This window comes from Cnephaeus nilssonii, assembly GCF_951640355.1.
Source record: "Cnephaeus nilssonii genome assembly, chromosome: 9".
In the NCBI taxonomy this organism is placed as follows: domain Eukaryota; kingdom Metazoa; phylum Chordata; class Mammalia; order Chiroptera; family Vespertilionidae; genus Cnephaeus; species Cnephaeus nilssonii.
In genome coordinates, this window is record NC_137080.1 from 38,389,419 (window position 1) to 38,533,597 (window position 144,179).

The 144,179-nt window shown below is 42.5% G+C and overlaps 1 protein-coding gene across 2 annotated transcripts; it reads left to right on the forward strand.

Annotated features, from left to right (window-relative positions):
- The first annotated feature begins 23,425 nt into the window (after positions 1-23,425).
- On the forward strand, positions 23,426-90,176 carry SEC63 (SEC63 homolog, protein translocation regulator). 2 transcript variants are annotated; one of them, XM_079779869.1, is made up of 21 exons: positions 23,426-23,650; positions 36,254-36,353; positions 40,878-40,992; positions 43,604-43,716; positions 48,829-48,890; positions 49,469-49,527; positions 54,981-55,031; positions 56,136-56,244; positions 60,352-60,446; positions 60,546-60,678; positions 62,377-62,469; positions 63,262-63,416; positions 64,971-65,118; positions 69,310-69,392; positions 72,129-72,188; positions 72,383-72,559; positions 75,884-76,039; positions 78,248-78,349; positions 81,792-81,890; positions 86,822-86,926; positions 89,102-90,176. In XM_079779869.1, the coding sequence occupies exons 1-21, from the start codon at positions 23,527-23,529 to the stop codon at positions 89,243-89,245; spliced, it is 2,283 nt and encodes a 760-aa protein (XP_079635995.1). In that variant the 5' UTR covers positions 23,426-23,526; the 3' UTR covers positions 89,246-90,176. The 2 variants fall into 2 exon arrangements, with proteins under 2 accessions (XP_079635995.1, XP_079635996.1); XM_079779870.1 differs by lacking the exons at positions 23,426-23,650; positions 36,254-36,353; positions 40,878-40,992; ... (5 more) ...; positions 60,352-60,446; positions 60,546-60,678 and having other exon boundaries at positions 62,390-62,469; positions 63,266-63,416.
- Positions 90,177-144,179: the final 54,003 nt, after the last annotated feature.

A 144,179-nucleotide genomic window follows, 5' to 3' on the forward strand; every position in this document is an offset into this window, starting at 1 on the left:
AAATCCAACATCCTTTCTTGAAAAAAACCCTCAGCAAAGTGGGAATAGAACGATCAGACCTCAACATAATAAAAGCCTTATATGATAGACATACGGCCAACACCATACTCAATGGGCAAAAACTAAAACCATTTTCCCTAAGAACAGGAACAAGACAAGGTTGCCCACTCTCACCACTCCTGTTCAACATAGTAGTGGAAGTGCTAGCCATAGCAATTAGACAAGAAGAAATAAAAGGCACCCAAATTGGAAAAGAAGTAAAACTGTCAGTCACAGATGACATACTACTGTACATAGAAAACCCTAAAGATTCCTAGGTAGCATTTTAAAATGGAAAAAATATGTTCTAAGTCTTTTATAGTTTCTGTCTCTCTGCTGAAATTCCCATCAATTTTTGCTTGCTGTCCATCCATTCCACTAGATTCTTTAGAAATTCAATCACAGTTATTTTAATTTTTTGATTGATAGAGAGAGAGAGAGAAACATCAACATGAGAGAGCATTGATCTGTCTCCCACATGTGCCCCAACACGGGATTGAACCCGCAACCCAGGCATGTGCCCTGACTGGGAATTGCACCTGTGACTTTTGGTGCACGGGAGGACACTCCAACGAACTGAGCCACACCAACCAGGACAATCAACAGTTATTTTAAAGTTCCTATTGGATAGTATCAATATCTGGGCCACCTCTGGATCTAGTTCCGTTGACTACTTTATCTCTTGATAATGGGCCATTGTAATTTTTTCTTGCTTTTTAATGTATTTTATAATTTTTGATTGAATGTCAGAAATTGCATTAGAAAAAACAGTAGGAACTGGTATAAATAGTATTTATATACTATTCCCATATATATATATATATATATATATACACCTACAAATGGGCAAATCTCTCCTTCTATTAGCCATTAATGTGGGGGGGGGGGGGAGGACCATGTAACTCTCATCAGTAATTGATCTGGATTTGAGTTTTATTGCTGACCTTCAATATAATACAGATTTCAAATTCCTTCAGTGGTGGACTGCTGCTACTTTATGTTTAGTGTGTGGAATGCCAGAGTTTTCCTCAGTGTTCCTCCTTCAGCCTCAGCTTTCAGCCGACTGTACATCTATGCAAAAGTGCGATCTCTCACTTATCCTACCTACCTCCTAGCTGTAGAGAGCTGTTGCTTGTTTCTTTGTGCAAGACTTGTAGTTGGGGCCACAGTCTCATGCAGGCCCTGTGCTCTTAACTAGTTAACTGCTACATATCCAAAACGGATATCCACAAGCCATGATATTTTGAATTTAATTTAAAAAATCAATTTACAATGAATATTATAAAAATAAATATATTACTCACAATTTGGGTGTTCTTGAATATTTTCAGCTGAAAATTCTCACGAGAAATGATTTTAAAGTTGGTCAGGGCTGCCACTTGGGGAGAACATGGTGTGCGGGAAAGGTCCGCCGCTTGCATCTGCAGGCGCTTACGGCGTACAATGGGTGAAACTAAGTGTGGGCCTTCCTCTCCAGGCAGCAGTCAGACTCTGCATTGTAATGGGGGTCCTAAGTGAGTGGGAGTTTCCTGTTCCCCTCATAGGCAGCAGAACAGTATCAGTGCAGGATCCTGGTCACAAGTGCCGTGACTCCTGCCCCCTCCACCACCACAGCCAACCTTTTCCTGGCACCAGGGCACGGGAAGGTTTTGTGCCATTCCTCTAAATGTTAAGAGATAAAACAACAAAAAACAACAACACGAGATTGATAACTTTGGAAAACATAAAAAAGGAACCAAGTCCCCAAGGGGGCGGGAGTAGTGAAATTAACTCAGTGGTAGGGTTTTGTAGCAAATAAGACATAGAGAAAATTAAGACCATATTAGAATATCTCCAGAGGGAGGCACTTAGGAAAATAATTTTAGAAATACAGATGAAGTGTAAGAGAAATAAGGAATGTAGTAAGATGATTTAAATGTATTTAGAATCCCTGAAGCAAAGAACAGAGAAAAATGGGACAAAAGCAATTTTTTAAAAAGCTAATAGCTGACAATTTTTGGAAACTGGTAAAAAAAAAAGTCACAAATTATGAAGCCTAAGCCAAACTTAAAACAACCCCAAAAAAAAAACAAAAACAACAACCTAGTCACATTCACAATAAATGAACAGCAAAGAAAAGAACCTTACAAAACATCTAGAGAAAAAAGACATTACCTTCAAAAGAACAATAGTTAAACTTATTGCTGGTTTCTCAAAAGAAATAATGAACGCCAGAAGGCAAATGGAAAATTTTCACAGTGCTAAAAGAAAGTAACAACAATCTAGAAATCTATGCCTAGACACACACACACACACACACACACACACACAAAACATTCTTCAAAATTAAAAGAGCAATAAAAGCATCTCTGGACATCAAGGCAATTATCACAAACAGGCCTGCATTAATGGAAATAGACAGGTGTTCAAGCAGAAGTAAAATGAACCTAGATGGAAAATCAGAAGGGCAAGAAGAAAAGATTGATGAGAAGGGTAAAATCTGTGGACAAATCTAAATAAATATTGACAGCATATAACAATAATGCACTGTGGGGTTTAAAACATTATATGTAGAGAAAATGAAAACACACAACAATGGCATGAAAGTCAAGAGGAAATTCTTGGAGTTAAAATGTTTTAAGATCATTGCACTGGGCAAAAAGGTTCCTTTGTGCTGTTCCTGGAAGTTGAATTGACTGTCAAATGGGTACTGCTAAAGACTTCTGTTATTTTTATTTTTTTAAATATATTTTATTGATTTTTTACAGAGAGGAAGGGAGAGGGACAGAGAGTTAGAAACATCGATGAGAGAGAAACATCGATCAGCTGCCTCCTGCACACTCCCTACTGGGGATGTGCCCGCAACCAAGGTACATGCCCTTGACCGGAATCGAACCTGGGACCCTTCAGTCCACAGGCCGACGCTCTATCCACTGAGCCAAACTGGTTAGGGAGACTTCTGTTATTTTTAAATTGAATTGAAGGAACATTCTCCCTCAGATCCAATTCCACTTCTTTCATGACATTTTTTAAATGACTTTCTTCTGCTTTTGACTTGTAACATTTCTTAAAGAAGCAACTTACCATACAGGACAAAGCCAGGGCTTTGGAGTCAGACCTGGGTTTACACTCCTGCTTGTTCCTTTACTTGGACAAGCAATTTACTGGAGCTTTCCCTTTTCACATCCGTGACATCGAAGGTAATAACACTAGCCTCGCGGGATTATTGTGCAAATTAAATGAGATTAAGTATACGAAGAGCCTGCAGTGTCATGGCCGATACCGAGCTGCTCCATAAGAAGTCGTTGTCTTCCTCACGGGCTGCATTGCGCACGAACTGTACTGTGCAGTTTGGCAGTTCACCTCCCGCCCTGCCTTCCAGGTTCCTGTGCTTGTGATGATTATCCCTCCCCTCCTGACCAGATTGCAATCTTCTCCAGGTCAGGGACTACATCTCCTTTGCCTCTTGTATCCCTAGTTCAATGAATGGTTTTTGGAGGCAAGAGTAATACAAGAAGTTTGGAGAAAACGTGTAAATGAGATGAAATACACTCCTGAACCACACATTGTGTTGGAAGGTGTCTTCATAGCTGCCATGGTAGAAGGATGTTTGCAACCTTGAATTAAGGTTCTTCAGCTGCCCACGAAAAGCATAAATGGTGAAAGCGTCACTAATTAGTGAAAAGAAAGAAGTGCTGTTTTACCATTCAGAAACCCTCTAGTTCCATGGTCGGCAAACTGCACTCGCGAGCCACATGCGGCTCTTTGACCCCTTGAGTGTGGCTCTTCCACAAAATACCATGGCCTGGGCGAGTCTATTTTAAAGAAGTGGCGTTAGAAGAAGTTTAAGTTTAAAACATTTGGCTCTCAAAAGAAATTTCAATCGTTGTACTGTTGATATTTGGCTCTGTTGACTAATGAGTTTGCCGACCACTGCCCTAGTTGAAACACCGAAGAATCCAGCGAGGCCAATGCTGAGTATCATGGATTGCTGCCCTTAAAACCAGCATCTCGAATCATATATAATACCTTTCCTGGGCAAGAATCCCATCTGCTTAATCTCTGCTAAATGAGTGTATATGAGATCTGACTGTTGAAAAATACCAAGCTAAATCAGACAGTTAAAAAAAAAAATCAACAGAATGCCCATAACTGGTTTAATTGATCTTCCAGTAATCACACACATTACCTATTTATTTGCTATAATGAACATGCCATTTCAGCTAAAATAAAATGTAACTGCTCAAACTGTGGCATCACAGGCAGGGCACTTTAATGCCGCTTTGTGTTCCATTGTAAGGTTCAGCAGTTAAACAATACGGTGTTGTCGTTTCTTCCTTTGTAATCAAGACCTTTCACTTAGGATTAGGGCTCCCCAGCCAATTCTCCTGATGGAACATTTGAAGCAGCAAATTTCTATGTGTAGGTTACAGCCTGGCAGCAATGACGACATTCAGAATCAAACCTGCCGGCCTCATCAGCACTCAAATTGCACTGCTCTTGGTGAGCCGCCCTCTGCTCTAATGGTGATGAATCTCGCCTGCCATGCAGACTATGCAAGGAAAATCGGAAGGGGGTTGGCTGTGCATCTGGAAAATGCCATTGTGATGACTCAGGTGGGATCAAAGTTCAGAAAATCAATCCAAGTTCCCCCCAAATGAACAAACATTCACCTGTTCTCTGCGTCAAGGTCAAATCCCACTTCAGTGGAGCTTTTTAGACTGTTCCAGCCCCACACATCTCTCTCTCTCTCTCTCTCTAACTCTGGTTGCAATTATAGTTCTCCCTACATTACTTAGGACTGATTATTTATTCATTTATGTGAGTCATATTGTTGTTCTGTATGGGCTAACACTAGTCTCTTCAGTTAGACTGCACGCTCTCAGAAGTCGGGGACTAACATCTACATGATTCTGGGCCCATAAGAAGGGCCCAATAACAGCACCTGACTGAAGGAAATACCCTCTGTGTCATTTGACCCTTTATGACTCTGCCTAGATAGTCTGCAGTGGGGACAGCAGCCTGCAGGGAGCTCCTAAACCTTATTACGCCTTCTCTTCTGTGGATCAGATTCCATTTTGTTTGTGAAAGGGAGTTATCATGGTGACCAACAGATTTGCCCACCCATTCATTGATTTATTCATTCAACACATATTAAGCACCTACTATGTGCCAAATCTCATTTCTCAGAACTCGAAGAACTGAGAAAATCCTTGCTGACCATTTTGGTTGAAATGGGGAAAACAGTTGAAAAGAGCTAGAAGAAAACTTTCTTCTCACACACTTCCCTTCAACCCCAACTATTGAGCAGGAGCACGCTTGGGTACAGCTTCCTTCCCTTGTGCGTTTATTCACCACTTTCCCCCAGCCTCACCGCTCCTGCTAAAATCACTGCCCTGATAGGTGGAACTGCTCCTCCCCTGCCTCCCTGGCCGTGATAATAACAGGCTATTGCATTTTCCTGTGTGAAACTGGTTTGCTCAGGTCTCTGCTGGGCAGGCTGCCCTTGCTAGGTTGGATGGGTTCCAGCTATGTTCCTCTGGATAGGATTTGGTGTGGATCAGGATTCCTCCTAGGGCAGGAAGAGGGTGGGGAGGGAAGAGGAAGATTAAGTTGGCTCTGCTCTCTCTGCCTAGGGCCGTGGTCGGCAAACAGAGGCTCTCGAGCCACATGCGGCTCTTTGGCCCCTTGAGTGTTCTAATGCCACTTCTTCAAAATAGACTCGCCCAGGCCGAAAACCGACTTCTGCGCATGGGCCACGAAGTTTCAATCGCACTGTACGTGGTATTTTGTGGAAGAGCCGCATGTGGCTCTCGAGCTGCGGTTTGCCAACCACTGGCCTAGGGGATTAGATAACTTATTTTATAAATTATAAACAAGAAGCCCTGTCTTGGGTCTGCCCTCATCCCTAGCCCAATAACCACTGACCATGTTTTAACTCCTCCAGAGAAAAGTCAGAGCCTCAGTTGCCCATGGGATGATCTGAGCTGTTTCGGGGGTGTTGGAGCAGCTGCCATCTGAGCTGGACCCTCTTGGGAAATCTGAGGTCACTCTCTTGACAGCTGTGAATCCAAGAATGATGCACCCTACTCCCTAGCTTCCTTCATTTTCCTACTAGAAACAGGATGTGCTAGAATGATAGGCTGTTAGAACTAAGAGGTGCCTTAATCATCCTTTATTCCAGTCCTCCTTATTTCTCAGGTGGAGAAATGATGAGTCAAAGAGGTTTATCCAAACAGGCAGAGCCAGCGCTGTGTGCAGGTCCCCTGACTCCCAGACTGGGCTCTCTGATACGCTCTGTCATCTCTCACCATTCTCTTTCCATCACTCTGTTCTCTCAGTCTATTCCTTCTGACTCATCTTACTGTTTTTCTTCCTTTTACAATTATAAAAGCAAAAATTACTAGTATAAGAAGGAAAACAAAAATGAGCAAAACTGGTTTTCTCAACATTCTGCTAAACACCTTTGATTTGTCCACAGTTTGTTAATAACTATTTCTTAGATTTCAATCTGGTTAAGCATTCATTCTATTGATTTACTGTGGACTCCTAGAAGTTTATTGTCTTTCGCTGCTTTGCAAGCATAACTCTGCTGAACGGAATCTGCAGGCCAGCTCGGCGGTTCTGTCCTGCAGTCCAGCCTCCTCTTTTCCTCCATGTCACCTCCTCAAGCATCCTTTAGGACAGGCTCGGCCTTCACCACTGAATTCCTTCACGCCACAGGGAGAAAAGCGCCTGTCAGAGCATACAAGTGAGTAGTAAGTGATGGCCCAATGAAAAGCTGATTCAATGATTAAGACAGATTTCTTATGTGGACCTACTATCGCCATCTGTTTTTTGAAATCCATGAACATATATATCAGTAGGAACCAAAAATGTATTTCCAATTGCAGCAGATCATGACAAGTGATGATGGACCAAGCCTCGTGCCCCTATCAGTTGGGTTTATTTCAGATTATTCACAGATTTTTCCATTAAAAGGAAGTAAGTGAAATGCAGGCAATTTGTGAGGAAAATATTTTAGGTGAAATAAAGGATAAATAATTTGATAATCTTTTGATTTCCTAAGAAGGAATAATTATAAGATCTGTAGCTTCCTCTCAGAGAATGCTTTACACTCATTTACTCAGAAAAAGTTTGTTATTGCAAAGAGAAGGAAAAGGGAAGTTATCACATAAGCCTCTGGGAAGCAGGAGTGATTAAGTGACACGCCGACCTAGAGTGCAATCTTGTTTTCATGAGAAAACATCTGAAAAAAACGTGAGCAGCCTACACAGTCCACAGCAAGCCTCTGTAAGCAGATATTGCCACCTCTGGGGCCACAAGAAAACAAAATCAAATCACTGGGCAAATTACAAAATGGAACTTTTAGGAATTAGGAAAATAAGGAGCCATTTTACTTTACAAACATGGTGATGAAATCACATTATATCTGTGTTTGTGGTTCCGTTTTACTTAAAAGTATTTTTTAAAGTTGGTAGGAGTGAAGACACCCCACCCCCATCCTTCCCACACGTACCATCCAGCCAATGGCAGGGCACCCTGGGAAAGTGGAAGTATGAGGGAGCAAAACTTTTAAGTGCCATTATTACTCTGACGTTCCTTAAAACCACTTCTCTGGAGTATCAGGCAAGTTCTCTTAGCCTCTGGAGTTTGGAATGGTGTTGTAGGTTCATGTGACAACAGACTTCAAAATAAAGGCTTTTGGAGACGGGTCTGCAACGAGCTGCTCTCGTCTCTAAATATGACTTATAAGCAGGCATATGCCCATGGGAGAGGGAGTGGGATGGGGAACCAGGGAAATAGTGGGAGAGAAAAAGAGGGGGCTTGGTGGAAGGATGGGCGAGAGGGGGAGTCAGAACAAAGGACACACGGGGTTCCAGTGTTCTGCCTCCTGGCCCCTCTCGTTAGCACAAGTGATGGGGCTGCCCATGGACTCACAATCCACTCTAGCTCTTCTTGGGAGCTGCGTGAGGCCTGAGGCAGAGGCTGACTCTCCCAGGAGAGTGTGGCTGCAGCAGAGGCAGAGGTCAGACAGACAAGCTCTGACGCCTGAGTGAGCCGTGGGATGATGTCAACAACAGCTGACCTGTCACAAGCCCTGAGGACGAAAACCAATGGGAATCTTGTTTTGGAGCCGCCAGTGTCCAGCTAGCTCTTGGCTAGGTGCTTGGGAACAGACTGACTAACATAATGGAGTAATTTTGTAATCTGTCATAATGCCATAAGCCACAGATCCACAGGCCTTGACCCCTCACAGGTACAATAAGCTCCTTTTTTCAGTTGCACATGTTCTCCCAGTGGGGAGTGGAGAGGGGGCGCTTTTTCTAAATCATATCCAAAGCAGATGTTTTCCTGGAGAACAAAGCATTATATTCATTAGCAGCAATCTTACGTATAAACCAGTTCTTTTTACTAGCCAGTTAACTAATTGACAGTTAAGAATTTGTATTAATAATATACTGTAGCCAGGCATTGCTTAATCTGACAGTTTTATTAAAAATGTAGGCAAGCTTTGCCAGCCAGCATGACTGTCAGCTTTATGCAGGAATCCTGCTTACCAGGGATCTTAACATGGCCTGTAAAACAATACCCCACCAGCAGAAAATCGTTCTCCCAGGTCAAAGTCCAAGGGTCAGCAGAGTTACTCACTTGGAGGACTTTTTGTTGTTCCTTCTGTGATGCATCTGAACAAGGAATTGATTTTTGTCCCTGTTTTCTTGAAATCTTATTGGCCTGATTCACTTGTTCTGGCCGTCCCATTTTTTCAAGACCCAGCTTACATACTTCCCGAATCTTCTCTCATTTCCTCCTCTGATGGAACTCAAGTATCTTCCTCTTCCACTGTCCCAGCACTTGCACTAAACTTCTCTTGTGCCCTCGCCTCACCTTGGGGCACAGTCTGTCCCATCTACGCTCTCATCCTCCCTCCCATGATCCCTTGCCCACAGCAAATACTAAATATTCACTAGGTCAAATGGAATTTACCCTTCAGTGGTATCTCTAATCTCAGTCAGTTAGTCTGTAAACAGTCTTTTGACCTCTATGCTTTTTATAAATATCTCTAGAATCTAGTCCTTCTCTGTGCCAAGACCTTTAATACCTCTTGCCCATCTTCCTGTTTCAGCCTCAGCCCCCTTGAGAGGAATATCTCAAAGACAAAAATATGACTGTGGGACTCCTCTGCTTAAAATTCTTCCACAGGTGTTCATTCATTCCCCAGATATTTGTAGAGCACAGACTGTGTGTCAGGTACTGTGATGGGAGCGGGGACTTCAGCAGTGAACAAAACACTCCAAAGTCCTGCACTCATGGAGCTGATATTCTAGTGGGGGCGGGGGGGGGGGGGACAAACAATACATAAATAAGTATATGAGTGCTATGGGAGAAAAAAAAAAAACACAGCAAGGGGGATCTGGAGTGAAGAAAGGGAAGGCCCTGCCAGCATGGCTCAATGGTTGAACATTGACCTATGAACCAGGAGGTCAAGGTTCAATTCCTGGTCACCCGGTGGGGAGCATGCAAGAGGTGGCCAATCCATGATTCTCTTTCATCATTGATGTTTCTATCTCCTCCTCCCTCTCCCTTCTTCTTTGAAATCAATAAAATATATTTTAAAAAAAAGAAAAAAAAGAAAAAAAAAGAAAGGGAAGGCCAGCGTATCCTGGGTTGGGCAGGAAGGAGAGGCTTCTGTGGGAAGGTGACTTTGAGCAGGGACTGGGGAAGTGAGGGAGAGAAGCAAATGGAAACCTGGGGGAAGAGCTCACCAGCGGAGGGAACAGCAGTGGAAGAAGGTCCCGTGGTGGGAAGGAGCAAGTCAGTGTGTTTGGGACAGAGTGAGGGTAAGAGGTGGCGGGGGTGGGGGTGGGGGGGGGCGAGCAGGGTTGTGTTGGACTTTGTGGACTTTGGATTTTACTGTGAGCGATATGGGGAGTTTAAAATGTTTCAGCAGAGGAGAGTTTTAATCTAACTTCAGTTTTTAAAAGGTTACTCTGGCTACTATGGGGAGTAGAATGCTAGGGAGGGCTGGATAAGGTCAGAGGTAGGGAGACCTGTTCAGAGGCTATTGCAGCAAAATCCATCAGAGAGATGGCAGTCACCTGGACAAAGGTGGATTGTGCAGGTAGCGAGAAGTGGCTGGCTTCCATGTTTTATCAAGGTAGAGCCAACATGGCTTGCTATTGGGATGGATGTAAGGAGGAAGGGAGAGAGGAGGGAGGGAGGAACCAATGGTGACTGCAAGTTTTAAAATATTTATTTTAAGCAATTGGAAGAATGGCTTGTCCTAGGATCTGTTTGGCCCACCTTCCAGTGTGGTCACCCTCCTCTCCTTTTCTATATTCTATACTCTATACCAGGGGTCCTCAAACTTTTTAAACAGGGGGCCAGTTCACTGTCCCTCAGACCGTTGGAGGGCCGGACTATAGTTTTAAAAAAAAACTATGAACAAATTCCTATGCACACTGCACATATCTTCTTTTGAAGTAAAAAAACAAAACGGCAAAAACACCCGCATGTGGCCTGAGGGCCGTAGTTTGAGTACGCCTGCTCTATACACTACTCACACCTACCTCCTCCATGTTCCATACTCACATTCTTTCTCATGCCCAAATCTTTGCTCATAACAATCCCTCCTACTGGGTTGCCAAAGTATGGCCATTTGTCTACAAGGTGAACTCCTCTTCCTCCTTCAAGACTTCCAAATCTCTCTCTCTCTCTCTCTGCTCCCCTCCCCTCTCTCTCTCACACACACTCATAATAGGCATATTTTCTTGCTTCTTTGAATATCTAGTAATCTTTGATTTGATGGCAGACATTGTACCTTTTACTTTGTTGGGTAATACATATTTTTCAATTTTTATAACTATTCAAAGTTTTTCTGAAATGAAGTTAAGGTACTTGAGAATCACTTGATCCTTTTGGGCCTTTTGTTTAAGATATTTTAGAGTAAACTAGAGCAGTGTTTAGTCTAGGGCTAATAATCATCCCCCATTATCGAGGCAAGACCCTTCTGAGGACTACCAACCTCCATGAATTCTGGGGTTTTCTGGTCTGGCTGGTGGAAACAGACACTATTCTTAGGTCTGTGCAAGTACCAGGCATTACTCTCTCTGACCCATTTAGATAGTTATTTTTCCAACCTTGGGTTACTTCCCCCCCACCCCCCATATTCATGCTGATAAATACTCTATGGACTATTTGAAGGTGGTTTTCTGCAGTCTCTGGGCTTCTTCCCGTGTGCAGTTCTCCCTTCTCCGGCACTGTCCTGAGAACTTGACCTGCCTTGGTCTCCCCAGACGCTCAGCTCCATCTCCTCCATTCAGGGAGTCCAACAGGATCCACCAGAGTTCCACTTTGCTGTGGCCTAGAAACCACTCAAGACAGAAAGCGAAGGAAATCATAGGACTCGCCTCATTTGTTTCCGGTCTCTCAGAGACCGCTGTCCTCCATCGCCTGATCACCGCTGTCTCACGCATTTAATCTGGTCATGTTGCTGTTGCAGGTCGGAGGGTAATTCAAGTCCCTCTTACTCCATCATGGCTGAAAGCAGAAGTCCTAAAGGCTCCTCAAATCTGCCCTGAAAAAGCTTAAACGAAAGCATTGGGAGCATCAAACTCAAGTAACTTAGCTGCATGTCAGGATAAAACAAATCCAGTGTCCAGCAAATGTAAAATTCACAATGTCTGTCATCTAGGAAAAATTACCAGGCATACGAAGAAGCAGGAAAAGATGATCCACACCCAGGAGAAAAATCAACCAATAGAGACAGATCCAGAAATGACAGAGGTGATGGAATTAGCAGAGGAAGAACTTAAAACATCTATTGTAAATTGTGAGGATGTGGAGGAAAGCATGAGCATGTTGAGGAGAGATATGAAAGTTCTTTATTTTATAAAGAACCAGAGACTTGGATCCTAGTATTGATGCTTCCACAAGCTGGCTGTGGGATCTGGGAGAATACCTCTCCCTCTGTGGGCGAATGACGTCCCTGCTAATACTCTCTTCCTCTCAATCCCTTTCTCATCCCCTGAGTTCTACATCCCACGTATCTGCATGTATCCATCTCTGCCTCCCAATCAGCTCTCCCCTGGCCTATGGCAAGTCTCCCATCCTAAAAACTGCCACACCCAATCCTTTTCTCCCACAACATAGCCAGAGAGATTTTTCTGAAATGAGCAATGAACCATGCCTCTCTTCTGGCCTTCCACTGCCCTTAGGATAAAGTCCGCAGTTCATCTTGCAGACTCAAGACCCCTCTTGGTCTGGTCCCACCCTGCTAGCTCCCTTGAGCCTCTCCAGAAACCATTCTTCTCTTTCCCTCACGGCTCCACTCCTGCCCTTTCACCTGGGAGCTTCCTGCCTAGAACGTATCGCCCGATGATTTTTTCACTCAATTTCTGATTCTTCGTCAAATTCCCAGTTTAAACACCAGGTCCTCGGGGAAGGTTCCCCTGACCACCTAGGTCCCTCCCCATGACTCGGTTGGGCGCTGCTCCTGCTCTGCACTTTCCTATTTCTCGGATTCAATGGTCACAGCACTTACTTCACCACATTATCAATGCTGAATTGTCTCTGCCCGTCCCAACCTCTGTGCCTGTTCCCCATGGAGTCCCAGCACCTAACCCAGTGTCTGGCTCTAAAAAGAACAAACTAATGACTATCCTCTGTATCTATTCCAGTTCTGCTCCTCCATCCCACCCGCAGAGCCCTGTGCCAGGCCATGGCCCTGCCACCCTGGATCATGACATAGCCTCAGACCAGCCTCTGCCTTCACACAATTCACCCTGCTCACAGCAGCAGGAGCCACTGTCCTCAAGCACTTTGATCATATCACTGCCCTTCTTAGAAGCCTACTATAGTTCCAATTGCCTCTTGAATTAAATTAAAACTGTTAATCATGGGTTTCAAGGGTCTCTACCAATTAGCTGCCTCCCTCCCCCCACATCTAACTGCTGTCATCTTCTCACAGGCCCTCAAGCGAGGCTTCCCCTGCTGCCCTGAAAACCTGCGCCATGTCCACCCACCTCCCTGCTAAGCCAGTACCTGGGGCATCGCTCTCCTTTCTTAGCCCCCTCCCTCCTCTTTCTCCCAAGTCATATCTCTTCCCCCGTTTTAGAAATACAGGCTAGGGCAAAAGCGGGCTTACAGTTGTTCATATGGAAAATAGTACAATAATGAATAAATAATAATACAAGAATAAACTGTTTTGCATACTCACAACTGTAAACGTTAAGTAGCTGTTTCCCAAATCAATTCCATGTGGCTTTGTCCTTTCTATTATAACCTGTTTTCAGGTATGCAGGATGTCTGTGCTTATGTGTTAGTGCCTCAGAGCCGGTGACTCCTGCTAATTGAGTTTTGGTATCATCTGCCCTATTAGGGTCCAGCAACGCCAAGGACAAGGGACTGTGTCTTTTCATCCCTTGGGACTCCCTGTGATCCTCCAGCATGTTCTGTACCTGAGGTCCTTGCTCACCTTTGCAACAGAGATGGAGGGGAGACTGGAAAGTGGGAATTCCTAAAGGAAGCCTGTTTTCCTTCAGGTTGCCCAGCCCAGACTCCAGGCTGTCTGACAGGTGCAGCCCCGCTGAGCAGCAGTTAGTTAGTGGTCAGCATCGCCGCCATGGAGGGGGGGCAGGGAATCTCAGTTTGGTGGTGAAGAGGGACAACAACAAACCTGAGTGCCCACTCTGGGCCAGGCCCTGTGCTTGGAGCTTCACAGTTGTTATTTCATGTCCACGCCCCTGCTCTCCCTCTCCCCACCCACCCTAAACCTGACGAGTTAGGTGAGATTATTCTTAACTTACAAGCACTTTAGGAGTCAGAGCAGTGTGTATAATGGGCCCTCTCACTGACAGAGGTCTTGCAGATCCCCTAATGTGGGGAGTGGACCTTCTGGCACAGTGCTCCAGATCTAAACCCAAGGCTGACAATGTTGTATCCACACAACACATACACAACACATACAATGTTGCCTCCCACTTTATGTCTGAGGAAGACGCCCCAAGCCTGCCTGCCCCACACAATCCTGCTCACCCTGTTTCTTCTTTTCTTTTTTATAATATATTTTTATTATTGATTTCAGAGAGGAAGGGAGAGGGAGAGAGAGAGAGAAACATCAATGAGGAGAGAGAATCATTGATCGGCTGCCGCCTGCACGCCCCACACTGGGGATGGAGCCTGCAACCTGGGCATGTGCCCTGACCAGAATCGAACCGTGACCTTCTGGTTCATGGGTAGATGCTCAACCACGGAGCCACGCTGGCCGCGCCCTGCTCACCTTGTCTGTCTAGTCAGCCCATGTGAGACAGGACTCTTCCTATAAATAATTACTTTTTAAATTCTAGCCAAAGATTCCTTTAAGAATTTGATGAAAGCCATGGACTCTTTTCTGAGAAAAAAACACGACATGAACATATGACATTTATGCATCACATCGGTGTGCGCGGACACTCCTCCCCTGACTCCTCGCCACCGGGTTATCCTGACCCAGGACCTACAGAGAGAACTGCATGTTCTCTTACGCCTTTCCTGCTTGCAGAATCCAGAACTTATTAAAGGGACGTGTCGGAGGACTCTGTGTCCATGTTATTTCTGTCTGTTCATGTTTCAAACGATGTGCTGCAGGAGTCTTGCGTTAACAATGCAAGTGCTGGCTTTCTAGCGGAGACCTAAGAGAAAGCCCAGGGATTGAAAAGGAAGGCAGAGAAGGGGTTGGGGGAAGGCAATTTCATGCTCCTTTGCTCTGGCTGAACCCAGTGAATCTGTGGCCCCCACAGTCGGTTTGAGTCACTGCACCTTTATTTCCAGAGGGACTCTCGTCGTGAGGGTAGAGCACACTATCGTTCGGCTTCATGTTTTGAAGCACCATGCCAGAGTGGGCTCCATTCACAAGGGGGAGCTCCTTTTCAAACAGTGAGCTCGTTTTCCTGGAAAACTCTTCCCTTTGTTGATGAGAAGGGAAAAAAGGAAATAGCTGGTCTTGTGGGAGGCTGCTTGAAGCTGAAGCGTGACCTCTCTCGGGGGAGAGATGGAAGGGCCTTCTAAGTAGGCCACTTTTAACTGCGACATGCCCGAGACCAGTGTCCGTGGCTTCAGAGTGCCTGGGAACCCCCTAGAGGTGTATGCAAAATTCGGGGTGTAAAATACGCATTTTTCTTAACAAAAAATAAGAAAAGAAAGGTCCAGAGCTTTCATCAGGTCCTCAAAGGCTTCTTTGCTCACAAAAGGTTAAGGTCCACTGGGTTGGGCCTGTTTTCTCCAAGTGTTTGAGGGAAGATGACCTCCCGCAGAACCACTGGGGGAGCTTGTTGAACACTCAGATTCCGGGGCTCCCCCCGCCCCCCCCCCCCCCCCCCCCCCGCAATCTTCTTAATCAGAATCTCTAGAGGTGTGACCTGGAACTCGGAATCTTTAACAACTTCCCCAGGGGATGTGGTTAAATTTCTGAATTACCTAGGAGGTTTCAGTTGTTTAACATCACCGGTTAGAATAAGACCAACAATGACACAGTGCAGTGCTTATATTTACCCAACTAGGCCTGGGTTCCAATCCCAGCCCAATAACTTACTAGTTAGGTAACCTTGAAAAATTATGAATCCCTCTGAACCTGAATGCCTTCATATGTCACTGTGGGGCTAAATAATTTACCTGACTTGAGGTAATATTGTCCAATGCTTAGTTGGAGTCCAAAAAATACTTACTGGTCCTAGCTCCTCTTAAATACTGAGTATTTCCAAAACTTTCCAGGTCCAATGTTGTTTTCTTAAAAATGCCTTATGAGGCTTTCCCCACCCCCCCAGCCCCCATAAAAATGTTGTCATTAAAAAAACAGGTTAATCATTTTCTACAAGGATCCACCTTCCATGTGTAAAGGAGTCTTGTTATGTCATCAAATATGCTGAAATTTCTTTGTCTCAACTTAACAAAATAGCAATATTCATATTTTGCAGGCTCCACTACACTGTAGCTCCCTCTGTGGAAACCCATCCTACCCCCCTCCCCCATGCACACACACTTGGTTGTTTGGGGCACATTCCTTCCCTCTGGTGATTTTGCAGCCCTATTCTACAACAGTTGCATGTTGTCTGTCATTGGAAAATCATTAACACAACTGGTCATTTTTATACTCCCAAGAACATTTATGATATAAACATAAAATTAAAAGACATACAATGTCTAAATAAAAACAACAAACTCTTCTCATTCATTTTCACATACAGTAACCAAAGTTCTCATTTGAGGAAAAAAAATCAAAGAATTTGTCCCTGGTGCCTTTTTGAGGCTAGACATTCATTTCAGTCACTGGTGGAAGAATTGCTTGTTTTGAGCATAAGAAATTATGGCTCTGCGAAGAACCACAATTCTGCTTACCTTAAATTTATCCCCTTATTATTCTTAAATCTGTTTATCAGAATCTTTTTGAATAGGATCAACCCGGGTTTTGTATTCTTTGATTGCCATCTGCTGGTGGTTCTCCATACTAGAAAATAAAAATCCCCAGGAAAGATAGCAACACCCTGGCTAATGCTTGATTTAAGTAGCTCTTGCAACCTCAGCGAGAACGGAATTCTAATGCCCATGATGCTACCAGAGCATCGGGCCACAGCCCCAGAGAACAGGCCTCTGGGAAACATGCCGTGGGCAGTTGATTCCTGGGAGGATGGTTGCACAGCCACTAAGCATCACTCTGCAGGGCTAGTTGCTCACTCTTTTTTTTTTAAAAGCAGACTTTATAAAAAAAAAAAACACACAAAAAACGAACAACAACAACAAAAAAAAGCAGACTTTATTTTTTAGAGCCGTTTTAGGTTCACAACAAAATTGAGTGGCGAGCACAGAGAGTTCCCATATACCCCCCTGCCTCCACACATGCCCAGCTTCCCCCACTATCAACATCTGGCACCAGAGAGAAATATTTGCTGCAGTTGATGAATCTACATGAGTGCATCATAATCACCCAAAGTCCATAGTTTACATTAGGGTTAACTCTTTTTTTTTTAAATATATATATTTCTTTATTGATTTCAGAGAGGAAGGGAGAGCGAGAGATAGAAACATCAATGATGAAAGAGAGTCGGTGATTGGCTCCCTCCTGCATGCCCCCTACTGGGGATCAAGCCCGCAGCCCAGGCATGTGCCCTTGGGTGGAATCGAACCTGGGACCTTTCAGTCCGCAGGCTGACGCACTATCCACTGAGCCAAACTGGCTAGGGCTAGGGTTAACTCCTGATGTTGTATATTCTATGGGCTTTGACAAATGTATAGTGATGTGTATCTATAGTAGAGAATAGTTTCACTGCCCTAAAAATCCTCTGTGTTCTGTTCATCCCTCCCTAAACCCTGGCAGCCACGGATGGTTTTACACTCCCCATAGTTTTGCCTTTTCCAGAATGTCATATAGTTGGAATCCAATCATACGTGGCCTTTTTATTTTATTGTTTTAAAAAATATATTTTTCTTGATTTCAGAGAAGAAGGGAGAGGGAGAGAGAGATAGAAACATTATTGATGAGAGAGAATTATCGACCCACACTGGGGATCGAGCCGCAACCTGGACATATGCCCTGACCGGGAATCAAACCGTGACCTCCAGGTTCATAGGCCGATGCTCAACCACTGAGCCACACTGGCCGGGCGGGATATAACTTTTGTACTAGATCTTTAAAAGGTTTGGCTGATATCCAAGAGTGAAAACTATATTCTGAGTAGAGGAAAGAAGGAAATAGTAGAAATGGTGACCTAGTTCACCCTTTTGTTTACTGCAGGGACATACTTAAACCATACTAGTTAAAAACCACCTCTCTCTCTCTCTCTCTCTCTCTCTCTCTCTCTCTCTCTCTCTCAGCATCCAAAGGAGATTGCAATGTCTCTCACTCATGGACTCCTTTAATAACGTTCATTTTAAAGGAAGTATTGTTATGTGTAGACTGTAACCTGGAAGCTGGACTTAAAAGTATTTTCCCACCTGTTACTCCTATTCACAGCCAGACTGGACTTCATGCTATTTTCCAAATGTGCTCTGAGATGATTCCACCTGGATTTTTTTCTTTCACTTCTAGTTAAGTTTCAAGACCTAGTTCAATTGCCTTCTCTCTTCTTTGAGGCCTTCTGATTCTCTCTGCCAAAAGAAATGACCCTTTCCTATGAACTTGCAAATGATTTATTTGTATATCTCTTATAACATTTACAATTTCTTTTTTGGGTTTTGTCACTTACTGAAATATTTTATTCTCCTTATTAGGTTGTGAGTTTCTGGAGGTCAGAGACCCTGTCTTAAACATTCTTGTACTCACCACACTGGCTAATCGTGTGTGTGAGCTCTGAGAATGTTGAATGTTGAGTGACTGAATTTATAATAATCTGTATATTTGGAGGTTGGGAGGTACATTCATTCTGGAGTTGATGATGTTTTTACGTGGTTTACAGTTACTTCATGTATAGTTGCTACCACTTCCAGAAATGCCTCTTCCACCTCCACCCCCTGCAGCAAACTCACCCAGCTTGAAACATGAGTGATACATCTTTGTTGTTGTTGTTGTTGTTAATCCTCACCAGAGGATATATATATATATATATATTTTTTTTCCCATTGATTTTTCAGATAATGAAAGGGAGAGGGAGGGAGGGAGAGAGCAATAGAGAGAGAGGGAGAGAAGAGGAGAGAGAGAGAGAGAGAGAGAGAGAGAGAGAGAGAGAGAGAGAGAGAGAGAGAAACATCAATATGAGAGAGAGACATCAATTGGTTGCTTCCCACACATGCCCCAACAGGGGTTGGATATCAAGCCTGCAACCAAGGTATGTGCCCTTGACCGGAATCAAACCTGACACCCTTCAGTCCTCAGGCTGACACTCTAACCACCGAGCCAAACTGGCTAGGGCAAGAGTGATACATCTTGATTCACAATATGAATATATCTCACTAGGCCTGGCACCTTAAGTTTGTAGGTAGTGGAGGAGAAACATTGCTTAAAATGTATGGAGTCAGAAACTATTCTGTGGAAAATTCTTTTACTCATTAGATGTTAAATTTGTAAGCAGAGGATTTGATTGTCATTGAGCCTTGTCAAAAAGGAAAATCTATTTTAGTAGGAATATGCTCTATATGCAGTACATACAATTATAAATGTATCATATTTTTTAAAAATTCTGATGGGAATCATGCAAAATAGAACTTATCAGAATTTTTCTGTTTGTAGAATACAAACTTACAGCAATTACAATTATTATAAATCAGAGGCCTGGTGCACGAAATTCATGCACTGGGGGAGGGGGTGGTCCCTCAGCCCGGCCTGAGCCCTCTCTCAGTCCGGGACCCCTTGGAGGATGTTTACCTGCGGGCCTACGCCAGCAGTTGGACATTGCTCTCACAGTCTGGGACCCCTTACTCCTTACCGCCTGCCTACTCGCTGTTCCTTACCACTCAGCTCTCTGCTCCTTAGTGCTGCCCTGGAGGTGGGAGAGGCTCCCACCACCGCTGCTGCACCTGCCAGACATGAGCCTGGCGTCTGGCTGAGCAGGGCTCCCCTTGTGGGAGCACACTGACCATCAGGGGGCAATTCCTGCATTGAGCGTCTGCCCCCTGGTGGTCAGTGCGCATCATAGCGACCAGTCGTTCTGGTTGTTTCACCTTAACAGGTCGCTTAGGCTTTTATAATATAGATATTAACTTTTTTAGTAGACCTTTATTTTTTAGAGCCACTGAAAAATAAAGTGGAAAGTACAGAGATTTCTCATATCTTTTCTGCCCCCACATCAACATCCCTCCCCAGAGTGGTACATGTGTTACAACTGATGAACCCACATTACACATCATTATTACCCAAAGTCCATAGGTAACTTTTGTACCTAATTTTATAATTTTCTTAATTAGAGAACCTCAATTTTATAAGTTTCAGGACCCAGAAATATTTGCTTTTTAACAAGATGATTTATGTTTTTCCTGAAATTCTAATCTCTATTAAGATTTTTTTTTCTTCTTACTCAAATATCTATCTATACCTTTGAAATTGCCCAGAGTGAACTCTTCCGTTGACTTATGGCACTCTCCCAGGTTATAATTCAACCTGGGTGGGAAATTTCACTAAGTGCTATTTTATGGCTTACTTTGCAATGCCAATCATTACTTTTTCACCATGCAATTTAGCTGTGTTGGTGATGCATAAAGTTAATTCATAAAGAAATGACCTGCGTTTGTTGATACTCATCGACAACTTGCTTTAATACAATAAATTTTCAGCTTTGTAATCACAAAAGTATTGACAAGTCCAACATACTAATGAAAACTGAGGAGCCAAAATACACACCTGCTCCCAATGCTAAAGGAAACACATAGACCTCAACTCCTCTTTTAAAGTTGTTTTCATTATTTTAGAGTTGAGCATAAACAAGTTCTAATGTCTTTCTAACTCACACCTCCCTTCACATTCTCTCCAAGTCTGAGATTGGGATTTCATTGGGTCCTAAGGGCCTTAGGGGGATAGGGAATGAAAGAATTGCAATTGTTTAGTACCTTTTACCTAGTCAAAGTTTCCACATGTAGGCTACCATTTGAAATTTCAACTGAAATAGTGTTGTGGAAGCTATCTGTCAATCATAAGTGTTGTAGAAATGTTACTTTGTTGATGTTACTGTTGTCATTATGATGGAGGTTACTTTTCATTTTTATTTTTTATTTTTTTAAAAAAATAGATTTTATTGATTTTTTACAGAGAGGAAGGGAGAGAGATAGAGAGCTAGAAACATCGATGAGAGAGAAACACCGATCAGCTGCCTCCTGCACACCTCCTACTGGGGATGTGCCCGCAACCAAGGTACATGCCCTTGACCGGAATCGAACCCGGGACCCTTCAGTCCGCAGGCTGACGCTCTATCCACTGAGCCAAACCGGTTTCGGCACTTTTCATTTTTATTAGAGACAAATAAAAGAAATTGGTTAATTTATATCTGAAGAAATTTAGCTCTTTTATAAAAAATTGTTTTTATTAATTTTAGAGAGAGAGGAAAGGAGAGTGATAGAGAGATAGAAACATCGATGACATTGAACGGCTACTTCCTGCACACCCCCTACTGGGGACCAGGCCTGCAACCTGGAGGTGTGTGCCCTGACAGGTAACCTCTTGGTTCATGGGTCGATGCTCAACCACTGAGCCACACCAGCTGGGCAGATTTAGCTTTTAATGGGAAAATAATAAGGGTGATTTGCTAGGCTTTGGCAGTGAAGGTTATTGTAAGGTTGGGGGAGGGGAAAAGGACTGGAAACACTGTATGTGTCTACTTAGTAATTCCAACCTTTCCAGTCTTTTTGAGGCTAATTCCATTAAGCAGAAAATTAAATAATGTTGATTATGACTACACAAATGTATTTTGGTAGGTATAAATGTAAGTCAATACCAGTAGTACAAGGATGACTTGCAACGAAGAGTCAGTCTAAAGAAAAAGCAAATTATTAAAAGGAACCTAAAAATAGTTAGGCTTTCTACACTTGAGAGGAAATATCTACCTAGCAATTAAATATTCATTTATAGACACATATAGAGACAACGCAAAAATGCCTTTTAACATGTACCATTAGAACGAGAAGAAAATGTGGTTGTAGTTCTGGTTCTACCATACTCATTTACTTTTAAATATTTCATTAAAATGATCTCTTGAAAGAAACTACTGTGTTGACTTAAAAGCATCACAATGAATCAGAAATTGTGACTAATTAAAGGTATAATTCAGATTTGCTTTGGAGAATATTTGGATGATTTGAGTTTATCTAATTTCAATAAGGTTAAGTTTTAGGGTGAAATGTGTTTATACTTTTGGAAATAGAATACATTTTCAAATCTTTAATCTGCTTTGGTAAAAGAAATCATATTTTAGACTGGTCTGAATGTTAGTAAAATAAATGCGATTTGTTCAAAATGTTGTTTCATGGTTCAGTTCTGTTCAAGCCACTCTTATGCATGACCCCAAAGCTGCAATGAAAAGATTACTACTGCAGAAAAAAAGTCAGAAGTGAAATATTTATCATCAATAATTTATGTTGCCACGAGATTATAAAACTGATGTGTTAGCTTTACGTAAATGCTGAGTAAAACATGTAATCAGAGCAATAAAAAATAACCAGTTCAGCATTATTAATAGCTGGGAAGACTTAATAACAAATCCAACATAAACAAAAGAAACTGGGATCCTACCTATATCAGCTGAGCCAACTTTTGTTTTTGAAGCAAGGCAAACAGTTCTGAGCATCTCAGCATTGGGTGATCACAATACTATTCTGACTTCATAGTCCAGTCCTCTTCCTCTCATGTCTGTTTTATTTTCCCCATCTAATAGAGTCTTTGATAACTTTATACAGAAAAAAGTGAGGAGGGAAACACAGAGAAACTGTGTTTCTGAAATTTCTGAAATTTCCTTTCAAAATGGGACATTTCAAAGGGAAGCCAGAATACGTGTGAACATAGTCTATTGCAAAGGAAATCATTACCGATAATGATAACACTAGTTTTGAGGACATGATATAAAAGATGACATATGACTAGATTTCTCTTCCAACAACGGAAAGTATACTGAAAGGAACTTAGTAAATAGACTATAAAGTCTTAAAATGGCTTTCTAAAAATACAGTGTAATATGTAATATGACATACAGCAATTACGGTATTAGCCTATCGCCTGGGTGGAAGAAAACGCTGTTGGCGTGGCGGCTGTACCTGTCAGCACTGGGATGGGGAGGTCCCCGTCTCTACCGGCTTGGGGAATGCCCAGCTGTAAAACGGGCGCCTTGTAGACCTCAGCCTTTTGATAACAAACATTACGCTGCAAACAAAACCTTGTGTCGCCCTGTTCTGGGTGACCTTTGTTTCCAAAATGTGGGGGCTGGAGGAGCGGATCCGGAACCTAAAGAACATTATTATCAGCCATGGACATTAACAAGTGAGAAGGCAGAACAGGTGAGGTAAGGGATAGGAGAGAGGGAGAGGCAAGAAAGTTCTGCGCCCCCAATCCCAGCCGTGCGAACAGCCCGCACCCACTGCTCGGCGCGGAAGCCTCGGTCGGGGCTCCACTCACCGACCCCCTGGGCCGGGAGTGGGTCACCGGGACAGGAGGCAAAGAAGGCACGGAGAGGGACTCTAGGACCAGCAGCCGGGTCCTAGGGGCGGGCCTACGGGCGCTGGAGGGGCGGGGCTGTAGCTTCGGGGGCGGGACAAGAGGCGGGACCTCGCAGAATTCCGCGGCTGCGCGCGCCACGTCTCCCTTAGCAAGCGTGTGAAGCAGAGGCAGGGGGTGGGAAAAACCGAGCGGGGCGGGAACTCTCTCTTCTCGCGAGAGTAGGCGACGGCAGCGGCAGCGGCGGCGGCGGCGACGGCGTGTCCGTGAAAGTAGCGTGGGGGCGGGGAGGAGAGGCGGCGTCGGCGTCCGAGCTACGCCACACCGGGCCGGAGCGCCGGGAGTCCGAGCGCCGAGCGGGGTCGTGGGGGCGGCGGGGAGAAGAGGGAGGCCGAGGAGGGTGGGCCATGGCGGGGCAGCAGTTTCAGTACGATGACAGCGGGAACACCTTCTTCTACTTCCTCACCTCCTTCGTGGGGCTCATCGTGATCCCGGCCACATACTACCTCTGGCCCCGAGACCAGAACGCCGGTAAGTTCCTCTGGCAGCTGCCCGCGGACCTGCTCAGGCTTCCCCCGGGCCCCTCCGGGCCGCGCCGCTCCCGCCAGCCCGGGCCCAGCCCCGCTCGCCGCGTCCCGGTGATACCGCCCGCGCGGCCCGGTCTTGGCGTCCAGGCGTCCGCCGCTGGCGGGCCGCGGGCGCGGCGGTGTTCATCTCGGTGCCTCTCCGGGCTCCTCTCCACCAACCTTCATTGTCCTCCTACTACGGGGAGTTTCGCGTCTCCCCCTCTCCCCATTGTTCTGGACACCCTGCAGCCTCCTCCTGTCTCTTTGTCTTCTCTGCCTCGGGTGTTACTGAGTCTTCTTCTTTATGGAGGGAGCCGGATGGGATGAGAGGATGGGGACTGGGAGTGAGAGAAGAGTTGGCACGGAGGTAGCCGAAGGTGCAGGCACAACTCTCAGTCCCCAAGCCGCGTTCCGCTCCCCCACCCCCGTTTCCCAGCTGCAGCTGTCGTTACAGATGTTTTAGGTACCGTCTGAGCTGGGTGGCGTGTTTAGGATTCCAGCTGAGCTCACCAGCCGTCCCTCCCCCGTCCCTTTCCCCCCCTCGCTTTTCCATTTGTGAACTCCTACTTGTGGTGGTTATTCATTCCCCTTAGCAAACACAGGCTTTTCTCTATTTCCTTTTCTTTGGCGTTTCCTGTTTATGGCGGAAAAAGTGCGAGTGCGAAGGATTCAGTCTTGGAGGTAGTTCATCTTGGAGGTAGTTTATTGAGGTAGCTGGTTCATGTGCTTTTAGTTCCAAATCTTTTCACATTAAGTAACAGTGGGTTAGAACACAGAATATAGATTCTTGTCAAGGTATTTTATGGGTGGGTAATGCTTGGATTCCATTTGCTGCACTCTACTAGGACATATGGCAGGTGCTATTCTTCAAGCAGATGGAACTGTAAGGCCCTAATAGGTTATTTATGGAAGCGTTAACAGTGACTAGGAGGTTTTGAGTATTAACATTTAGGGAAAGTTTCTACTTCACAAGAGCTTTGCCTTTTTGATTAAATTTTCCCGTGAGTTGGGTGTGGGAGGTCTAGGTTGTCCAGGTTATAGACTGTACTTTGGGGTAAATGTTAACACAAACATTTGAATGTGTTCAGAACTTATGCTTTAAAACTGATTATTGCTTTGCAAAATTCTTGAGTTATATAAATATGTTAAAATTGAATGTAGGATAAATAATAAAGGATTCCATTTTTTTTTTGCACGTTTAGCAGTAGTTAAAATACCCATTAGGTGCAGAATGCTGATCATAGTTACCAGTTTTCTCATTCAGTGGGTAGTTTATGAAAATTGGATTTTGATCTTTCGTGCCTTTTCTTTCCTAAGTTTATTTAAATTGTCTGGGTTCTTTGGATAGTAGTTGTGTATAAGTGATAAAGTCTATTGCTTCCCTTTATCTGCAAATCCTAGGCCATTTTGCTAATTTTATTTCAATTAAAAAGAGTACATTTTTCAGTATAGAGTTTATTTTCACTTATCACCCATTTGTGTGTGTAGTTGGTTGTGTGGAAGACAAAAGGGTATTGGGAGAGTAGGTAGGTTTGGTTTGAGTGTTGCAAGAAGCTGCCCTGATTTCTAGAAATTAGTCATTTTAGTCTACACTGAATTTTTGAAATTTGAAAGATATATATATTATTATTTTTAAAATATATTTTTATTGATTTCAGAGAGGAAGGAAGAGGGGGAGAGAGATAGAAACATCAGTGATGAGAGAGAATCATTGATTGGCTGCCTCCTGCATGGGATTGAGCCTGTAACCCAGGCATGTGTCCTTGACTGGAATCGAACCTGGTACCCTTCAGTCCGCAGGCTGACACTCTATCTACTGAGCCAAACCAGCTAGGGCTTGAAAGTTATATTTTCATGATGGATTTTATATGATAAAATTTGCCTGATAACGTATCATAGGCAGGTCATACTTGAGCCCCTTCATATAGTTTGGTCTTTGGAAAAGTGGTAGGGAATTAATATTGACTAAGTCAGTATGGACTTCAAACGTTACTTTATTTAATCCTCAAAAATATACAATGAAGTAGGTACTATTATTATCACCTTTGTTCTTCCATGAAGAAACTGGAATTTAGAGAGCTTAAGTAACTTTCCTATGTGGTGTGGTGGAGTCAAGTCAGTTTAGCTTCCAGTCCTTCGCTGTTATTTCCATATTGCTAGATACAAAGTTAGGTGTTTATCTGCCCTTTCTTTTTTATTTATTTATTTTTTAAAATATATTTTATTGATTTTTTACAGAGAGGAAGGGAGTGGGATAGAGAGTTAGAAATATCGATGAGAGAGAAACATCTATCAGCTGCCTCCTGCACATACTGGGGTTGTGCCCGCAACCAAGGTACATGCCCTTGACCGGAATCTAACGTGGGACCCTTCAGCCCGTAGGCTGATGCTCTATCCACTGAGCCAAACCGGCCAGGGCTACCTGCCCTTTCTTCACACCTGGCTCTCTGCTTCAGATTTGCCTTAGCCAGTAAGTGTGCATATGTTGGTATGTTTGTTTGGTCTTGCCTCAAATTGCATTATAAAAATTAAGGTGGATACTTAAATGCTATTCTAATCATCATGAAAATTAGTGTGTATCTTTAGAATAGAGTTGTTTCTTTAGAATAGCAGTGGTATTAAAAGGATGTTTTTATCATAGTGACATTTTCCCCAAAGTCCAGTTGCAGTATCTTGAATATCAGAGAGATCTTGAGTTATAGGTTCAACCAAAGCTCTGAATAAAATAAAGTTTTTCAGATGTTTGCAGCAAAATAATTTGGTGGTTTGTACTGACAGCAGGCTACTTATAATATTCATCTCACTTAAAAAACCATCATATTTTGCTGTTGTAGTATTTATTTATTTGTTTATTGAAGCTGTTTTAGACCCTCCAGGGCTTGTTAGGGTAGAAATATACTGTCTAAAATCTGAGAAATTCTGAAGTACATCTGTCCTCAAAGATTTTGAATAAAGGATGTGGACCTGTAATAGTATTTTTGAATAACACAATAGGGTATTTTAATATTTGAGTTTTAAGCTTATGTTATTTAATTTTCCTGTGAAACTATAAGTAGCCAATACAAAAAGTTAGGCATATGAGTCTGAATTTCAGAGTTCTTATGTCAGTCTTGACTTTTCAGGGATATCCTCTGTTTTTTTTTTAAACAAAAAAAAAAAAAACTGGCTAGTATCAGCTTTATGTTCAAAGGAATATATTTTATGAGTGTGCATATTTAATTTAGAGCATCAGTTGCCAACCTTTCAGACCTCACGGACCACCAGTGGTCCGCGGACCATCAGTTGTTGACTGCTGATTTAGAGCATATAGTTTTCCTAAGACTTTAGATCTCAAAGGGATATTAGAGATCTGAGAAGTTTGAGTTGTTTTAAAATAAAGTCATTCCCACTGTGTTCCATCTTGATAGAAAGGGGTATGTATTAGACTGGTAGCATAGACACACTTAAGTCCTACACAGTAGAGGAAACCAGCTGGGTACTTGGCAGTATGAATTATATTACAGCATCTAGACTTTATAGATGTGGTGACAAACATTGGATTTGTAAATGCATTGTGTAAAATTGTTTTTATTTAAAGGTCATATTGCATACTTGCTTGATCTTGGAGAATCTAAAAAACAAAGATAGGCTTATTTTTGTTTTCTCAGATGTTCTCTTAATCATACTTTTTATTCAGACATAAAGGTCATAACAAATATATCCTTATTGTACTTGGACTTCCTTTTTAAAAACGTTTCCTATTAACAGACTATTGATAAGAAATGTTGCCATCTCACCATCACATTGCTTTTTTGAAAAGTGATGTTCATTCTCTTAACATTGTGGAATTGTGTTTGGGTCAGTATGGATGGAAGAATTTTCTCATATAGATTTCAGATCATTTGACTTTAGATTTTTGCCTGTTTAGTTAAATCTAGTAGTTATTGGTTGAACATTTCACTGTTTGCCTCTATTAGGAGCAGCAGACACCTACAGAGATGAATACAATGTAGTCCTGTTTTGATAAGTCTGTAATCTGAGTGTAGTGGAAGGATTATAATTAGACAAGTACACAAATTATTATATTCAGAGCACAACAGAATGTATAGTTCTTTTTTTTTTTTAGTAAGCTATAAAAATATTTTAAAATTTAAACCTAATAATTCTACTTCTGGGACTCTTCTGAGGATACAGTCCTTTTGTAATAAACTGAGTGTTTGCTTTTCTTTTGGACTTTGACATTTTATAGCAAATTGAGAAAAAAGAAACAAAAATGAACTGGTTTGCCATTCCCCCCCTCCCTGAAATTTATGTGCTGTGTTGCCTTGTCCCACACATGTAGAATTGAAGTCCTTGCAGCAGTTTTATTTGTTGCACTTTCTTTTTTGTAAAATTCTATTTCACCAGACTTTTTATTAGAGGTATCATCTGATAAGTTGTTTTTAGTTACATCTCGTTCTTAAAATTTTTGACTTGGATTTCTTACATATTACATTTTCTGCTTTGGATATACAGTTAGGATAGGTATGATTAAATTAATGAGAACAGGGACACTGTATTTTAGGAAATCTAGTTATTCTTTTTGTAGGGGAAGGCAGTTCAAATAAGTGATTAATCACACAGGCCTATGAGTTTAAACCTGGGCACAATTCCTATCTTTTCTTTAGTGGTTATTTGCTATTCCTCTGATACCATCTGTATCTTTGGGCAAGTTACTGAACCTCATGGAGCATTTTTTAAAAAAGTATAATGCATACATACCCCAGGGTGATAGGGGAGTGTTCTAAATAAGAAAATTCATACATTCAACAAATTAGCACCTCCTATTTGCCAGACATTGTGTTAGATACTGGAATATGGGGGTGAACAATATAGATGAGATTCCTGTTCTCTTGAAGCTTACATCTTAATGTGGGGGAGACATACTACATATAAACAATAAAAAATATCAGATAGTGATAAATAATATGTAGAGAAGTAGAGTGTTCAGAGAATCTTCCTGAGAACATGTCTTCAAGCTGAGTGACAAAGGAGAGTCAGCCATTCAAAGACATGAATTGGATGGGAAAAGCCTATTTCAGGCTGGAGGAACAGTTGTGTACAAAACTTCTACTAGTAAAGCAAGAAACAGTGTACATATTCCAGGAACAAAGGAGACCAAAGTAGCAGGAATGTGGCAGGTGAGAAGAATAATCTGGGATAAAGTCAGAGAGGGAGCTGGGATGCATCATATCTGTAAGCCAGGGTAAGAGGCTTGGATTTTATTTTAGATGCAATGTAAACTATTGAAGGTTTATAAGCAGAGAAGTGACAAGGTCTGACTTACTACTCTATTTCTTAATGAGATGAAAACATTCTTTGGCCAGCTTGAACATATATCGTTTTAAGAATGAAGTCATATCTACTTAAAATGTTTAATTTATAAATTTTAGTTGAATATTTAAAAATTACATACTATCAAATATAGTACTTTAAAATAGTTTTATTCCTATAAAACTGCTTTTGCCAATTAGGTTACACAGTATATCTATACATATAAAAGCCTAAGCGACCGGACTACCAGCCAGTAGCTATGATGCACACTGACCACCAGGGGCAGACGCTCAATGCAGGAGCTGCCCCCTGGTGGTCAGTGCGCTCCCACGGGACTGCTGCTCAGATGGGTGCTAGACGCTGGGCTGACCTGGGCTGATGGCTGGCGAGCGTAGCTGGGGAGGTGCTGCGAGCGTCTCCCGCAGACACTGTCCCTGTGTGCCTGAGCAGCAGTGGAGGCAGGCACAGCAGGCCAGGATGAGCAGGACCAGTGCCCAGCCTGGGCTTGGGCTCCTCCCCAGTCGCCTGCCACTTTGAGGTGCGCACTACTTAGTGCTGTGTGGAATCGACGTGGACAGTGGGCTGGAGCTTGATGAGCTGGCAGGTAAGGCCGGGCTGCGCCAGCATGGAGGTCCACTGATTCCCGCAGGCCAGACCGAGGGATCCCACCGGTGCATGAATCTGTGCACCGGGCCTCTAGTATTTTCTATACATGGAATGATTCAAGGTAATTTGCATCTTCAAGTTTTGGCAAGGAAATAGTTCTTTTCAACATTTTCAGAATACAGTGTATATGTTTCATTTACATTTGCTTGGGATATAGGACTTGGGTTCTGAATATGATACAATCATTGGACATTTTTTCCAAGCCACAGGTGTGTCATTATGTAACATTAGGTATTTTGATCATACTTTAGATACCTACAGCATTTTTAATCTCCATAATGTAGCCACTTGCTATATTTTATAGTGGTCTTTACAAAGGTTGCTTACAGTAACAGATAACACTTGTAATTGTGAGATATACCTACCTCCTTGGGGTGATTATGGAATATATTATTATTATTATTATTATTATTATTGCCTTCAGATGATCTCTAAGTATGCCTAACTACCACTGAGATTTTAGGAGGAAGGGAGGAGGCTGTTTTTTCGTTTGTTTTGTTGTTGCTGCTTGGATTTTTGGTCTCTCAAAATAGTTATCAAGCTCTCCAGCTTGATTGTCCCAACAATGAGTGAGCCAGTATCATCTTGGTGAGAGATGTTCTCAACTAACTGCAGATAGACTTTGGATAGCTAGAAAACTGATGTATAATGTTTTTAGACTTTTTGGAATATTGAATATAACTTTTGATTCTTGGCACTATTTTCTAGGATCCTTTTAAGGATTTAGGAATAGTTTTAGGAGTTTCTGAATTTTGGAAAGAGAAATGTGGAACATCTTTTTCCTTTAAATAAATGGTTATCTGTATATTATTTGGCTTTAATTTTAATAATCTTTGTTAAAAGGCATGTCCTAAAATTTAATCCTCAAAATATAAAAATTTATAGATCTATTTATCTGAACTGAAAAATGAAGTCAGACTTTTCTGACCAAGTTTCATTTGCCTAATTTGTTTAACAGTGAGGACTGCTTTTGTCAATTAGGTTACACAGCATATATTTTCTATAAATTGAATGATTCAAGGTAATTGGCAACTTTAAGTTTTGGCAAAATATGGTTAAAGTAGAAGATAAAGCCATTTTATTTTTGTCTTTATATTTTGCCATATGGTCAAAAGTGTACTTTTATTTTTTAAAATAAGTTATAGTATTTCCAGTTTTAACTCTTTTTGAACATACAGAATATTTACAAGTTGCTTATTAGTGAAAGCATACATATTTTACTAATTTATCAATTTGTAATAATTATGTTGCCTTGATAACATAAATGTAGCATCAGTTATTTTAACACATAAAACCTTATAGATGTCAAACTTAAGTATGATATGCAAACTTATGATATGTAATAAATCTTTGGTGATATGTGCCAAAGCATTTACAGGTGTAATGTCTTGATGTCTGCAACTTGCTCTAAAATAATTCAGATAAAAAGGAGAGGGAGGGAAAGAGGGAGCTAGAGTTAAAGTCAGTTACAAAATCTGTGAATTTAGGTGAAGGGTGTTTTTTATTTTAATATTTTTTAGCTATGCTGAAAGCCTGAAAATGTTTGAAATTTAAAGTTGGAAAACCGTAGTAGTCACAGGGATAAAAAAATTAATTTTAAGAAGTATGTGTCAGTGTTATAAGAAATGTCTTACCAGGGTGAAAGTACATTAGGATACAATTATGTGGGGAAAGTGGAATGATGGGCTTGTTCATGAATTTTTGTAAATGGATGATGGTGGTATGAAATTACTATGGTTTTTAGATTCCATTGGTACATTTAACAGCAATGGAACTGTTTTATTTTAAAATGTCAACTTTATGTCAGAAATGGCATCTTTTGCAACAATTTAAACTTATGATGAAATGTTTTTTATGACAAATTAGAAATCTATAAGAAGGTACATGATTTTAATGAAGTTTTTGTGGTAAACAGGCAGGCAGGTTTGAAGACTTCAGACCTGGCTAACCATTCTTTCAGCTCTCTGGGTTCTAAGAATATGGTGCTCTGAGTTCATTCAGTTATACTACACAGTGGCAGATTATCATGGCATGGACAGATGGATGTGACTGTTTTAGCAAAGGCACTGTATAGCACAACCATAATAGCCTCCTCCACTAAACCTGAACTACTCCCACAAACATGTAAGCTTATGATCAGCTGCTGAGAGCAATCATAATACGTTATGTTATTATGTTGTTTTTTAAACTACATAATTGTTTTATGACCTTGCAATTTCCCTTTTCTAGAAATACGGATAATTTCTTAAAGAAACTATAAGGACCCCTGTGATTATATTGGGCCCACCCAGATAATCTAGGATAATCTCCTCATCTCAAAATCTTTAACTTACTCACATCTGTAGAGTCCCATTTGCCATGTAAGTTAATATGTTCACTGGTTTGGGTATTAGGATGAAGACTTCTTGGCGGGGGGTGGGGTGGTGGGGGGGTGTTATTCAGCCTACTTCCTCACTGTGAAATCATTCTTTTCTCTTTTGTAATGTTTTTGTGGGAAGATACTTGGATCCCTGGTTTCTCTTAATGGAGAACGATATTTAGAAGCCAAGATCTGGGTGCTAGGTGTGCTCACTATTATTGAGATGACACTGTTCTTAGCCTCACTTATTAGATAGAGCTAGGGAATATGTATGTATGTGTATTGAGCTACTTCTGTATTAAAAGATATTAGTTCATACTGAGACCTTCAATTCTAATCCAATAACACAGGGTTCATTCATATATATATATCTACACACACACACACATATATTTATATTAGAAGCCTGATGCACGAAATTCGTGCAAGGGGCTTGGCCCTCGCAGCCCTGGCTTCATCCAGAAAGTTGTCTGGACGATCGTTCTGCTGTTTGGTCTGGCCTGCTTTGGCCTCCACTCAAGGCTACAAAGTTTCAATTATAGAAGATAAATAAATCCCAACAAAAATGACTGCGGCCACAGAGCAAGCAGGAGGCTTGGCTCCGCTCAAGGCTACAAAGTTTCAATTATAGAAGATAAATAAATCCCAGATACCAGGGCCTTCGCTTGGGTCGCCGGGGGGCGTGGCCAGCCTGCAAACCACCACAGGCCCCTCACCCAGGCCGCCCCACACCCCAAGGCAACACCCACCCTGATCCAGGACACCCTTCAGGGCAAACCAGACGAACCACAACCGTGCACCAGGCCTCTATCCTATCTAATAAAAGAGTAATATGCAAATTGACCACCACTCCAACACACAAGATGGCTGCCCCCATGAAGTCAAAGATGACTGCCCCCATGTGGACACAAGATGGCTAGCGGGAGAGGGCAGTTGGGAGGGACCAGGCCTGCAAGGGAGGGCAGTTGGGGGTGACCAGGCCGTCAGAGGAGGAAAGTTGGGGGCGACTGGGCCTGCAGGGAAGGGTAGTTGGGGGGGGGGGGACCCAGGCCTGCAGGGGAGAGCAGTTGGGGGGGGGGGGAACCAGGCCTGCAGGGGAGGGCAGCTAGGAGTGACCACACCTGCAGGGGAGGGCAGTTAGGGGCAATCAGGCTGGCAGGGGATGGCAGTTAGGGGCAAACATGCTGGCAGGGGAGCAGTTAGGCATCAATCAGGCTGGCAGGGGAGTGGTTAGGGGGTGATCAGGCTGGCAGGCAGAAGTGGTTAGGGGCAATCAGGAAGGCAGGCAGGTGAGCAGTTGGGAGCCAGCAGTCCTGGATTGTGAGAGGGGTCCCAGATTGGAGGGGGTGCAGGCTGGGCTGAGGGACACACACCCCCGTGCACGAATTTCGTGCACTGAGCCTTCAGTACAAGGATAAACTGTTTTGTATACTAACAGCTGTAAACCTACTTTTGCTCACCCCTGTATTATTTGATCAGTCTCCCTGCATATTTCCCTTTCTGCCACCTCCCCTTCCCCTACATGGATCCTTCTTTACTATATCTGGTTCTGGTAGCTCCTGCCATATAGCTGCCTTGTGGATGCTTTTCACAAAGCATGGTGCTAACAGGATAGTTGGACTTCTTACATGGTGGCTTTGAAGCGTTCTATTATCTATAAAGTTCTTTTACTTATTTGACATCTCATTTAAGGACTGTGGTTTTGTAGTTTCCTAATATTATGAAAAAAATTTATATTTAGCATTAGCCAGCTGGACTTAGTTTAAATGACCTTGGTTTTGTTGGCAACATCCAAAGCATCATAAATAGTCAGGATCCAGTTGAACTTATGCCTTTTCTCCAATAGGCCTGAGTAGTGTGTGACCTTGGCCATGTCATTGTCGTAGAGCTTTTTTTTATTTATTTTTAAATCCTCGAGGATATGTTTTTATTGATTTTAGAGAGAGAGGAAGGGAGAGAGAGGGATAAACATCAATGTGAGAGAGAAACATCTACCAGTTGCCTCCTGTATGTGCCCTGATCGGCAATCGAACCTGCAACCTTTTGATGTATGAGATGATGCTCCAACTAACTTTATGAGCCACCCAGCCAGGGCTGTCATAGAGCTTCTTCACAGTCTGTTTGGTCTGGTGCTTGTTTGCCTTGACATTGGCAATGAACCCAAGTGTGTTTTTGTCTTTCATTTTCATGGTTGACTTCAGTACTAAGGGGGAACCCAGTGATGGCATAGTGGTCAAGCTTGTTGCTCTTTTGAGGATATTTGGGCTGCCTTTAGAATGTCTTGGACTGCCAGAAGGTGAATAACATGTGGATCGTTTTTTGTGTGTGCCTGTGGATGCCTTATAGCACCTGCCTTCTTGGCCTTGGCTTTTTTCTTTGCTTTCTGCATGCCATCTTTGTGAAAGGGTATTTTATTTTAAAATTTAAAACATTTTTTTAAGTTGGGAGCATCATTCAAACCAAGTGATTAAAGTTTTACTATAGGCCTGGTGCACGAAATTTATGCACTCGGGGAGGGTCCCTTAGCCTGGCCTGCTCCCTCTTGCAGTCCGGGAGCCCTCGGGGGATGTCCGACTGATGGCTTAGGCTCACTCCCCCCAGGGCAGTTTGGACATCCTTAGTGCTGCCGTGGAGGCAGAAGAGGCTCCCACCACCGCCCCTGTGCTTGCCAGCTGTGAGCCCGGCTTCTGGCTGAGCGGCACTCCCCTTATGGGAGCGCACTGACCACCAGGTGGCAGCTCCTGCGTTGAGCGGGATCAGACTGAAACCAGCTCTCCAACATTCCCCAAGGGGTTCCAGATTACAAGAGGGTGCAGGCCAGGCTGAGGGACCCCACTGGTGCACGATCGGGGCCGGGGAGGAACCGCGGGAGGGCTCCAGGGCGTGTTGGGCCCATCTCACTCAGTCCCTATTGGCTGGACCCCAGCAGCAAGCTAACCTACTGGTCAGAGCATCTGACCCCTGGTAGTCAGTGCACGTCATAGCAACTGGTCGACCAGTTGACTGACTGTCCCCTGGTAGTCAGTGCATGTCAGAGCGAGCAGGTGAGTGCCCTTAGCATATCATTAGCATTTTATGCTTTGACTAGTAGCCCGTTTGCACGAAGATTCGTGCAATAGACCTTCATTCACCTGGCTGCCTGCACCAGTTTTCTGCCGGCACCGGGGACCCAGGCCTTGGCTGTGGCCACCGCCTTCTGCCTTTTTCAGGGTCGGGGCTTGGCCCCGGGCAGTGGCCTTGGGCTCGGCCACACCCAACATCCCTGCTAAGGATCGCAGGAGCCGACCCCCAGTGGTTTCCTGCGATCGGTGCAGGCTCCCCACTGGTGCCCAAGGCCGGGAAAGCCTCCGCCTGAGGCTTTTCTGGCCTTGGGCTCTGCGGCACCCAGCATCCCTGCTAAGGATCGCAGGAGCCGACCCCCAGTGCTTTCCTGCGATCAGTGCAGGCTCCCTGCTGGTGCCCAAGGCCGGGAAAGCCTCGGGCGGCTTTCCCGGCCTTGGGCTCGGCCGCACCCAGTGTCCCTGCAACGGTTTCCTGGTGGGCGTGGTTGGTGGGCGTGGCTTGGTTGGCGGGCGTGGCTTGGGCGTAGCGAAGGTGCGGTCGATTTGCATATTTGTCTATTATAAGGTAAGATTGGTTGAATGGACAACCAGACTACTGGACACTTAGCCTATTAGGCTCTTATTATATAGGATTATAGTAAAACTCTATATGATATTTTGGCCTTGGTTTAATTTCTTTTCAATTGATTTTTTCCCTGGGGACTAAAATAATGCCTTTTGTCATAACTTATATGAACTCATTTTAACATCTTATGGATTTGAGTGGCTTTTCTAATTTAATATAATTATTTTCATGTTTGAAGAATATAATTTCTGCTTAGCTTCTTTAATAAACCACATACTTCAACTACTTTATATTTTTATTGTTTCTATAGTAGAAGGGAAAGGAGAGGATGTCTCAGAAATTACTGATTATATGACTAAGTATTTTGGGTTCAAGTTAGTTTTTAAGTCTCACATGCAAAATGATTCCCTGGTAGTTGAATAGAATTTCCCAAATAGATAATTTGTTCTGAGTTGCAGAAAATTTAACCTATCTTGTGAAATTTTCTTAAACGTTATTTAAGTAGGCTGTACTTTCATATGCCGATAAAGTATTAGCATGGTAATGAAGGTTAGTATGGTATTAACTCTGGTTTTGCCTTTACTGTGAAAAATGGTTTAACTTATCACCTTATTTTTTTGACAGAGCAAATTCGATTAAAGAATATCAGAAAAGTATATGGAAGATGTATGTGGTATCGTTTACGATTATTAAAGCCCCAGCCAAATATTATTCCTACAATAAAGTAAGTAATTGGTTTCAATAAAAAATATTTAGTGTTTACTTTTTGCTAGGTATCATGTAAAATAGGTGTATAATAATGAATAAAACATGTATCTGTAAAGAAATTGTGATCTTAGGATGGTAAAGATGTGAATAGTAAATTTGAGAGCTGTCTGAACAGTGTTTTACAAATTCAAAGGAGAGAGTGTGCTTCTGACTCAAAGGAGAAGGGGAGAAAGAGAAGTCAGATCTTAAAGGAAAACCTTGTGCATCTTGTCAGTATTTGAATTTTTGTCTTAAAGACATAGAGGAATCTTTAAAAGATTATAAGAAAAGCAGGGAGGTGACATGATTAAGTTTGAATTTCGTGATAAAGTTTATTGAGCACATACTGTATGCCAGATGCTGTGCTAAGGCTTTATAAGTTATCTCATTAGTTTTATATTAACTTCAAGGTAGATATTTTTGCTTTTTCTCAGATGAGGAAACTGAGACTAAGAAAATGAGTTAACTTGAATGAGATTATACAGCTAGAAGTGGTGGATTGGAGACCTAGTCACCCTTTGTTTTGGCAGGCCCATCTGCTTAAACAGGCCATTACCATGTTTAATTAGAGTCGGCCTATTAGATTTTGTGAGGCTATAGGATATGCTGATTTAGAGCATAGGCTTTGGATCTTCACCCTAAGTCATCAATTTAGAGGTAATAATACATGAAACTGATAGGAGGTGAAAGAGTTGCCATTGTTGGAGGACTGTATCTTGTAAATTGCCTACATTTATCTACCCAGTAGATAGGAGGGGAATACCTAAGAGGAAATAAGTAAAAGTCGAATCAGTTATTTCTTTTAAAATAAATATGTTTTTATTGATTTCATAGAGGAAGGGAGAGGGGAGGGGGGGGGAGAGAGAGAGAGAAACATCAATGATGAGAGAGGATCATTGATCAGTTGCCTCCTGCACCCCTCACACTGGGGATGGAGCCTGCAAACTGGGCATGTGCCCTGACTGGGAATTGAACCTTGACCTCCTGGTTCTTAGGTCTACGCCCACCCACTGAGCCATGCTGGCCAGGTTTTAATCTTATTTAAAATGATGATGATAGTTTTTACTTGTGTAACTTCAGGAGGTTTAAATATATTTTTTAAAGAGTTTGCCTGGTTTAGTTCCTTTGTAGAGGGAGGGAAATCTTGGCTTTGGTGTTGAGTTCTTCAATGATGTGAAACTAAAAGGCACATATTTTTGACCTACCAATCTCTTCTTTTCTGGACTTTGGTCAACACTTTGTAGGTATTTGAACCTTAGTTTTCAAGAAAGAAAAAACCAGTAGACTAACTCTGAAGTTCTCTTCAGTGATTAATAAACTGATTTACTTAACTGGAAGTACAGATTAAAGGATATTCAAGTAAGGAAGGGTTACATTGATACTGGTAGCAATTTAGATAAGGTTAGAAATATCAAAACCTTTTTTGCTACTTAACCCTGAAGTATTCTTTCAAAATTAAGCAGTCATTGTGTAATACTTTAGTTTTTGAAAGTTGCTTCCAAAATAATTTTTAAAGTGTGCTTAAGAAAAATACAGGACTTCACAAGTTAACTAATTACTGACTCTATATATAGTGAAAATGCTTATCTTTTTAGAGGAACCAAACATGTTTCTAAAAAAAAATTGGTCACAGATCACGATGCAATTTATTGTTTCCACCTTTGCTTTGGCTCTCGGGAAATTAGACCGTGGTTTTATTGGTTGTGGTAATTTTTTTCATCAGCCTCTGCTCTCCTCCCTTTGGCTTATAGAGCCAGATGCTACAAGTAAAGCATCTAACAGGGGACATAACATATCCTAGGTGTTTTGTTTCCTTTTCCTTCTGCCATTGTTTGCTTTTAAATCTTGCTTTCAATTTCACCTTTATCTTTGTTTTCTGACCTTTGTTAGCCTATTGGGAGAGTTGGTAAAGAAAATGTGGAGTTATTTGTGTGGGAATAAAGTATATTTTCATGTGTTCTTTTGGATATTGGGGTAATTAGCAAACTTTGGAGTTGAGTTAAAAATTACTATTTTAAATTATTTTTATTTCAATTCAATAAGTAGTTATTGTGCACCTACTATGTATATGTCAGGTATTATGCTAGGTGCCAATATACTGTCATTAACAAGTAGACATGTTTCAACGACTTACAGTCTTGGGGGATGCTGCCAAGTAAACAAGTAATGAAAATAGAGTTTAGTAAGGGGGATTCCATGAAGGAGCAGAGGAAGGGCTCATATCTCTGGCTCTACACAGAGAAGTGTCCCTGAATAATGTGGTCTGAGCTGAGATTTGGGTGGAGTTACTAATAACAGCCAATAGCTAGTATGAATTGATTATTTAGGATATCAGAAGCACTTTCTAGGTGCTTTACATACCTAAACTCAGTTGATTCTCACACCTACCCTAAAAGTTGGAAACTGAGATATAAAAGTCTAAGCAACTTGTTAAGATCTCTTGGTGAGTAAGTGGTGAAGCTGGGATTTGGCCTTAGTTGGTAGTTTTGTTCCAGAGTCTATGTTTATAAGTACCTCTCCCTAGATAGCCAGGTAAAAGTGGGAGCACCCCAATAGGGCTCCTTTTTCTTCTTTTGGCCTGTAGATAGTGTGCAAAGCAACTTGCAGTGTTTATTATGCTCTTAATAAGGTGTAGAGCAGGGGTCCTCAAACTTTTTAAACAGGGGGCCAGTTCATTGTCCCTCAGACCGTTGGAGGGCCGGACTGTAGTTTAAAAAAAACTATGAACAAATTCCTAGGCACACTGCACATATCTTATTTTGAAGTAAAAAAACAGCAAAAACACCCGCATGTGGCCCGCGGGCCGTAGTTTGAGGACGCCTGGTGTAGAGCATTATTTTGACCAGGTGGAAATAAATTTGCATCTCAGTGCTAACTGTTTAAGTTATTCTGAAGTTAGTTAAATCTGAATTACGATCATATCCAGGGCTCAGGGAACTTGCATGAAGTCAGAGGAGGAAGGAAAGTCACGGTTTCTACGTTTTTGTGACAGTAATTACAGTCTCCCTATTGACAAGGATTGCTTCTTGGAGGGTGAATAACCTGAGCTGAGCTTTGAAGAATGAAATAGAGTTTGGATAGGCAGAGATGTGAAATGGGAATTCTAGGTAGAAAGATCCAAGAGCGCAAAAGCATGATGGTGGGACAAGCTTAGGGGACTTAGTTTGAAAAATCAGCGTGCTAGAGGTAAGCCGGTGGGTTGGAACTAGATTCTAGAGTCTCATTCCAAAGCTAGGTTTCTAACAAGAGAGATGGAACATTTTCTCTCTCTTTGAAGACAGGCCACCCCAATTTTTTTTGATTAAGCCTCCTATGATTCTTTTTGTTTTGGTTTAAAAATTTCTATTCAGTGTAACATTGTGATATTTCATAAATCTTTCAATTTCATCACTTAAAGACAACCACTATTAAGATGATTTACCTTTCTATATTTTTATTTGCAATAAACTTATTTACAAAAATAGGATTATATTACATGTACATACAGCTTTGTGTTGTTGGTTTTTTTAATTTAATAACACAAGGTAGATAATCTTAAAGTGCACAAATTTTTAGTGGCCAGGTATTGTTTCACTGTATGGATATACTGTTAATTTATTTGTCTAGTACTCTGTTGATAGGCAATTTATGTGCATATATGTTCTCTGCTGTTATTTATATCTGTAGCCACCCTTTTATACTTTATACATTTAATTCTAGTTTATTTCCTTTCAAGTTTCTTGAAGTAAAGTAGATGGATAGTTAAAAGGGTATGTATTTCTTTAGGTCTTTTGATACCTTATTGCCAGATATTCCTTCAGAGTATAGAGTGTGTGAGAGTTCCTTTTTTCTTTAGTCTCTCCAACACTGGTAATAATCTTTAAAATATTTTCACTAAACAGAACATATTGGAGAGAATAAATTAGTTTTTCCCAAATTAAATGTTATTTTATATCTTTTTAAAAACTAGTATGTACATCTTTTTTATATCTTTATTGGCTAAAAAATGTTCCATTGTGTAGTTCTATTTTTGTTTATTTAATTAGTTTTCTATAAAAGGACACTTAAATTGTTTCCAGAGTTTTACCATTATAAACATGGCTAATTATTCATCTTTGCACAATTGACCCATTATTTTCTGTAGTTTGCCTTTCTAAAAGTGTTATTGCAAGGTCAAAACAATTCTCTTGTACATTAAATGGTTTACTGAATTCTTGAATATTAATATATTTTGATTGAATGTAATAGTCCAATAAACTAATAAGTTGAATTGCAGAATTGCTACAGTTCTGCAAGTAGTAATTGAGAATATGAAATGCCAGGCATTATACAATATTCTAGAGAATTCAAAGGTGAAAAAGACACTGTTCTTGCTATAACAGGAGTTTAGAATTTGAGTCAGTGGCATAGTGATATGAGACCACTTCAGATTGTTTTATGCCTTGATCTTGCCATAATGACTCTTAAAGAAAAATCATATAGGTGTATTTATTTATACTTCACTTATCTTTTTTCTAAACAGGAAAATAATTCTGCTTGCAGGATGGGCATTATTCTTATTCCTTGCGTACAAAGTTTCCAAAACTGACCGAGAATATCAGGAATACAATCCTTATGAAGTATTAAATTTGGATCCTGTAAGTAGTATCCTATCTAATAAAAGAGTAATATGAAAATTGACCGTCACTTCAACACACAAGATGGCTGCCACAAGATGGCCAGCAGGGGAGGGCAGTTGGGAGGGACCAGGCCTGCAAGGGAGGGCAGTTGGGGTGATCAAGCCGGCAGGGGAGGGCAGTTAGTGGTGACCAGGCCAGCAGAGGAGGGAAGTTGGGGTGACCGGGACTGCAGGGAAGGGCAGTTGGGGGGAACCCACGCCTGCAGGGGAGAGCAGTTGGGGAGGGGAACCAGGTCTGCAGGGGAAGGCAGTTGGGGGGGACCAGGCTGGCAGGGGAGGGTAGTTAGGGGGGATCAGGCCGGCAGGGGAGGGCAGTTAGGGGCAATTGGGCTGGCAGGGGAGCAGTTAGGCATCAATCAGGCTGGCAGGGGAGTGGTTAGGGGGTGATCAGGCTGGTAGGCAGAAGCGGTTAGGGGCAATCAGGAAGGCAGGCAGGCAAGCAGTTGGGAGCCAGCAGATTGGAGAGGGTGCACTGAGGGACACCCCCCTCCATGCACGAATTTTGTGCACCGGGCCTCTAGTTTTTATATAATGCACATTAGTTTAATGATCCCATGAAAACACTGTAAGTCCTAAAAGAAATTGGACTGTGCTAAAAAATAAAACTGGTCAGGTTAAAATTTTTATTAAAATGAGCTATCTAATCCATTATTTATTATTCTAATGTACATATGTTTTTTAAGCTACAGATGATTGCCATCTTATCAAGAATTGATTTATAATTACTAAAATGTAAGACTATTTGAATATCAAATGGAAAGTTAATGAGTGGGTATATTTTTAAAAAACATGTATAAGATGGGTTTAATGCAAAGTTAAAACCAGGAGATTTATATATGTTAGTTGGATGATTAAAATCTTATGTCCCTGTGTTAGTTGACACTAAGATAGAGTGTTAACTCTTTATATATTTTAAAGAACTGGTATCGTTGTCATAGAAATTCACATTAACCTTGGGTGACCCGTTGGGTGCTCCCTTGTTTGATTAATTGAACTTGATTATTGGGTCCCAACAGAAAATTAGTCTTTTAGGTATATCAGTGGAAAGTTAGAACTGAAATCAATGCTAGAGGTCAGCTAGTCTTTTTTCCTGATGGTGAAAATGAGACCTGGAAAATTTGTATCTTGTCCGGAATCCCATAACTTCTTTTTTTAAAATATATTTTTATTGATTTCAGAGAGGAAGGGAGAGAGATAGAAACATCAATGATGAGAGAGAATCACTGATCAGTGCCTCCCGAATGCTCCCTACTGGGGATCAAGCCTGCAACCCAGGCATGTGCCCCTGACCAGAATCGAACCTGAGACCCTTCTGTCCGCAGGCCACGCTCCATCCACTGAGCCAAAACCAGCCAGGGCCCCATAACTTCTTAGTAGTCAAGCTAAATCTATTGCTCTTTCCATGTTTCCCCCAAACCAATTCTTTTATTTCTAGTCTCTGCTCAGTAGATGACTTGACCCCGAGATTCATATAATACAAAGTAAGGAATGTGTTTATCTTCTGATTTTCTGCTTTGTTAGAAGCAAAGTATTCCTCTAATTTGTTTTTCTTTCATTGTGATGATCATGGTCATCAAGAAGTTTTAAAAATTAAAAGGTTTGGGGGCAATTTGATGCCATGAAAGTCATGAAAAACTTATTAATAGAAAGGGAGTCTAATAGGAAACAACTAAAGTAAGCTTATTAAGTATTTACTTAATTTTAAAATATTGACAAGCAGATGAAACTAAATATTCTTTAGATTATTTCTTAGAAAGTAAGTTAAGCTTTAATTGGAGGTTTGTTTCAGCCAGACTTAATTTACCGTGATCATTCTTTGATATTTATTTATTTTTAAATATATTTTATTGATTTTTTACAGAGAGGAAGGGAGAGGGATAGAGTTAGAAACATCAATGAGAGAGAAACATTGATCAGCTGCCTCCTGCACACCCCCTACTGGGAATGTGCCTGCAACCAAGGTACATGCCCTTGACTGGAATCGAATCTGGGACCCTTCAGTCTGCAGGCCGACCGACGCTCTATCCACTGAGCCAAACCAGTCAGGGCAATTCTTTGATATTTAAATGTGACTATCCTTTTATTTTATTTAAATACATCATTACAGTTGACCCTTGACAGCAGGGGGTTGAGGTGCTGCTCTTGCCTGGTAAAAAATTCTAGTATAGCTTTTGACTCTCTAGTCCTTCACATCACAGTATTTTCAGTCTGCGGTTAATTGATTCCACGATGCGAAATCTGCGAATACCAAAAAAATCCATGTATAAATAAATGGACTTGTGCAGTTCAAACCTGTGCTGTTCATGGTTTCATTCTCATATCATCAGTGCCTAGTGTACTGCATGACCCATAGTAGGTGCTTAATAAAATAAATATATCGGACAAAATAAGTATATTTTTATTTAAATAGTACATGGGGTGGAATTTAAGGCACAAAATATATAGAATAAAGATTCATTTTCTCTTTCTGAAAATATTGAAAGTATTGTATATTTTAAGTTAAAAATGGGAGGGGTTTTGTTCTTACAGCATTGTGCTTATTTTTACTAAAATAAACCTTTTCCTTTTAGGGGGCAACAGTAACAGAAATTAAGAAACAATATCGTTTGCTGTCACTTAAATATCATCCAGATAAAGGGGGTGATGAAGTTATGTTCATGAGGATAGCAAAAGCTTATGCAGCGTAAGTATCATAGGACTCATTACATATTTTTAAGAGTGGTAAAGATAGTTTTCTATTTGAATAAAATAGTAAATAAAATAGTTGTCATACACTTTTATTAAATGTTGACCTCATATGCAGAGTCTGTCATTTATAGAACTGCCTGGCATAGCTAAAATGGTCATCTAACTAAAACCTTAATTTAAGTAACTTAGAGTAGTGCATTTGCCATATGAAGTTGGTTAGATTAAGTAGTGATGTGTTAATTGAACTTTTTCTAAGCATCCTAATTAGAAGAGGATATACTTATTACTGTTTTCATTTCTAATTTTTTTTTATTAGGCAAGATCTATTTCTCTTGTTTTGGCAATGTAGCTTGTCTCATTTAAATTCTTTACAAGACCAGTTTAATTTTGGGGAAACAGGATAGAGTATATACAATTAGAAGTAGTTATTTCTTGAGCATTACTATTACAAGAGGTAAAGGTTAGCTTGATTCTTTAGGACTTGTGATAGGTATATCTCTACATAGCTCTTATGTTGAGTTAAAGAGTAAAATACAAACAAGATGTTTGTTTTTGGAGGATTTAATGATAAATTTGTGAGTTAATTTAAAAAATATAAGTAAATAATAGGATACTTAGATATAATAACAAACTGACAAAAGTTGGGGAAATACTATCTTAATATCCTATCTAATACAAGAATAGTATGCAAATTGACCATCACTCCAACACACATGATGGCTGCCCCCATGTGGATACAACATGGCTGCCACAAGATAGCCAGCAGGGGAGGACAATTGGGAGCGACCAGGCCTGTAAGGGAGGGCAGTTGTGGGCGATCAGGCCAGCAGGGTAGGGCAATTGGGAGGGACCAGGCCTGCAAGGGAGGGCAGTTGAGGGCAATCAAGCCTGCAGGGGAGGGCAGTTAGGGGTGACCAGGCCAGCAGAGGAGGGAAGTTGGGGGCGACCGGGCCTGCAGGGAAGGGCAGTTGGGGGGTACCCAGGCCTGCAGGGGGAGCAGTTAGGGGCAAACAGGCTGGCAGGGGAGCAGTTAGGGGGTGATCAGGCTGGCAGGCAGAAGCGGTTAGGGGCAATCAGGAAGGCAGGCAGGTGAGCAGTTGGGAGCCAGCAGTCGGACATCCCTCGAGGGGTCCCAGATTGGAGAGGTGCAGGTTGGGCTGAGGGACACATACACCCTGTGCACGTATTTCATGCACTGGGCCTCTAGTATTCTTAATAAAAATACAGTGACTGTGTCTCCTCTTCCCCCTTTCCTGTGGATTGCTTGTTATCTATATGAATATGATTTTGTAATTCAGGAGCATCTGAAGTCCATACCACTTTTTTCTTTTCTGCACAGCTGATGCCTTCAAGTTACTGTCTTTCTAATGGTGTCTTCTTTTTCCCTTTTTTTGATTGTGTCTCCAAGAATTTACTCTTAATTGTGCAAGTATTGCAGTGCTTTAGTTGCTGTTTTCAGGTAATTTAAGAAGAACTGAAGATTTCAGAGGAAATCAGATAGACAATATTACTTAATTGGTAGTTTTAATTTTAGTGCAGTTATTTTTTTCTGTCCTACTTTTCAGGTATTGTAACATGTTCAAATTTACAAGTTTGTTCTGAGGTTACTGGAAATCTGACTCTTTATGATGTATCGCTATTCTAAAAAGTACAGAAGAATAAAGTGTGGCCTTTCATTTTAAATCAGTTACATGATTGAGATATAGAATGTTTGATATGTAAGATGTCTTAGTTGATGGTCTATATCACACAAATTGAGAAGTAAATGATTATGGGACCCAGACTTTGAGATCTGTGACTTGTACAAGTATAACTAGATTTGATAAAATTGTACATTTTACTAAATATAAGTTCTGAATCATTTAATTGAAGCTCCCATCTTATGTGTAACTCTAGCAGCCTAAGTATAACTCAAACAGCTTTTGGAATGCAAAAGTTATAAGCTTTGACCTATAAAGCTTTTTAGAATTTGCTTTGGTTATTCAGGATATTTTCTCTTCCTTTTCTGCCCATTATAATAAACTAGCTGGGTCATTCCTATTTCTTCATATCAGATTTTTAACTTAGAGGAAAAAAGGAGGTCTGGTTATTTTTGAGGAGTTAGATCAACTATTCAATTTTCTGGTTCTTTCTTCTGGATACAGTTGGGGTTTGACTTTCAGGTATAAAATCTAGGATCAAGCTACTTTCTAACAAGTGGGCAGCAGAGATGTAACCTTCAAGCTATTTCAATTTTTAAAAATATGTTTTCATGTGTTTGTACGCATGAGTATGTAACTTAGCTTTACATAGCCAACTCAGATTCACAAATATATAATTTAGTGAAAGCATTCTCTAGATCAGGTTTATAATCTGGGATCCTTGCAATTGTATACAGAATTACACACACACACACACACACACACACACACACACACACACACACACACACTAGAGGCCCAGTGCACGAAGATTTGTGCAAGAATGGTCCTTACCCTGGCTGCTGACACCACCTTTGTTCTGGCTGGAGCTGCCTTTTTGCTCTGGCCTGGAGCTGCCTTTCTGCCTTCCCACACTGCCCAGAGGCCCGGAGCAGCTGGGGCGTTGCGGAACACTTATGTTGTCCTGCCCTGACCCTGGCTGCTCAGAGACTGCGTATGCAAGTTAACCTGCCATCTTTGTTGGGTTAATTTGTATACTCACTCCTGATTGGCTGGTGGGCGTCATGAAGGTACAGGCAATTTGCATCTTACTCTTTTTAGTGTAAATGTGTGTGTGTGTGTTTGTGTGTGTGTGTGTGTGTAGAGGCCCACTGCCCAAAATTTGTGCACGGGGTGGGGGTCCCTCAGCCCAGTCTGCACCCTCTCCAATCCAGGACCTCTCAGGGGATGTCCGACTGCTGGTTTAGGCCCGATCCTGCAGGAATCCTTGTGGGATTGGGCCTAAACTGGCAGTCGGACATCCCTCTCGCAATCCGGGACCGCTGGCTCCTAACTGCTCACCTGCCTGCCTGCCTGCCTAATCACCCGTAACCATTCTGCCTGCCGGCTTGATCGCTCCTAACCCCTCTGCCTGCCTGCCTGATCACCCCTAACCACCTCTGCCTGCCTGCCTGATTGTCCCTAACTTCTCTGCCTGCCTGCCTGATCGCTCCTAACCACCTCTGCCTGCCTGCCTGATCGCTCCTAAGCACCTCTGCCTGCCTGCCTGATCGCCCCTAACTGCTCCCCTGCTGACCTGACCACCCCTAACTGCCTCTGCCTGACTGCCTGCCTAATGCCCCTAACTGCTCCCCTGCCAGCCTGATCGCCCCTAACTGCTCTCCCCTGGCAGCCTGATAGCTCCTAACCGCCTCTGCCTTGGCCCCTGCCACTGTGGCTTTGTCTGGAAGGATGTCTGGAAGATGTCCGCTCTATCCAGTCTAATTAGCATATTACCCTTTTATTAGTATAGATACTAGTAAACTGTGTGTGTGTGTGTGTGTGTATATATATATATATATATATATATATATATATATATATATATCCTATCTAATAACAGTAATATGCTAGAGATGTCAGGATACTTATTTTTATAAATTATCAAATTGATAAGTTTTAAAATATTTTCAAATTGTTGAAAAATTTTGCCATTTTATAAAGGTACTTCTGCATTCTCTCTTTCAACTTGGAACTTGGTTGAATAGAACCTACATTGTATCTTAAGTACATATATTCTGGGAAATAGAAATATGACCAAAATTGGATTTGGACATAAACATAATCTTTTGCCAACTAATCCACAAGAAAGCCTTTCTTATTTTATTATAAGTAATAATAATAATAATTAGTAATAATAATAATTATTATTAATAATAATAATTATTATTATTTATATTATTATTACTATTATTATTATTATTATTATTATTATTATTATTATTTTGGATGTATTTCTGCCTTGTCCCCTTAACAACATTGTGAAGTGTTTGAAGGAAATAAAATTTTATTTTAATGTTTTCTTACCATCTATGCTGGGACCTGGAATAAAACCACTCTCACTCTTTGCCTTTAGCTATTGCCCAGGTCATAGGTAATATTTATATTTAGGTGTTAAAAAATATATTCACTCTGTCACTTCATATTGCCTGGTTTAGGAAAAAAATTGTGATCTCAGCACAGTGCAAATGACCTTTTTCACAGCAATCGAGTTTTATAGGTGTTTTTCTTTTTTTTTTGTTGAGAATATGGTACCAGTTTTGGAGGGATTATTATGAATTTTATATTTAGAAAATAGGTTATATTATTATTGAAGTATAAGCATGCTCATTGAAGAAATTTTGGAAGTGTATGAGCATATAAGAAAAAAGCACCTATAATCCTCCCTGCCATCTCACAGAAAATGTGTTCGCTTTTAAAATTTCACTTCCTGGCTTAAAGTAGCTAAACTTGAAGACCCATGGGGCAACCAGGAATTTGTATCAAGGCTCAATAGTTGACATTTTCTGTTAATCCAGAATTTCGTGCTTTCCTGTTTTTCTGATTTCAAAGAGGCTTTCCTTGATTCTCTGAAATTAATATCTTTAAGAAATGAGTTGGTTGGTTAATGGAATTTGTATATGTGGATATTTCTCTTTTCCGCGTCCAACGTGGCTAGAGAGTGGTCCGGTTCCTGAGTAGGGTCTGCTGGGGATTGAGAAAGTGAAAGAAAGACAGACACAGAGATAGAAGGAAAAAGCTGGGGCCACGAGGGACCACTGTCCTCTGACAGGGAAAGGGACAGAGACCCCAAGTCAATACAGCGGTGTTTATTTTATACAGCAAAAAAACAGGAACTTTTACTAAAGGTCAAGACAAAGGAGATCATGTGCATTCTTGGGTGGGCCCACGTCTTATTCATTCCTGGTGCTTGGCTGGATTTAAATAACAAAACCCACCCACTGGCACCTGGGCTGAAGGTCAAGCTGACAACACTCCTGCCTTTTGGCAGAGCATGTTTCCAGGACGTGGCTCTGCCAACGCCACTGGATTCAGCTGACAATAATTAAAGAAATGCTCATGTGCCTTCCCAGGCGCTCTATAGTATATATGAGCACTTTTTTCAGGTGGGGCTTTCTAACTATTAAACTTTGTTCTTTTGATGCTAGTTTAACTGATGAAGAGTCCCGGAAAAATTGGGAAGAGTTTGGAAATCCAGATGGACCTCAAGGTGGGGTAAATAATTATTAAAAAATACTGGGGATATGGTATATATTAGTAAAATATTAATTAGATAGAAAAGAATATTTTGATTATCTTAGTTTACGAGTAGTAAAATTACATCCACAGGGAGTTAAACAGATATGTAAAATGAGTTTCCTTTAATTAATTTTTAACTTTATTTTTCTTTCTAGAGAATAGTTTGGAAGATAAACTTAGATTGATTTGATGAGAAGAGTAGGCACTGTCATTCATATTTCCAGTTAGTAGTTCATAAAAATTGAATGACAAAAATATTTTCTTTTCTGACTTTAAATATTTTCTCACATATTCACAGTGTTTACATAAACTAAGGAAATATAAAAGGATTTAAATTTTTTTAAAGAAGAAATTCATGTACTTTGAAATTTTTTTTTCCTTCTGGAAAGATTTAGTTTCAGATATAGACTATTTCCAGTAATTTGTGTAATGAGAACACATATAATAAGATGATTTTTCTGTTTTTTTTTGGAAGGGGGGTAGCGGGGATGAGAGTCAGAATTTTGGGATATAAATTCTGGAAATACAGAAATGTTCTTTCTATTTTAGCCACAAGCTTTGGAATAGCCCTGCCAGCTTGGATAGTTGACCAGAAAAATTCAATTTTGGTGAGTCTATTTAAATCACATTATAATATGTTTGACGTAAAGAGAGCTATTACAATGAAAATACTGGTATGCTATTTTAAATTTAACTGTGTATTGTGAAACTTTTTACGTGATGGAGAAAATTCTTTCCCATGGTTAGGTTGCTGGTTTGGAGTAGTGTCTTCTAACTGTAGTCTTAAAACAAAGTTTTGATTTTCTTTTGGAGGCAGTTTCAGATCAGGTCACACCCTTGGTTTGGGGAACTACTGCTTTTTAAATTTTATTTACCATTAATCATTTTTTATTTTACAATTCAGTTGACATACGATATTATACTAGTTTCAGGTGTACACCCAGTGATTAGACATATAACTTAGACCTCATCCCGGTAAATCTCATACCTATCTGACACCAGGCAGAGTTATTAGGATACTATTGACTATATTCCCTATGCTGTACTTTACATCCCCATCACTGTTCTGTAACAACCAATTTGTACTTCTTAATTCCTTCACCTTTTTCACCCATCCCTTCAACCCCTTCCTATCTGGCAGCCGTCAAAATATTCTCTGCATCTATGAGTCTGTTTCTGTTCTGCTTGTTCGTTTATTTTGGTTTTTATATTCAGTTGTTGATAGGTATGCATTAATTGCCATTTTATTGTTCATATTTTTAATCTTTTTTATCCCTTCTTAAAGAAGACCCTTTAACATCTATATATATATATAAAAGGGTAATATGCTAATTGTCCCTCCTACCAGTCGCTATGACATGCACTGACCACCAGGAGGCAGATGCTCAACGCAGGAGCTGTCGTGACGTGCACTGGCCATTTATAGAGAAATGGCACCTTGGACCTGGTGCCCACAAAGCAACACTTGGCTTCTACCAAGTGTGATACAGGCCCCGCCACCACGCTGGAGCAACACCCCACCAAATTGCAGTTGACGCTGCTGAGACCCCATGGTGCAAAATGCGACCCACAGCCCAGCCCGGAAACGGTGGCTGTGGGTGCTGGGTAATAATGTCACGTAGCAACATCTGGCTTCCTCTCCCTAGTGACTAGCCTCCTTGGAGTTTTTTCAGCCCAGGAACACGACTTGCTTTATAGCCAGGTGGAAACATTTTATACTTTAACCAAATGTCTGTGAAGTGTTTTTCCAGGCCTCATCTCATTTGATCCTCACAGAAGTCCTGGAGTAGGTAGATAGGAGACTCAGTGGAATCCTATTTTCTTTTCATTAGCCAGAAAACAGAGATTTAGAAAGCTTAGAAACTTGACCCGACTGAAAAGAAGGAAAAAATGGTGGAACTTGAAAATGACTTCAGGTTTTCTCACTGCGTATAATATAGTCAAACACTGCTGCAGTTAAATATTTTACCCTTTGTTCTCCCTACGTGATCTACAATAATAATCTTCTTTGTGTTGATATTTACTGCTATGTTGCTGACAATTACCTGAAAGAGAAGTTGGGGTGCTTCACTGGGCTGGAAGAAGTTTAGCTAAATCAGAAAGCAGGTCTAATTAAGCAAGTTTATTCTATATTCTATATATACAAAAGGCTAAGTTGACTTGCGCATGTGCGATACATACAAGGGTCTTGCTGGCACCAGTCGCATGCGTGTGTTTCCATCTGTCATTGTCGATCATGAATTTGGTTGACATTTTTATTATAGAGAAAGGGCAAATAGTGATATTAAAATATTTCTTCTAATTAATTTCCTTTCAGTGTACATGAATTCATGCGTCAGGCCCCTAGTTTCATATAATAATGATTTGGTGGTGATGAGCTCTTTTAGCCTTTTCATGTCTTGGAAGCTCTTTATATCCTTTGATTCTAAATGATAGCTTTGCTGGGTAGAGTAATTTTGGTTATAGGTCCTTGCTTTTTATCACTTTGAATATTTCTTGCCATTCATTTTTGGCCTGCAAAGTTTCTTTTGAGAAGTAAGCTTCTCAAAAGTTTCTTTTGAGAAGTCTTATGGAAGCTCCCTTATAGGTAACTGTTTTTCTCTTGCTGCTTTTAAGATTCTTTGTCTTTAACCTTTTGCATTTATTTAAGACTAGTAGCCCTGTGCACGAATCCGTGTGTCATTAGTTCGCTGCTGCCCTCCTGTAGCTCTCTGCCCACTGCCCTGCCCTCCTGTAGCTCCCCCCGACCCCCCTCATACCTTGCTGCCCTGCCCCCTCCTGTAGCTCTTCGCCGCCCACTTGTAGTTCGCTACCCCATCCTCCTGCAAATCTATGATCTGGTCATTACGCGGTCGGTCGTTACGCCTTACGGCGTAATGGATAATTAGCATATTCCTCTCTTATTATATAGGATGTGTCTTGGTATGGGTCTCTTTGGGTTCACCTTGTTTGGGACTATCTGCACTTCCTGGACTTGTATGTCTAGTTCCTTCACCAAGTTAGGGAAGTTTTCTGTCATTATTTTTTTCAAATAGGTTTTCAATTTCTTGGTTCTTCTCTTCTCCTTCCAGTGACCCCATGATGCGTATGTTGGTACACTTGAAGTTGTCTCAGAAGCTCCTTATACTACCTTTCTTGGGATTTCTTTTACTCTTCTGATTGCGTATTTTGGCTTCCTTATGTTCCAAATCACTGATTTGATTCTTGGCTTCATCAACTCTACTGTTGATTCCCTGTAAATTATTCTTCATTTTAGTTAGCGTATCCTTCATTTCTGTTTGGTTCCTTTTTGTGATTTCTATGTCCTTTTTCATGCTGTTGAAGTTCTCACTAAATTCCTTGGGCATCCTTATAACCATTGTTTTGAACTCTATGGTAGTTTGCTTGCTTGCTTCCATTTCATTTAATTCTTTTTCTTTTAATTTAAAAAATTTTTAAATTTTATTGATTTTTTTTTTTTTTTTAAGAGGGTAAGGGGAAGAGAGAGAAACATGGTTGTGAGAGAGAAACATAGATTGGTTGCCTCTAACACATGCCCGGACCAGGGATCAAATGTGCAACCCAGGTATGTGCCCTGACAAAGAATTGAACCAGCCACCTCTGGTGTACAGGATGACACTCTAACCCAACCAACTGAGCCACACTGGCCAGGGCTCATTTAGCTCTTTTTCTGGAAATTTCTCCTGTTCTTTTATTTGGGACCTACTGCTTTGTTTCCACATTTTGGCTGCTTCCCTAAGTTTGTTTCTATGTATTAGGTAGAGCTGATATGTCTCTGGACTTAGTAGAGTGGCCTTGTGTAGTAGGTGTCCTGTAGGGCCCAGTGGCGCATCCTCCCCAGTTACCCCAGCTGGGAACTCTAGGTGCGCCCCTATGTGGGCTGTGTGCACTGTCCTGTTTTAGTTGAGCCTTAATTGCTGTTGGCATCACTGGGAGAGATTGACCCCTCAGGCCAGTTGGCTATGAGGACCTACTGTGACTACAGCAGAGTAGCTGCTGTGCAGGAGCCAACCCTAAAGAACTTCATTGGAGCTATTGTGCTCACTAAGTTAGCCCCAAGAGTTTCTTGCTAGTAAAGGTGGTAGGATTGTAATCTGGCATGGTCTGAAGCTGTCCACCAGGTGCACTGGCTCTGGGGACTCCCAGGAGGTGCAAGGTCATCCATTGCCTTTGCCTGCCTGGGACCACCTGGCATGAGCTACGAAGCAATCTGCAGATGGCTCCTACTCGTGCTGGGTTTGGAGGTGCCCAGGAGAGGCCAAGCTGCAAACCAAGGCCGGCTGCCACTAGTGCTGGGGACATGCTAAGACCAGATGCTGCTTGTTTGAGAGATTTTAGGAAAGTCTGTAACAGGTGCCAAGAAAGGCAGTTTGTATGGAAAAACCACTGGAAAAGGCTTGGGTGGGCCCTCAAGTTGGGTGGAATGGGGTCTCAGGCAATTACCAGAGTGTGGTGAACAGTGTGAGCCAGGTTGATGGAGATTCAGATATGGCACCCACTTGCTGGCTCTTTGAGGTTGGAGGGGGTCTCAGAAAAAGAACAGTGGCTTCTGCCAGCACTTTTCTCTGCTCCTCCAGCTCTTGCTCTGATGCCAGATAATTCAGTTCCTCCCTGTATGTCTCTGGTGCCTTTTGAGCTGCTGTCCCAGTGCTGGAGCTCAGAGGGAGTGAGTCTGAATAAATCCACGTGCAGGTCCTTTAAGAGGAACTGCATGGGACTCCAGCAGCCCTCATTATCGCTCAACCACAATCCCCACTGGTTTTTACAGACAAGTTATGGGGACTTATCCTCCTGGCACTGGAACCCTGGGCTGAGGGGCCTGGTATGGGGCTGGGATTCCTTGCTCCTTAGGGAGACCACCATAGCTGAGATATTCCTCCTGATTTTTATCTAGCACATGTGGGTGTGGGACTAGCCCATTCCAAGTTTCTGCCCCTCCGACCAGTCTCTATGTAGCTTCTTTAAATCCCTAGTTTTAGGTCTTCCATTCAGCTAGATTTTAGGTGGTTCTGAATGATGGTTATTCTGTAGTTTAGTTGGAGGATTCAAATACTGCCTTTATCTATGCCGCTGTCTTAACTGAAGTCCTGGAACTACTCTTTTTTTTTATGGTATCTGTATTTATCCCAAGTTGTACTCAAATGTTAAATTATCCTTCATTTCATATTTACCCAGGCTAAATTAATTATAATATATGCTAAATTAGTGGTATATATTCCATATGGTACTTCAGGAGGTAGTAGGATATCAGACTTCAATCACATAGATGCCGAACTCTAAAATGTCAGGAATTCCTATTGTTTAGGAACAGATGATTCCCTGCTTTCTTGAAAATAATTATCTAGGAGCTATCTTTGAAGTAATAAAAACCAAAATCCATATAGTCTGTAATTTGTTTTGAAATGGCTATTTAATGTTATTTTATGGCTGATTAACATTTGTTTTCTTCAGTGGTATATAGTTGCTGTATGTAAGTGTGTTTATCATGCCTAGGCTAATTCTGGGAATACTAACGAAGAGAAACATAGTTAGCTATCAGATTAGGGATCAAGCAGTAGGAGAAAAATCTGAGACCAATAGACTTCAAACAGAACATTATGAAGTTATTCCTCAATATTTAGACAAAGGAACCAAACAGGGTTCTATTATTATTTATTTCCAAGGCATTAACCGCTTGCCAAGTTGTGGATATATAAGTACTTGACTGGAAGGGAAATATAATTTTTGTTTTGCTGGTGTTTTCTATAGACAAATGAAAAGGTAATTTATTGTAGTGGCAAAGAACAGTTTCTGTAGGTGAAATGCCAATTCTGGTTCCCACCTACTTACTAGCTGTGTGACCTAGGACAAACTATGAAACATATATATGCCGCAGGTTATCTGCAAAAGGAAAATAATGATGGTACCTTCCTCAGAGGACTTGAAAATAAGAATTAAACAAAATAATACATGAGGAGTGCTTTTAATAGTTCCTCCTCCATGTAAACCTCAAAATAAGTGTTCCTGGATGTTGTTATAATTTGCCTGATGAAAACCATAATTTTTTTCTCTTTAATTCTAGGTTTTACTTGTATATGGATTGGCATTCATGGTCATCCTTCCAGTTGTTGTGGTAAGTTCTAGCTCTTTTTATGAATATATTTTTAGAAAGGGAATTGTTGGTATGCTTTGGAGTGTCCTTATTAGATTGTAATTTGTTTTAGAATATAATCCATTGATCCTTGAATTTTAAGAATCTTATATTCAACTATATTTTAAAGGTCTTCTAAAGGTGACATCGCTTGAGTATGCTAAAGTATATTTTCTCCCAATTCAAAAGTTAGACACAACTGATAATACTACAGTTGTATTTATAGAGTTTAAAATGAGTCTTCCTTCACTATCCCCCTCCATTTCTCTGTTAGAGATAATCCCTAATTAAGTTTGGTGATTTCCCTTTTAAATACAGTGTCAGGCAAAAGTAGGTTTATAGTACACGAAACAGAATTTATTCTTGTTTTATTATTTATTAATTGTATTATTTTCCATACAAACATCTGTAAACCTACTTTTGCCCCAGCCTGTATTTTTCTATACACACATTACAAAATAGCTTATATGTATTGTTCTATGACATTTTTGCTTTAAATATTAGGGGCACGACATTTAGAGCGATCTCAGTTTTAAAACAGCTACACATGGTACCTCAATATGTAGATACCATCAAGTTTATGATTTTACTGTTTATTACTTTTATGACTGATGTTCTTTTTGCTCTTATAGTTCTTGAGTCCTATGTGAGGCTAATAATTATCCTGTGTGCCTTCTTCATAGGATTTTTGTGTGAGATCCAATTGTATAGAATAATGTGAATTAAAATAGTAAAATTGCTTCTTCATTTATTTATTAAATATTTATTGAAGACATGCCACGTATCAGGAACCAGCTTATTGTTTATAGTACTGGGTTGGTTCATTTCTATTTTGTCTTCAAATAATTTCTAGCTAAAACTTAAATGTCCTAATGGTATAATTGTAGTGAGGTAGTCATCAGGCAGTATAAATATTTGCAAAATAAATAATTTAAAATATGTATCGAGGGTATTTGTTCTAAAGCTGAGGAATTTTATTGGTTTATGAGCATTTAGAAAATTTGAACACAAACATATTCCTTATTAAACTAGCATTTATTATAGTTTTTATGCTTTATTTCTTATTTAATTTTATTTGTGTTTTAGGGGTCTTGGTGGTATCGCTCAATACGCTATAGTGGAGACCAGATTCTAATACGCACCACACAGATTTATACATATTTTGTTTATAAAACCCGAAATATGGATATGAAACGTAAGTAAATTTAAGTAACCATGACAGTAGATTATTTTCTGAGTCACTTATGTGGAGTTGATATACATTCTACTGGAGAAATTCCATTTTACGTTTATAGATATTTAGTTCGTGTACCTAAAGCTGGAGGAAAATGTTAACACCTTACCACATTTCTTGATCTATTGCTATTATTTCCATCTACTCTGCTATATATGTATTTTTTTCTCAGAAATTTTATGTTAAAGCTTCATGTGGACTAATTTTGTAGTAATACCAGCTAACATTTTTTTGAGTATTTGTTATGTGCCAGGCATGTATTAACTCATTTAGTATTTGCTATGCCCCTGTGTGTGCTGTTTCTAAGCACATTTTATAGATGAGGAAACTGAACCTAAGGATGCACAGTAGGTGACAGAGTCAGCATCAAACCCAGGCAGTCTTGTTCCTGAGCCATAAACCTGTATTAATTGTAATAAAATAAGTAGAGGTCTTGGGTGTGTTGAAAGAAAACTGTCAGGATATTTCATTCTCAGAGTCTTACTTTAAAATCCTATATAATAAAGAGGTGATATGCAAATTTACCCTCACCCCCTCACACAAGATGGCCACCCCTGTGTGGTTAAAGATGGCCACACAAGATGGCTGGCAGGGGAGGGCAGTTAGGGGTGACTGGGCCGGCATGAGAGGGCAGTTGGGGGCAACCAGGCCTGCAGGGGAGGGCAGTTAGAGGCGACCAGGCCAGCAGGGGAGGGAGTTGGGGGCAACCAGGCCTGTAGGGGAGGGCAGTTGGGGGTGACCAGGCCGGCAGAGGAGGGCAGTTGGGGGTGACGAGGCTGGCAGGGGAGGGCAGATAGGGGTGACCAGGCCAGCAGGGGAGGGCAGGTGGGGGCAACCAGGCTGGCAGGGGAGGGCAGTTAGGGGCAACCAGGCCGGCAGGGGAGGGCAGTTGGGGGTGACCGGGCCGGCAGAGGAGGGCAGTTAGGGGCAACCGGGCTGGCAGGGGAGGGCAGTTGAGGGCAACCGGGCCTTCAGGGGAGGACAGTTAGGGGTGACCAGGCTGGCAGGGGAGGGCAGTTGGGGGCGACCGGGTTGGCAGAGGACAGCAGTTGGGGGCGACCTGGCTGGCAGGGGAGGGCACTTGGGGGTTACCAGGGCAGCAGGGGAGGGCAGTTGGGGGCAATCAGGATGGCAGGGGAACATTTAGGCGTCGATCAGTCTGGCATGGGAGTGGTTAGGGGGTGATCAGGCTGGCAGGCAGGTGAGAGGTTGGGAGCCAGTAGTCCCGCATTGTGAGAGGGATGCCCGACTGCCAGATTAGGCCCAACCCTACAGGGATCGGGCCTAAACCGGCAGTTGGACATCCCCTGAGGGGTCCCAGATTGAAGAGGGTGCAGGCTGGGCTGAGGGACACCGCCCCCCCATGCACGAACTTTGTGCACTGGGCCTCTAGTCCTATATAATAATCCTATATAATAAAAGGCTAATATGCAAATTGACTGAACTGCAGAACGACCGGTTGCTGTGACGTGCACTGTCCACCAGGAGGTAGATGCTCAATGCAGGAGCTGCCCTTTGGTGGTCAGTGCACTCCCACAGGGGGAGTTCCGCTCAGCCAGAAGCTGGGCTAATGGCTGGCGAGCGCAGCAGCAGTGGTGGGAGCTTCTCCCGCCTCTGCGGCAGCGCTAAGGATGTCCGACTGATGGCTTAGCCCGCTCCCCACGGGACATCCCCCGAGAGCTCCCGCACTGCGAGAGGACACAGGCTGGGCTGAGGGGGACCCACCCCCTGGCCTCGAGTGCATGAATTTCATGCACCAGGCCTCTAGTTTCTTATATTAAAAAAAAAAGAAAAAAGAAATACCATCCTAAATACTTCCTGTGATCTTATAAAGTTAACATTGTAAATTTTATCCCTGCAATATGTAGTGTTGTCTTTCACAATCACTGCTGTGCAGAAATCATAGACATCCTGCTTCCCCTCCTTAAAAAGGAAAAAGAAGATAAAAGTTTTAAATTGTGCCTCACTGGAAAATGCATTTCTTTTGTTTCAAAACCTAAGTGGCCTTTTCTGAATTTTGGGTTTGCCATTTTACTATCTTTCTTGATAATCAGAAAGAGACTCCTTAGGATCATGTGACTGTGTGATTATATTCCTGAAGAATGAGCAGATCTTTTATTTCTGAGGAGCAAGTGAACATTACTCTCCCTTATGCACACATGCCACTCTTCCTTATGCTGGCTTGAAATATTAATATAGAACTATTTCCTTATGTCGATGTTTCATGTTGTTATCTGTTTTAATTTGTTTTTGCATCAGTGATCTTATTTCTGTTTCATTTCTGAGCGTGGTATTTAGACTTATACAATTAGTTCTGTTAACCCTTTGCACTCGCTTGCTTTTTTCTCGATTCCTTTATTCTACTCGGGATTTAATTTTTTAAATACCCCAGATTTTACAAAGCGCAGCAGTAGAATAAAAAACTGGAGTTTCTTTTCATACAAACTTATTTATTTGGATTTTTTTATATTTCAAATTATTGATACATTCAAAGAGTAATTTTAATCTCTATAATTTTTCATGGTGTGATATTTTTTGAAACATTCACCCACATGAAGACCTGGTTTACATTCACATGTTTTGCAAGTATAAATCGTCTCTCTTCTTCCTCCTTTGATTTTTCTGTTAGAACAAACAACACAATATGTGTTTTTTGTTAGGGTGAGGTGTGATTATATGGAGCTTTCCATCTAAACGTTGCTCTAAGTTAGTGGATAATAATCTACCCCTGGAAGTTAGTGTACCATCTCTGAATTCTCCAACAAGATCATGTACTAGTTTCCTAATAAATTTCACATGCGTTATCGGTTTTTCATTTTTTCTTTTTTGGCATCAGTTGAGACGGCATTTACATTTTACTTGTCCTTTCATGCTAATGAAAACAAGAAAAGATACTGGAAAAATAGACAAAAATCCTCCTCCCCCCCACGGTGAAACTATGTGTCGAGTGTGGCTCGACATACGAGCTGCTGCCGATGCTAACCGTGTCGAGTCACACTCGACATCCAAGTGCAAAAGGTTAAAAAGCATTATTTAGCTGCTGGGTTTGGTTATATATCTTTTGTTACTTTATCATTGGCACCATTTATATGGCCATCTTAGGAACAATTTCATGAAAACATTTGGAGGTAGTAAGGATAATAGTTCACATATTACTGTGTTTATTTTTGTATCAGGCTCATGTGAAGAAGCTAGGGTCCATAGAGGTGAAGACTATTATCTAGGTCATTTAGCTAAGAAGCGGAAACTCTAGGGTTTTACGCTTAACCTCTGTGTTGTACTGCTTTTTGTGAACACGTTCCATGTGTTTTCTGCTGTAAGGTGAGATTGATAACTCTAGTGCCAGTCATGAAAGAGCTTGTATAGGCTAACAAGAATAATGCTAATATACGGGTAGGGCAAAAGTAGGTTTATAGTTGTTTGTATGGGAAATACAATAATTAATAATAATAAAAGAATAAACTCTGTGTTCCACCTACTCACAACAGTAAACCTACTTTTGCCCCACCCTGTATGAGGTTGCGAATTATGTGTATTTCAAGGAACACTATTATCCCAAACCCTCCAGAGTTCTATAATAAAAGTTTCTGTAAATGACAGTGTATTTTAGTTTATTGAAGACTCTGAGAAGTCATAAAGCAAAGAAACCTATAACTCTTTTTAACTCATTATTTCTCAGCCATATTTAACCATAGAGCTCCCTTTTTTCACATAATGCTCATTAATATCACATGGAATATTTAATGCTCTATAGAAAATTTCTGTGGAACACATGTTTAGGTATAGAAACAGGTATTATTTGAAGTGATTTTAATGCAACTAGTTGCTTTGGGGCCCTTGATTTATATTTCTATTCACTTGCTATAGGTAACATTGTGCATGTTTTAAAAAGTGAGGCTTTTTTATGGAATAAATTAATACTTGTTAGTAGTGGAGTTCACATGGCTTTTAAGCATTGTGTGTGGTTGGAAAATTGCCTCACCCTAGGATTAATGAGGTATCATAGCAGGGAAATTAATAGGTGAGCAAATATATGTATTTACCTTCATATTTCTTTTGTTTCCTTAGGTCTTATCATGGTTTTGGCTGGAGCCTCTGAATTTGATCCTCAGTATAATAAAGATGCCACAAGCAGACCAACAGATAATATTCTAATACCTCAGGTTAGTCCTATCGCCTACATCCCTTGATAAGTATTTACATATTAAAGTTAATGATTTTTTTAGATGTATATTTTTGAATAATTATTTTATTTACTCTAGCTAATCAGAGAAATTGGCAGCATTAATTTAAAGAAGAATGAACCTCCACTTACATGTCCATATAGCCTGAAGGCGAGAGTTCTTTTACTATGTCATCTTGCTAGAATGAAAATTCCTGAGACCCTTGAAGAAGGTATTTGTGATTCTGTTCTCTGCAGGGTTTTAGTGATATGCGTATTTAACTAGACTTCATGGTGCACTGTTTTAGTCACTGTTATTTTTTTGCTCAAATAATTGCTCAAGGGCTTTTCAAAAAGAAATCTATATGCTACATAATAACTTTATAAATACTTTGAAGGTCTAAGTAAGTCAGATGTTATAGCAAATGTTAAAATGTGAAAGTGAGAGAATATTATGAGAAATGTTTAGTCAGTTGCAGACTATGTAATAATTCCTAATGACTTTAAAAAAAAAGATTTTGTAAGGTTTTGCAGGGAGTGGGTGAGAAAAACATCGATTTCACAACAAATATCTCAACTCCATACTCCACCCACCACTCTCTAGGTGTAGTTACCAAAAAAATGGTTAATCTCTAGTTAAAGCTTCATAAGTACTTGAAGCCATCTATTCTACTTAAAAGAAAAGCAGTAGATTGAGACAGTGGTATTTCCAGGGCTGTCATGAACTAGAGTGTCATTTCTTCTTCACTTGTATCATTTCAGTTGAAGTTTTAAAAGAAAGTTATTCTCAGGGAATAAATGTTCTTTCTGAATGACCCTTTTAAGCCAGTAATGCAATCAAATGCCTGTGAAAACAAGGCCAGTTGATGCTCAGTGATTGGTGATAAGGATAGTTTGCTTATGATGGAATGATGGAGCACTATTTAAGCATTGTTATTAGAGTTGCAATTTAAATAATAAGTATGTTTCTAATGTTTTGTACAGTTATGAAACCATCTCCATTTTTACCAAATACCTAAGAAGTAGGGAACTAAAGTTTTTTATGTTGAGTATTAATCCAATGGATGATCTTAATGGTTAACTCTTATATGCAGTACTAGAGGCCCAGTGCATGATAGTCATGCATGGGTAGGATCCCTAGGCCTGGCCGGTGATTAGGGCCAATCTGTGGGGTGACCGGTGGGGTGATCTCGCCCCCCCCCCCCCCCCCCCCCCCCCCCCCCGGCTGTCCTGGCGCTGCCTGCTCGCTGGCCCTGCCCCCCCACTGCCGCCACCAGTCACCTTCTTCTGCAGGGTGACTGGCTGGACGATTGGGAGGGCCCCTGCTAGCACCCGCCTTGGCTGGCCTGGCGCCACCCACTTGCTGGCCCCGCCCCCTGCTGCCGGTAGTGGCCTCTGGGCTGGGGGTAGCTCCTGTGTTGAGTGTCTGCCCCCTGGTGGTCAGTGCACATCATAGCGACCAGTCATTCCGCTGTTCAATCTGTTTGCATATTAGGCTTATATTATATAGGATAAATGAAAGCGTCTCCCTCTCATTCCTCCTCTTTCTCTCTGTATTTATTCTCAATCTTAGCCTTTGTATTTATCCATAATTCTACATATAGGAACTTTAATGCACAAGAAGAAAATTCTTAAAGTTCTTAAATATAGTAAGATTAAGCTAAAGATTAATTGGGTAGGGAGTCGATTGATAAAGCCTAATACCATAATATTAAAATTTGGCCTTTGAAACATCTAATCTGAGTTAGGGTTTTCTGACTGATTGTGATAATATATTGAGTAGGTACTATTGTGTTCAACTGTAAAATTCTGAAGTTACGGGAAATATTCGTAGAATACCTTAAATTTGTATTAGTCTTGGACTATAGGTGATAAAGATGTTTTAATTATAAAGATAGAATGCTTTGTCAGATTTTTTATTGTTTTTGCAGATCAGCAATTTATGCTGAAAAAATGCCCTGCCCTACTTCAAGAAATGGTTAATGTAATCTGCCAACTAATAATAATGGCTCGGAGCCGTGAAGGTGAGGAGAAGATGTAGTTAATTATGTCGTACTTTTTCTTGCAAGCATATGCAGATTACTCTTCATAGTTTTAAGATTTTATGGGTACTTACCGTAATTCTGTCTATAAATTGAATTAGCTTTCCCACATTTATTTATGGTTTTTCTTATTTTTTTCCTTATATTTTCCACTATGTAAAGTGTTTATCACAACTTATGTTTTAATTTGAATTTTTTCATGTTTTATTGTTATTTATTGTTTGCAAAGATTTAAAATATCCTTCTGATTTTGTTAGAGTTAGGTTATTCTGTATTTTAACAATGAGTTTAAAATAATTCTTTAAGTGATGTAATGATGATTCATCTGATATGTACTGCTTTTTTTGCATGAAGGGAAAAAAGAATGAGGGAGTTTGTGGTCGGAAATGGGAAGGGAGAGAGAGAAGCCTTTAAAAAAGGAGGTAGTGGTTGTTATTTGTTATTATGGATGATGTCAGTTATTGGCATGGTGTTAGTATGTTCTTGATACTGATAATTTGCTGTATTTGGAGGTAATGTAAAGAATTTTTTTATTAAATCAGTGGTTGTTGCTGGATAATATACATTTGACCAATTATATGTGTGTGTGTGTGTGTGTGTGTGTGTGTGTGTAGTATTTTATCCAATAACTTTTAAAGGAAAATCAACACTATGATTCTAAAATTTGAGGGGTTAGGGATAGTCACGTGAATCTTGTGTTTGTCATGAATTGTATACTCCTGAACATGTAAAAAGTCCAGCTCTGTCTTTTCTTTTCCTCCTATTCTTTCTAAGAAAGGGAGTTTCGTGCTCCAACTTTGGCATCTCTAGAAAACTGCATGAAGCTTTCTCAGATGGCTGTGCAAGGCCTTCAGCAGTTTAAGTCTCCCCTTCTGCAGCTCCCTCACATTGAAGAGGACAATCTTAGAAGGGTTTCTAATCATAAAAAGGTAATTCTTTGGTACTTTAAAACATCAGTTTTAAGCAGTTCGTCATGTCACTTAAAGATAACATGAATGAAAGTTTTCTAGAAATTGTTACTATGAATTTCTTAGATTTAAAATATCTTAAACATTCTAAAACTCCCTCAAGTGGTTCTGTCAGGTAGCTGTTTAATGTCTTTTAAAAAAAATTTCTTTATTGATTAAGGTGTTACATATGTGTCCTTATTCCCCCACCTGTTTAATATCTTACTACTGTAAGTGATTTTAGTATGGGTCGGTGCATTTTTAGCAGTTAACACGTTGTTCTTTATATTACATTACTAAAAATAAATGCACTAAATAAAAATGCACTGTATACTTTCCAATAATTTTATTTGTGGGTTAAATGTTGGGCAGTGGTTTATTAGTTTAGTATGAACAGAATAAGTATCCAAAAAAAACACAGTAGATCAAATAAAGATAATGCTTTAAAAATATATACATTTGTATATATTTTAAATATATTTCTTTATTGATTTCAGAGAGGAAGAAATAGGGAGAGAGAGATAGAGACATCAATGATGAGAGAGAAGCATTGATTGGCTGCCTACTGCACGCCCCCTACTGGGGATTGAGCCCGCAACCTGGGCATGTGTCCTGACCATGAACTCCTGGTTCATAAGTCAACGCTAAATCACTGAGACACACCAGCTGGGCAAGATAATTCTTATTTAGAAAACATGGTTTTAGTAAAGACATGATAATGAATCTTAAGATAAATGAAAAACTTGAGGAAACGCAAGAAAATACTGAACAAAATCGTAATTTTGTACATTTTAAACATTACTTTGTATGCATTAGACAAAGTAGGCAGAAGATGGATATTAGATTGATAGTATATTAAGGTAAAACTAACGTATATTAGAAATTTTGCATTTGAGTTCTCCTTTCAAGTAATTGTGTTATTATGCTTATAAATTCGATCACATTTTAGGTTACAATTGAAGATTTCAGAATCCAAAAGCAGGCATTTCACATACCTCGTGATCTAATCCATGTCTGTGAAAATAAAAATTAGTAACTAACACTAAACACCTGAAAATTAAAGAACACTATCCTAAGTATCCATTTAGATAAGATAGATATTACTGTAATAACAGATAGCTATATTTAGGCAATAACAAAAAATGAGAATATTCCATAGGATACAGCTATGCTTGGAGATAAAGTCATATTCTTATTAAAATTGAATAAAGGTCAGAAAACTGAGCACATGAAATGACAGTAGTTCTTGTGGGTCAAGATTCTATATGAATACTAATTTTCCCCTATAACTTTATTTTTTCTAATTAAAAAATATAACCCTGTATTAACTCTGTAATAAATAAATCCTAAATTTAAATTTCTTTGGAGCAAAAGGCCATGAAATGCTATAAAGCTGTTATTTGCTGCTTTGAAGTATATATAATCTTAACATTTTTCTACAAGTTCTTGGATTGTGTTTTAGTTAACATGCTAATAGTTTTCTTTTATGAAAAGTTTTATGACTTTAGGATTTATTTTCTTTTTTAAAAAATTCAGTACAAAATTAAGACTATTCAGGATTTGGTGAGTTTAAAAGAAACAGATCGTCACTATCTATTGCACTTCCTAGAAGATGAAAAATATGAGGAGGTTATGGCTGTCCTTGGGAGTTTTCCACATATAACTATGGACATAAAATCACAGGGTAAGTGGGAGGTTTCTTTGTGGAATATTGCTTTCCTTTTGTTAGAATGGCTCTTGTTTGCTTGACTCAGGATTCTCCAAACACTTCATTTAATAACGTAACTTGTAATTAGACTTACAGAGTCTAATTTCCTATTTACCTGTCAGATTTACTATGATAGAAAATGATGTACACTTAATAGTTTTGAGAACACTAATAGAGTCCTAGTTTTATTATCCTCGTAATGGGAATGAAAGAGTTCCAGATGTAATGAAAGAAACTTAAAATGTATCCATTAATGTGAAAAACATAGCTGCTTAGTTCAAAAATTAATTTTAAAACCCCAACTTATTTATGTTCATGAAGCCTTGAAAATTACCATATTCTGTGCCACATTGCACGTGTTTTTCTTGACTTAACCTCTGTGTTTGGAGTGAAAAAAATAGAGATTGTTTATTTCAGCTACATAATTGCCCTGTTTGTTCCCATTTCAGTAGCTGAATAATATCGTGGAATTACCGAATTAGAGATTATCTGCTTCATTCCTTCATTATGGCATTGTTCTGAGCTTTGACATTTATTAAGCTACTGTTGTGGTAACATTCTTGTGGGACCAAGAATACAAACATGCATTAGGAATGGTTTCTGTCTTTAAAGGGCTTATAGTCTAACTAGAGGCCCAGTGCACAAAATTGGTGCATTAGTAGGGTCTCTATCGGCTGTTGGCTGCCAGCCCAGTACTCCCTCTCTTCCCCCAGCCGGCCCTGGGACAAACTCCCGGTCAAGGGGACAGTTTGCATACTATGCTTTTATTATATAGGATTGGGGGAAATAGGTCATAAACATAGGATTAAAATAAGGAATCATGGGCTAAAATAAGGAATCATGGGGTAAGTGTTAAGTGAATGGCACAGACTTAGTATATATATTCACTCAACAAATATTGAATAACACCACTACTGGGTGCTGGGGAAGCAGTGGTAATACAAAGCCTCTGCCTTACTGAGTTTACATTCTAATTGGAATTGAGATAGAAGGCTCTCAAAGATTGGGTGTTTTAGAAAGGAAGCTAAATTGCAATCTGGTTTCAATTTGGCTGGCGTATAGGATACATATAGTGAAAACTGGTGCTGCTTTGATGGGGGGGGGGCGGTATTAGGATTTCCTTGTGGGCCCATGAGTTTTCAAACATTAAAAATATAAAGCTTCATTCAGGAGCATAATAATTTAATTAGAAGCTATTAATCTAGTTTGAGACTGAAGAGATACTCTTTGATAATAATCAAGGGTTGTAAAAAGTACATGCTGCCTTAAAAAAAAATGAATGTTCGAGAGATTTTTTTTTTATCTTCACTCAAGGATACTTTTCCATTGATTTTTAGAGAGAGTGAAAGGGAGGGAGGAGTGGGAGAGAGAGAAACATTGATGTGAGAGAGACACATTGATTGGTTGCCTCCCACATCCACCTTAACCCAGGCCGGGGATCGAGCCTGCAGCTGAGGTACATGCCCTTAACCAGGAATCAAACCCGTGGCTCTCTGTTCCATGGGCCAATGGGAGAGATTCTTTATTAGATGTGTAAGGTACGATTATTCTGTCTCACTGCAGAACATTATGCTGTGTTTCATTCCATAGTATTTTGTATAGACGATTTATATTTTTACTATGCTATCCAAATGTATATTATGAATAGTGTAGTTAATGGAGGGAGAGTAGAATTACAGAAGCAGGAAAGGGGCATCTGTGTGATCCAGTGCTGGAGATGGTGGATCCCTTTTCCCACATTGCTGGAGGATATATAGAGTAAGCTCTTCTTCACTTTAAAGTGTCAGATGGCAGGTAGACACTGTTAGAGCTGTTGATTCATGTGCAGTGCTCATGCACATACAACTTTGCAGTCTTGATGAATATGTAGCCCAGATTTTGTTGATGTAATGGAGACTTGCAGAAGAAAGGATATTGTACCCTTTTTTGATGCCCAGCCAGTAATGGAGATAGCAGTTAAAGGTTGTTGGAGGCCATTGTTTTCCTACTGGTGGTGTGTCAGTGCAGACGAAAACAGAGTGTACTCATCTAAATCTGTTAAAATACACATGACAAACTTAGAAAAAACCTGGAGGCAGAAAAGCATAGTGAAGAAAACATTTATAGATAAAATCTGTAGGAAAAAAAATGAATACATTTGAATGCAGGATCATGTTTGGTAAGTTATATTAATTTTATTGTTAGTTTATTTTAATGTCATTTTAATATTAAAGTTTATTTCGTCATTAGACTTTGGGGCTGTGTGTGGCAAACATGGTTTTAAGAAATTAATTGCAGCCTGGCTGGTATGCTCAGTGGTTGAGCATTGACCTATGAACAAGGAGGTCATGGTTCGATTCCCAGTTAGGGCACATGCCGGGTTGTGGGCTCGATCCCCAGTGTGGGTTGGGCAGGAGGGAGCTGATGGATGTTTCTCTCTCATCATTGATGTTTCTATCTCTCCCTCCCTCCCTTCCTCTCCCTTCCTCTCTGAAATCAATAAAAAAAAAAAATCCTACCTAATAATAGACAAATATGCAAATTGACCATACCTCCGACACACCACAAGCCACACCCACCATCCAGTCAGAGCAAGTATGCAAATTAACCCAAACCAAGATGGCTACAGCTACAGAGAGCAAGGTTTCCTAGGTAACAGAGGAAGCCAAGCTTTCCACCTACCCTTGCCAGGCCTAAGCCTCCATTCAAGCTATAAAGTTTCAATTATAGAAAGTAAACAAATTCAAACAAATGGCGGCAGGATGGAGCTTGAGAGAGCAGGCCAAGGTTGCCGCCGGCAACAGGCGAAGCAAAGCTTTCCGCACACCCTAGCCAGGCCCACCCGCTTAAGGCAACAAAGTTTCAATTATAACCCCAACAGAAATGGCTGCCGGCCTCGGAGGGAGCCCCAGGCTTGGCTCCACTCCAGGCTACAAAGTTTCAATTGTAGAAGGAAAATAAATTCCAGATACCAGGGCCTGCGCTTGGGTTGCCAGGGGGCGTGGCTGGCCTGCAAACCACCACAGGCCCCTCGCTCATGCCGCCCCAGTCCCCAAGGGAACCCCCACCTGATCCAGGATGCCCTTCAGGGCAAACCAGCTGGCCCCCACCCCTGTACCAGGCCTCTATCCTATCTAATAAAAGAGTAATATGCAGATTGATCATCACTGCAACACACAATATAACTGCCCCCATGTGGTAAAGATCCTGCCCCCATGTGGACACAAGATGGCCATCACAAGATGGCCAGCAGGAGAGGGCAGTTGGGAGGCACCCGGCCTGCAAGGGAGGGCAGTTGAAAAGGACCAGGCCTGCAAGGGAGGGCAATTGGAGGTGATCAACCCTGCAGGAGAGGGCAGTTAGGGGTGACCAGGCTGGCAGAGGAGGAAAGTTGGGGGCAAACAGGCTGGCAGCAGAGTGGTTAGGGGGTGATGAGGCTGGCAGGCAGAAGCGGTTAGGGGCAATCAGGAAGGCAGGCAGGCAAGCAGTTGGGAGCCAGCAGTCCTGGATTGTGAGAGGGATCCCATATTGGAGAGGGTACAGGCTGGGCTGAGGGACAACCCCCCTCCATGCACGAATTTTGTGCACCAGGCCTCTAGTAAAAAATAAAAGAAATTAATTGCAAAATATATTTTTAAATATCTTGAAGTTCTTCCCTTAAAAATTAATCCTTTTTATGTGGCTTATAATACTAGTTTTAATTTATCCTGATAGGCAGGCACTGATCATACTGGTAAAATCTTGTGACTACAAGGTTTGCACAATTCAATAGAGTAACATAACTATTTTTAATATCACTGTGAGAGAAAGCTATGGTATGGTAGTCCTCACGTTATACTTTGTTTTAAAAAAACCTGGGTTTGAAATGTGGCAGTGCCAGTTTAGCCATTATGTGACCTTAGGTATTTTACTTTATTTCTGAACCTCAGTTTCTTCTTTAAAGTAGAAGTAACAATAATCCCTCATAGAGCTAGTTCAAGGATTTAAATGAGCACATTATTGAAGGCATCTATTGGGGAGCCTTATACAAAGTAGACAGTCAAATTATTTTTTTGAGTAAGTTTAAAATATAACATTTGAAATACTGAAGTATCAACTTCATTTGGGTAGGTGTTTAAGTTTTGTTGTTTGCATTGACATAAAGCTTAATTTTTATTTTTTATTCAAATTTTTCCTTTCGTCTTACAGTATTGGATGATGAAGACAGCAACAACATCACAGTAGGATCCCTAGTTACAGTGTTGGTTAAATTGACAAGGCAAACAATGGCAGTAAGTAATCTATTTGTATTTTTATGCTTTAAGTTATGTGTTATGTCACCCTAAAAAATATAATAAAAAGAAAAAAAAGTTATGTGGTAATGTTTTTCCATTTAATTTCTCATTTCAAGTTATATATTCTCAAATCAAAACTATTGAGTAGCAAAATCTAACTTTGCAAGTTATGTTAGCTGTTTTGAAATATTAAATTAACTCGTAGTTTTTCATATTAGTTTTCACACAAAACTTTGGAAATTAAATTAATTATTCATGTGATGGTTTAATTCCTTATAAAACATTATAATAGGGTAATATGGGTATAATTCTTAAATTTTTAAGTGCTATACAGAGTTTACTATTGATTATTGTTGAGAATTTCATCACCTATTCTTTTTCAGTCCACTCTTTAGAGCAGCGGTCGCCAACCTTTTGGACCTCATTGGACCACTAGTGGTCCGCGAACTATTGGTTGGCGACCGCTGCTCCAAAGGTTTTCTTAAACCAGCGGTCGCCAACCTTTCGGACCTCATGGACCACCAGTAGTCCACGGACCACTGGTTGGCGACTGCTACTTTAGAGAATTTACTCCCTTTAAAATTTTTAAATAAAAAAATTTAAAAATTATAATGAAAATACCCGATTTTAATGTGAAAAATTCATGCTGTCTGAGAAAAAATTCAGGCACTGCAAAAAGTATAGGAAGAAGTGAATATTACCTAAAATCCTACCCTTCTGATAGTATCAGTTTTGAAGCTCACCCCTTTAGATATCCTAATGCATGACTATCCATAAAGTTAAAGTATTTTTTTATAATCCTCACCCGAGGGTATTTTTTCCATTGATTTTGAGAGAGAGAGAGAGAGAGAGAGAGAGAGAGAGAGAGAGGACAGAGACAGAGAAACAGCAATGTGAGAGAGACACATCTATTGGTTGCCTCCTGCAGGCACCCCGATCAGGGACAGAGATTAAACCTGCAACCCAGGTACATGCCCTTGACTGGGAATTTAACCTGCTACCCCTTGGTGTGCAGGCTGATATTCTAACCATTTAGCAACACTGGCCAGGGCTTAAGTGATGTTTTTATCACAGATCCCTTCTCTCACTCACTACTCTCAGGAAACCCCTTGTCCGTTTCCAATGACCAGAATTCAGTCTTGTGCATATCTTTTCATATGTTTCTTCATTGGTTGTATTTGTATTTACTATCTGGACCTTTACAGTGCGTGCGTGCGTGCGTGCGTGCGTGTGTGTGTGTGTGTACACACACACACACACACACACACACACACACACACACTGGTATTTTTTCTCATTCTTTTTTATTAAATCTGATCATATTAAATGTTTCCTGCATCTTTTTTTTCTCATTTTCTATTACATTTATGATACTTCCCAAGTTATAACTTTAGTTGTAATTTGTTTTTAATAAACTGTAGTATTTCAACTCAGTTTATTCAACTAGTGGTAGATTTTAGCCTGTTCTGCTCTGGGGTCTGTGAGCATCTGTAGGAAACATTTGCTGCATTTAAACTCTGTCTAAAACCTCTGGTAGGAGAATCATCTTTTGTAGTAGGATATATCAAATCAAAATATGTGAATTTTATGGTAGCAAGTGGTAAGGAAGCATTTGTGTTACAGATTCTCGATGAGAGGTGCCTTCTGGGAGAAGAGGAAACTAAGCTAGTGGTCAGGATTGGTTTTAGAATCCAAATTTATACTACCTACATACTTTGGAATTCCCAGCTTGAGAATGAACAAAATATCGGCCTTGGGCTGTTGATACCTGGAATAATTGGTAAAAGAAAAAGCAAATCTGCCTTGGAGGAAGGAAAGTCTCAAGTATTTATTGTTCAGTTTTTGTGTGAACTGTACCTCAGAGTAATTATTAGAACCCAGTAGTAGATGAAAAAATGAAATTAACCAGAGATGATAGAATTAGATAAGAAGTTGGCAAATCTTTCTATAAAGGTCCAGTTAGTAAATATTTTTGGTGATAGAGCCTATGTAGTCTCTGTAGCAACTACTGAACTCACAAATGGGCATTGATTGTGTTCTAATAAACTTTGTTTAAAAAGCAGACCCCTAAATTAGGCAAACAGTTTAGAGTCTAACAATTGTCATTGTTTTTACTTGTTAGCTTTAATAATTTCAAGGACTTTATTAAACACAACCCACATTACTTGTCATCTTCTCAGGTAGATTCTTACTGGAATTTAAATGCTAAATGCACTGATTCTAAATGGATAGTATGGGGATGGATGTCTTTAGGGTATGTGGATTTTCTTGGTGTTCCACCTCTTAGTTATAGACCCAATGAGCAATATCACTGACAATAAAGAATAAACTAATATTTCTAGTAGTCTCATGAAGTTTTCATGTTGGAAAATAATATAATATATTCAAATTTTCATAACATTAAAATAGTCATGTCTGATTACTATTAGAATAAAAGTGAAAATTTAAACTAAAATATTTTTTCGTTTATAATGAGTTTACATATCTTAAGTCATTGCATTTATAAATTTCAGTACAGTGTACTTTTCAAAAAATATTCAAGACAGATGTGAGATATTTCAGAAGGTAATGTCTGAAGTATAATTTAGTGATTGCTGATTTTCCTGTTCTCGCCCCCCTCTCCAATGTCACCAATTTAAAAACTTACTGGTAATATATTTTGAAAGGTTGTTTTGCTTATCTGAAAGATGAATGCAGGTTGACAGATTATATTTTTCTTCTCGCTACCTCTAGGAAGTATTTGAAAAGGAGCAGTCCATCTGTGCTGCAGAGGAACAGCCAGCAGAAGATGTGGTAAAAACTTGAGTTTTCTTACAGTTCTTTCCTGGTGATAGAAATGTTTTGTTTAGTTTTCTGACTGATTTACATTTCTGTGGAAGAATCATTCAGTTTATGAAAACTTTACTTTAGCCATTCCCATTTAAAAATTACCATGACTCCCAAATGAAACTATTGCTATAATTTCTGAGTGTGTATGTGATTTACAGCAAGGCGATACTAACAAGAACAGGACAAAAGGAGGATGGCAACAGAAGAGTAAAGGACCCAAGAAAACCACTAAATCAAAAAAAAAGAAAACTGTCAAAAAAAAACCTATACCTATTCCTCCCTTATCACAATCAAAGCAACAGAAACAAAAGCAAGCAAATGGAGTCATTGGGAATGTAAGTTTATTATTGTTATTATATAATTATTGAGGTATAACATACACTAAAATGTTCAAATCTTATGTGTGCAACTCCTGAAATTTTACATATGTATGTATTCCTGAAACCCAGATCAAGATATAAAACCTTAACCACCATCCTAGAAAGCTCCCTTGTGCCCATTTTCAATCAGTGACCATTCCACCCACCTCCGTACTCTCCCCCCTATTCTATTATTACCATAGATTAGTTTTGCCTATTCTTAAACTTCATGTAAATGGACTTAATGTTTGGTTGCTTTGATTTAACATCATATTTGTGATACTCATTTGTATTGTGTGTAGCAGTAGTTCATTCATGTATGTATGTGTGTGTGTGTGTTATTCCATTGCATGGATATACTACAATTTATCTCTTCTGTAGTTGATAGACATGTGGATTGTTTCTATATTTGCTTATTATGAATAAAGGTGGTATGCTTATTCTTGTACATTTCATTTTGTGGACATTCATTTTTCTTGGATATGTACCTAGCAGTGGAATTACTGGGCCATAAAATTGGTGTGTGTTTTAACTCATTGAAAGAACCTGTCTTCCAAAGTTGTACCATTTTATGCTACTGCCAGCAAATAATGAGTCCAGTTCTTCCACATCCTCACCAGTATTTGGCTTTACCAGTCTTTTTAAAAATTTTAACCACCTGTGGTAGATCTGTTGTAGTATCCCTGTGTGCGGTTTTTATTTGTATTTACTTGATTAATGATAATGAGCACCTGTTCATATGCTTACTGGTCATTTTGGATATCCTCTTTTTCTAGGGGTTGTTTGTCTTCTTATGGATTTGTAGGATTCCTTTCTATATTCTAGATATTTGTCCTTTTTTACTCTTCATGGTAGCTTTTGGTAGTTCTTAATTTTAATGAAGTCTATTTTCATCAGTCTTTTATGGTTAGTTCGTGTCCTGTTTAAGACATTTCTGCCTATCCCAAGAACATGGAGATATCTTTGTTCTCTTTTAGAAGTATTATTATTTTACTTGTTATATTTAGCACTGTGATACATCTTAATTTTTTGTGAGTAGTGTGAGATAGGGATTATGGACCAGTTATTCTAGCACCATCTGTTAAAAAGATCATCCTTTCTTGTCTGAATTGCAATGGTGATTTGTTGTAGAACAAAGGGTTGTAACAGTGTATGTGCAGATCTGTTTATGGACTCTCAAATCATTTCATTGGTTATTTGTTTATTCTTGTGCCAGTGCCACACTATCAATTAATTAATTATGGTGGCTTTATGTTAAGTCTTGAAATATGGTAGTGTAAGTCCTCAAACTCTTCACTTCTTCAAAATGTTCTTGACTATTTAGATCCTTTGCATTTTCAGCTGAAACAATTTTCACACACACACAAAAAAGCTGCTGGGATTTAGACTGGTATTGCATTGAACCTATGATTTAATATGTGGAGAATTCACATGTTAACAATATTGAGTCTTTTTATTCTTAATCATGGTTTAACTTTATTAATTTGGATCTTCCTTAATTTTTCTCAGCAGTTTTTTAGTGACTTCCAGTGTCAGAGGTATAGCACATTTTTCATTAGATTTACTCAGATGCATCTGAGGCTTTCTGGTGCTATTGCTTCACATAACATTAAAATGTCATTCTGCAATGTTTAATTGTTGATGTATAGAAATACAGTTGCTTTCTAAATATTGACCTTATATCAAGGAGTCTTGATGAATTGACAATAATTCTCACCATTTGTAGATGTTTTTAAAAAGATTTTCTATGTACACAATTATGCCACCTGGAAATAAAAATAGTTTAGCTTTTTTTTCTTTTTAAATCTGTATGCTCTTTCTTTTTCTCTTAACATACTGGCTAGAACTTTCAGTGTAATGTTGATTAGACGTGAAGATGGTTGGTTATCCATGTCTTATTGATCTCGGGGAGAAAGCAAACATTATTTCACTATTAAGTGTGATGTTAGCTCTAGGGTTTTTGTAGATATTCTTTATCAGTTTAAGAAAGTGTTCCCCATTCTTCCCATGCTGAGAATTTTTATGAACAGATACTGAATTTTATTAAATGCTTTTTAAACTCCATCTAATGAGACAATTTTATGATTTTTCTCCTTTCTGTTAATATGGTGAATTATATTGATGTGTTAAACATTTTTAAACCATCATTGCATTACTGGAACAAATCTCATTTGTCATAACATAGTATCTTTTTAAAATATTTATCTGGATTTGATAATATTTGTTTAGGATTCCTAAATCTGTTTTTATGAAAAAATAGTGGTTTTTCAAGGAATTTGTCCATTTCTTCTTGAGTTATCAACTTTATTGACATAAAGCTAATAATAATAATATCCTTTATTTTTAATGTCTTTTTGATCTGTAGTTATGTCTCTTATTCCTAATATTGGTAATTTGTATTCTTTATCTTTTTTCCCTCTGGTCAGTTAGTCTTGCCTAATAACGCCTATCAATTTTATTTATTTACTATTATTTTTAAGAGAACTTTGCTTTTTTTTTCTGAAAAATATAAAATTATCACTGTGATATATTGCCAACTCTTGTTTATCTGTATTTGAATTATTCATGTATGGATTATCCAAGGAAAAATTTTTTTGTCTTTTCTTTTTAAAAAACAGCTTTATTATTTAAAGTATTACATATATCCCCCATAGTTTCCCATTGACCCCTTCTAGCACACCCCCACTTCCCACCTATCAATTTCATTAATATTTTCAAAGAACTAACTTGGTTTTGTTTGGGTTTCCCTTCTGTATATTTGCTTCCTCTTTAATTGATTTCTGATCTGTTTTATTTCTACTTTTTTTGCATTTAATTTTGCTGTTCTTTCTTTTGCTTCTTGAAATAGACTAGTAAGTATTTTGTTTGGGATATTAGCTTTTCTTACCACATGATACTATATCAGTTATAGAAGATAATATTGAACTACCAAAACAGTACTTTTCTATAAACTTCCTATTTCCCCTCTTCAAATAAATATATTGCATAATATATGTTTTTGAAGTATGAGCCATCTTAGCCATTGTGGTGGTATGCTTTGCAAATAGGAATAAAATATTTTTATTTTACAAAGTATGAAGAATGAATAAAATGTCTAACAATAGACAGGTAAGCCAAATGTTAAAGCCTTTCAGTCTGACTCCCACATACTTAATAAATAAGAATGTTTATAATTCTCTAAAATTCTACATAAGTAGTGAAATTGTGATTTGAGCTAATTTAAATAAGTGACATTCAGGGACTCAGAGTGATATAATCATTGAGACACTCAGGACTTTTGTGTTTGCTTTTTCCTTTTAGGAAGCTGCAGTAAAGGAAGATGAAGAAGAAGTTTCTGACAAAGGCAGTGATTCTGAAGAAGAAGAAAATAGAGACTCCCAGAGTGAAAAAGAGGATGGTAGTGACAGAGACTCTGATAGAGAGCAAGATGAAAAACAAAACAAAGATGATGAAGCAGTAAGACTTAGGGGTTTAAATAATTGGAATTATACCTCAGATGATAATTTTGGTTTTTGTTATTATTTATTTGCTTGCTTCTTTGCTTGTCAGTTTGCTTCCAGTATATTTTCTAATCCTGTATTGTTTTGTAGGAATATATTTGAGGAATAGTGGTCAGAATTATAAAGATTTCAGAGAGAGAGTAAGGGAGAGGGATAGAAAGAAACACCTTGGCTGCCTCCTGCACACCCCCTACTGGGGATTGAGCTTGCAACCCAGGCATGTGTCCTGACCGGGAATAGAACCAGCGACCTTCTGTGGCATGATGCTCAACCAGCTGAGCCATACCAGCTGGCTAATTTTCTTAAAGCTTAGATTGCTAAGTAGATTAGGATCTGGGTCTGAGGTGACTTCAGTTCAGTCTCTTAAAGCAATTTTCAGTGCTGAAGATGACTGGAAGTATGAGTAAAGAAAAATGGATTATGAAATAGGTAGCAGTTTACTTGGAAGAGTCTCTCAGAAGTTCAATGTAATGTTTAGGGTAAAGAAACATTACTGTGAACTCTAAAGTCAAGAGGTTGGTTAAGGGAAATGCTAACATTTATAGAAAGCCACCTTATTTGAAGAGGTATATTAGACATTAAGGAAAGGGGAGTTTCTAAGCAATTTATTAAGATTGTGAAGTTATAGAGAACAGAAAACAAAATCTCATGACATGGCATTAAGTTGCCCATGATTTATGGGAGGACAATAGGAAGGAATATTTGGTGGATACATAATGGTCATTACAAGTTCCCTGTAAATGATTTCTAACTGATCTGCTGTTTTCTTTATGTTTGTGTTGTTCTTTTTGACTGGCCATTTATCTAAAATAAGTGGTTTAGGAGAGAAAAAGAGATTCCCTGAATAACCTCTGAGGCAAAAGATAAAGGGCAAGGGTAAAAGTAAAGGAAATAATGTACCTGCTCTTGGGAGTGGTGGGGGAAAAATAAGGATGATTGTTTTTTGTTTTTTTAAAAAAATATATTTTTATTGATTTCAGAGAGAAAGGGAGAGAAGAGAGAAACAGAGACATCAATGATGAGAGAACCATTGATGGGCTGCCTCCCGCACACCCCCCACTGGTGACCGAGCCTGCAACTCAAGCATGTACCCTGACAGGGAATCAAACTGTGACCCCCTAGTACACAGGTCGACTCTCAGCCACTGAACAACACAGGCCGGGCCATACTTGGGGAATTAAGCTGATAGAAAATTAAAACTTAGCAAAGAAATTATCCCTAGCCTTGCTTTGAGAAAGAGTTTACATATTCCTTTCTGAGTCTATTAGGGTTAGAAGAGTTGATTCTTAGGATTCGAGTCTCTTCAGATGACCAAAAATACATTCATTTAATTGACAAAAATTACACAAATAACAAATAATTATTCATTATCTGTCATATTCCAAGCACTACATTAGATGATAGGAGGGCAAAGCCAAATGTGAAACAGTTTCTGCCCTTGAATGATAGTAGGGTAGTGGGCAAGGCAGGTAAACAAACATTAGAGTGCAAAAGAGATTATGCACATTTAGGGCAGGGTGCAGTTATAGCACCAAGGAGAGAGCAGAGGGAAATTTGTGGAATTCAGGGACTCATACTTCAGGCTTTAGATGCTCCTGAAAGAATAACGAGTAGGGATTTACCAGGTAGAGAAAGGGGAAAACAAAAATGGAAACAGGGTTTAGGAGACGTGAAATAGCTTTGTGAGTTCAGAGAAGTCTAGGTAGTTTGAAATGACTGTAATAAAGAGTGCAAGGAGGAAGGCAGTGATAGGAGATTGTAGAGATGGGCCAGGTCAGATTGTGAACGGAACTGTGGTCATGCTAAATGGGTTAGATTTGATGCATGAAAAGTAGTGTTGTAAGTTTTGAGCAGGGAAATGATCAGATTGGTCTGACTGAACTTAGCAGTAGTTAGCGTTTTCAGGAATAGTCCTATATAATAAAAGGCTAATATGCAAATTGTCCCCTCAACCAGGAGTTCAACCAGGGGGTGAGGCCGGCTAGCCAACCGCCTATGGCCCCTCCCCCGGCCAACCCGGCCTGATCTTGGCCCTGATTGGGGCGGGTGGCCAGACACCACCCGTGCATGAATTCATGCACCGGGCCTCTAGTATAGAATAAGATGAAAACTCCTCAAAATGATTGAAAACATACTTGATTTCATTTAATTTTTATTTTACTAGGAGTGGCAAGAATTACAACAAAGTATACAGCGAAAGGAGAGAGCTCTACTGGAAACCAAATCAAAGATAACACATCCTGTTTATAGTCTTTACTTTCCTGAGGTGAGTTATACATGGCCTAGTGTTTTCCTTATTCCATTCACTTTCTCTTCATATATTTCTCAGTTGCCATTTATCCTTCTGTGGTGGGTACTGGCTCAGATGTGCTAAATGCAGTCTATTCTTGATAGGCCTCATTTCTGAGGCATATATTTCTTTTTTTAAGATATGTTTTTATTGATTACAGAGAGAGGAAGGGAGAGGGAGAGTGAGAGAGAAACATCAGTGATGAGAGAGAATCATCAATCGGCCGCCTCCTGCACACCTCCTATTGGGGATCAAACCCGGACCCCAGGCATGTGCCCTGACAGGGTATTGAACCATGAAGGATATATCTCTATATGAATTATGTATTTAAAAACAGGATTGTTAACTTTTTAAGAATTTTTGTGGTTTACTGTGCATGTGTGCAGATTACTAAGCGTTGTGCTTTATGATGATTTCTCATTAGCAGTTCAGGCAGCTACTCATACAAATGCGAATTTTGGCTCTAACTATGTGGCTATTGTGAATCTTTCACTTCTATCAAGTTTTAAATAGGATGAACGTTCTTAAACTTTTCCCGTGGGCTTTCTCTGTCAGTCCTATACTGGCCGCCTGGAGCTACTAGACTTGCTGTGGTCCCAGTAATTGCCTCAGTCTTTGGCAGTTGTGGGACCAGCTAAAGGTCAGTAATTGTGAGCATGACTGAGCCCCTGGCTCCGGACAGGTCATTGCAGTGCTGCTTGTTCCCTTGTCCTTGTTTACTTTGTGCTTCTGGCTTGCTCAACTTTTGATCTCCTTGATAGGCTATATTTGCCTTTCAAATGAATGGGATGTGCTTGACATTTCACTGCTGTGGCTAGAGGTCAAGAACTAGTTGCCTCAGTCAGGGAAGCTGTTCCACAGACTGCCTCACAGCTTTGCCACAGAACCTTCGGTTTACCACTCATGTTTGGCAGGTGATTTCAGGTTAACTTTGCTTTCTGCTCTAGAATGTCAATGCAGAGTTGCTGGGGGCTGCTGAAAGCAAATTCCTAAGTAATTTGGCTTTCCTAATAATAAATTGAGTCGCTCTGACAGGCTTTTGTTGTGACTTGGTGAGACGTCAGCCCAGGATTCCATTTTAATGGGCACGCTGATCCATGGCATGTCCTGAACATTAGCCCATCTGTTAGGGGCGTTTTTCCCATTGCACTGGTCATCTGCCAACCACAAGGCTCCTGAAATCAAGCGAATAAATTCACTCAGTGATTCATTTTTAAAAGTACCATGGGATTCTATAAGCTGCATAATTTTTATCCTTTTAACAGTTTCATTTTAGACCATGCTTAGTTAACAGGCAAAATATTCATTCACTTTCTTAGAACATTTTAGCAGTAAAAATACCTTTTCCCAATTTAATCTGCATCTGCATGTTAAACATCTCAAAGTACCATTTATCAGATAAAATTTATTTAGGACTTTTCTAATGTTTACCTGTCTACTTCCCAAGTATCTACCCAACTACCCTAACTACCACACTACCCACTTAAAGATTTATATTAATAATTGACTTACATGTTGTTGAAACTCATTTCCTATATTTAATATGTTAAGAATGGTTGGGAATCACACACAACAGAAAAATAATTTTATTTAACATGCAAATAACTCTGGGTAGAGCATCTTTTCCACTTTCACCTTGTGCATCAGAGTTTAGGCACAGGTGCCATGCCACAGATTGATATTTCCATGCTTCTTAATAAATATTCTGGAATGAGTCTCGTTTTAATAAGTAGCCTGGAAGAGGCATTCTCCACGTGGAGAAGTAAAGAAGAAATGCATGTTCTTGAACATATCTCTGTGCTTCTTATGTTACATGCATGTTCTGACAGTGAAATGTCACCACTACCTAAATAACAGAGGCCTTTACCTCACTTCATTAATAATCATAACTTATTTATTGCAGTCTTTATGCTAGACATTCTAACATATTTTACTTGTATGATCTCAGTTCATCTTTACTACACAGCCTGAGGTAGGCACTCATCATTTAACAGAAGAGAAAAGCAATGGTTAGAAAAGTGAAATAATCCAGGCCTGTGTGGCTTTAAAACATAATTGGCAAACTGCAGTGTGCAGACAGATCTGCTTCCCTCCCGCTCTTGTGAATAAAGTTTTATTGTAAATGTTTTACTGGAGCACAGCCACATTCATTCTTGTCCTGCTACAATGGCAGAGTTGAGTAGTTAAAACAGACTCTATGGCCCACAAAGCCCAGGTATTAATACTCCACTTTCAGGCAATTACGTTTTTACCCACTTTGTGTGTGCAAAACACACAGACAAACTTATATACATACACATATACCTGTTGTGGTCATCCTAACCCTCAGGTTAAGCTGAGGATGGGTTAATCATGTACTTGTGATTTATTTATTCTGTTTATTAATGTTGTATTACTTTGTTGTTAAAGTCATTTAAACAAAAGAGCTTTTAATTTTAATGCCTCATGGTTAAAATAAAATGGGAAGTGCAAGTGATTTTGTCTTAAACACAAACATTTTTCCTATGAAACTTCAGTACTAGTCAAAAGTTACTTTTTTTAGCCTTCTTTTGGATGATTGAGAATTTAGAATAGTCTGTTGTTGTTTTGGTTATGTATTTAGAATATTCTAGAGTTTATTTTATTGTTGGCTCCAAAACATTTTTTAAGCTATTTTAGAAAGATATCTTTCCTAAGCAGATGACTAAACAATCACCGATGTACGGTAATATAGTGATGATAACTGAGCAGACTGGAGTTAAGTGCTTCCAGGCTGCTTCGTCGTCTTTTTTTTTTTTTCTTTAAGTTTTTCTGTCTCTGTTGGTTCTCCCTGATGTCCCTGCTATGCTTTCTGGTGACAGGTGTTTTTTTTTTTGTTTTTTTTTACCCAGCTCCTTTTCTGTTCCTAACCTAATCTTTTATGAAGTACACCTAAAAATGCTGAACTTATTAATATGAAAATCATGTGCAGTGAAAGGTATAAATAGACTCTTAGATTTCAAGGTGGTCTCTTATGAGTAATGTGTTTCAATTTATTGATTTCTCATTTGGTTGCCCAAGTCTCTTCCACTCCTACTTTCTGACTTTTGCTTATTATTAGCTGAGATTTCTAAGATTATTTGCTAGATGCTATTGTAATAGTTTATACTGTTTTCTTTTTAGAATATTTTATTTTTTTTAGTTTTCTTAAGATTAATACAGAGGCCCATTGATAGGGCCTAAGGGGCCATTGGAAACCCCAAACTTCGATACAAAATTCTTTTGGAGAGCAGATCTACAAATGGATAAGAAAATTTTATTTGTTCAGTAAATATTTGTTATACATCTATTTTGTACAGTACAACAATGAATAAAACAAGAATAATACCTCTTAATTGAAACAAGGCAAAACTCTAGTTTTTTCTGATTATTTATATTCTTTTTTTTTTTTCATTTGCAGGAAAAACAAGAATGGTGGTGGCTTTATATTGCAGATAGGAAGGAGCAGACATTAATATCTATGCCATATCATGTGTGTACACTAAAAGATACAGAAGAGGTAACTATCCAATTATAGTATTTTAGTTTTTACAAATGCACAGCATCTCATCATCATGCTGCTTCATAAAATTTGTTTTTAGAAAACAGTTTATCATATTTGGCTTATTGCATTTTAAGACATTTTAAACTATTCTCTGATGTCTACTGGGGGAAGGTCATTTAAAATTTATAAAGTTTGAATGGCTAAGGTAAACAACTTGGTCAGTCTTTGAAAAAACTTGTTTTCAACTTATTTTTGGAAGTTTTCACTGTGTCTAAGAACGTATACCTTTCCTTCTCTCTAGTATTTCATTGTATTGTACAAAAATGTATGATTTTTTATTCTTATTAGATTAGTGCTAAGATATATACCTTTCCTAAAAACAAATGTAAGAATGGGTGATTAGATTTTCAGTGTGCAATTTTTGATTATGTGGCATTGGCCACTGTTGTGATGAATCTATTTTACCTCTTGGGAACGCTTTTCTTTTTTATTCTTGATTTTTTTTTTTTTCCTACTCCTCACCCAAGGAGTGAGGATATTTTTTCCATTGCTTTTTAGAGAGTAGAAGGGAGGGCGGAGGGGAATAGAGAGAGGAGAGAGTAACATCGATGTGAGAGAGACACATTGATTGGTTGCCTCCTGCACACACCTTGACTGGGGTCTGGGATGGAACCTGCAACTCAGGTATGTGCCCTTGACTGGGAATTGAGCCTGCAACTCAGGTATGTGCCCTTGACTGGGAATTGAGCCTTTGGTGCGAGGGCTGAAGTTCTAACCACTGAACCACGTGGGCTAGGGCTAGTTTAGTTTTTAAATTCAGGTTATAATCAAGGATCATGTATTACGTTTGGTTGTCATTCTTCTTTAAGAAACTTCCTTGGCCTTTTTCTTTTTCAATTTTTCATGCCATTGATATTTTTGAAGAGTCTAGGCAAGGCATTTTGTAGACTATCCCTTCGTTGAATTTGTCTCATTAGTTACTTATGGTTATATTCATTTTAAACATTTTTGGCCAAAATACTACTCAGATGCTGTAACCTTAGTGCATCACATCAGGGGCACAAATGTATCAGTTCTTCCCATATTGCTGATATTATGGTTGATCATTTAGTTAAAGCTTTTCTCTGTTGTGAAAGCTATTTTTTTTTTTCTAACCTGGGGGTGATACTTGGGTACCATGTGACTATCCTGTTCTTCAACAATTTCTTACTCATTGTAGCATACATTGATGATTCTTGCATGCATCAATTTTTACTATGCTGGTTGTATTCAGTGTAGTTTTAATGAGTGAATCTGAAGATTGAAAATCAGGGTGTTTGAATTGTATTTCATTTTGTATCTGTTTGTGACTATTCTTTTTTGTGAGGTTATTGGTCTTTTAATTGGTTTTAGAATTTTTTTTTAATATTATGAAAACAACCCTTTGTTATATGTATTGCAAATGTTTCTCCCCAGTTTGTTTTACTATTACGATTGTTTTTACCAAGCAAAATTATACATATTTGCTTACCCATTTATTTATTTGGAGTTTTTTAATAATGGGATTAAGTAATTTTTCTTTTATTATTTTTAGGTCTTTGTATTTTAGTTGTTAGGAAGACCAAACTGTGAGATCAATAATAAAAGAAAAAAGGTTCTCCCATCATATTTTTCTAGTTTGTATTAATGGCATATTTTTAAAGATTTTAAAAATAATTTTTAAGTTGATTTTTATTTTTTTATTTTATTTTATTTTTTTAAATTTCTTTATTGATTAAGGTATCACATATTTGTCCTCATCCCCCCATTCCCATCCCACACCCCTCCCCACACATGCCCCCATCCCCCTGTTGTCCTTAACCGCTGGTTAGGCTCATATGCTTGCATACAAGTCCTTTGGTTGATCTCTCCCCTTTACCCCCACCCTCCCCCTCCCCTCCCTCTGAGGCCCGACAGTCTGATCCATGCCTCCTTTTTTCTGGGTCTGTTCTTGTTCATCAGTCTATGTTGTTCATCATTTCCCCTAGATGAGTGAGATCATGTGCTATTAGAAATACACTTATAAGAACCGAAAATGAGACAAGCAATAATGGTTATGCTGAAAGGCAAATGAATCAGTCTGTAGTGAGTTTCTTTCTGGGCCAACAGTTCTTTTGAGACCCAATTTCAATGTCCAACAGTTCCTTATGTGTACATGTCAGCACTGACATTACAGTTCTAGATGGTGGACAAATGGTGGTAATGCAGGTCCGACTCTCTCTGGTTTGGTCCTGGGCAACCTGCAGTGATGCACAGCTGCTAACTGCTAGTATGGGAAGGCCACGTCAGCGTCTTCCATCTCTGGACTGCTTCTCTTCTGTCTTCATGGCTGGAGTAGTCCTGTCGATTGCTCTCTGTTGCTGGAATCCACATGGTCTCGGAGTTGTTTTCTGAAAATATACAAACATATTCTCGACCAAAAGTTAATAAAGGAATATTTTCTATAAATTTGACTTGGGATCCTATTTCATTTTTTGCCCAAATGATTTTCCTCTGGCTTGTTTTGACACCTTGTGTGTTTTTCATGGGTGTCTTGCTTTTAGCCTTACAATTAATTTTCTAAAGTAGAGAGAAAGAAGAGAGGGAGAGAGAGACATAGACATCAGTTTGTTGTTTCATTTATTTAAGCATTCATTGGTTAATTCTTATATGTGCCCTGACAGGAGATCGAACCCACAACCTTGATGTATCCTCATGATGCTCTAAACAACTGAGCTACCCAGTTGGGGCTTAATGGCATATTGTAATATATAATCTTGCCTACAAAATCTGAATTTTGGAGATTGGAGGCAAATAATCAGAAATTCCAAATGTTATCTTAAATATGTATTCTTCCTTTGTCCAAGTAGAATTGAAACTTCTAAGACTTTGTAACTCTATATTTGAAGTTTATTATTTGATAGGAAATAAAATATCTTCTTGACCTTTTAAGGCATTGAGCATTTGTAAAGGAAAAACGCAACTTCTCCTGTGTTTCTACTTTACTCAATCACATTACTAACAACCTCACAACACTTCTGACACAGATGTGTTGGTTCGCCCCCCACGCCAAGCAATTCTCTGTCATACCAGCTAAGTGTCCTACAGTTTAACTAAATGCTGACACTATCTACCTGGATAATGTCAGATCTCACAGGCTAAGCTCAGTCCCACAAGACTGCTGTCCCCCACTTTCCCACTTCAGGTGCCACTCACAAGTCCCAGGTTGTCACCTGTACTTCTCACCAAATGGCTAAAAATCAGGGTCCCATGACTCCCTCCCTGGGTTCAGTAATTTTCCAGAATGGCTAACAGAACTCAAGGAAACACGTGTACCATCCTATCTAATAAAACAGTAATATGCAAACTGACCATCACTCCAACACACAAGATGGCCGCCTTCATGTGGACACAAGATGGCCACCAGGGGAGGGCAGTTGGGAGGGACCAGGCCTGCAAGGGAGGGCAGTTGTGGGCAATCAGGCCAGCAGGGGAGGGCAGTTGGGAGGGACCAGGCCTGCAAGGGAGGGCAGTTGGAGGCGATCAAGCCTTCAGGGGAGGGCAGTTAGGGGTGACCAGGCCAGCAGAGGAGGGAAGTTGGGGGCGATCAGGCCTGCAGGGAAGGGCAGTTGGGGGGGACCCAGGCCTGCAGGGGAGAACAGTTAGGTGTGACCAGGCCTGCAGGGGAGGGCAGTTAGGGGTGACCTGGCCTGCAGGGGAGGGCAGTTAGGGGCAATCAGGCTGGCAGGGGATCAGTTAGGCATCAATCAGGTTGGCAGGGGAGTGGTTAGGGGGTGATCAGGCTGGCAGGCAGAAGCGGTTAGGGGCAATCAGGAAGGCAGGCAGGCGAGCAGTTGGGAGCCAGCAGTCCTGGATTGTGAGAGGGATGTCTGACTACCAGTTTAGGCCCGATTTCTGTGGGCAGTCAGATATCCCCCAAGGGGTCCCAGATTGGAGAGGGTGCAGGCTGAGCTGAGGGACACACACCCCTGTGCACGAATTTCGTGCACTGGGCCTCTAGTTTTGTTATAAAAAATATGATAAAGAATATAAATGAACATCCATATGCAAGAGATACATAAGAAAGGTATGTGGGAAGGGGCATGGAGCTTTCATGCTCTTTCTGAGTATACACTCTCCCAGCACCTCCATATGTTGACAATCTCGGAAGGTCTCTGAACCTCTTGTTTGGGAATTTTTATGTAGGCTTCATCATGTAGGAGTGATTGATCATTAACTCAATTTCCAGCCCTTCTCTGGAGAATGGGGTGGAAGACTGAAAGTTTTAAGCTTCTCTAATCATGGCTTGTCTTTCTGGTGACCAGTTCTTACCTAGGAGTCCACCAGAAGTCACCTCATTAGAACAAAACATTCCGATCACCCAGGAAATTCCAAGGGATTACGATCCAGGGTCAGAGAGCAAATATTAGAACAAAAGATGCTTCTAGTATGCTTGTCACTTAGTAAATTATAGGGATTTGAGGAGCTCTGTGCCAGGAACCAACAGCAGGGACCAATATATTTATATATTCTATTATTTCACAGCATTTATCTTAGAAATAAGTAAATTTGGCAAGAATTATTACCTTTCTGGTGAAGTCTTTATTTCAGCATTTCATTAATTTTACTTTTATACCCTACCTACTTCATTTCTTCAAGTTGTGATGGTCAACAAAGAACTTTGTTGCTTTAAATATACTTTCTTAAATTATGGCGATACAAATTAACCCCATCAATTCTGCATAATTTTATTCCCTTTTGTATAGTATATATAATGTATGACATAAGTATCATATACATATTTGCTGTTAGAACTTTTGTAGCATTTGTTAGGCTGTCATGTGAGTAAACACCTAGTTATCAAATACTCTGGTGAAGGAATTTTAGGAGTGCGTGGTGTTTTTTCCATTCCTCAAGATACAGATTTTAAGTGCTAATTTTTCTTCCAGGTAGAACTGAAGTTTCCTGCACCAGGCAAGCCTGGAAATTACCAGTATACAGTGTTTTTGAGATCAGACTCCTATATGGGTTTGGATCAGATAAAACCTTTGAAGGTAAGAATAGTGACTCTTCAGTAAATGTGGTTGTTTATTTGAAGAAGTACTTAATATACTAGGGAAGCATTTCTAGTTTTAAAATGTAGAGTAATGGAAAAAGAGTTCATCTCATACTTTATATATGATACATTTGATGGACTATTCTTTCAGTAATAAACCGAATTTGATGAGTTAAAGGGGTGTTAACGATTTAGGATCTTAAATATAAATTACTGTAATAATTTAGAATCTTGATTATAAATTACTTAAGTGATACCTTTTAATGTGCTGTAACTTTATAGGGTTTCTGTTTTCTTTAGAAAAGGGTATGTGTTTTCCCGCAGATTCTCTTGGCCTGTTTATTAATTTTTCTTTTTTTTAAGGAGATTATTTAGGTTACTGTAATAGGGAAAAGGTTCATTTTATCAAAAGGAAGGGTCTCTCAATACACAAGGGTGTCATCCTCAAGTTTTATGGAGGTGATGAGGAAAGATGGAGATGGTCCTACCTTGGCATTTGAGAGGGCAGAAGATCCTTTACACTTAGCCATCTCCCAGAACACAAAAGAAGGGAATTTCTCAACTGGGGTTGCTCAGATAAAGTTCAACGTTGTCAAAATAAAGTATGTAAAATATTTAGCACAGAGACTAAGAGCTCATAGTGGGGACTTCTAAGTGACAGCAATTGTGTAGAATAAACAGAACAGTAAAAGCTACCCTTTAAAGACCCCATCACTAGGAGTTTCCTCATGGACAGCTGTTCCATATTCATTTTTTGAATATTTATTCTAGTTCTGTGAAATATGCCATTGGTATCTTGATAGGAATTGCATTGATTCTATAGATTTCTTATATGGACATTTTAATGATGTTAATTCTTCCTATTTATGAACATAGTATGTGCTTCCACTTAATTTGTATCTTCTTCAGTTTCTTTCTTCAGTGTCTTATAATTTTCTGAGTCAGGTCTTTTACATCCTTGGTTAAATTTATTCTTAGGTATTTTATTTTATTTTTTTTGATGCAGTTGTAAATGGGATTGTTTTCTTCGTTTCCCTTTCTGATGGTTCATTATTGGTATATAAAAATGGTGTTTATTAATTTTGAAAGTAATTTATTCTTTAGCATTTTAGAGCATATACTCTGTGTAAGTGTCATTTGAACCACACTCCCCTTAGTCTTTACTGTTTCGCTGCAGGTTTTTATGAAAGCATTCTGTTGGCTTAGGAAGATTGTGCTGCAGTATCATTTCATGTGGACTAGAGTCCCAGAGTAAAGGGAGCCAGTAAAGGCACACCTCTTTTCCCACAAGGGTACCATATGTCTTTCCATTGGCTGTAGACTTTTACTTCATGAGTCTGGAGGCTACAAAATACATCTTTGAAAGTCACATTTGAGTTTTTTTCCCTCAGCAGAAGACATGAAGACATCACTCATTGTTCTTGCTCAGGAATCACAATTATTAATCTTTCATGCCACAGAATAAATAGTATAGCTTTTATAAAATCAAACTATCAAACAAATTTAACTACATTTACATGTTAGTAGACTTACCTTCTTATTTTTGGGATGAATGAATGTTCTAAATGAATACTTCAAATTTAGAGTTATGACCATAAAATCTAGTCCTATATAATAAAAGCCTAATATGCTAAGTGTCTGGTGGTCCATTCAACCAATCTAAGTGTAATATGCTAATGATATGCTGAGGCTGCTCAACCGTTGGCTATGACATGCACTGACCACCAGGGGGCAGACAGTTGACTGGTCAACCAGTCGCTATGATGTGCACTGACTACCAGGGGGCAGATGCTCTTGACTGGTAGGTTAGCTTGCTGCTGGGGTCCAGCCGATTGGGATTGAGCGAGATGGGCTGGACATGCCCTGGAGTCCTCCCGTGGTCCCTCCCTGGCTGGCCAACTTCTTGTGTCCCTCTCCGGCCCTGATCATGCATCAGTGGGGTCCCTCAGCCAGGCCTGTATCCTCTTGCCATCCGGGACCCCTCGGGGGATGTCGGAGAGCTGGGTTTGGCCAGATCCCGCAGGCTAGGCTGAGGGACCCCACTGGTGCACGAATTCATGCACCGGGCCTCTAGTTATTTATAAATGCTTTGGTCAAAGAAAACCTTTTTTTTTTTTTAAATCAGTTATGCCTATCAACATTTCTGTTGTCTACATTTAATTCTTCTTTATAGTTGGAAGTTCATGAGGCTAAGCCTGTGCCAGAAAATCACCCACAGTGGGATACAGCAATAGAGGGGGATGAAGACCAGGAGGACAGCGAGGGCTTTGAAGATAGCTTTGAGGAAGAGGAAGAAGAAGAGGAAGATGATGACTAAGCAGGACTACAAATGGACCATATTTGCACATGTTTGCAAATTTTTGCTGTTTTGGAAGTGTATAATAAACCAGAAACAGTGCAGAACTGATGTTGAGGGAGGTATTCTTTCCTAGAAATGGGTGCATAATATAACTTAGGAAGTGCTGGTGCCTTGGTACAGTCTGAAAAAATGCGTAAGGCTTGTTAAGCCTTTCAAGTATGGGAGGGTGCATTTACTTCATCTGCAAATGATAATAAACCCTTTGTTATAACGTCCAGAAGTGTGGGCTATGTATTATCTGATCAATTTATGGTCCCAGTAAAAGAAAAAGTACATGAAAAACAGTCTATAAATGAGCAACTTCTTTGTTCAGTTTTAGTTTTAGCAAACATTAAAGTATGATAAACATCACAACTATGTTTTAAGTAACATCTGCTCAAGTTTTAATCTTGGTAAGCGCTATCATTCATTTATTGACATTTTGCAGTGATACAAGATTATTTATCACAGTTCCATTTATAGCTTTAAACTTTTTATTTTTAGCTGTCATCATAAGTTGGCATTCGCTCACATTCCACATTAAATAGAGGGCTACATTTTGGGATTTTCCTTTCTTAATTTCCCAGAATTAATAGACAGACTATAAAAATGGCTTTTAATGGCTTAAAACATTTTTAAGCCTCTATTTGAGCAGATCAATGCAGGATCTAGTTCTTTTTGTAAGCTATAGATCTAAAAATGATTGTGGGACCATATGTTCTCTGATGTGGTGACTTACGTTAATAAACCTTTTTTTAAAGGTTCATTATAAAAGCTGAAACACATTCTTAGCTTTTAATCTACCTGATTCTATCACAAGCCTTTTAAGGAAAAAAATATATAAATGCAAAGGAGGCATTTTTTGTATTCATTTTGGACTCCTGTCAATAAAATAGAAGTTTGACTCGTTTTACGTTTGTAATGGTGTGTGTCTTTTTACTCCCAGAGAAAGGATATAATAGGATAATAATAATTCTTTTATTTTCCAACTAAAAATTTAATATTGTACATTACTGCTGAAGTGACTGCTCTTTCTATATACATACCATAGAAAAACCCATGAATGGGAGGAATTTCCCTCTCACACTGCATCCTAGAAGGAGAGTGCTTATAAAGAGTAGGAATGTATACGTGATGAATCGTTGAAGTAAGATGAATATTTTTATGACTAGGTATGGAGGCAGCATAAGTTTCTAATATTACAGGACTGATTGTAATAATACTCTCCTATCAAAATCTTCATAGGCCAAAGTACTATCGGAATACTAATTTGTGACCTTGTGTATTTAAAAGTTTGCCACTTTCATGCAGAATTAGTACTGGTATTTTGTTACTGCAGTAATTGGAAATAAAACTTGAAAATTACCAGAAACATGAATTTTTTGGGGGTTCTAAATTAAGGATGTGGTATTCTCTGAGATATAGTGAAAGTAGCTTTTCCATTGGAACTTCCATCACCTGTTTTTCTTTTTAAAGGTGTGAGACCCTTCCTTGGCAGGCAGGAGTGCCACTGAGGATTTGTTTCATTTTGCAAGTCAGGAATGGGTTTAATTTTTGAGTCAGGTTTTACTGGGAAGCTCCGGTGTCAGGGGAGGCAGCTGGTGGTGGTGGAAGGGAGTGAGCCAGCCTCTAGCGTCAGTGAAAGGGGAGGCTGGAGAAAGCATGTGGCGTGAAGGCAAAGTGAGCAAACCAAACTGTGTAACATGCATATGTCATGGTTCTCTTGAAAAATTCTTTCCAAGAAAGGAATTTCTATTCTAGTGGCTATTTTCTCTTAAAGAGGCTTTATCAGTTTATTGAAATAACTGGCTTCTTTCTGTTTGACTCTAGTAAGGATGATTTCACAACCCAGTAACTCCCCACAGCGCTTACCAAAACAGCATCACTTCAACCCACCACTCGTTATTCCTTTGCCCTTCTGGTGATATAAAGGGTGGGGCAAAAGTAGGCTTACAGCTGTTCATATGGAAAATAATGCAATAATTAATAAATAATACAATAATAAACTCTGTTCCATGTACTCACGGCTATAAACCTACTTTTGCCCCACCCTGTATATGTACTTCCCCATAAAATAAGTACATTTTCCTCTAATGAGTCCATACCACAGTAATGAAAGGCTTGAGCCTTCGGGTTATGGTTCTCATCTTTCCAGCAAGTCTGGAAACTCTGCGTCCCATTTTTCTTTCTCTTGACTGAGATTTAAGAACCGACTTAAACTTACCCTGGTTTGCATTTAATCTAATGAAAACCCTTATTGAGTGTAGTTCCCGTTTTTGTTCCCATCAAGAAAGTGACATTTTGTCATCAGGATACATGAACTTATAGATGAAAACACTCAGTGTGTGTATACAAAGTGAAATATTATGAAATTAAGTTGCATAATATCTTTGTAATTGGTGAAGTACCTATTAAACTCTCCCAAGAGGAAACCACAATTAAAAGTCTAGCAGTTGTACATGTTAGGGTTATAAAACTTGAGGCCCCACGCTGTCTTCTATGTGTATAACTCAATCTCAAAGCCCTTTAAATTTTTTGGTCAATTTTTAAAAATTAAGGGGCACATTGAATGAGGTTGTATCGAACAAATGTTCTGTTCTATTTCTCCCGGCTTGCACTGAGGGGTGAAGGACCAGCCTGTGGATCCGAATTGCTCCACTGTGTGGTGGGAAGCTCAGGCCCTGGGGGAAGTAGAGCGGGAGGAGGGTGGGGAAGGGAAGGGAGGTGTTGAATGTAATGAGGCTCTGAGCATATTATTATTATTCTTATTTCTCACCCCAGGATATGTGTATTGATTTGAGAGTGAGAGAAACATCAATCAGCTGCCTCCTGTACGTACCCCGTTCAGGGTTTGAACTCGTAACCTCGGTATTTGCCCTGATCAGGCATCAAACCCACAACCTTTTTTGTGTACAGCCACCCAGCCAGGGCTGAGCATATTATTCTTGACCACAATCTTTTCCCAGGTATTTGCTTTAGCCACCCAAAACCAGATACTGGAATGTTCTTTAGCAACAATTCTTCTTTCAAATGTAATTCAGCACTTCAAATAGTTTTTGAGGATTGTTGATCATCATTCATTGTCTATTTACTGAGTGTCTGTGTTCCTGGGTCTGTGATTGGATACTGGGGCTATGAAAAGAAAATAATTTGTATTTTCTTTTTTTAAAACATTATTTATTTATTGATTTTAGAGAGAAACATTGATTTGTTATTCCACTGATGTATTCATTGGTTGATTCCAGTATATCCCGTAACGGCCGCGACCTTGGTGTGTAGGACAGTGCTCTAACCAGTCAGGGCAAGAATTTGTGTTCCTAAGGACACTAGTATCGGGGCAGATGTGTGGCAATCTATTTTAATCCTTTAGCATTAGCTAATATCCGTTGTTTGGAATGTCTTTTTTTCAGTCTTTCCACTGTAGGCAGAGGGATTATATTTTTAGGTGCTAGCTATTTATTGGCTTAAAAAAGAAAGCAAATCCTCGACCTTGTTTGTGTGTGTTTCTTTAAAGCATTTTTTCTTCCCAAATATTCTTACTCAACTCCTTGAAATCCCCTATTATAGTCTGCCTTAAAGTGAAACAGCCTAACAGTGAACCATAATGTGACATTTTACCAGCTGTGTTGTGATTAATCCAAATACGTCTTAAGAAGTTAGCATTAAGCATCTTCACATATTTAAACTTGATGCTAGGGCTATTTTGCAAAACTTTAAAAAAAAGCTGTGATCTTGTACATTTTTGTAACCTGAGCTAAAAATCCAAATGCAGCAATCATTGGCAGGCTCGAGGGTGGTGGTCTCAGGTGGGGGTGCACATCGCAGGGCATGGGATGATCAGTCCACTGGGGAAATGTTAAAGTGGTTGTTTGTATTTAATCTCATCCTTTAAAGTTTCTATTTTTGTGTGTTTTATAATGTACATAATATATTGTTCAATTGTACACTTATATAATTTATAAATAAATAATACATTTTATTGGTGTATTATATATTCCTTCTGATGTCAATGCATGGTAAAAACATTTGGAAACGCTGTGTTTGAAGTACTGATAGGGTGACATTTAAGCTAAAATTAAGGTTTGGACCTTTGGCAAATCACCATTTGAGTTCACAGTTGTGCTACTCTGCTGAAGTCGAAGGGTTGGCATTCACTGTGTCTATCCCTACAGTAGCCCCAAGAGCAAAGTGATGCTTTTGGAGATGGAACTGAGTCGGTTTGGTGATGGGGGTTACTGGAAGAGGGGAGGGGCCCATGGAATGGAAGTGGGGCAGGTGAGGGCAGAAGGGCTGGTGGGTTGATTTCCAGCAAAGGCTGCAGCTCGGTTAGTGGTCCCCACAATCAGTGACTACTACAAATTAAAGGTGAGTGTGGTAAGGGCTATCTACTCTCTTCAGCACTAGGTGGTTCAGCAAAACCTGTCAAGCTGGGTCTGCAAAGGGAGCTATGTTCCTCTCACGTCTGAATACCCGAGGTTCCGAGGTCTGGCTACATGAGGTTAAATCTGGATAATATCAGCAACGGATGCCACATAGGAGCGAAGAGTCCACAAAGCAACTGCAAATTGTTACCTGTAGTTCTCAGTGTGGTTCCAGTAGAGGGCGATATGACTGCACTTTCCAGAAATACAGAATGGTTTAGCTTGTGGGACTAAGAACCACAATTAAGACATGCTTTCTAATGCATTTATATTTCTGAATTCTAGGATTATTTCCTTTTCCTTTAACCTCTGTTATTCCTATCTAACAGTTTCCTTTCCTATGTGTGTCCTTTAATACATTCAATTCACTTGTCGGTTTTCTGGCTGGAAACATTAAGTCCCTTTGCAACAAACCACAGGAGACAATCCATATTCGCTCATTGTTTCAGAACTGTATTAGATTGTTTTCTTGAGAGAGGTAGGAAGTCAGGTAGGACAAAGAAATCCTTTTTTTCTACAAATTTAAATTTTTTGGATGTTTTTAAGAGCTATGAGAGGTCTGAGATTTTTACTCTGTGCAAGCTAATGAGTTAACCCACCTCAGGGCCATCGACACTGGCAGAAGATGGGACTCCCAGGTCAGAGACACTGAAGGCCCGAGAGGGAACTTCATTCCCCATCCGCTCCTCTTGACCCCCAGGTTCCATTGGGGGTTGTGTGTGGATTAGCCCAGGCGGGTGCTGCACATGCAGTGTGTGTGTGTGTGTCACAGCTGAAGAATTTTGAGCTCAGAAAACCTAATCTTTTAAAGGATCTGCAAGCAAAGTTGTGTGCAGAAACATGAGCTATCCACGAGAAATTGTCTCTCAAAAGTTGGAGTTCAAAATATATAGAACCTCTATTTACAAAGAAATACAGAGCTTGAGTTCTTTTTAGCAAAAAAAGAGGACCAGCGAGGTCATTGTCCTGGAGAATAATGTGCATGTAAGCCTCTTACGAATGTTCTACCTTGTTGACAAGACAGTTTTATATTACAAATGAAGATAGTTCACCAACTGAAAAATACCCAGAACTTTCCAAGTTGAAACTGGTCCAGCATGACAGTGGAAAAAGGGTGTTTAAAACGGGAACACTGTTGTATATTGTAACCATAAAAGATTATTATTGCTCTCTGCATCCCTCCCCAAAACCTCAACCCCAAAGCCTGTCCTTCCCCAAACAACAATCCTCCACGCTCTTCCCAACAAACCAATTGTCTGCCTCCAGTGAGTCTGAGTCCTGGTCGGGGAGTCGCCATTCCGTTAGCCCTGTCCTTCCTGAGACGCTGCTAAGCCGGGGAGTGTTTGGAACCCCCATTGGTTGAAATAACTGAAGACCCTCTGAAATATTTTTCTGGACAGTCATGCTGACACCTGACCATCTTTTGAGGGGAAATTTGTTTGTTTCTAGCTGTGAAAATTTATTTAGAGATGATGCAGGTGAATAGAGAGGGCAATCAAATTTGCTGATATTTTGATAAGAAATTAGGCATGTGACTAAAATTCAATGAGATTTTAAAAATCATGACCTCTAAGCCATATTGCAGATTCTCAAGGCAATATTCACTAATATTTCTGGAATACTATAGCCTCTTTCATTTCTACATCAGTCTGCACCTGTGTCTTTGCAAAAGTAGCCTGCTTCCTTTATTAATCACACCCAAATTTCTCAACTTCATTTATTTTGTGCCACATTCTTGGGACTCCAGCCACTGGCTCTGATGTGCATCACTTTCCAAATTCTCCCAAAGCCTACAACTCCTCTTCTTGACACATGAGAGAGAGAGATGGGGAGCATCAGGAGGGGCCCCGAGTTGAAGGGAGAGGCAAGACACCCCTTCCTGGCGTCTTGGAGTTGCAGCTCCCCCAGCTCTTGATTCAGAACGCTGCCCTTCCTCCTTGTCTCAGGATCCCAAGGATCTTGCCCCATCTCCCCCAGCCCTCCTCACAACACTGATCTAGGCCTATTATCATGGAAATTATAAGGATTGATGTGATTTTCAGTGAAGTGCTTTTGAGACTTGTAAGTGAGACAGTCGTGTTAGGATTCAGAGCATCATTTCTTTATACACGGAAACCCCCACATCCTTCTCGGGCGCTGACTTAATGACAGGGTGTCTCACGAAATGTCAGGAGTGACGCTGCAAGCGCAGTGCATTTCAGATGGCGTTTTGGTTTGCTAATACCGAAACCGAGGTTGTGAATGTGTCAGTGTGTTAAAAAGAAGAATAGGTTTTAGAGTGAGAACAAAATCTCTAGCAAGGAAAGCCTTCCTCCATCTCAGTGTGATTTGTAAAGTTTTCTTTGCATTTGCTAGTAGGTGCTTGTAATCCCATTGAACCAAGTGCCTGCCTCCCCCTCCCCCTCTGCAGCCTAGTTAGTATCAGCAGAGCTGGGATGTAGGGATAGGAACAAAATTCCTGGGTTTTAGTCTTCAAGCCACTGCCATGGGGTAGAATTGTCGTGGGAAGTTAATTGTGTGTGCGCGCGTGTGTGTGTGTGTGTGTGTGTGTGTGTGTGTGTAGAGCTTGTGTGTGTGTGTGTAAATGTGCAGAGCTTATGTGTGTGAGTGTGGAGAACTTGTATGTGTGAGTGTGGAGAATGTGTGTGTGTGAGTGGAGAACGTGTGTGTGTGTGTGTGTGTGTGTGTGTGTGTAGAACTGATTTGAAGTGAATTGCACTCCCAGTTGCACCCACAGAGGAAAACTAATGGTGTTCCAGAAGATGCTGTGACAGTGAGAAGTGAGTATAAATGCCAACTGCAGCTGAGAAGGCAAGCGAACTGAGGACTGAGAATCGACCATTGGATTCGCCAAGAGGAGGTGTTGCTAATCTTCATAAGAGCAATTTCAGTGGAACAACTGGAGACAAAAGCCCCACTCCCACTCTGAGTGGGCTTGAAAGAGAATGGGAATTATGACTGTGGTATTGGGACAAGAGCAGACGAAGGGGCCAATGGGAATCCAGAAACCGACGCACACGTGGGCACAGACTCACATAATATATGTAACAAGTTGGCACACAGAACAGTGGGGGGAGGAAGGCATCTTCAAAATGTGCTGGGACAATGGGCTATCCATCTGGGGGAAAATGACATATGGCCCCCATCTCATGCCTTATACAACAGTTAATTCCAGGTGGCTTTTAAGTCTAAATTTGAAAGACAAAACAATAAAAGCTGCTAGAATATAATACAGGACAATCTCTTCATGACCTTAGAGTAGGATACAAAGGGCATGTCTCAAAAGGAAAAAAATAATGTGATTAATTATTAATTAAATTACATCCAAATGAGGGGCTTCTGGTTTTCGGAGACACAATAAAGCAATGAACAAGGCAAGCCCCAGAGCAGGAGAAGCTATTTGCCACACATGTAATTGACAAAGCACTTGAATCCATCCATACTAAGTAAAATCTACAAATTGGTAAGGAAAAAAAAAAAAGACAACTCAATAGGAAAATGGACAATAGGCTTAAGAGGTGGCTGGGTCATTGAGAAGCAGACCCTGAGAAGGAGTTTGTGGTGCACGATGTTTATTCTGAACAAAAAGGGGAGGAAGCAGGAGTGGGCCGAGGAAGGAGTTGAACTTCGATGTAGGCCTAGCTAAGTCTGGGCCAATCTGCTGTGGCTCAGGAGTGATGTTGCTTGTTAACGTGTCCCGTGTCAGGCTGACGTGGCCTTGCTCAGTCAGGGCAGGGGCTCCCAGGAACAGCGTGACCTTGGACAAGGTGGTTCTCTGGCCGACCCTAAAGGAGCTGCTGCCTAAGGCTGTCTGCTGACCACCTCCTTGAAGGAGGGTCTGACTGCTGTGCTTCCAGGTCTACTACTTCACAAAACGTATCTTAACCACCCCCCCCAAAAAAAAATATATGAAAAGCTGTTCAAGCTTGTTCTTCATCAGGGACATGCAAATTAAAATCACAGTGAGTTATCACTACATGCTCACCAGAATGGCGGAAGTTGAAAAGATTGACTATACCAAATGGTACTGAGGATTCATATCAACTGGAAATTTTATCTACTCCAGGGAGGACTATAAATTTGTATATCAACTTGTTACACAGTTTGCCATTAGGTACTAAAGTTGACATTATGCACAGGCAGTGACCTAGCAATGACACTTCTAGGTATTTATCCAACAGAAATGCATGCACATGTGTACCAATAGACATGTACAAGACCGTTCACAGATGTTCTATTCATAACGGCCCCAAACTAGAAGCAACCTAATGTGGACTGAGAGTACAATGGATAAATACATTCTTCTGTGTTTATGCAAAGGTTGTGGTTGGCAGCCTCCAAGATGGCCCCCAATGAACACTTTCTCCTGGCGCTCACATCCTTGGCTGGTCCCCTTCTACACTGGACCAGGAAGGTCTGTGTGATCGATCGCATATAGCCAGTGATGGCGTGTCACTCCTAAGATTAAGTGACAGTGTAACACACAGAAGGCATTGCAGCTTCCATCTGGGGAGCTCTCTCACAAGCGAGAGAGCTCTCTCTTTTTTTCTCTTGGACTCTTGGCTCTGGGGAATCTATGACATGAGCAGCCCTATGGAGTGGCCCAAGTGGTGAGGAACTAGTTTCTTGTGAACAGCCGTGTGAGTGAATTTGGAAGTAGATCCCACAGCCCTAGATAGGTCTTCAGAGATGACAACCTCAGGCAACAGCTTGACTGCAACTACAATGAGAGATCCTAAGCCAGAACACCCAGCTAAGCCACAAATGACTCCTGACTCTCAGAGTATAGGTGAGATAATAAATGTCAGTGTTGCCCAGCTGGCATGGCTCAGTGGTTGAGTGTCTACTTATGAACCAGGAGGTAATAGGTTCGATTCCTGGTTACGGCACATACCTGGGTTGCAGGCTTGATCCCCATTGTGGGGTGTGCAGGAGGCAGCCAATCAATGATTCTCTCTTATCATTGATGTTTCTATCTCTCCTTCTCCCTTTCTGAAATCAATAAAAATATATATTAAAATAAATAAATAAATAAATGTAATTTTTAAGCTGTTAACTTTTGGGGTAATTTGTTACGCAGCAATAGATAACTAGTGCTGGGATGCGATTCTATAAAGTAATGAAAATAAATGAAATGCAGTTATGTATGTCAACATGGGTGAATTTTACCAAAACAATATTGAGTGAAATAAACCAAACATAGATGTTTTTTATTATTCCAGTAAAGTTAAAAAAACAACACAGGTTAAACTAAAGTACAGTGTTTTTTGTTTGTTTGTTGGTTTGTTTTTTAAAGAAATGCATGCCTAGATCGTAAAACAGTAAAGTCAGGGGGTGATTTTTGTAAAAGGATGGTGGATACCTTTGGAGCAGACAGGGGTAGGCAGTGGGAGGGGCGTGGAGAAGGCTTCTGTGCTCTTGCTAACCTGCTATTTCTCTACCTGGATGGTTGTAGCAAGGGTATTTTTGAGATAAATCATTAAGCTGCCTGCTTCTATTTTTACGCCCCACCCCTATTTTTTTTGGTATATGTGTTACATTTCACAAGAAAAAGGCAAACAAAGAATGGGAGGAGAGAACTGGGGGACAGACCGCATAGGTAACTCTTTAGAGGAATGTTGTTGCAAAGAGGACCAAAAACCCCAGTGGATGAGCATTGAAATCAAGATTTTTTAATTTTTTTTTAAGATGGGAGGAAACAGCAATGTGTCTTATGTGGGAGGAAATGATCTATTGGATAAGAAAGACTGACAAGACAAGAGGTTGTATTGATGGAGCCAGATTCTGGAGTAAGTGAGAAGGATGGGTCTGGGCTGAGCTGGGCCCCAGGCCCCAGGGTTACTGAATTACTCAGGGTTCTGCAGAGAAACAGAACCAGTGGGCTGTATCTATAGTTATACAACCGATTATTAAGCCTATATCTGTCTGTCTATCCATTTACATCTATCATCTACCTATATCTATCTACCTATCATCTATCTATCTAATCTATCATCTATGTATCCCTGTGATTCCCTTGTCCGTGAAGATAGTGAATGAGGTGTCTTAGGTGAAAACACTCTCTTCTCAGCCTCAGGAAGTACTAGTTCCCCCAGGACCCCCCTCTCGCTCCCCCAGGACCCCTCTCCCGCTCCCCCGTCCCCCACTCCAAGTCCTGGCCCTCAGGCCCGGTGTCTGGATTCTAACCGGGAACTGAATGAGCGAGTGGCGTCTCCAGTTGTGGCCACCAGGGGGCGGGAGGTGGCCTAGACCAGGCCGGCGGGGAACGAGGACAGCCCGCGACCAGCGCGGGTGTGGCTGGGGCGCCTTTGCCATCCTCCATCTCCGCCGGCGACCTCACCGCCACTCGCCGGGCCCCAGACACTCCAGAGCCACGGCGGCCCGGGCACCCGCTACTTCACCGACCCCGAGTCCTCACCAGGTCCCCTTCGCCCACACCCAGGACCGGCCCCCTGGGACGGCATTGCCATTTCAATGTTGGGTTCCTCCGTCGGAGGGATCCGGCGGGCGCCCTGCCTCCACAGCCCCGCCCCCGCCACTGTCCCAGGCACCCCCACCCTGGTCCAGTGCCTCAGAGGGGTTACCGGGTGAACTTGCAGGGTCTCCCCAGCAGGGGGTAATTCAGCTGCCCCCACAGTAAATGCAATCCTCCTTGGGACGCGCCCAGCACAGTCCCTCTGAGCGGTGTGGGGCTTGCTTTGGGAACAGGGCTGCCAGACTTAGCACACACAAAAGGATGCGGAGGGAAATTTGAGTTTCAGATAGACAACAAGTTATATTTTAGTGTATACGTGTGCCCCATGCAATATTTATATTAAATATAAATATGAAAATATATTTTGGGAAATCAAAATATTCCTTGTTTATCTGAAATTTAAATTGGACTTGAGTGTCCTGTATTTTTTTTTCTGGCAACTCTAGCCAGGAATGAATATACTATACGGAGGGAGGAGGAAGCTCTCGTTATAAGAGAGTCATTTCTGTTGGGCCTTTTGAATGGCTTCCTATCTACATATTTTAAATTCCATTTATAAATACCCAGCTAGTTAACAAAAAAATCCAACGTCTCTCTGTTTTGTTTTAGTTAAACTCATGTACAACTCATGTACAAGCCATCAGTTTTCTTTCTTTTTTAAAAAAAATATATTTTTATTGATTTTTAGAGAAGGGAGAGGGAGAGAGAGATGGAAACATCAATGATGAGAGAGAATCATTGATCAGCTGCCTCCTGCAGATCCCCTACTGGGGATTGAGCCTGCAACCCAGGCATGTGCCCTTGACTGGAATTGAACCTGGGACCCTTCAGTCCGAAAGCCGATGCTCTATCCACTGAGCCAAGCCGGCTAGGACCCATCAGTTTTCTTAATAGAGTTTAAAAGAAGCAATGGATCATGGCAGTCGATTAAAGCGGCTGCCCTTTACATCTGGGGAGCCTTTCCTTTCGTGGAGCTTAGTAAATATATTTTGAATTTTTATGAGTTTATTTGAGCTAAACTGATGACATGTGCCAGGGGAGCAAGGTCTTAAATGCTCTCGAGAATAACAGTTTTACGACTTCTTTTATCCATTTGAAGTAAAGGAGGGGAATCTTTTTATATTGGTTTGTTTTTATGGGCAAATATGGATTTTGACTTTTTGGCAGGGAGGTTTACTTTCTGACGGGAGTCCAAGCTAAACAGGAACTGTTCTGTGGGGCAAAAACTTGGAAGTCATGATACTACCTGTACACCTCCCTGAACAAGGCCGCGGGCACCTCCCGGGGACCTCACTTCTGGGTAACCATTTCATACACACACACACACACACACACACACACACACACACACGCACACACAGGCTATGTGTCCATCCCATTATTCCATTTAGACTTGGGGCCAAGGGACTCAATCCCCTATAAGGGAACAAATCCTTTACAATCCTAATAACACTGCGGGGCCCTTGTTGAGCCCATTTCCCTCACTCCACTGTGGAATCCCACCCTGGATCAGACGGGCTCAAACGTAGACTGGCTCCCCCTGGCCCTGACCTGCTTGGTCTTGGGGGAGAGAAAGCCGAGTGTATGCGTTTCCTAGGGCTGCTGTAACGACAGAAATGTGCTGCCTCACAGTTCTGGAGGCCGGATGTCTGAGACGCAGGGGTCAGCAGCGCTGGTTCCCTCCGAGGGCTGTGAGGGAGCACCTGTCCCAGGCCTCTCTCCTGGTTTGTGTCTTTACATCGTCTTCCCTCTATGCACGTCTGTCTCCGTCTAAATTTCTCCTTTTTGTAAGGACACCAGTCATGTTGTCATGGAGCCCGCCCTAATGACCTCACTTTACTCTGATGACCTCTATGTCAAATAAGGTCATGTTCTGAGGTCCTGGGGGTAAGGAGTTCAACATGTCTTTCTTGGGGAGATACAATGTACCCCGTGACACCAAGGAAACCCTGATGAGTGAAGGTGCAGTTCATTGGTGCCTGAAAGAGGACTCTCTCAGGGTTCCCAGCAGCACCTCGATGCAGGGCCTCGGCTGCAAGGCCCGAGCTTCTGTCAGGAAGCTCCTGGAACCGGGCGGTGCTGGCTTCATGCGAGAACTTGCTTTCCTGTTGGACACCTAAGCTTGGTCTGCGAGGCACTTTCCTTCCCACGGCGAGCCTTCCCTCTCCCCTCGGGAGGACCCTTCTCTTTCCCAGGCAGGGCTCGCGTGTCTTCTCTCACCGCAGGTGGGACCAGGACTGTGAGCAGAGCATCCCCCACAGGTTTGTCCAACAATGTGGCACCCGAGTTCAATGGCGAGCTGGGAACAGGTCCAGGAAAGAAAAACAAAGGCTGCCCTAACCGGTTTGGCTCAGTGGATAGAGCGTCGGCCTGCGGACTGAAGGGTCCCAGGTTCGGTTCCGGTCAAGGGCATGTACCTTGGTTGCAGGCACATCCTCATTGCGGGGAGTGCAGGAGGCAGCTGATGGATGTTTCTCTCTCATCGATGTTTCTGACTCTCTATCCCTCTCCCTTTCTCGCTGTAAAAAAATCAATAAAATATATTTAAAACAAACAAACAAACAAACAAAAAACAAGGGCAGGCATTGGGGGGATTTGAGGTGAACATTTAAGAACTTGTGTAGTAAATGTTCATAGTAATTTGGGTCTCATAAAACCCCACCTCCACGCAGTCTCCCCTCACTCAGACGATAAAACTGCAATGCCGCTCCGTGTTCTGTCACACCCAGTTGAAATCTGAGGAGTCCAAGTAATACCTTGCCTACTTCTTTCTAAGGGAGCTTAGTCACGGATGCGTTTCAGACTCTGACTTTGGTCACCTTATCCTCACAAGATTTGAATATTCTAATTAGGAACAGGAAGCCATGCAAGCAAGTGAGACAACCCCAGTTCCTCCTTTGGTTCTTGGAGAAAAGGAATCCAGCCCATCACCCTGTAATCTCCACAGAACCATCACCTTTCCAGTGGCGGCCAAGGCCAGTGTGAAAACAAGCTAATAGCACGCGCCATCTCCCACCATTGCCGGGCCTGCTGGAGCTTCCCAGGCTCCGGCCATGCTAACTCGGTAGGCAGGGCCATCATGTCCTGCTGCGGTAGGGCAGGTTTTGTTGGCCGCCAAGCCTAATTTCAGATGGTTCTTTTTGCCAAAGTAAGATCCCTTGTGTCACTATGTTGGGGATATGATTTTTTTTTCTCTCTAAAATATATAGTGTGCAAAGCTGGCAAGTGAACAAATGGGATGGGGAATTGACTGCAGGGAGGGAGTCCCCCTGCTGTAACTGGGGGCTTCTGAGGTAGTTGTCTGGAAAATGAATTGGATCCTGTCCTTAAAAAGAACGTTGTTTGGTAAAGCCAGGAAGCCTTGATCCAGCTGAGCCACAGGAACAGCTGGGGCATCACACCCTCTGCGCACCCGCGAGGACGTTTGAGGCTTGTGGCCGCTAACCAGTGCCTGCACCTCATTCTCATCAGCAGCTTCTTACTGCACTGTGAGCACACTCAGAACGTTTTCTCAATACGTTTCAGGTAGACAAGACTCTTTAATCACTGTGCCTTCCCTCCTTGGTGCCCTCCTTCTGGACATACAGCTTAAGCTTTTGTGTGTCAGCCCTGCCCCAGGAGACACCCACCCTCTCAACACACGCTTTCTGTCTGTCAGTCTCTTCATTCTCTCCCTCCTCCCTGCAGCAGAAACAGTCAGGTTTCCCATCATTTAATTGCTCTGTGTTATGGTTTACATTTTATTCTTTAACTAGTAGCCCGTTTGCATGAAGATTCGTGCAATAGACCTTCATTCACCTGGCTGCCTGCACCAGTTTTCTGCCGGCACCGGGGACCCAGGCCTTGGCTGTGGCCACCGCCTTCTGCCTTTTTCAGGGTCGGGGCTTGGCCCCGGGCAGTGGCCTTGGGCTCGGCCGCACCCAACATCCTTGCTAAGGATCGCAGGAGCCGACCCCCAGTGGTTTCCTGCAATCCTTGCAGGCTCCCCGCTGGTGCCCAAGGCCGGGAAAGCCTCCGCCCCAGGCTTTCCTGGCCTTGGGCTCGCCGCACCCAGCGTCCCTGCTACCGACTGCAGGAGCCGACCCCCAGTGGTTTCCTGTGATCCGTGCAGGCTCCCCACTGGTGCCCAAGGCCGGGAAAGCCTCGGGCGGCTTTCCCGGCCTTGGGCTCGGCGGCACCCCAAGGTCCCTGCAACAGTTTCCTGGTGGGCGTGGTTGGTTGGTGGGCGTGGCTTGGGCGTAGCGAAGGTGCGGTCAATTTGCATATTTGTCTATTATAAGGTAAGATTTTCCTCTATCTACCATGTTACATGTAGCTTCACAAACACACACTCATTTCATTCTGATACTGGGTCCTTAATGGTTCCCCCTTATTTGGTTTGCTCCCCCCCGCCCCATGCTTTGGTTTCCTCCCTCTTTCTCAGGGGTAGGGAAACCATGGTGCAGGTGTCAAAGTTGGTCAATAGGACATCGCCACCAGTCCTGGTGCCATACTGCCACTCTCTTCAATAGTGGTCTCTCTAACTCTTGCGAGAGCAGGGTGTGGTAAAGTCCCCTTCCCAATTCCTAAAACCTGCTTCAGGAAGTTTGGGTGGGCAACATATGTAGACTCCTTCTTCCCCAAAGTTGAATGTGCCTACGAGTTTACTGCTCTTCCACAACCCCCTCTGTAAGGCCTGTGGAGATAACAGCACAGAAGTCACCGGCAGGTCTTTGAGCAGAGCAGGCAGGTTGATGAAGAAGTTGGTGAGTGACAGAAGTGTGCTGGTGTGTGGGGAATTGTTTTCCTGGGTTACTTTGAATAAGGCACTTCTCTGTGCTCTGGAATATCTGGTGGTCAAAGGGCATGTTATTCAAAGTTTTAGGATTTCTGCAAAAAGAAGTTGCTATACGTTTGGTGAAATCAATTCTATGTTTTTAAAAAATTTTGGATTGATGACCTCAGAGGGCACTAAATGTTTCTGACTACTCTTTGAGGGTCCCCTGCCTCCCCCAGGGAATGTAATATACCTTTTTTTCTCTGGCTGCCTTCAATATTTCCTTTCATCTTTTATTTTCACCAGTTTGAAAATGGTATACCTAGATGTGATGTTTTGTTTGGTTTCAGCTTGATGTTTCTAAGCTTCTTGGATTTGTGGTTTGGTGCCTATCATGAATTTTTGGACATTCTCAGCCATAAGTTAATCCAACATTTTTTTTTGCCCCATTCTCTCTCTTTTCTCCTTCTGGTATTCCAATTGCATATGTATTAGACCATTTGAAATTGTCTCACTTTTAATATAAAAACATAGATACATTATGAGTAAAAGTATATAAATAAATACCATGCAAAAACTAAAGAAAGCTGAAGTAGCTATATTACATTAATATCTGATAAAGTAGACTTCAGAAACAAATGTTTTCAGGGATAAATGGTGTGCTACATAATGATAAAGGGATGAATCATCTAAGAAGACAACAATCCTAAATACGTATATACCTAACAAAGCAAAAACTGCTAGAAGTAAAAGATGAAAGAAACAAATCTACAATTATAGATGGAGACTTCAATGATTGCTAGAAAAAGTAGAATATCATTAGATATAGAAGATCTGAATAATATAATTAACCTATTTGACCTAATTGATACTTACAAAATTCTCTATTCATCAACAGCAGATACACATTATTTTCAATTGCACACAGAATAATCACCAAGATAAGCCATATAATGGCCCATACAGAGACTCTTAACATGCTTTTTGAAATGGAAATCTCTTATTGACTTCCAGAGCTGCAGCCCATGGACAAGAGTGGTGATGTTACCTTGAGAGCATTAAGGGAATTCCTGTTAGGCCAGGGCCAGAGGGCAGGCCAAAATATTAAAAAAAGAGAATATGTCACACACTAAGTCTTTGGAGCATAATGACATTACACTAGAAACCAATGACAAAATATCTGGAAAATCCTCCAATACTTAGAAATTAAACAAAATGCTTCTATATAATCCATGGGATAAAAATGAAGCCTCAAGGCAAATTTTAAAATATTTTGGGAAAAATAAACAAACATGAAAATACATTATATCTAATTGGTGGGTTGCAGCTAAAGCAGTGCTTGGAGGAAAATTTATAGCATTAAAATCTTACATTAGAAAAGAAACAATGTTGCCAATCAATAACTTAAGCTTCTATTCTAAGAAACTAGAAAAAATATCAGTTGAAACCAAAGCAAGCAGAAGGAAGGAAATAATAGTCTAAAGCAATGACATTGAAAAAAATAAACCTTCCTACCCACCCCTCACCCCCAGGAGAGTCCCAAGTCCTTATGTACATCAGTGGATACAAGTAGAAATGTATGGAGGAGGAGGAATTCATCAATGACACAGGTCAAACTTGTGTTACCTCTCTCCCACCCAGGACCTCGGAGAACACTTGATGTTATAAATGCTTTAAAAAAAGATTATAAGCTATTTATGTCATTTTTAAAGCTAACATATGTTGAGAGCTTATGACAGTCTAGGCATTGTTGTAAGCATTTTAAATATCATCTAATCCTTACAAATAACCTATATATCTACCCCCATTTTAGAGATGTAAAAACTGAACTGCATAGAAATTTAGTCATCTGCCAAAAGTTACTCACCTCGAAAGCGACAAAGTCAAGATTTGAATGCAAGCAGCCTGGCCTCAGAGCTCAGATATAAAGGAGTGTTTGTTGGTATCTGTGACTGTATTTGTGTCCTCTGCGCCTAGCACAGTGTCTGGCATACATAACTCTGGATGAGTGTTAATTGGGTGATTTACAACTTGAGACCACTTTGGAATAAAAACGGAAAGAATCTTGGCCTATTAGAAAGGTGACTTCAAAGTTGCTAAGAGACTAGCTCTTAAATGTTCTCACCACACATGCGCACACACACACACACACAAAGGAAATAATAATTATGTGATGTGTCAGAGGTGTTAGCTAAGTCTACAGTGGTCATCATTTTGCAGTACATAAATGGATCAGAGCAACATGCTGTATACCTTAAACTTATACAATGTTATAAATCACAATAAAGGAGGATGGCGACTTCACATTTTAAACTATTTATAAGTTTCTGATGTTGGACAATATGGAGGACCCTTCCCTTTATATTGTATGATGTGATATAATGAGTGACAGGAGAGAGATGATGTGTTTGGGGGTTGAGCTGAGAAGATGGGGAGGGAGGTTTCTCTGATAATACCACAAAAGTCACAGAAGAGATCCTACTCGTTCTCTAGAATCTTCACACCCGTTCTGTGTGTTAGCTGTCATTACTTTCACTCTGAGGAGCCCAGACAGAGGTTAGGTAACTTGTCCAAGGCTGCTCTGTCCACATGCAGTGGGTAAGGGGTCCACCAGACAGACTGATCCCGCCCCCTACCTCCCCACTCCTTTATCCCCGTTATGTACTGGTTTCCAGTGGGGGAGCTGGGGCTCAGATGGTTCCCCACTCAGTGCCTTCAGGTTTAAAAAAACCCCACATTCTTATTGATTTCAGAGAGGAAGGGAGAGGGAGAGAGAGAGATAGAAACATCAATGATGAGAGAGAATCATTGACTGGCTGCCTCCTGCAACCCCCCTCCCCGCACTGGGGATTGAGCCCGAAACCTGGGCATGTGCCCTGATCTGGAATCGAACCTGGGACTCTTCAGTCCACAGGCCAACACTCTATCCACTGAGTCACACTGGGCAGTCTGCCTTCAGGTTTTAACACTCCTTCATGCCCGGGAGACTTTCCTCGCTCCTCTAAAACTTCATGGGTAATGATGTATGTGGTGACCAGGGTGCTGCCTGGGGGCCCAGACACAGTGAGAGTGCCCTCGTGTTGGTAAGCCCTGTGTGGGAAAGTCCCTAGGCCTTGCGATGTGGTTGGAGGCTCAGCATCTGGAAATGAGAATTAAAGTGGTGCCTAAAGTGTAGTTTTATGAGTTACGATGTTGATGAGGTGGCCTCTGGGCTGCTGAGAGATGAAGCTCTGAGAATAAGGAGATGGTGCCCTCTGACCTGTGGGCCTCGTCCCCGTGTCAGCTCCAAACCCACGTGCATGTCTTTAGAGTGCTTCCCCTACTAAAGATTTCTTAAACGAGAGAGCAACAATATTCCAATTAGCATACTTTCCCCAAGCAGCGTGGTTTCTTAGCAGGATGTGTAAATTAGCTTTAAGAAATTTATTCCATGGTTCTAATATACATATTAAAGCACAGGAGCAAAAACTGCTGCAATCAAAATTTACTTAAGATTATTCACATCAGCAAAATGCACTAGGAAGCTCCCAAACCCTTGTTTCACCAAGACATCTAAATACAACCCAAGGCTGGCCGAGATCAACGTGTAGGAGGTGGGGCCAGGAGGGTCCTGTGTCTCACTTCTGTGAACCCTTAAAGGGGCACTGGCCGTCCATGCATCTCCTACACTAATCCTCTAATTTCTTCTGTTTTCCTGCTTTTAGCTTTTTTCTCTATTATCTTGGGAGTTTCCTTGACACTATCCTTTGACATTATTATTAAAATTTCCATTTCTACTCCCATATTTTTAATTCCAAGAACACACTTTTGTCCTTTTAATGTCTTGTTTTAAAAAAATAGCACTCCATTCTCATATTATTGATGTGATATATTATATTATGTCTTCCAGGATATTAATCATAATTTTTAAAAAATCCTCACCTGAAGACTATGCTTTTTATTGATGAGAGAGAGAAAGAGAGAGAGAGAGAGAAAGAGAGAGAGAGAGAGAGAGAGAGAGAGAAACATTGATGTGAGAGAGAAATATCAATCAGTTGCCTCCTGTATGCACCCCAACCAGGGATCGAATCCTCAATCCAGGTATGTGCCCCAACTGGGAATTGAACCCACAACCTTTTTAAGTGTATGGGATGATGCTCGAACCAACTGAGCCACCTGGTCAGGACTTAATTGTAATTTTTTAAATTTATTTTTTCTCCCTGAGGCTTGCCTGTTTTCACCAGATCCCTTTCCTTCCTCTTGTTGGCTTTGGTCTCTGTCTTTTATGTCAAAGGCTCAAGGTTAGCGAAGCCCTTCTGGTGTGAGTGTGTGTGGGCAGGCACGTCCCTGCTGAGCGTCACTGAAGGGGGTTTAGCTGGAACGACCCATGGGAACCCCATCTGTCAGTGTGTGTAGATCTCTTCTCCAGGGCCGGTCGGTCTCCCCAGAGGAATCCGCCCGTGCTGCCGGGGGGTCAGCCCTGCTGCAGACAATGTGGGCGGTGCTGTGGGTCTCAAAGGCAAGGGCGAGAACGTTCTCTGTGTGCTGCTCTTGGTCCAGCGCCTCTGCCCTCAGCGGTGCCTGTGTCCTTGAGAACAGAGTAAGCTTCGTTGGGTCAGGTTGAGGGGCCAACACCCACAGCACAGGGTGGGAGGGTCCGGTCTTGTTCTTAGCTCCCCCTCGCTTGGACTTCTGAAGGTTCCAGAAGCCTCCAGTTTCAGTGTCCTTTATGGTGTGAACCGTGTGCTTCTTGGGACCTCCCACTTCAGATGAAAGGGTCAGATTTCTTGGGCCCACCAGGTCAGTTCCCTCTTGTGTCCATCGGCTTTGCAGCTTTTACAATTTTGTTGCTTTATCAACCCTTTTCCTTTGGTTTCTCATCGTGTACAGGGTGGGGCAAAAGTAGGTTTACAGTTGTGAGTACGTGAAACACAGTTTATTCTTGTATTATTTATTAATTATTGTATTATTTTCCATATGAACAACTGTAAACCTACTTTTGCCCAACCCTATGTTGATGCCATTTAGATTCCCTCTTCTTTATTGTAGCACTACTAGAGGCCCAGTGCACGAATTCGTGCATGGGTGAGGTCCAGCTACCTGCCCCGATGGGGGCTGATTGGGGTTGGGCTGGCGAGGAGGAGGGGGGAAAAAGCCCATGATTGGGGTTGGGGGGGCTATTGGGAGTGGGGCCGGCCAGGCAGAGGGGCCACAGGAGGTTTGGAGGGGCTGATTGAAGCCCTGATTGGACCGGTTGGCTGCCACAGTGCACATCATAGTGACTGGTCATTCCGGTCGCTTGGCTTTTATATATATAGATATGTCTCTCTCTCTCTCTCTCTCTCTCTCTCTCTCTCTCTCTCTATATATATATATATATATATATATATATATATATATATATATATATATATATCAGGTACTATTTTAACAGCTTAACATCTACCTATTCTAACTCCTGTAATCCTCACAGTGGTATCACTGTCCCCATTTGCAGATGAAAGAAGCTAAAGCACAGAGGGGTAAGCCACTCTGAGCCACTGAGCTTCACGTAAAAAATTGTTTGTACATTCCTTGTTAAATTTTTTTTTCATTTCAGTTTTTGCTCTTCCCATCTCCTTTGGTATTTCTATGACTATAACTCTGGGCTGGACTCCTTCCCACAAACTGGGGGGAGGCGGGCATTCCTCTCTACAGAGTCCCCCCAACTCTCTGGGCCTTGTGCTTAGAGTCCCCAAAGCGGTCATTCATGGTTGAGGTCCCTGGAAGGTCAGCCAAGGGCCCATTCCCAGAGGGTGCTGCCATGTGGCTGCTGAAAGCAGGCTGTCCCTGAGTCCCCATAGCGTCCTTCAGTTCTCACCCGGCCATTCCCCGAGGCCTGCCTCCAGCCCTCACAGGATTCAAGAGGACAGAACTGACCCTCCCACCAATCCCTTCCTGCAGGGCCTGGCTATACCGCCCCCCGCCCCCCAACACACACACACACACACACACACACACACACACACACACACACACACTGCGCAGCCAGATTAAGGTAACCCCAGGCCTCCACACACTCCTCTCAATGTGCCAACTATTTCATCTTAACCAGAGCGTTTGGGGAGGAGCAGTTCCAGCCGCCTTCCTCTCCGGAGTCCCCGGCCTCCATTAAAGGACGCCACGCAGCCAGGGAAGCCAGGGTCCCTGCACAGCTGCCTACTCCCCCAGGCTTAGCAGCTTCTGAATCCCTCTGGTCTTGGCCCCTGACTCCTCCTGCGCTATCTTGGTTTCACTTGCATCGACCCAGGAAGCAAAACTCAGTCTCTTCACCAGTTTCTACAAGAAATTCAACCACATCAAGCACTGAGCACTTTCTGTGGTCTTTCCTGGAGATCAGTGGGGGAGAGGCTGCGTGGGTTGAGGGTCACGAGCAGCGCAGCGCACAGCATCCTCCCAGCTCCCCGCCCCCGCGATCTTCTCTTCTCCCAGACCCCCCTCCTTCAGCGCTCACTCCTCTTCCTTTTTACTGAGAGCACTGACATTGGGGTATCCATCCCTCCCCAGGAAGCTCTGCGCCGGGGAGCAAGCAGAGCCTCTCCGCCCTCCACCCCTTCAAAGGAGGACTCATCCTTGGTTCGAGAATGGGCGTGGCCTAATTTTAGCCAATGAGATGAGAGAGGGGTTGGTAGGAGGCTCTAGGAAAGAAGTTGCTTAGCTCCCAAGTGCAAGGTACCTGGAGAGGCTGTCCCTGCGGTGGGTGTGACGGCGAAGTATGAGGCTTGGAAGCTACTGGCAGCTCTAATGTGACCCTGAGGGAAGCCAGGCATAGGATGACTCAGATCAGGTCTTTGGTGGCATCACGGAGTTGCTGGGTCATGCCCACATAAAGCTCCTGGTTCATAGGTCAACGCTCAACCACTGGGCAGTGCTCTTCCTTTTTAAATTAGTTACTTGCAACCTTAATTCCCTCATCCTTCTTGTTGGCCACCGACCCAGTTTTCTGGGTTCAGTTTCTACCCCAAGTGGGCTTCTCAAAGACATGGTCCACAGTGGAGATGGTTATCCTGAAGGGAAATTCATCAACCAGTTTTTATTCACCAACCAGCAGCTTTTTTTTTTTTTTTTAAAGAGAGTGAAAATTTTCAGACTGCATCATTTGCATTCAGATGCAAGTTTTGTTTCAAGGACAATGGTGGTCTCCTTGCCTTTTGGTAACTAAGGAGCCCATGTTGGAGATCTTCCCTCAAATAGAGGGAGACGGAGCCCCAGGTGATCAATGACTTTATTCTAGAAACTGAAACTGCAAGCAACCCCAACAGGCTATTTTCTAAATGAAATTTTTAAAAAGGTAGAATTTCTCTTAGCTGGTCCCCTGTTAGGTTGCTATATTCCTCCTCCTCCTCCCCCTCTCCTCCTCCTCCACAACACACACACCTAGAAAAATTGGGCCCAGAAGCAGTGACTGTTGTCAGATGAAATTGAATATACTCCTTACTTATTCTCAGTCTCTTTTCCTGTCTCTTTGGAGTGCTCATACAAGTCTGGCTGAGGTTCTCTCTCTCTATTTCCAAGAGTTTCTCAGCACTCAAAGACTGATCTCTCATATTTAACTTGGGGAAAATATTTTAGAAGGAAAAGGGAAACAGCAAATAAACCGAAGTGCTTGGCGATCACCTGTATAAATGTCGAATACAAGTTTATTAGTTTCACACAGTTTCACATGGCTCAAGCAGAAATGATCCTAAGGAGATGCCATTTTAAGAACATAACAGAGGAGAGCGATAGGAAATAGAAATCACCTTTTCCATTTTTACAAATTAAGATTTCTTTTTTTTCTGATGACAAACATATAAAGTCAATCACTTTTTTGGGAGGGGGGAAGGAATCAAGTCTAAAAATCTATACTAATATTTATTGGTCACCTTCTTTAACCCCTAGTTTCTTTTATTCATTCATAGATAATTATTTGTGGATTTCCTATTACAGAGCAGACGCTGTGCTACATGCTGGGGAGACAGTGGGGAACACCCAGCCATCTTGGAGTTTACACCTGAGTGACCAAAGAAAAAGTCCCTCCTGTTTTCCCCTCAGCTGTCCTGGCTGTCAGCACATGCCCTGACCCTTTCAGCCTGTTACCAGACACTGCCCTGGGATGAGGGTCTCTGGGCTTGCTACCACTAAAACTGCCAGACCTTGACACAGATATTTCCACTAAGCCAATCCCTGAATCTCAGCCAGGGCCCCAGGCCCAGAGCCACAAAGAGAGGAGGCCCCATCTGAGAGGAGCCATGGTTTAGGTCCACGAGAACTTGAATGAGTCTTGCTTTCCTTGGACGGGAGTGATTTTCACTGCATTTGATCACTTTCCCCTCCCCCAATAACCTAAGTCTTTAGTACATGGCTTTACTAAAACAAGACTGTTATCAGCTCTGGGGTATATGTGACCCCTGGCTTCCCTCAGGGTCACATTAGAGCTGCCCAGTGGTTGAACGTTGACCTACCACAGACTGTGGGAGCCCTTTGTTGGGGAAGGACAGGGGGTCTGCTTTGATTTTGCGTTGGCTCTGCTGAGCACCCTGCGTGGGCTCAAAGGCACTAAATGACTGGGGAAGCCAGCGTGGAGGACAGCAGGATGACCTGAGTGAGTAGGGGACAGTCTTCGCTCTTGAAGCATTGGCTAAGGCTGTGGCTGAAGGTAGCCTACAACCACTGGGCAGAGGTTTTATTTTTACTTCATTGATGACAAATAAATTTAAGACTTAGGATTTATGAGAATTACAAGCAAATATGTTTGCAGATGTTAAAAGGAAAAATTCTGTTACTAATCAATCATTTAATTCATATGACTTTGTGTTATCTATCATAAAAAGTAGGTCTTCCTTTGTAGAGAATATAAAAGAGAAAGATTAAGAAGATAAAAATTATACATAGTCCTATTACCAAGGTTCATATTTCTAGTATTTTACAAATCATTATACTTTTTCAAAATAAGATTTCTAACCTGCAATATTTTTAAGCAAGTATATATTGAGAACATTTCCCCCTACTTTCATAGTTTTCTATGACATCCTCTTTGGTAGTTATATTGTATATTCTTCTTTTTTAAAAAATTGATTAAGGTATTACATATGTGTACTTATCCCCCCATTGCGACCCCCCCAACTTTTGTATTTTTATTGGAAGTTGAAAAGTTGTTCCTGTTTATTTTCACTACAAAGAACAGTCTTGGTTTTAATTTAGAAAGGTCCCTGGTTGCATAAACTGAGCTCTGGCCCCATGGAAGTTAGGGCTTTGAGCTGAAGAGGTGGCAGGAAGGGGGAGGCCAGCCGTCTGCCATTCATCACTCCCTTCTGCCCTCTAGTCTGACTAATGAGGTTCCCCTTTGGCAAAACGGTGACCCTAAGCCTCAGACCTTCCATAACCACGAAACTTCTCAAACTTCCAGGAACACTTGAGGAACAGTTAGTGCTGACTGATGTGGAAGCAAAGTCAGGGGCCGCATGAGTGTGGGGGAGTGGTCTCCTTTGCTGCTTCAGGAATGGAGTCCTGGCCTTAAAACTTCCCTGTTCTCTCTCCATGCTCTCTCCCCCCAATCTCCATCACAACTTGACGGTCCAAAGCACTAGTTTGCCAGGTCTTAGTCTATTGGCAGAGAGGAGCTGTTTGCCTGTTAGTAGTCAAGGCCATAGCCACAACCACAGCTGGGTTCTCCTCCAATGCAAGCATTGGTTTGTTCCAGCCTGCAGGTAAAGCAATTCATCAAACTCTAGAATGTCGGAGCCCTAAGGGACCACAAAAATGATCTAGTCCCCCACCCCACCCCCCCCCTCCTGTTACAGAACAGCGATTTGGCCAATGTTATTGGGTTAATGACAGAGCTGCAACAAGGGGCAGTGCCAGGGAGCCACGTAGCCACATGATTAATTACTGTGCCTTGGGGAGCGGACTGCCTGGGCCAAGCCTGTAGCCAACACTTCAGAGCTGTGTGACCTTGGGCAACTAATATCTCTGAGTCTCAGTTTCTTTATCTGTAAAATGGAGATGGTACTTACAATACTGACATCATAGGGTTGTTGTGAATGAGATAACGTGAATAGGATGCATACATAGTAGTTCCCCAGTAAATGTTAGCTAGGGTTATGATAACAAGGGTTGTTTTTGCAGCAGCACTGACTCCCCGGTCCGGGACACAGCCCTCTCCACCTGATGCTCGGGTTGCCACCCTAACTCATTACCAGCAGCTCACAGAACTTGTTACTCTTCCAGGGGAGACTCCTCTAAGTAAGTTTGTGTTTGGGATGCCCTCATATTAACCTGCTTGCGCCCACTGCACCTTTTGCTAACAACCGACCCAGTGGCATTCGTGTGGAAAGAGCAGAGCCTGTCTGAGACAGAGATGTAACCACAGGGTGAAAGAAAATTAACAACGTGGCACAACTGAAGCCTCCTGATCTCAGCCCAGGGATGCACAAGGCTTAGAGACAGACACATTCGCTCAGAAGGGCCCCTTTCTTCTTAACAGACCCCTTCGTGGTGTACATTCCACCAAATTTCTTTTCTCTTACATGTTTAACTTAAAGTTTTTCTTGCAATTAAAAACATTTAGGATTTTTAAAAACATGGATTTACTATCTTAAGGCATATCTATCTATCTATTTGGCATCTATCAATCGATCTATCGATTTCTCTATCTATTTTTTTAAGCAAACCAGCTTTGGTTAATTTCTATTTTCAGGCTCATTTTGTGGTTGACTTGTGATGCCACTGCCTGCATCCCAGCCACACCCACTGGAGGACAGACCCCAACAATAGGGACCTGGGAGGAGGTGAGGAGGTTCGGGCACTGAGAATCAGAATCACAAATTCTCGAAATGGGGAGGAAACCCAAAAACTCCTTTCTTTCAGACAGATTCTGTCAAGTCGTCTTCTTCTTTTATAGGATTTGGGAAATATTTTTGATTATCTGAGGAAGCTTTGTTATTTTTTTATCTGAAGAAACTTTTAAAAGTGTCGACGGGTTTAGCATCTCAGACCACCCCACGTGCTGTGGAGCGGAGTGTGGGGCTGTGCTCGCGGCCCCGCATGCACACAGCCACCGTGGCTGAGAGAGATGTTGGCCGAATTGAAGTCACCCACTGGGTCCTGTTTCCTTCTCTTCTCCTCATTCTCTCCCTCCTCTCTCTCTCCTCCTCCTCTAATGAAATCAACTTACATTCAATGACCAAAATGAAAAACTACCAAACTTGCCTTTTCCCACACAAAACCAAACCAAACCATAAAATTAGATAATTAAATGAACTAAATAGTGAATCTACTTCTTGCTCAATAAATACAATGTTCTGACTTCAAAAAAATTTAATTTTTTCCCTATGGTCATAATTTGCGGAGAGAGAGTTTTTATTCTTTCTAATGTGACGCTGCCTAAAGATTCAGAAAAGCCTCATGTTGGGAGTTTATTTTTTTCACTCCCAGGACCTGTCCAGGTTGTGGCCTAAGCCTCAATTAGCCCCACTTGGTGTCCACTCCTGGCTAAATTTGCTCGTTGCCCAGCCCCAGGAGGAAACCTGCGGGTGGCCACATGTTTGTTGGATGAATGTTTCTTCTTGTAGGAAATACCTGGGAATAATAGTCCAGAATGGGGCGAATGAAATGGGCAATGCTCCACTTTATTAAAAAAAAAAAAAGGAGAAAAAGTCACTTTTCCAGGATAAGTTGGTTTGCTACAAGCAATACCATAGAGCACGGAGGATGCATAGCAGCCCTTTTCCTATGTCAGGATGTTCCAGCCCAGGCAGGCCCCGACCCGGTTCGTGGTGCGGAAACACTCCCGCACTTGCACACCCAGACCTGGAACCCAAGTCCAGGGGCTGATTTAATGCGATGACAAAGGTGTTGCATGCGGCTGTAGAGTTACTACGTCTGACCACGGGGTGCTGACCTGTGTGTGCACACTCCCCTGCACACACACGTTCTCTCCTGAACAACGATGGCATGAGACTATTTCTTTTTGTTTTTATTTGTCTGAAGTCCAATATTTACTCCTTCAGCTCACCAGTATCTCGTAAGCCCGGCGCTAGCCCACACTGCTGCAGGGCTGGGACAAAGAGACGATGTTACAGTCTGGTTTCTATGGCAACAGAGGAGGGGTAATGAAAACCGAAATGTTGGAGACACCCCTTCTGACAATTGTGACATAATTCAGTTTATTACAAGGACGCAACTACCGAAGAAGCAGAAGTGTCATTACCTTGCAGCTCATGTCGGCAAAAAGCTACACTGCACATTTCTCTTAGCTGGGCTGCTAAGAGGAAGGAAACATGAAACACACACACACACACACACACACACACACACACACACGCATGCCTCGCGTTTTCTGCATGTAAAATGTGTGTGCGCTTTAAAAGCCAGTGGTTGGCTGGTTTTCCGGACATGATGTGGTTGAAGCTGTCATCGTAATGGAAATTCATTGCTGTAGCTATGGTAAATCGAGTTTCTGCCTGTGCTGAATGCATTAGTCTAATGAGATGTGTGCAGCCGGAGAGCAGGGCTGCCGGAGACTAACTGTGAGAAGGTGGACGCTTAGCTTTTGCAGTCCTCGGTGTGCACGTAGCGAAAGTCTTCCGTCTTCTGAGCCAACCTCCCCGGCCTGGTCAAGAACCCGACCAGGGCTCTGGTGAACCCGCTGTAGGTAAGGGAGACACACACGCCGAGGGTGTGCCGTGGGCACGGGGTCTGGCTCTTTCCGCTGCCAGCACGACAGGTTCCCTGGCTCGGCCGGGCTGGGTGCATGCCTCCCTCTCGGGCACTGCATGGATGTTCTGCACTCAGACCGCGGAGGCGGCAGGGAACTTTAGAACCTTCTACTCCAAATACAACCTGTGATTTCTCAATCAGATCTCAGGGGGGAAGATGTAGCATAGAATCGTAGAGTTGATACGTGTAGGGATGTACATGTTCACTGCTCTTTAACTCTGCATTTAAATACGTAAGAAAGTTGTTTTCCCCCCCGAAATGTGAACTCAAATAAATGGTTAGCTATTTTTTAAATGATGATGATTTTGCTTTGTTTTTTAATAAAGACATGTTTAGCATGTCTTGGGATAAAAAATATTTACCTAATATTGAATGTGTAAAATCAGTGTGTTGTGAAGAGGCGAGAGTGGTGTTTTAAATGGAGTTTTATTTTTTTTGTATACCCGATGGAATATTTTACGGGTTTTGTGCTGGTGTTTCCTAATTTCCCAGGATGGATGAGAATACTATTTATTGCTAGTTGCTGGTGCCGGTTAGTTTTTTTGGAGGAAAAAAACACACACACACAGGTGACTATGGCGTGTCAGGAACAGTTTTCCCAAATTCCAATACACAGAGTCACCTCTTTCCCAGGTGGGGACCCGGGGTGACTTGAACCCGATTCCACATGTCCCTCCTGTTGGCAGGAGGCTCCCTCTCCGGGTTTCGTGCTGAGCAGGAGAGGACCGGGAGGGGGGCGAGGTGCCGGCTGCATGGAAGTCATCGGACCGATATTTGAGGTACCGGTCCGAGTTCTCTCCACTCCCTGTCACCGTCAGCGGGGGCGGCTCCGGCGTGGCTGTGCTCCAGGCCGGTCCTCAGGGTGAGGCCATCGGTCGCGTTCTGAGAAGGTGGCTTGCTGGCTGGGCTCAGCCTCTGTGGCGTGAGGAAGGAATCCAGGTGCTTCCGAATGGAGATGTCGGTTGTCCACTCTAGTTTTCCTCCCTTTGCAACCAGAGGGACCACTTTTAAAGCGAGACATAGTTCTTCTCTTTCCCAAGACCCGTTTCTTTTTTAAGAAAACAATATTTGGAGTGAAAGCATTGAAAATAACTGTGAGGGAAGTGACCGTGCGGTCAAGTGGACTACGCCGGGGCGCGGGGCCTGCGCCGAGCGTCCTGCTGGGGGTGCAGCTGGGAGAAGATGCAGGCGGGGGTTCGAGGCAGAGCAGCTGGACGGAGATGGCCTAGAAAAGCAGGAGCGATCGCACAAACGCAAATAAGGGGTTAGTCTAGAACCCCCAAGGGACGTGTTTCGGTTGTTTCAAAATCGTTACTTTTTAAAACATATTTTAAAAAATCGGAACGTGTGTTCTTTAGCTCTTTAAACTGTGCCTGTGGAGGGACTCTGATATTTTGGTGAATTTGTCCATCTGCTTGATCGGTGGAATTAGAAGAAAATTGCAAATCCCACAGAAACTCAGTTCTTGGATGTTTTAACATGTTTACATTTCTTTCCTGCGCCACCAAAATGACTTCCATTTTGCTGGAAAAAGTAAACATAAATAAATAAGTAAAAATGGGTGTGTGGTGAGGGGAAAGAAAACAACGAGGAAAGCAAGAGGAGAGTGCTCTCCGTGGCCCTGCCGTCTGCTTCTGGTGGTGCTGTCACTTCCCGGTTCCCGGCGCCTGGCACCCCAACCCCCCACTCCCAGCAGCAGGTGAGACCCGCAGACCCGCTGCTGGCCAACGAGAATTCGAAAAACGACGACGTCTACAGATGTTCAATAGCATGTTCACTATGAACACGAAGCGATGCCTCAAAGTGCAAGGGTGGAGAATGTGTAAACTTTTAAGTGGTGTGAGCATCAGGCTGCCTCCACGCTCCCAGGGAGTGGTGGCTTTTATTTGGTTCGTCTCCGTTTTGGATCTCAAATTCTTCAACACGTTCAAGAAATACATGGCTGACGTTCCCTTAAATCAAAACGAGGGGTGCTCGGAGAGAAGCCACCTGTCCGAACATTCGGGGAGTCAGACTGGGGAGTGTTTTGCAAGTGCTTTTACAGTTGGCGTGCAGGGTGGACACATCACACCTGTGTATTCTTGCCTCTTAGGACCTGGGACAGCCAGCATCGGGTGCGGGCAGAGGTGGGGCCGCAGCTGGGAGCTCGCTCCCTGGGGCCCCGGCAGAGCTCCGTGGGAGGGGCTCCCCCCAGCCTGCACCCCTGGGAGCCTCAGCATCGCGCTGGCACCGAGGGGCGCTCAGCGCAAGCCATGCGTCCTGAAGAAAGCACTGGCCCTTGTGGGGCTGGGGCCTTCAGATGCCAGGGGCCCCCAGTTTTATCCCGAGCCGCTCCTCTTTCCCCTGCCTTCTGCTTTTGTTCAGGGATGCCGTGGGAAAGACGGGGAAAAGACGGGGAAGACTTTCCCCACCTAATTATCAAAGAGCATAAAATTCGGCCCCGCATTTTGGAGAAGAGGTTTATGAAAGCCGGGCCATTTGCCGTGAGCACACGTGTTTCTTCATTTGGGTGGGCAAATTTGACTTGTCTAGGAATGAGTTTTGATTAAGTGCCTCCTTGGACATCTTCTTAATTCTGTGATTTCCCAAAAGGCTAGTGTGAGCTTTACCTGTTTTTATTATTGCTGTTGCCTTCAAGGGCAGACAGGTGAGGAGAAACCAGGGGATTAAAAACATCCCCTGGGAGAAAACACGAATGGTATGGTGCATAAATAATGTAACAGAAGCCACTACTGTGTCTAGTAAATTGCTCTAAATTTTAATTAATAAGTCACAGAAACCACACCATGAGGTTTAAAAATTACCCCTTTATCAATATGGTGATAATGAACTTGCTCTGGAATTAGCCATTCTCTCAGCCCGGGGCAGTGAGCAGCCTCGTAAGTTGTCTGGAATGCTGCCAATTTTAAACAATCGGTCTTCTAGAAAACTTACTGGATTTTAATTCAAACATCGATTGTGACATTTTCCAACAAGGTTCAAAGACCATGGGATCACCCAAGTCACGGTAGAATTTCCGAGATGTTAGGATTGCATTTAAATCTGTTGCTTTCTCTTTCTTTATTTTCCTTTTCTTCCCCCGCCTCCCCTAAGCAAAACAAAACACAGCAACAACAAAGCTTTGCATTTGCAAGAGCGCCTCGCTCTAGTCTGGGCTATAAATTTCTGCTAGAATCTCTGCCGTGTCGCTGTGGCGAGTCCTGCATTTGTTGATACACGTATACCAAGTTCCAGTGCTTTGGCTGCAAGCCCGCGTGGTCCTGAGTGTGTTTTTATTGTTGTTGCATTTGACTCGGCTTTAGTTCTGGCAAAGGTTCATTCCTTAGCATTTCTGCAAACTCTCACGGCAGTTTGTCCGATGCCAAGATTGAGATGGAGACTCGAAGCAGAGGAGCTGCCGGGCAGAAGGGCCATATCAGACGCACTTAGGACTGTTTGAAATTTGGCTTATTCTGACCTCCACATCCTAATGTCCGGAGGAGTGCAGGAGCATTGGGCATTTCAGAGCAGCCTGCTCCACAATTCTCTCTCTCTCTCTCTCTCTCTCTCTCTCTCTCTCTCTCTCTCTCTCCCCACCTGTCACTGGTGGGTGGCATTCAGGGGCAGCCTGATGAGGGGCACTGCTATTGGCCACAGTGCACAGTGTCTGGAAGGCGAGTGGTGATGGGGTGCAGTCAATCTTCAGAAGTCAGAGCTCTCTCTCCTCCCTCTGGGTTTTCAAATGTTAGCCTTGGTGGCTCTTGCTTCTCTCAGCCAGGAGACCTGGCCAGGCTGGGGTGCTGGTGACAAGGCTGTGCTGGGTTAGCTGGCAGTTCTGACAGTTAAGAACATCCCTGCCTCAGGAGGGTGGGATGGAGAGGAGCAGCAAGCAGGACTTGTGTGTGCTGGAATAAATGAGAATGTGTCAATCAGGAGAGGTACTCTGCCACCATGGAGGAGATAAAGCACCTCCCACTTCTCACAACTGTTACCCCGTGGACTACGATTTTAGGACAGAAAGAAATGTATTCCCCTGTGGCTCTTCTCGGGCTGTGCCAAGCTGGAAAGTCTCTCCACGGAGCCCGTGTGACACCCTGGAGTAACGGCGATATATTCTGAGACTCGCACCGCGAGCTTCCCCGGGGATGCCACAGTCACGTTCGACCAGTTACGTTTTAGAGAATCTGGTGGCACAAAACCATGTAAACCCCTCCCTCCCCTCCCATCAACCCAGACACATTCCACCTACATTTTTGTTTGTGGGGAGGCACACGTGCATTTCTTTCTTTTTATTTATTTTTATTTTTAAAATATATTTTATTGATTTTTTACAGAGAGGAAGGGAGAGGGATAGAGAGCTAGAAACATCGATTAGAGAGACACCGATTCAGCTGCCTCCTGCACACCTCCCACTGGGGATGTGCCCGCAACCAAGGTACATGCCCTTGACCGGAATCGAACCTGGGTCCCTTCAATCCACAGGCCGATGCTCCATCCACTGAGCCAAACTGGTTAGGGCTGCATTTCTTTCTTGGCAGCTGCATTTATTGGTCAGATAAACGGAACGTAGTCCCAGAGTTGCTGATTTTCAAAAGCAAAGACACTCTCCTGCAGCCGGGCCGTGCCCTTCGAGGACGGGGCCGGGCTGACCAGGAGTGGCCTTGCCGTCTTCGTAAGGATTATGACACAGAAGCACAGGAGGAGAAAATGACAGGCCAGGGAAAACCAGTGTCAACGCCGTGCTTTGAAAGGGGGTGATGTCTGGTTAGCCCCATGATGGTGACTCAACTCTTGGGAGCTAAATATTTGTTAACAAAAGCCTTTGCCCTTTTTTTCTTTCTGTGCTGGTCATTGTCTGGAATGCTGGCAAACTTACCGGATTTTAAGTTCAATCCAATCATTCTTTCAAGACAAAACATATGACTCAAAAGTAATCCTAAAGAAACATGCAGTCCTTCAATGAAGATGGGTACTAAGCCTGGAAACAAAAGCTGAGCTGGGCAGAGCAAGAATTACCCTGGTTGGGTCCCAGTCCAACCCATGAGAAATGGCGCTGAACAAAGAGGTGTTGGGATAAAGCTCAGAGGAGAGAGTGTGTTCCGCCCCCCCCCCACCCCCACCCCCCCCACCCCCCCGTTCCAAAAGCGGACCTGGCCATGGCTCTCCTTCCTGTGCCCTCTGCAGTTCACAGAGGGGTCAGTGAGAGCTAACCGTAGCACAGGCGGTCCCCTTTCAGCCCTTACGGGTCTTTTTCTTTTGGGTTGAAGGAAAGATGTTCTGTTTCTCCTTCACATTTGTCCACAAGACATCCTGGGGCATCACTGATGAGAGAATCAGGGTCGAACACCAAGCGGTGTGTTTTTCCCTGGTGTTCGGAGCCAGGCCCACCCATCAGACCGGTGGAAACCCCCAGCAGTGTGTTGTGGAGTAAATGGATGCAGCCTTCGGGGCTCTCTGGGGCTGGCCTCAGGATTTTAGTCCTGTTCTGACAGGCAACTGTGGCCTTGGCGAATGAGGAGAGAAACAGACGAAAGCCAGTTCCGGGGCATTCAGACTTTCTGTTTGGGAAGACAGGATTTGGAGGTCATGTAACTTAAACAATTTCTTTGGGCCTAACCGTTTCTATCCGATCACAAGCTCCTTCTTTATGGCTTTCCAAGAAAGAGGCTGACCTTTCTCCTTCACAGTCCTTTAGGATTTAGTACCCTCCCTGCTGGGAAATGATGGTGACATCAAGGCTTAATCAAATAATTAGCCATTAAGATATGCTGTTTATCCCAAAGAGCATAACTCAAAAATGTCATTGGGTTTATTGATCAGTACAGAACTCCACTGTGGGAATATATTTCTGTCATTATTCAGCCTTCAGGACCCTGGGGTCACGGGGTCATGCTGTTGCCATTGTTGCCCGTACTGTGGAGTCTGCCATGAGATTTGGGGTCCAATCCAATCATCTGTGTATGTCCCCTTATACGGGGAACTCTCCCTTTCAGATGCTAGAAGATGCTCAAGCATATTTGATTATGTCACTTTAACAGCTTATTTGCAAAAACACTTCAAGTGGAAAGCTGTAGATAGCTTTAGATTTTGGTGCACAAATTATGAACAAAGCATGGGAATGGTGAAAATAAACACACCCCAGCTTGTTCTAATCACCACCCACAATGTGATAATATAGCTCTCATTTTGAGTGTTGGTAACATAATTAAGTACTTAACATCAATAATGAGGGCAAACTGCATGGTGGGGTTATTTTGGTGCCTATGTGGAAACGGTTAATTGGTCCCACAGTGAGAAGCTGTACAATGTGTGTTGCCTTAATGAGACCAGGTGAGTATAAACTCTTTCTGGGGAATTGAGTTAGAAACTCAAGTTGGTGTGGGATATATGTGGCAATGTGTGGGGCCAATGCTATGTGGTGGCATAGAGGAGTGGTCTTCTCTCTCTGTTGCCCTCCCTTTTAGTTACAAGTTGTTTAGCAAGAACCCAGTAAAGAAGAACACAGCAGAGTTAGGAAAAGGGACATTCAGAAAAGTTTGTCTTGTACTTTTTTTCCTTGGAATCAGCCCAAATTTCTGCTAAGGTCAGGTGCTAAGAAATTGGGTTCTTATTAATTGGCCTGAGACCAGAGTAATGTGGAACAAATTAGAAGTATAATCATTTAATATGTATATATTTCTGGGCACAAGGTAAGTTTTTATGACTCTATTTGACATTTTCCTGCCAGAAGGAAGAAAAAAAAAAAAATCCCATGCGGCTGAAGACCTAGGCTGGTCCGTGTAGATTTCAAACAGTGGACAGTGTGGGTCTCATGACTTCCTGGACAAAGTTAAGGAAACACTTTTGCCAAGATTTTTCTGTATTCTGCTTGTGTACTTAGTAGATGGGTCAGTTTCCAGGGGTTTTCTTTCTCATTCCTGAAAATACAGATTTGGGGCAGGTCGGGAGCATTTACACTGGGACCCTGGAACCACTGACGTCCCAGACCATTTTCCAGCTGCTCACCCCTTTGTGAAAGCTGGAAGGTGAAAATACGAGCCAAAGAAATGAGCTTGGAGCAAAAACGCGTGACATTTGATGGGAAGAGTAAAAAGCAAAAAAGCCTCTACGCTGAGAAATGTTCTCTAAGTGAGTCCAGATTCTTAGGCTGAATGGGTGCTGAAGGCTCTCTGGGATGTGAAGGCTCTCTCCCAGGGCAGGCCTCCAGCGCGTCCCCAGGGTCTTCGGAGGATGCAGGCAGCACAGCCTCCCCGCTCAGGAGGCGGCCCCTTTCATTGTTGGACGCTCCCGCAGTGAGCAAGGCCACCTTCCCCTGCAGAACTCCCCCCAGCTTCCTCCTCCGGTGACTTCCTCCTCTGAGGGTGTCCTTTTGTCCTTGGAGCTGCGCAGAATAAATATAAACGGAGCAGCATGGACTTCAAGTGGCAAAAGCCAGTTCAGAGGCTACCAGTGTGACCCAGGACAAGCATGGTGGCCACCCTGGGCCTCCCTCCCCGCCTCTCCTCCATGGGGATGCTGTTCCTGTCAGTCCCCACTGCTGAGGCCCAGCGCCTCGAATGCAGCAAGTGCCGAATAAATATTGAATGAACGAAGGAACGAATGAATGAATGGTTACAGGAGAGATCATGTCAGCATGGTGGAGGCCGCCGCACGGTGTTGTGGAAAGAGCAGGCACGCTCTCTGTGCTACCCCCACGCTATTAGGTCATAGGAGTAACATCTCAGAAGTGGTTGGGAAGGTTACTTCGGGTAACGTCTACCAAGTACAAAGGGAACCGACTGTGGAAAAGGGCTTTGCACACTGAAGTGCTGAACAATGATACTAAATGGCATGCTCCCATTTATTGAGCATCCTAGGCTCAGGGTTGCTGAGGGAAGCACTAGCCAGGCTGTATCTTATTTATCTGATTTAATCCATACAGGAAGTCAAGATGGGAGGGGCTATTTTCCCCTCCGTGGTACAGCTAGGGAAACCGAGGCTACGTTACACAGCTTGTCAAGGGTCACATGGCCGTGTGAGGTTTGCTGAGTCTTTCCTTTGGGTTTAAACCGCCGATGGGGCTTCCGTGTCTTTCACCTGCGAGGCCTGAGGAGAAAGAGCTCTTTCATGCCCGCCAGCCGCGCCAGCTGCTCCCGCCGGCCTGCGGGGCTGTTCCCAGGGCCAGCCAGTTCCAGAAAGGAAATGATTCCCTGGTGTTTCCACTTGGAAAGACATTTTTGATCCACAGCAAACTTCTTTTAAAGCGGTAGGCCCTGGGTCCTGCCAGACTCCACCCTCATTTTTATTACAGATGTTGTTTAACTCCCTGTTTCCAACCCTGAAGTGAAATTCCCAGATAACATAACCCATTCACACCCGCAATGTAAGGAGAATCAGTGTCATGTCATAACTGGACTATAAAGATCACACGCGGCCCACCCACGTTGGGGGAGGTGAAACTGCTTCACTCAGTCTACCGATGCAAATGTTCATCTCATACAGGAACACACCCCAGACACACTCAGAACCACGGCCCAGGCACGTTGGCACATAAAAGTCACCATCGGCCCTAACCGGTTTGGCTCAGTGGATAGAGTGTCGGCCTGTGGACTGAAAGGTCCCAGGTTCGATTCCGGTCAAGGGCATGTACCTTGGTTGCGGGCACATCCCCAGTGGGAGGTGTGCAGGAGGCAGCTGATAGATGTTTCTCTCTCATCGATGTTTCTAACTCTCTATCCCTCTCCCTTCCTCTCTGTAAAAAAATCAATAAAATATATTTTTAAAAGTCACCATCAGAGGTGATGTCCAGGCAAATGCTGCACAAATTGTATCTACGGATCTGTAGTTTGCTAAACACTCCTTTGAGCCCTAGGCTGTCCCTGTCTCTGGCCTGAGGATTTGGAGCTAAAATCCGGGTGGTACTGCTCCGTTCATCAGGACTGTGATCCTCTGAGTCCTTCGCATAATTTCTCCTGAGAAAGTTATCCTTCAGCTTTCTGAGCAGCTTTAACAGCAGGTCCCTGTGGGTGACTCTAATCCTGGGGAAGGCTGAGCCACCTTTCAGATTTTCCAGCTGCCTCTCTGGAGCGGCCGTTCCCCAGCATCCCACCGCTGGCCGCTTGTTCCCGCCAGTGCCCTGGGCTGCCCACAGTTCTGCAGCTGCAGTTCAGGGTCCCTGCTGGCTCCCACACAGGATCACACGTCACAGCAAGCTTGGTCCTCTAGTGAGAAAACGTCTGCCCTGGAAGTCAGGGTCCTTCGACACCCTGTCTCACTGATGCTAAGTCTGGCTCAATGGTGACAAGGAGCTCAGCTGTGATGTATATGCTATGACATCATTGGAGCTATGATAGCCCCTGTCTCATGGCCGTGAAGGCAGCGGGACATCTTCATGTCCCCCCGCCTCCCCCCCCCCCCCCCGGGGCCCTGCTTGTTTGAATGATGATGTGTGCCACCATCGAGTTCACGGGTTCACGGACCCACTTTCTACTTTCTGAATTTGTGTCCAGACTGCCCCCCAAAGTAGGATAAACATCTTTAGAACAACAGTTTTATCTGTTTGGCCTCTTTGACCTGAAGTGTTATTGCAGAACAGAAAATCAGCGAGGGGCGCCTCAGGGGGATTGACGGAGACACAATCAATGGCTTTCAGTTGGGGCAGTTTACACAAAGTGCTACAATCCAGCACGGCCAGGTGTGCCCTCACCTCTCTGCAGCTGTCCGAGGGCATGGAGGCCTCCACCTGGGACAGGAGGAGTTGTGTAGGTCTCAGAGGAAATGGGAAGGTGGACTGGGAAGCAATACGAGACACAAAAAGAAGCACAAAATGCAACAAAGAAAAGCACGTTCACAAAACAAGTTGTGTTCATTTTGATCACATATCTATAGGAACAAAACAGCAGTGATCTGTTCCCTGCACTAGAGGAGAAAATGTGTTCTTAGTGCCTGCATGCGTGTGCGAGGGACGCCATAATAAAACACCAGAGGCTGGGTGGCTTAAAAAACAAAAATTTATTTTCTAACAGTTCTGGAGGCTAGCAGTCCAAGCTATTTGGTTTTCCCTGAGGCCTCTCTCCTTAGCTTGTAAAAGGTTACCTTGCTGTGTCCTCACACGACCTTCCCTCTGTGTGTTTGCACCCCTGGTCTCTCCCTCTTCCTCTTAAACCTATTGGATCAGGGCCCTACCCTTGTGACCTCATTTAACCTTAATTGCCTCTTTAAAGGCCCTATCTCCAAATACAGTCACATTGCTCGTTAAACCTTCAACATGTGAATCTTGGGGGTACACAATTTATTGCATAACAGTGCTTATCTTCAGATTTCATCTAACAGCTTTCATGTACTTCCCTGTAAACTATCAATGGTGAATGTGCCTCATAATGGTCTCCTATGACTTAGCAAACACCCACCTTCCCTTCCATGTCAGGTCAGCCACATTAATGCTGGACTCGCTCCAGATGGCCAAGGGATGTTCTTCACAAAGGTTCCAACTCTCCCCTTGGGGCAGAGGAGGTGACCTGATGTCTCCAAATCCCTTTTCAATGGCAACTGAAGTCTCCCCTTCTCTCCTCCCCCCAGTAGTGCAAGTTCACGAAGTCCATGAAATGATGAAACTCCACAAGGAGGGTTATACTGGTGGAGTTAGTCTCGACCCCAGAGTTTATGCTGTTGACAGGGCTTCACCTGTGCCTTCTATGCATCTACCTCTCCAGTGACCCCCCACCCCCACCCCCGTATTCAGGGACATCCCAAAATGCTTTGTGCACCAGTTGGCAGAGGGAGTCTTGAGGCTACAGATTCTATCTGAGCGAAACGTATTAATCTTATTATCATCCTTTAACTAGATTTTCTTAAACTTTTCAATTTCGAATTTTCCTCTAAGTCCTGAGAGATCAACCTGCTGAAAATGAATAACAATTATTGTGGCCTGAGTTTTAAAACGGATGTTCAGATGCACTGTATTACGTTTCCATGAGGTGGTTAACAAATGTCATTGCAAGGAAACAGAGGTACCATAAGTTAAATATCTTGCTTCAGGATCAGGTTAGGACAAAGACCTTGCATTCTTGACTCATTGGCCAAAGCCGTTGTCTACTGACCTGTCACGTTTTCCTAGAACCGCCAGTTTGAGGACAGGCAATATGTGATGCTTGAGCATGGAGAAGTTTGAACAAACATTGCTTTTAACATAGAACTCACTCTCTTTACTCATATTTGATGTGTGAACTGATTTTGACTTTGGCCTGTCACAGTTTTGGTTGACACCGCAGGCATTGAGAGAAAGCACCAGGAGGTTGTCTTGGGGCCTTTGTTGGTGGCTTTCTTTACCCACACCCCACCCAATGCCCCCGACTGAAGATTTCCAGTGGGTTCTGGGTCCCGAATGGCAGGCAGTGTAGGGAAGGCCCCAGTGAGAGGTTGTGAGAGCGAGTGCCCTTGGCTTTGGGTTCCTCACCTGATAGTGATGGCATTAAGATTGTTGTGTGAGCCTCCAGGGCAGGGGCCCATGCCCCAGGTGGCTAGCACCAGGGCTCTGCCTTAGCCAGGAATGGCCTCTGCTTGTTAACTGCCCCTCCCCCCAACCAGGTGAGCATGGGATGGGGCCTGGCATAGCAAGGAGCTCTCCAGGTTTTCTGGATGGATTAGGGATATATGGACAGAAATGGGTGATTATGTGAAGGGGTTATGTACCCAAAGGCTTGCTTGGCTACCTACCCGAGTTCCAAGTTGAAATTTCAACTGTTTTAACGGACATCTCCATCTACTTGTTTCATAGGTGCCCTAAACTCATTTTCAAAATCAGACCCATCATTTGCACCCTTCCCCACATCTTCTCGTTCTTCTTTATTCTGTCTTCATGCAAACTGCGTTCTCAGCTCTCCAAAATAACCATCTCAGAACCCCCAGCTCTCCCCATGCCACGCCTTAACCTGAAAACCAAGTCCTAATAGATGCTACTTCCAAGCGTTTCCTGCACTTCACTTCTTTCTCCCTCCACCCCCGAACTGCTGCCCTTGTTCAGGCCATTTTCAGCCCCTTCACTGGGTCATAGCCATGGCCTTCAGCCCTGCCTCTCTGCCTGCAGTCCCCCCTCCATGCACCCACCCCATGCACTGCGCCAAGGTCATCTCTGCAAGACACAGATCCCCTCTAGCCACTCAACTGCTTAAATATCTCAGAAAGATTCCATTGCTTACATCAACCGTTGCCAAATGTTTGGACAGTGTTCTTCATTATAAACAACTCCCTGAGGGCACATCTCCAACACATGTGTATTCATAATTACATACATACAACTATATTAGTGCACCATATGTATTATAAACATAGGGAAAAGTAGAAATAAGAAGAGGCCACAGGAGGTTTTTGCCCTTCCCCATACGTTCACACAGCCTCTTTATTTTTTCACTTTCTATTTCCGTGCCCTGGAATGATCTTCCCTCAGTTCTCCAGGTGATAAGATTCTGTGTGCTTTTCAAGACATCGCTTACACATGACTCCCTTGACCCCGCTTCTTCACGCAGACTTCCTCTGTGCCCCCTCTTTATAGGGGATTTAGATCCTTAACCTTCTCTTGCTGAATGATCCTTAACCTTCTCTTGTTGAATGACTGTGGAAGAAGGAAGGTATCAGCGTATGTCCATGTGGTTGCCAAGAACAACACTCGAACAATAATATATCTTTCCTTCCCAGTCAAACATTCCAAAGAGGTGGGTTTTTTGTTTTGTTTTGTTTTTGTCTTCATTCAAATTTCTGTTACTATAAGTAAAACATGTCTCCTGCAATGAGTGTGGAAGGAGGCAGCCAGGCAGACGCAAAGTGAGATGAGAAGGGAATGATTGAGGGAGATGGCAGAAGGAAACTTCATTCTGGTATCAAGCAATTAGGCTAATGTGATTTACAACATCACTACAGGTGAAGTTTGTGTTTGTGTTCCCCTCAGACTGGATTGAATTTATGGAAATTCTGTAGCTTAACTTTTTTTTTTTTTTTTTTAGTAAACTAAGATAATGGAACTGTTCTTTGAAACAAACAACCTAGTCATTTTACGGTAGCATAAATGGAAGATAATTACAGTTTGAGAGAATGTCTCCATCCAGGGCCAGAACCCCAATGGCTTGTCTTGGGGGTGGGGAAGAGTTGCTGTGAGCACAAACTGCCAAGTTTATGGGTGCCACATGGGGAGATGGCAAGCATAGCTGAGGAGAGAGCTTAACTCACTTGTTAGATTTTCCAACCAGTGTCCTACAGGGAACTGTGCAAATAAACATGACAATAACATCGTAATGGGACAAGAAAGGCTGACACAGCGTCTTATTAATTTGTGTTCAGCATTAGCAGGGAGCTTTGCAACCCCTGGGCAATGGGACAGGAGCGTATTGGTTGGACTACAGGCATTTTAATGACAGGTCCTGGGAATATCTCTGTGTCAAGGCAGCTGAGTGAGACCTGGCCCCCCAACATTTACCCACGGCGTGCTTTCCTCCTTGCCCTCGGCAGCCATTAAAAGGTCTTACTGGAGGCAGGGGGCTGGGAGAGGGGAGGAAAATGTTTCTTAGAAGAGCAGGGCCCCTGGTGGGCTGGCGTCCAATACCAATTAGCTCCTCGGCTGTCAGCACCAGAGCCCTTGTTTTACAAAGTGGTGGCAAAGCTTGACAGAAAGGGCTTAACCCCATGATGGATCTCCAGGCATTTTTAAAAGGCTCTTTTTACTCTTGTTACCTTTTCACAATTTGGCTTAAATACAATGCAAAAATAAAGACATCATAAATCAGAAGCTGTTAGCGCACGTGGCCCCCGAAATGTATGGGTATTAAGCAGAAAATGCGTAGAAATATTTCACCACATAATTTTCCAATCCCCTAAGACTCATTTAAATTTCCTCCCCTCCCTCCTGGTTGCTAATGAAGATCACTGGCTGCCGGCTATGCATGCCTAGGAGCACCTGGGCGCCTGGGTGCAGGGACAACTCTTTACCACGGAACAAGCTGGTTGATGGCTGTGGGGTGGAGAGGAAAGCTCTGCCCGCCTGCCAATGCCACTGGACAAAGAGCCAAAGAGAAAGACGTGGCAACTGCCCACAGGTCAGTGATGTGGCCTTGGACATGACAGAGTCCATCAGCAGTGAGCTTCCTCCCCATTTCTTTCTTTTTTTTAAAAAAAATATATTTTATTGATTTTTTACAGAAAGGAAGGGAGAGTGACAGAGACTTAGAAACATCGATGAGAGAGAAACATCGATCAGCTGCCTCCTGCACACTCCCCACTGGGGATGTGCCTGCAACCAAGGTACATGCCCTTGACCGGAACCGAACCTGGGACCCTCCAGTCCGCAGGCCGACGCTCTATCCACTGAGCCAAACTGGTTAGGGCTCCTACCCATTTCTTTCACCTTTTGCCTGGGCTTGGAGGGTGGGCGTTCGTGGGAGATGGTGGGAGTAATTGGGGGTAAGGGACCCACTGCCAGGCCAGGGAGGGGACTTCACACTCAAAGCCAGCCATCTCTGCGACGCTTCAGGAAAGCGAGTGCTGGCTTTGGAGGCCTGGGCTACGTCCTGGAGGACGATGTGCAGACGGGTGGGCCCTCCAGATGGCCGGCATCAAGGAGCGGAGCCTCTTGGGTTAGGCCCCGGATGGCAGCTATCGGGGCTCACTCGGTCAGGGAGGTAGAAACCAATTGGTGGTGTTACATTTGTTCGTGAACTTGACGAGTAATTATTGAGCGCCTCTAGTGGGCGAAGCACATGGAATGACGTACCTGGCCCTGCAGTTAGACAGTCAGGGGAGAGTGTCCACGCGGGCCAGAGCTGGACTCCTGCCCTTCAGTGCTCACCTTAGGGGAGCCTACCTGGCCTTCTCCCGCCTATGTGCTTCCTCTCTGAGGGCCACTTGGTCTGTACCTCCATCCTCTGCTCCCTTAGGCTGGGGTTTAACTATCTTGCCTGTGTGTGTGTGTGTGTGTGTGTTCTCATCACTTAGGGCAAACTCTGTTGGTGTCCAGGCAGCCCAGGGTTTGAATTCCAGCCCTGCCACTGCCTAGGTGGCAAAATCACCCCTTTTCATCTCCCCGAGCCTCAGCTTTCCCACTTAAAATGCAGACAACAACACCTATATGACAGGTTGCTATGAGGAGCAAGTGAGCTAAGCTGTGTCCAGCGCTTTGTCTATAGCCTGGCCCCAGGGAGGACGCCATAAACGGAAGCTATTCGGTGGATACCCCTTAGCTCATGGGTTGTCAGCTGAGCCCCTGCACATTGTCAGGAACAAAATCTCTTTCGGACCGTCTGTGCTTCCTGAGTTGATATGGGGCCCTCTTATGTTGAAAGCTGCTTTGGGAGAAGTCGAGAAGGCAGTTGGCACGGGACTCTCTGTGAAGTCACCTGGCCATGGGATAAATCTTTGTGTGTTTTTTAATTCTTTATTGTTTAAAGTATTACATGAGTCTCCTTCCCCCCCCCCCATTGACCTCTCCCCCGCAACCCCCTCCCCCAAGCACACGCCCTCAACCCCCCCCCCCCTCCACCACCACCCCTCATGGGATAAATCTTGTTTTATTCAACAAGGAAAGCAAAGCAAAGCAGGGCCATCTCCTTAGACATTCTTCTGGGGCTGATGGGAATATAGAGACCCAGATTCCTTGATGGTGGCCTCCTCCGTGTGAATCTGGGGCTTTCCTGCTCTGACCCCCCCCCCCCCCCCCCGCCCCTGCTCCTGGTTCTCCCAGGAGATAATGCCTGTCACCTCCAGTCCCCTTGTCCTTAGGATAATTGGGAGTATTATATTTCAGAACCAGGCTGACTTCTCCTCAGGTCTTACTGCCAGTATTACCGCCGCCATGTGCTCGTAGGTCCAAGGGCCCATACACTAACTCGCCACAGATGTGAGACTGCGCGTCCCTCTTCGCTGAGCTAAGTTGGGGAATTTACAGCTTAGAAGAACACAGTCAAGTTGAAAGTGTGACATTGGCTGGATCTGGGCATAACTGGGGTTTTCAGGTCGCGTGTGGCAGCTTTCATCTCACTGAAGCATCGGGGCCTATGAAATCAGCCCAGGGTCCCCGTGGTAAGGTGTTGTATTAAACATTCCTGCCGGGGCCACCATCCCTTGCCTTTTAAAAATGATTGTCGTGTGGGATTTTAGTGATGTAAAAATGGACAGGGACCCAGTTGATCCCGTCAATAATTAATTAATTAATTAATTAACCCACTCAACATATACTTACTCAGTATCAGCTGTGTGTTCATCCCCGTGAAAGGGCTGGGGGATAGCCAGGTAGTTCCTGCCTATGAGAAGCTTTCTATCTGGTCGGGAGTGTGGAGCCAGGAGCCAGGCAAGTCCCACCAAGTCCCTGTTCCCCCAGAGGGAGCTGCGGGGAGTGCCCACCACGTGCCCATGATGTAGGCTGGGAGTGGCCCTCTGCTGGACAAGCTGGGGAGGGTGTCTGGTCAAGGAAATGCCCTCTAAGCCACCCTGGAGGGATGACTGGAGTGTGCCAGGGCCAGAGGGAGGTGGGAAGGGATTCTGTGCAGGAGAACGCTGTCTGCAGACCAGTGGGAGCTGCCTGGGTCAGACTGCAGAGGGGCAGAGGGGTAGTGGGAGAAAGGTAGGCCAAAGCGAGTCTTACCTACTCCTCCTCTAGAAACGTTAAGGCGTGTTTTTCCATGTGGAGGGCAAAGCGGAAGGCCCCAGGTAAATCCGGAGGACAGAGGTAAGGCCAGGGGAGAAATGTCTCTGGGAGGCAGAGCTCAGCTCGAGATCAGGAAGAAGTCATGATCAGTCATGTCCAGCAATGCATGGGCTTCTACCTCCCAGAGTGCAAGCAGGAACCAGGGCCTGTGGGGGTAGTGAGCGTGGGTCTGTGCCTCCTCTGCAAATGTAGAAAGAACACTCACAAATGGACTGAGGAGGAGGTGAACTTGATTCCCAGCCCACCCCCACCCCAGGTCACCTCTTCCTGCTCCATTGGCCTGTGCTGGCTCTCACCCAGGGAGAGAGCAGGGCTTACACTCAGACATGGGCTGGTGTCCACCTCAGCTCTGGGCTACCTCGAGAACCCCAATTTTGCTACACTTTTCTCTTTCACGGCATAGGAAGAATAGGACAAGTGGATAATATTCTCTGCTAGCAGGCGTTCGGAGAGCTGGCTAATTTTAAAAAGTAAATGGATGTGGATACACATATCCATAGGTATGAAATAAAATGTTGTGTTTGGATCCCAACTATGAGGCCTACTTAGAATGCTCAAGCAACACATTGCAATTGGGATTTGGCTCACGTTCTCTTCTGGCCCCTCTGGACTCCCCTTTGGACATCTTGCATCTGAAAGGCTGAAATTAAAATGGAGAAGCGAAGCCCTGGGCCACCTTGACTTCCCATGGGGCCTGGCCTCGGACAAGGTGGGCATTCTGCCATGACTTAATTTTGTAGCAAGCTGTTGAGGGTTATTTATTTATTTTTAAATTATTTTTTTGAGTTATACAAGTTTTACATACACATATGCATGTTTAAAATGAAAATTAGCAAATTAGTACAGAACCCACGTAGCTGTGCTCTCAACACAGCAGCTAGAGCGAGCCTTTTGCATGTGAGCCACGTCACTTCTCTGCTCAGCTCAGAAATGGGCGGTGGCCCCGCCCCTCACTCAGGGGGAGAACCAGTGCTCCTAAGAGCCTATAGGGCACTAAGAGCCCCCATTCTCTCTCTCACCTCGTCTCCCTCCCCTGTGCCCAGTCTCCTGGCCTCCCCTGTGCCCAGTCTCCTGGCCTCCCCTGTGCCCAGTCTCCTGGCCTCCCCTGTGCCCAATATACTGGCCTCCCCTGTGCCCAGTCTCCTGGCCTCCCCTATGCCCAGTCTCCTGGCCTCCCCTGTGCCCAGTCTCCTGGCCTCCCCTGTGCCCAATATACTGGCCTCCCCTATGCCCAGTCTCCTGGCCTCCCCTATGCCCAGTCTCCTGGCCTCCCCTGTGCCCAATATACTGGCCTCCCCTGTGCCCAGTCTCCTGGCCTCCCCTGTGCCCAATATACTGGCCTCCCCTATGCCCAGTCTCCTGGCCTCCCCTGTGCCCAATATACTGGCCTCCCCTGTGCCCAATATACTGGCCTCCCCTATGCCCAGTCTCCTGGCCTCCCCTATGCCCAGTCTCCTGGCCTCCCCTGTGCCCAATATACTGGCCTCCCCTATGCCCAGTCTCCTGGCCTCCCCTGTGCCCAATATACTGGCCTCCCCTGTGCCCAGTCTCCTGGCCTCCCCTGTGCCCAGTCTCCTGGCCTCCCCTGTGCCCAGTCTCCTGGCCTCCCCTGTGCCCAGTCTCCTGGCCTCCCCTATACCCAGTCTCCTGGCCTCCCCTGTGCCCAGTCTCCTGGCCTCCCCTGTGCCCAGTCTCCTGGCCTCCCCTATGCCCGGTCTCCTGGCCTCCCTTGTGCCCAGTCTCCTGGCCTCCCTTGTGCCCAGTCTCCTGGCCTCCCTTGTGCCCAGTCTCCTGGCCTCCCTTGTGCCCAGTCTCCTGGCCTCCCTTGTGCCCAGTCTCCTGGCCTCCCCTATGCCCAGTCTCCTGGCCTCCCCTGTGCCCAGTCTCCTGGCTTCCCCTATGCCCAATATACTGGCCTCCCCTATGCCCGGTCTCCTGGCCTCCCCTATGCCCAGTCTCCTGGCCTCTGTACTGCCCGGGACACACCAAACGCACACCCACAGCAGGGCTCTCGCCCTTGCCGCTTCCTCTGCCTGTCATTCACTCAGCCCTAATGTCTCACTCTCTAAGTTCCTTCAGGCCTCTGCTTAAGTATCCTTTGCAGGGACGTGGAACCTTTTTCTGCCAAGGGCCATTTGGATATTTATAACATCATTCGCTTAATATAATTCACTTACTATAAATTGATGTCGCTATGAAAAGCTCCTAGATCTGTTGAATTTTGAGTCCTGCCTGCGGTTGTCTTGGCAGGGCCAGACCACAGGCTTTCACATGCGGCCTGCAGGCTGGACGCCCCCCACCCCTGCCTCAGAGCGAGGCCTTCCCACCATCAGCATACAAGAGCACCTCCGCCACCATTACCTCCCTCACACTGATCTATCTTAGAGCATGTGTCACCCCTGGCTTGTTACCCAGTGTTTGCTTGTTGTCTGTCTCTTCCCCTGGAATCTGTGTGCCATGAGAGCAGTGACTTTCTGTTATTGTTGATACTAAAGTCTTAGTGTCCAGAACACTGGCCCATAGTAGCGGTGAGCACCCAATATTTGTTGAATAAATGAATGAACCCTTGAAGATGATAATAAAAAGTAAGAACTCTCTCCACCCTTTAATGTGCCCTCTCACTCCCATTCCCCCTTTCTCAGTTCTTAGCTCTGTAACAGCGTATTCCTCGGAAATTTTTCTTTGCATCTGCGAGAATACCTAGAGGCTTCTGCTCCCAGGTAGGATACAGAAGGATGCGAAAGACGTTTGGTCCTGGGAAGCAATAAGAATAAGCTGGAAAAAGAAACAGTTCTTTTCCATGGCACTGGCCAAAAGTGATGGATACAAACAAACCGTGGTGAACTACCTTCCTGAGAGAAATGAGCAGCGGAGAACTCAAGCTCCCGTACCTGGGGAACGGGCAGGTAGAGGTAGATGCAGGAGTGGGGATCCCCAAGTTGCTGCTCTGTGAGCAATCTGGAAGGCTGACTTGGAGTGCACCAGACCCGAGAGGGAGGGGGGGCAGGGGTTGCAGGAGTGGGGAGCAGTGGGAGCTGTCTGGGGACCAGTGACAGTGTGGCCCGGGTCTGGGATGGAGGAGTGGACCTGCATGTGACCATGGGTGCAGCTAGGGAGGGACTGGAACCTGGAACACCCTTGGGTTCAGTCAGAAGACATAAAAACACACCAGGAATTTGAATCGGGCAGATTTAATATACAGAATTGCTAACTGTGCAAAAGGTGGTTAGCTGCTGAAAGCGGAGCGGAGAGCTCTAACGTGGTAACTGCAGAGAACAGCAACTATCCCTGAGGCTGAAGGGAAAGAAGTATGAGGAAACTGAGTCAGACCTCTGCGGGCACAGCGTGGACACACGCTGGAGAGTCTGCTGCCCGACCAGAGAACCGCCCTCCTCTCCCGGCAACACTGCCAGGACCCCTGCAGATAGAGCCACTTGCCACCAAGTAGGAACGCTAATCAGGAGAAGAGGGAAAAGTCCCTTCTTCTTTGCAGTGTCTCCAAGGCCCTCTGTTGACGGCCCTGGCCGGGAGAAACGTAGTCTGTAGGATCCAGTACCACAGAGGAGGGCGAAGAAAGGTGGGTTTGTTGCTGACAAGCAATACTTTAATAAAGTGGCACAAAAACACATCCATAAAAAACCCCCAGTAAATTCATCTCCCCCTTTCTGAATCGTGCTGAGACAGCATCAGTGGGGGGTGGCTGTTCGACAGAGAAAAAATGTGTAGTTTTTGGCTTCTGGGGCTCTGAAAGAGCTGAAGTCAAAGGTAAACAAGAAAATTGAGGAAAGTGGTTGGGAGCTGGGCAAATCGCAGGCAAACGCAACGTGAACAAAGCTGCAGCTCCGTTCACTCCCGGGAAAACGGAAAACCACAGGACAGAAGAAAGGGCTTGCGACTCTGGGGCATAAACAAGACTAAGGGAAAAAATCATGCTCCATTCTCCACTGTTCTTCTACACACAATTCCTGGAGTACAATTTTAAAAGCAGACATGCAAAGAAGCAAGAAAATGTTACTCATGATTAAGAAAAATACATAGACAACAGGAACATATCTATAGATGGCCCAGCTATTGGAATGATCAGATAAATATTTTAAAATAACTATTATAAATATGTTAAATAATATAAGAAAAAATGGATATTTTAGGAGAGAAATGGAAACTAAAATTAAATAAAAACAAGTAGAAATTGAAATTCTAGAGCTAAAAAGGAAAATATAAGACAAAACACCTGTGAGAAAAACTAAAAAAGTCATAAATAAAGGGATAAATATACAATGTGTATGGATTATAAGACTCAATATTGGCCAAATTTCAATTCTCCCCAAGTTAATTTATAGGTTCAATGCATTCCCAATCAAAATGTCAGCAGGTTTACGACACTTACATGAAAATTTAAATGTAAATTGTGAAATAAACTTGAAAAAGGAAAAGTTGGAGAACTCACACTACCTGATTTTAAGACTTATTATAAAGTAAACAAGAGTTTGGTATTGGCGTAAGTATAGTCAAATATTTCAATGAAATAAAATAAATGGTCCAGAAATAGACTCAAATTCGTATGATTAATTGATTTTGACAAAGGTGCCAAAGCATTTCAATGGGGGGGAAAAAGTATTTTCAACAAGTTGTGTTGGAATGACTGGATGTCTGTATGTGGGAAGAATGAATCTTGAACCTATCTCGCACCACACACAATAATTAATTTGAGATGAATCATACACCTTAAGCAACAATAGGTAAAATCACAAAGCTTTTTAAATTAGAAGAAAACAGAAGAATATCTTCATGACCTTGGGATGGAAAAAAATTCTAGGAGAGGGCACACAAACTACTAATCATCAAACAACAGGTTGCTGTTTTTGACTTCATAAGAAGTTTTTAAAAATCTGCTTATTGTCACCCTAACCAGTTTGGCTCAGTGGATAGAGCGTCGGCCTGCGGACTGAAGGGTCCCAGGTTCGATTCTGGTCAAGGGCATGTACCTTGGTTGCGGGCACATCCCCAGTAGGGGGTGTGCAGGAGGCAGCTGATCGATGTTCCTCTCTCATCGATGTTTCTAACTCTCTATCCCTCTCCCTTTCTCTCTGTAAAAAATCAATAAAATATATATATTTTAAAAATCTGCTTATTGTCAATGATTTACTCTCATCATTGATGTTTCTATCTCTTTTCCCCTTCCTCTCTGAAATCAATCACAATATATTTTAAAAAAGGAACAAAAGTATATATGAAAATCTGCTTATTAAAAGACACTATTTGAAGAGTGAACAGGCAAGCCACAGACTGGGACAGAAGTGTTGCAGTTACTGTATAGAAGACAAAGGACTTGTGTCCAAAATATGTAATGAACTTCTATAACCCAATAATAATAAAAAGGCAATAAATATTTGGGCAAAAACTTTAAACAAAAGATACACAAATGGCCAATATACACATAAAAAGGTGCCCATCACTTTGTCTGCTCATCTAGGCGATACAAACTAAGTTCTACCCCCTAGACCAGTGGTCGGCAAATTGCGGCTCGCGAGCCACATGCGGCTCTTTGGCATCTTGAGTGTGGCTCTTCCACAAAATACCACGGCCTGGGCGAGTCTATTTTGAAGAAGTGGCGTTAGAAGAAGTTTAAGTTTAAAAAATTTGGCTCTCAAAAGAAATTTCAATCGCTGTACTGTTGATATTTGGCTCTGTTGACTAATAAGTTTGCCAACCACTGCCCTAGACGGACAACCAATATTGGTGAGGACATGGAGCAACTGGCTGGTGGAGTGAAGATGGTGCAACCACTGGAATACTGTTTGGCAGTTCCTTATGAAGTTAAACACAACCCCATGACCCAACAACGCTAATAGGCTCTAATGTCTTTACTAAATTGGGCTGCTTAGAATTTGGGGTTTCCCCAGATAGAAGGATGCAACTCACCCTGTAAAGAAGCGACAAAAGAGATGAAAGCAGAAAGAATGGGATCCCATCTGGTTGGTTCACAGTGAGAAAGACACCCTCCTAGAAGCAGGGAGGAGGAACCCAAATGGCCTATTCTGCAATTGTTTGGCTTGTGTTAATGTTTGCTTTTTTATGGGTTTCCCAATTATTATTATTATTTTCTTTTGTTAATCCTCCCCCGAGGATATTTTTCCATTGATTTTTAGAGAGAGTGGAAGGGAGAGGGAGAGACAGAGAGAGGCAACCATCAATTGGTTGCCTCCTGCAGGCACCCCAACAAGGGCTAGGGATTGAGCCTGCAACCCACGTATGCTCCTTTGACTGGAATTGAACTTGGGACCATTCAATCCACCGGCGATGCTCTATCCTCTGAGCCAAACCGGCTAGGGTGGTTTCCCAGTTATTGGGGCCGTGTTTGATGTGCACACAGGGCTACCTGTCCTGTAGGATACTAGCCCCTGGCTGCAATATGTGGTATGCCGTTCAGTTCATCTCGCTGCTGACGAAAGGAAGCCCATGAACCATTGCTTTCCTCCTTCAGGTTAGATGGATCTTAGATACTGAGAATTCTGAGGGACCCTTCTTTTAACTGAATTTAAATTCTTGACGCAATGTGAGAGTGGACCCCACAGGAGCTGGGGTGGTTGGGGACCATCATGGAAGCTGCCTGTATCTCCTGGTTCTGCCTGTGGTGCCAGAGGAACGATCTGTCGCTTCTGCAGGATAAACCCTCAGTTATTTTAACTGCCCCATGAAGGAAAGTTCCCATGTGCCTTCTCCTCTCCTTTTGAACTCAATATTTACTTTAATTCTTGCCCCCCCAAAACAAGTGTAAAACTCCAGATGTTCTGAGAACAAGGGTGATTGTTTCCCTTGATCTGGACACTATACAATCTATATTCCATGAGCCTTTTGATAACATGGCCCACACCAGAGTCTAAAGAAGACTTGTCATTAACTGGAAGTCCTAGATCTTTTCCACCTAGGAAGCCTTTCCTGTACATCGGGTTGTGACATTTCAGATATTCTATCTTTTTGAACTTTCATTTGATTGGGTCTATCCGACTAAAAAATTTTGAGTCTTAAGTCTATCATCTGGAACATTAGATGTCCATCCCACATTTGTGTCACCTGCTTATTTGATAGCCCCCCTGCCTTGCAAATCTTCATACACGTCGTCAGGGAGAATATAACGAAAACTAAAGACTGGCAGGCCACCAGGGACAACTACAGATCCGTGCTGTCGTAGTCATGCAGCTTGGGACCCGGGTGGTGTCTCATTAGCTATGATTCTACCCCAAAGTAATAGCCTTCTGCTCACATTTACTATCTGCTCCGTGACATTATTTTGGGAAGTTTTGTCAAATACTTGGCAGTAATCAAGACAGCCCATAGTTCCAGCATTCCTCTGATTTCTAACCTAATTCTCACGCCCCCCAACCCTGTCCAGTAAATCTAGTTAGGTTTAGCCTGAATCTTTTTTTTTTAAATATATTTTTATTGATTTCAGAGAGGAAGGGAGAGGGAGAGAGAGACAGAAACATCAATGGAGAGAATCATTGATCGGCTGCCTCCTGGACGCCCCCTACTAGGGATTGAGCCTGCAACCCGGGCATGTGCCCTTGACTGGAATCGAACCTGGGACCCTTCAGTCTGCGGGCCGACACTCTACCCACTGAGCCAAACCAGCTAGGGCTAGCCTGAATCTTTAAGGGAATTTGCTCCTGGGAGCCAATGTTCCGGTATCAGTGAGGACCAAGTTTCTTTACAAGAGCTTAGCAATGTGTTTGACAATCGATTCTGTAACCAATTATTCCCATTCAGAATCCAATCTATTTTGAAAATTGGGAGTAAAATATGCCCATCTGTTCTTCCTGTACTTCTCTCCTTTCTAGGATTTCTCAGAAATTTCCAGCAGCTCTGAGACCCTATCCGTAAACTCCTGCTGGGCAAGAAGGGTATTTTTGTCGGAGCCTAGAGAGGTTTAAGCTCACTGAAGTGAGTGACAGCTGTCAATACCTCGCCCCACCTCAGGCAGCTGTCCCCTCTCTTATCATGTGTTCTGCCGCCTCCAGTTTGAGATCCTTCCCCTTTCTGCTCTAAACAGAATGGAATAGTCTCAGCCATCCTGTGAACGCCCTGGTCTACTTTAAGCAGTAGGCTAATGCTGTCGTTGTTCTTGGTCGAAAAAGTCAAAGTTCACCCAAAGACACCCCTGTGTTCTTTAGTGCTCTCTGTCACCCGCACTCCTCTGCACGTTGATCTCCAAGGAGACGTCTCTTCCTGGCTCCTGCAGGAAGGATGCGAGATTTGTCCTCGCTCGACCAGGCGTGCCTGTCGGCTGCACCCACTTTTCTGTCTGTGCTTGTCCTGAGCCCCTTTGTATCTCCAGGGCCTGGTGCAAATGCCTCATACCTAGTAAGTGTTCAATAAATATTCATATAGCCATAGATTTTTAAAAGGTAAACTTTGAAAGCTAATTAAGAATGGATCTACCTGCTGTTGCATGGCCTCAGGAAATCTTGGAGAAAGGAGGAGATCTGGGAAATGATCCAGGAAGCCTCTGCTTGCTGACTGCTAACCCACTGGAGAGGGAGCAAGACAGAGTCAATCTCTTTTTCATTTCTTGACCTTTCCTTTAGTAACTGACAGGTGGAAGCCCGCAGTTGCATCGTGGTATCGTCCCCTCCCTCCCTTTCCTTTTATGAGTCAATCAGATCCTATTTGCGGAGGACTCATTGTCTGCGAGGCCCCAGGAAGTCACGTCAGCTTTGACCCAGCCCAGGTACTGCATGGTGATGACATCGCCGACTGTCTCAGGGAGCGTGCGAGGCTGCCAGGCTTTTTGGTCTTGAGGAGTCAGCTTTTAAAATGTAACATCTGGGATGGGAATGGGGGGGTGGGGTTGATGACAATCAATAAAGTAGTTAAAAATAAATAAAAATAAATAAAAATAAATAAATAAAATGTAACATCTCCCAGCCAGAAACAAAGGCCTTGGGAGACAACACCCTGGAGTCTCAGCTGCTAACATCTAACAAGGTGCTGGTGGACAGAGGCTGGGCTGGGCCGGTGGATAGAGGCTGGGCATTACTGCGTGACCTCTGGCAAGACACGAGCCTTTCGGAGCCGTCATCTGAGTAGGGCTGACAGACTCTGTACCTGTATAATGGGGCTACATAACAGTACTTGCCTTTGAGGCTTGTAGTGAGAATTGAACAAAGTAATGAATGTGTGTCTGTATACTTCATTAGTTCATTTGTTATTCAGCCACTATTTGTCGCCTTGTTGGCTCTGTGAGCTGGGCCCTGTGTGTAACCGTGGCTACTAAGGACCGCACCCCAAGCAGAAGGACACAGTGTGACGGAAGTCGCGGACCAGGGCTGGAGGGGTTGGGAATCCTGCCTCAAGGGCTGTGCTGGGGGACCCAGGGGTAAACTTGCTGCTCTGCTGTGGGCTGGCCGGCCTGGGCCACGCCCCGTCTCTGTGCCCAGTGGCCATCCCTCCCCGCTGGACTGAGTGTGTGGTATGGCTGCTTCTCCTTCTCAGGGGACTTGCTAGTGTCACCAAGCTCAGAGCCATCCTGGGACACTGAGACTGAGGAGCCGTGTGCTGACAACACAGACATGGAGAATCCAGCTGCACAACACGCCAGTGTGTGTGTGTGTGTGTGTGTGTGTGTGTGTGTGTGTGTGTGTGTCTGTGTGTCTGTGTGTGTCTGGTGGGTGGTACTCAAAGAGACACAATGACCCGTAGGTGGTCTGCTTCTCTTCACTCCTTCTGAGAGTGTCTGGTGCATCTTCATGCCCCCAGTGGGCTGGCACATGATAGGTGCCCAGAAAACATTCGTTGAATGATTGAAGGGATGAGTAAGAGGAGAAAAGTCTGTTGCTGTCCAGCGCTTCTCTTTTGGGGCTAAGAAGTTGCTTTTTGGTCCTGGTCTTGTAGTATTTCAA

What these genes read in the sequence shown, in the direction of transcription:
- SEC63 (XM_079779869.1), top strand. Translation starts at nt 23,527, where the DNA reads ATGGCGGGGCAGCAGTTTCAGTACGATGACAGCGGGAACACCTTCTTC. An exon ending in TGACAAGGCAAACAATGGCA is followed by an intron (nt 69,393 to 72,128) that starts GTAAGTAATCTA and finishes CGCTACCTCTAG; the next exon opens with GAAGTATTTGAAAAGGAGCA. An exon ending in CAAATGGAGTCATTGGGAAT is followed by an intron (nt 72,560 to 75,883) that starts GTAAGTTTATTA and finishes TTTTCCTTTTAG; the next exon opens with GAAGCTGCAGTAAAGGAAGA.